This window comes from Blennius ocellaris, assembly GCF_963422515.1.
Source record: "Blennius ocellaris genome assembly, chromosome: 10".
NCBI classification, from domain to species: domain Eukaryota; kingdom Metazoa; phylum Chordata; class Actinopteri; order Blenniiformes; family Blenniidae; genus Blennius; species Blennius ocellaris.
The window spans coordinates 21,114,512-21,258,690 of record NC_137659.1 but is presented as its reverse complement, the minus strand read 5'-3'; the positions used below and the strand labels follow the sequence as shown (position 1 = coordinate 21,258,690).

The 144,179-nt window shown below is 39.7% G+C and overlaps 1 protein-coding gene across 1 annotated transcript; it reads left to right on the top strand.

The window, feature by feature from the left end:
- Window positions 1–44,034: 44,034 nt before the first annotated feature.
- On the top strand, window positions 44,035–136,753 carry tnr (tenascin R (restrictin, janusin); the record flags this gene model as incomplete). Its single annotated transcript, XM_080503804.1, has 28 exons — window positions 44,035–44,118; window positions 47,051–47,273; window positions 47,405–47,505; window positions 47,981–48,143; window positions 50,176–50,652; window positions 60,679–60,798; window positions 60,936–61,079; window positions 62,652–62,767; window positions 69,860–70,010; window positions 72,837–73,015; window positions 73,667–73,757; window positions 74,209–74,309; window positions 76,009–76,111; window positions 77,241–77,330; window positions 79,194–79,327; window positions 79,485–79,614; window positions 83,097–83,363; window positions 87,362–87,481; window positions 88,179–88,322; window positions 97,335–97,454; window positions 101,742–101,885; window positions 114,552–114,682; window positions 120,542–120,674; window positions 122,351–122,502; window positions 123,297–123,393; window positions 133,659–133,820; window positions 134,170–134,333; window positions 136,634–136,753. The coding sequence occupies 28 exons, from the start codon at window positions 44,035–44,037 to the stop codon at window positions 136,751–136,753; spliced, it is 4,161 nt and encodes a 1,386-aa protein (XP_080359930.1).
- Window positions 136,754–144,179: the final 7,426 nt, after the last annotated feature.

The following is a 144,179-nucleotide window of genomic DNA, read 5'->3' as shown; positions in this document are numbered from 1 at the left end:
ACAAGGCCAACCTGTATAGAAAAGGTAAGGTAGTAGAAAGGTGAAATTCTTGGTGGGCTTCTGGGTTTTTGTTGTGTCTTGTTTGATTGACTTGCTTTTCTTTTGCATTGCATTAAACTCAGTCAGTAATCTAGTGTATGAAAATAAAAGGTTGAAACAGAAATATTTTGTGGAGAAGTCGGTGTACATGATACATTACTATTTGCAGTTTCACATGCATTGTTGGTTAAATGAAATTTATATTTTTTTTAAATCACAGATACTGTGTGAGTCTTCACTTTATTTTTAGTGGAAAAAAACATTTTTTCTTCTATATATGCTGCTCTATCCAACTGGAGCCGATCATGGGTCACTGACTGGTCACGCAGTCAATCACAGGGCAAAGACAGAGAGGAACAAATGCAATCACACGTACGGGCACTTGCATCACAGTTTGTTGTTGCAACAACAAACTTCATGGACATTGAGGATGATGGTGACAGGAAACACAGCCTCTCCTCGTCCCACAGTTTAACGTATTTCCCATAACAACCGTTATTGGTTCACAGGCTGAAAAATGTGAATCTGTATTCAAGCTGATGACTTTTAGATGTATGAAAAGGTTCCCGGGAATCAATGAAACATGCAAAGTTGATTCGCCGGTTTTGCTTGAATAACTGAGGTAATAGAAAAACTTTTATCAAAGCCCCCTTCTCACTTTCCAAATGCAGCTTTGCTCATCAGCAGGCAGAGCCATCTCTGGCGATTATTGGAAAGTCTGTTATTCAGGAGAATAGAATGTAGTTCATATGCAGCACTCATATACTTGAACATGCGTCTCTCTTTCTACAAACAGGCAATTTGGGGATTTGTCTTCATAATAGTTTTAAGCCATTTTAATTCCTCGGTCAGAACAAGCTTAAAACCACAAATTATGAAATATCACAAGTCTGACAGCATGTCCTTCATACACATTACACCACGCACTGGGTTTTTTAGTAAACATTCATTTTGCAGGACAGATTGGACTACTTTCTATTCACAGACATAAAGTCAATCACCTCGTATCATTACTGAGCACATTTGATATTGAGGCCATGAGCTGAGACATTTCATCATGACTCAGAAACAGATAAATACCTTCCATTGTCTGATTTTATTTATTTATTTATTTATTTTATTTATTAAAGCAGTGTGACCCCAGGTGATTGTTTTCTGGGAAATATCAGCACAGGCGTCCGGTAATATTTATGTCTATATTCCTCACAATACGTTTTGCCAAAATCGATTTCCAGATGGTGCCAAGTGTGAAGTTCACTCAGACAATGTGTGCTGCCAAAGACAATAGCAATATTAACCCCACTCCAACTCTGGTTTTGATCTTGATGGCAAAACAAACATTGGACTTGATTTCTATCCGTCAATGTGCTTTGCATGTTTTTCTAATGTCGGGATGGACGGAGCACTGGACATGTCATGAGTCCATCAGAGGGCAGTCACCCACAGTCACTTATGACCTACTTTGTGTCATCAATTGCCATAATAAACATATACTGTGTTTGGACGAAATCAGTTAGCCAGGTCACCCTGAGCAAAACCCACACAGAATCAAACTTGCATCTTGTGACTATTAAGCAACAGTGTTCACGACTAATCCATCATTCATTTGTCTTTGTTACTGCTTGTTAATTCAAGATCCAAAAAGCAGTACGGTGAACAGACCGAGGAGAAAATATGCTTCCCTGGAGAATCCCTAAATATGATCTGAACCATTCTAACATCATGTCAAGATGATACTTTTTTTTCCCCCCATTTTTGCTTGATCAAGAGTTCCAAGCCAGATGTGCAAATAATGGTCATTAACCTCACACCTGCAGAATGTGGAGAATGGACTGATCCAGGAAAAGATTTCAGAACACAAAGTGTCAAAATTAAACCTGGTTACATCGCTGTGGGTTAAAGGTCCCACCATGTTGCTGCTTCTCATCAATAATCTATTCATTAATTGTGACTTCTTTATTGCTGATCTGTGAAAGTGGCAAAATCCCTGTTAGGAAAATAGTTAGTAGTTAATAGTTGCTTTTCAATCTCAATTTGAAAATGTAGCCTCATATATTTGAAATCATTTTCCTATAACTTCAGTTTTATATTTATTAGATACGTTATATGTTGAGCGTTTCGACATCATTATGGAGATATTGACTTTGATTACTGTAATCTTCACAGTATATTTCCAGTTGGTTTCAACACACTAACCTACAACTTCTGCACAAAAAGCCTGACCTGGGATTGAATGTCACAGACACCATGTCACCGTTTGTCTATCACAAATTTGGTCAATGGATATTACCTCTTGATGATTCATTATGTAAATGGAAATAAGAGTGACACAAACGTTTTCAACCGGGAAATGTGTTGACTGTTTTAAATACCTTATCTAAACTGGCTTGGTTTGGGGGCTTTTTTCCTGTAAAAAAAAGAAAGAAAAAAAAAGAAAAATAAAAAAATAAATTTTTTTTGAGAAACATCACAGAACCAATGCAGTTATTACAACCTACCACCATCTTATTGTCTGTATAGGAATTCCACATCTCTAAAGTAGCCCACGTGTAGTGTGCCAATTGTAAAGTTGAGTTCAATATATTTAAAATATCACCTTTATTGTCTAAGCTCCTTTGTTTGGCATATGCAAGGTTTCTAAAAACAGCAAACAAATCTGTCAAGACTCGCACTCCCACGTCAGTAATTATGCCTCACGTGCATCTTGTTCTTTGGTGCAAAATACATGAGGAAATAAAAAACCCTCACGGGTGCCAAGGGTGGGAGCTCAAAGAGCCCACAAACAGCACACGTTTGATTTTAACGCAGAGACTGCAGGCTCATGCCATGTGACGCCCTTTCTTTCACACTGATGGAGCCTCTGCAGTAGTTTGCACAGGCTCATGTTGGATTTATGTGTTCGGGCATCATTAATCTGCCTCAGTCTGTTGCTCTGGGAATGAAACAGGCATGCATATGTGCTTAACTTCTCTGCCTTCTTCTTAAAAAAAACCAAAACAACTGGAGGATACATGTTTGAGAATTGGGTTCAATGTGAATTCAGGACATTAAATGTGGACTTGTTTATGATTGCGACCCGACACCAGCTGCCCTCAGATCTAATGACTATACAGAGAATATGATATAAAGTTCAGGAAATCAGCTCAGTAATTTAATTCTGGGGTATAGAGGAATGTGATAGCAGTCTGAATAAGCTCCTGATCAGTTTTGGGTCGTTTGTCACTTCCTCCGCTTTCTTAAAATGTATTTTCACAGTGAAGGCTCTCACCGCCATTAGCATTCATCTCAAGTCTCATTTCCATTTTTGAAAATACCTGTCTTGTAAACCTGATCATTAAACAAAGAATAATTACCACTTTAACATTTTTTGCAGAATGTTATACCCATATTTCCAAACTGCCATGAGCTCTAGAAATGGATTTATTTTTTATTTTTATGTTTTGCTATTTTTCAAATTTTATTATCATTCCTTGGACATATTTTTGCAGATTTAATGGCTGTATTTTGATTCTTTCTGCTCAACATCCAGGTTGTAACCATTCTTTAAACATAACTTTATATATTTGTTTTATTTTTTTCTTTGCTCCCGAGGAATCAGCTTCTCTGTTGTTTGTAACAATTGTTTTGATATAATGTTTAATTTTTTGGTTCTATCGAACATTCTCGAGCTAAGGTAACATCAAACGGAGCTAGATGCGAATATAATATTATACATGTAAGCCAATTAAACAATGTCTTTCCTTCTCAAAGTCTCTATTTAATCAAATCATCCTGCTGAGAACTCTGAAGTACTTTCACTGTGTAGCCGAAGCCCAGTTGGCTGTTTTCCCCGTAATAGATATGCACAGGCTCGCATCCCTCAGGTCTGCATCGCTTCTAACGTTCCCACCGGAGGTCGACTCAATAGAGGCTGATTGAGAGCTGCTCTTCACTTCTCTCTCACGCTCCCTCCACAATCCCAGTCATCCTCCAGGATATCCCTGGCCAGACCTCCAGCCCCAACCTCTTCAGTAGTGATGAGAGAGGGGTGTGTGTGTGTGTGTGTGTGTGTGTGTGTGTGTGTGTATGTGTGTGTGGGTGTGTGTACACCATAAACGTGGGGTGAAACACAGATCGCGGTGAAGGGAAATGGGTGCTCGACATGTAATATTGTGTGAGTAATATGCATTAAATGCGGTCGAGTGGAGGCGTCGATGTGTTAAAGATTTTTTTCTACATTCATATCAACACTGAATCCTGTTTTTTTTTTTTTTTAATTTGCAATTTTTTTATTGTATTCTTTTAAGAGCAGAACAGCAGACTAATCTACTGAAACAAATGTGTAGTTAAAAGCTAAAGTTTAAGTCAACATCGATTAGTGTGGGAAGGGTGTCTTTCTGCAGTTCGTCCTGGGAGTTCAGGTCACTCTGGTGTCCTCAGCAACAAGCCCACATTTCTGTTCACACTGTTGAAGCATTCAGTAAAGGCACAATGCATCAACAACATAGTCTGAAGATTTTCCAGCTTGCGTGAAGTGGAGATTTTTGAATGATTTTAGCCTTAACAAATGTCAGCTTCTATCTTAAACCAATCATCTTCGTCCATCTCCGGGTCGCAGGGCGCCGAAGTGGACAATGGACCGTTTAACTGATTTGTCCTCAATCAATTTCAGTTCCAAATCTTTATTTAAACAATGTTTGGTCCGAAAAACTTTTCTGTGCTTCGTGAAAGGGTTAAGATTTTATGTTCAGAGCCCTACAGTACATGAGAGTCTTGAACGGTTCAGGCGCTCCAGAAGGAAACCAATCCCGAGTCAGTCCTGCTCAACAAAACCTGCTCACATCATGGTTGTTTGAATCCAGTGAGCAACAGGCGTCAATTTGCCCAGTTTAAAATACATGTGAAATACTTTAAAAGGAAATAAAATCACATTTGATGAGAAGATCCAACATATGTAATTATTTATTAATATTGAGAGGGTTGGGTCATGATATATTGTCATTTGTATTGAGTCTTAATATCCTACAGAATTTGTAAGTAAATGGTTAATTGCAAAATCCTTTTCATATTTTTGTACTCCAGCCTGATGCCACCTTTTTCACATTTAAACATTCATTTTGAAATTGAGCAAAATAGAGTGATTATCACTCATTGGGTGGCCCTAACAGTGAACTGAATTAAATTAAACTTAGAAATAAATCCAGGTGTTTTCCCTCCAGCGAAACAGGTGGCAGTGTGCACCTCATTTGCTATATTATGTAATAATGAAAAGTCATCTGATCAATTAGCACCTGCCAAAAGAAGAAGGGAGAGAAGACAAATTAAAAATGAAGTTTCTCCGGGTGGATTTAAATGAGATTGATGGAGCAGGGGCAAAGAAAAATGGCACCATTTTGTGTAATTATTCCCAAACGTGGGTTAAATCATATGTAATGAAGATCAAGGTCTTACTTCCATTGAAATGTGCCAAGTGTGATGGATGGTATGATTTTCAACATGATGTAAAAGCAAACAAAAGTGAGGGACCGTATAATTATATTCAGATAATGTCAGGCGCATTTCCCACACTTCTACAAACACAACAGCTAATTTATGTGATTTCATCCACCGCATTATTTTTATTTTTTACATACTCTTACATATTGTTCACCCAAGCAACAGAAAATTTCAAATCACAATAGACCTGTGCAAGAAACGACCACATGACATTTCACATGTTCTTTCTTTATGCTGGGAGAGGTAAATGCAGCGTAATGTGAGTATTTACCTGCGGAGAACATATGCAAGCCGGGCATGACGGCTGAAATGACCGGCCTATTGTCTGCAGTCTGCCACTCGGTGATATGAAAGCACTTTGCAGTCGTGGCTTCAGAGCCTGTGAGGAAACAAAGAAAGAAGATCTGTGAAGTCATTTGACAGCTGCTTGACAAAAGGAAGAAAGAAAGAAAGAAAGAAACCTTCTAAAATTAACTGGCTGATTCTCTTTTATTGCTTTTATAAGACTTTACTGCTGATTGTTTTGTTCTTTCCACCAGAAATCTGCGGATCGCCAGAGAAATAAGTTCTCGGGTTAATTTAACCCTTTATGTGTTTTTATGGAGCTGATTTGGTTTTAGAAAATATGTCAAGTCTTAACAAACGCCCTTGTATGACTTGTATGCCCAACAATATCCACGAGAACAAGTATTGGTAACAACAAGAACAAGTGGTAGTGACAATAGTGATTATTCATTCTTCATTCATTCTTTCATTCAAACATTTAGTTGACTGACACTGTTCTTGTTTTTACTTTTTTAGCTTATACCTTTATCTCATATTTTCAAACTTACTGTCAATAGATGGTGGGGGGGGGGGGGGGGGGGGGGGGGGGGTTAGTGCACCCTATTTCAAAGGGATCTGTGCCAATATGATAAGACGACATTTTATTGCATTAAAATGCATGCGGATATGTTGGCTCAATTGTAATTGAAGTTTTTAATGTCAGACTTACACAAACACACAGATAGTGTAATTGAAAGTTGATTTACTCCTGATAAAGCACATCAGTCAGACAGGAAACAATGTCCAGTGATTATACAGAGGACTAACAGCGTGTACAAAAGCAAACAGAGGTTAATAATGTCCATTGCGGCGCTTTGTGGTTGTCTCTTCTTTTGGTCTCTGATCCTATAGAAATGGTCCAATACTGGTGAGTTGAAAGAGTGATTGTCTCCATCTGTCCTCACAGAAGCGACACAATTTCAACAATAAATCAATTATACTCACATGCATTTACTTCTCTTGGGATAAAGACAGTCGTCCAATTAGATTACTTGTTTCGAGTTGAAACCGTAACCTGATTAAACTGCTCATGTATATGTAGTGAATGATTGTCACTACAAATCATGAAAATGTCTGATCAAATGTGATCTCTGTGCAATTACATTTGGCATTAACGTGCCACCTTCAGTGAGCCTGGATGGTGTATATTTAGTTTTAGTTAATAACACTGCTGCAGTGCTGAAAGGAGCCAGTAATGTACCACACAGAAGTCAAAGCGCTTTGGCATTTAGCACTCAGCTTGCAGAGTGTTTCAGACAGAAATGATAAAAAAAGCATAACACCCCTGTATATGAAAGATCCTATATGATATAAAATTAGTGAATCATTTGTTACCTCGTGCAAAAAGAATGAGAAAGCCATTCAATTTGGTACAGTATATTCAATCTCATGCAAATCATATTTCTCCTGTGATTAATTTAATCTGTATCTGCTATGAACTCCAGTATCTGCTAAAGTTATTGATCTTTACTTCAAGGATTTTTTTTTCTTTTTTCCCCTCCCTCCTACGGTGCTATAAGATTGATTTGCAGGCTTTAATTTGTTTACTTATTTGACATGCAGATTCATCAGATGGCTTGGAGTTTGCACTCTTCAACTCTCCCTTCACATCGTCTTGTTCAGCGTATTCTCCTGTTGACTTTCTCTCAGGCTGCTTGTCACCTTGGCTCTCTTTTTCTCTGACTCTCTTCTGTTGGTCTGCGAGGGATCGATTACCATCATAATTAATAGTCTAATGTGGAGGCTTAGAGACTCAGAGGCATTTTAGAGCCCGAGACCTGCTGCCTCTGCCTGTGGGCATGTGTGTGCTTCTGTGTTTTTATTTCATCTTATATGTACTTTTCAGGTTGTTTGTTGTATCTTCGTCGTTTCTTGTGCATCTGTGGTTAAATTAGGACTCAAAGTGTACATATTGCATCAGGCCCACATCACAAATGAGGGGTTAATATTACATGCTGGATGTAAACTGTGAAGGCTGCATGCACACACTGTCACACTCCTACTCGTGCACCCACAAGCAAGATCTGTGTGGGAAGGAATTAAACGCACTGGATCAAACTGTAATCATGCAGATTGCACAACATTGAAGTATCTGCTCATTTTCCCATTTCAATTTTAAATTCTCACTGTGCAAATCTGTGCTGCACCCCAGTTTGTTGTCGTTATTTAATATACTCTCATTGAACTGCAATTATGGCTGATATTAGTTTCATTTTTTAGGAAGGTATTACTGCCTCATCATGGAAACCCTTTACAACTTCCAAATGTCTCCATTTAACACCGTTCAAAGCTAACTTATTTAATTGAGTTTACATTTTTTTGTGTGACTTGATGGGTTTGGCTTTTTCCCCTAAAAACCTCCTTTTTGGCTCAATATAGCAACGTGCTACTCTGATAATTACCGTATCACATCTGCAATGTGTTTGATCAATGGCTGCCACCTCCTGAGACCAGGCCCACAGATCCTGATCAATTCCATCATTCATTAATGGCCAAAGCCAGAGTTGTGCTCTTCAATCTCTCTGTAAGTGGCTCCCTGTAGCTTTCACCAGATATATGGCAATACATATTTTTATTAATTTATTGTATTAAATAAACCAAGCAGTGTTTCACAGGGACTCTTGTCTCGCAGTTGAAGGTAACTCATGTGACACATCCGTACCCAAACAGCTCACCATGAGTAAATCCACAACTGAATATGAATATAAAAGTGAATACACTCACAGAAAATACTTTTAACTTGTTTGCTCTTTTGAAGCTTCCAGGTTGCATGTTTTACTCATTTCATATTTGGCTGTGAAGTGGTTTGCTACTTGTTGTTTTTTTATTAGTTTTTATCCTTGTCTGGAGGACCCGATTAGGCCTTGATACATCTGCAGTTCATTTATTTGAAAGTAGGTCTGTAAATGCCATTTAAAGAAAAGTATCATTTTTGTTTCTCTGAAGAAATTGACTTTTTCTTTTGTCGTGAGTACGTGAGTGCATCGGTTCCCGATGAGCTTTAATTGAACAGATACAACATAAACTGCAGTTTGTGTATTTACAGAAAGATGCATGAAAGAGAATGTTGTTTTCATTGTTTTCATACATGTACCATTTCAAATGCTGCTTTTCATTGGTTGACAGCAAAAAAAAAAAAAAAGTGTTTTGTTTCCGCCAGTATAAATAGTGCCACCACTAAACCACAGAGTAAATGTTGGTAATTAAAACAAAGGTATTCCTGCATCTCTACCTACATTACTTTAGAAGGAAATACTTTGAATCAGGTATATATTTGTTCCACGTGTAACCAGAGGCAAACACAGCCACGTTTTGTCACCTTGTGTTATTGGTGATAAAGAGTTGTGAGATGAAGCAATGTGGCCAAAGGAGTGTCTCAGTTTCTTGTCAAATCAGATTATTCTATTTGTACTAACTACTGTCTAACACGTGAAGCTTTATAAAAGAAAGGTTTGTCGTGCGGCACCAAACAAACTTTATTTTTATGTCTCCTGAGTTTGGGTCACAAACTGGTTCCACTTACAAAAGTTTACTGCAAGTGTGCTGGTCTTTTAGTGAGTTGTTTCTCTTCTGCTGTAATTTACACAGCCAACGAGACAGAAAAGCTCCATACAGGGCCACACCGTGACGTACTGGTTACCTCTTCGCCAAAAAGTCTCTCGTTCCCGTCAGGCTGGTTTGAGGCCAATATATTGGACTTAGATGTGTCTGTTTCTTTCTCCTGTGATGAACTGGCGTATCTTGTTGAAGTGTTACAGATGACAGACGCTTCATATAGATACAACATTTATCCAACAAGTCCTTTTTATTGACCAATCAGGGTATAACTCCAGACATGAAATCACATTTTTAGCCCACATCATTAAAGTTGTAAATCACGCAGGCGGCGAGCAGAAGCAGCCGTGTTCTCTAACTGCAGTTAATGCTGAATTTCATCTCCTGCTCTGCGCAGATAACAAATGTGTCAATTTGAGCCGCCCTCGCTCCCATAAATAAACTATTTGTACTAACAGTGTCACTGGCAGAGTTGGCTTCATGATTATTTTAATGACATAGTGAAGCAATTTCTAAATGAAATCCTGACATTTCAAACATCTACGCAAATTAAAATAATGACAAACTGCTTTCGGTGGAAACAAGAAAACGTTTGCTTTTCTTTTGTTTTGTATCCTTCCTCAGTTTTTGCATGATGGCTTCCGCAATTAAATCCTACTTTATCACGTGCCTAATTGTGCCTGAAATCATTTAAACTATGAGAAACACATTTAAGTCTATTTATTGAGAAAATGACTTCAACTCTTTGGTCAAATAAAATACTCAAGCCAGCAAAGAAAAAAGAATTATACTACTACTACTATTATTATTATTATTATTATTATTATTATTATTATGCATATACTTGATCGTTGCAAAATCAAGGTAATAGATGTGCGACAGGTAATCATTCCACAATGGCTTAAACCGCACCCATTGCAATAACTTTTTCTTAATAAGTAATCTAATAATTACTTATTGAATGTCTTTTTTTGTTTTTCCCCTCATTATGTGGATAGTTAAAGTTTTCCGTTGGGTTTTGTGTCCATCTTAGCTGCACTGTAAAACTCAAATCTAAAGTGAAATCCTCTTTTTCTGCTGAAATGGTTCAATATGAGTATGCAATGAAACCACTTTGATGACTCGCAAAACGATTCTTATTTTTTCGGAGGAAAAAGATGGTCTGAATCCCATTTTTCACTGGCGCAAAGGGGGCAAATGCAGGTTTTGGTGTGGCAGGTGATGAATGGTTAGTGGGAAGAAATCCATCTGCTGCATCAACACAACGGAAATGGGATCGTCCACTGATAAAAAATTGTGCAGTGAGATACGAGTCTGAGACCAGAACAGAAAAGGAAATTCAGTGGATGTACATGAGTGTGTGTGTATGAGAGAGAGATGATGTCTTTCAATCTGTTTCTTCTTCTCCATTTGTTTTCTCTCCTTCACACACGCACGCACGCACGCACACACACACACACACACACACACACACACACACACACACACACACACACACACACACACACACACACACACACACACACACACACACACACACACACACACACACACAGACACACGCACAGGAGAATTCACCAGTGGCTATGTGCCATCCTGACTAAATACTAACTATCTATCATCTGAGATATTTCATACTTTCTCAATTCAATAAGCCCATATGATTTATGTAGTGGCTCAGGCAGCTTTGGTATAGAATTATGTGGAGTTTATGACCATGGATACAAATATATGGTTTCTTTGTTCAGTTTTAAATTCACTTAAAATTCGAAAACGTTTTCTTTTTTTTTTGCATTTAATTTATTGCAATTTCGAAATACAACAACTTGGACTTCAATGCTATAACATCAGTTACATCATTGAACAGCTTTTTAACGCAAATACCAATTCAGCCAATCACATACCTACATTGACCCATGAGGGTTATTTTCTAGATCGCTCGCTGACACTGCTGTACATTCAACAATTAGTGCAAACTCTGATCAGGGAGCATAAAACTTCACAAAAGTTGTGTCCAAGTAGCCAGTCAGTGGTAAATATTTCTTTTTTCTTATGCAGCTCGTTTCCAAGTCAAACCCAATGCTGCATGCAGTAATCTTACCAGATGTCACTCTTTGTCTTTCATCGCATGAAATCTATTGTTTATAGGAACGGGCGTAAAATAACAGCAGATGGGAAACATGTGGGTAAACATGGATGAGTCCTTCTCCTATCCCTTCACATCACACTTTGCAAATCCACTCAATGGCAAAATTGTGATTTCTGTCTCGAGTTTGCTTCGAACTGTCAACCAGTAGTTCGGCCATCATGGACTGAGGCTCAAGCCAAGGTGGGAGAATGCAAATCATTCATTACACAATATAAACGCTGTTGTCTGCGTCATTGTTTATTTATACTCCGAGCTTTTTCTGCAGTAACAGCAACCTTCAGTGGCTGCTGGCCCAGTGAATTAACTGCGGGAACATAATATGATTTACATTCAAAAGCATCCCCCAGTGTTGCTCTCACAGCCACAAAGCAGCCCGTGGAAGGAAAAAGGGCCATCTGTAACTTTCTTCTCTCTCAGTGGGACGGCAGACGGAAGTAATACAAAAAGCCTCTGTATATTTGTGTGTGTGTGCACTCAGTAATTCAAATGCTATTGAGACGTCTGTTTTTATTGTTTGCGTGTGAAATATTGTAGACGTTGGGCTTGTGGATTCATGTCTTTGCATCTCCACGCTAGTCCGTCTAAAGATTTGTGAATGCATGTGCACGGATGTGCAGACTTTAGTCTTCATATGACAACGCTGCGGGGCCATGGAGATTTCTCGGGGCAATAGAGCCGCAGTTACGACTTACTGTGTAAAGTTGCTTTCACAAACCCTGTGGACGAGATTGAAAAAAGGTTGACATATCTTTTAAACATGGCGTCTGCATTGGGGACAAACAGACCGTCACACAGCTACCTCCAAATCTTTAAAAGACTTTATACAGCTTTATTTTTTCCCCCCTCTTACAGTCGCTCTCACCTAAACATGTAAACAGGCTTTAACCTTCTTGAATCTTTGACTTCGAATCCAAACTTTTGAGTTTTGATTCTTGACCTCAGTCCAGCAAGCCACATGTATATTTGCGTGACACGTACTTGCAACTATATTTTAACTTGTCAGTGTTGCAGGAAACTCTATCAGATGAGATCAGAACTATTCAGGTTCATAATCCGGCTCTGATGTGGAAACTCACTTCTCATTTCATCTTCAGTTTAAACAGTAGGATAGAGTCGGGTCAGGAAAGGTAAGGTCGATGAGAACAGGTTGGGTAGAGTAGAATGATTCAAGTGTGTGGACAGGGTAGTGAACAGGATGGAGAGCAAGTTTTTGTCAGGAACATAACAGTAGAGGAATGTTAGGTTACTATTATAAGTCACACTAAGGTAACAAGATACACAGGGTAGAGTATTGTGGAGTATGGAACCATAAGGTAGGCTAAGGCCCAGTTTACATTACCATTGAGTAAAAAGAAAGACGTTTTTGAATTTTCATTTCAGAAAGGTGATACATTCAGAGGTTTGAAGATGGTCGCTGTCCACAGGAAGAAATGTTAGCGACATTGAAAAGATTGTACTGATTAGTAATTTAGTTCAACTACTCATGTATGCACAGAAGACAGTGCACTGTAAACATTCCAGCAACTTTAAATTGTTGTTCTTTATTGTATTGCCCCCAAAAATGTCTGGTTTGTGCAGTTATGTTAGTATAAATAGTGTAGATACATTCTAATTGCCCGAATATCACAAACTGCATGCTGATTATTTGTATTGTTATTGCCGCCTTGCTCGCCCATGTGCAGCAACTTACCTCAACGGTAGTGCACGTTGCAGTGCCCAGCGTTTCTCAAACCTTCTGTTTACATGGAGACGGATAGCAGAGGAAAATGTCGCAGTCTGGAAGCCATTTTTAAAAAGTTCCTTTTTCAGTAACTGAGAACGCAGTTGTACGTACACGAGCAGTCACAATGCAACAACAGTTTGCCATTTTCACTTGAAGACATTGTCGTGTCAGCGGGGCATAACGTAGGATCATGTAGGCTAGGGTAGGATAAAGTAGGATAAAGTAGGACTGGGAAGGGTGGCATAGACTGCAGCTGTGTAAAGACGAGAAGAGTTGTTGAATCCAAAATGAGCCACTACTGGAGTTAGAGCGGCTTTATTACAACAGGATTGTGACTGAATTGGCATTACATGTATACATTCAATCTGGAGTGTCAAACCTGAGGCCCATGGGCCAAAACCGACCTGCAAGAGGCTCCAATCCTGTCCACTAAACCACCAAGCAAACTGTAGACATTTCAAAGAAAACATTGAATTTTGCATGAGCAGTCTCACATTGTGAGATATTGTGAGTTTCAATAAGTAAGTTGAGTTTCAATGATATATGAAGACACATGCATAGCGTATTGCAATGCATGTGTTGTGCTGTGTGAGTCCAGCTGCGGTCATCCCTTGACGAGAGGTCTCAGGCTCAGAAGTCCTTCATACTTTATTTCTTACATGTTGTTTTACAAGCAGTTGGTACAAAATGGATGTCTGAAGCAGTCAGCCCTGTTTAGAGTACATGGTGCAGTGAAACCATGACTGAGTGAAGCGACCACAGTTCTTCATGGTGACCCTGAGAACGACGTTACTTGATGGGTTTGATCCTTTGATCCTTCTTTTCGCCCACTGACTAATTCAGACGGTCAAACGCCACACTCACTGCAGAACAGATTTTCTTACCAGCTCAGTCATCTTGGGGCCGCCACAGCGAAGAGAAGCCCAACAGCTAGCACAGGCTGCTAGAAGGCCTTCAGCAATTTAGTGGTTTACTTTTATCAGGGTCACACTATTTTCTGCAGTACTGTTTTGGTTTCACTCATCCATTTTCAGTTTTGTTTTAGGTTTCTTTTCTCAACTGAATTGTCTCCAGCAGCACCAGGCACATGATTCTAGCCAGAAATCGTAAAAAAATGCCCTGCATTGAACAACAATTTGATGGCAGGGCATTTAGCAACTAAAGACCAAAAAATAATTCTTAGAGGTAGGTGAAGGGCAGCGAGCAAAAAATAATGTTACGTATTAAACATGCTCGTTGGACAAAAACTGAATGAAAAACATCATTCCATGTCAGGAGGATGTGCAGTATGGAAACACCCACCTGCTCACGCTCACTATGTCAGCTTGGTGGTTTTTAGAGGTATTCTTCACAGCTTGATGTGTTTGTGACAGCAGCAGTTTTTCTGCTTCCTAATGGGCTTAAAAAAAAAGAATTCCTGGCAAGTAATGGACCTCATACTGATTCTGAAAGTACAATTGTGTACTAAACACACATATATTTGACAGCCTGAATTTGCATGTTGATTTCCCTCATGAAGAAGACAGAAGGCGATGAGTATCTCTGTTTGAGGAACCTCACTGCGAAGTCGAGTTCCTTTGTTTATTTAATCAACCTTTTTTCCTTGAAGAAACCCAAGTGGAAATGACACTGTTTTCTCAGAATTTGCAATTCCTCTGAGCTGAAAACAGCCCAGCCAGCAAAACATGTCATTTTGTCTCACAGAGGGTGAGTGAGGCACCCTCAAGAGCAAACGGCAAACGGAGCTCAGTGTTATATTTGTGTAGGTGTTCAAGTGCGTGTGTGCGTGTGAGCGAGTGTGTGTCTACGTGTGTTTGAATGAGTGTGCCTCGGGAGGTGCGCAAGAACAAAAAACCCGAAGCAGCACACCAGATGAGGAAAGCAAATGAGTACTTTCTCTTCCTCCACGCTGATTGAAGAGCCCCCATATGTGCTTGTTCTTTCACAGCGGGGGGGGGGGAGAGTGTTTGCTCGCACCTTTCTGAGCACTGCTGCTATGTGCAACCTTTTGTTTGTGTGTGTTTGTTGTTGCATGTGCACTTGTGGCTTGAAATTTCCATGAGTTAGTCCCTATTGTTCCTCCATTTTTCAAGAGTAGCACCAGAGGCCAGGCTTATTTGCCTTGTGCATATCAATGTTGTGCTACATTGCTAATTTATCATATACACACTGCCAGTGTACAAGGAACACGCAGGAAGGCTTCAGTGTATACTCCTACCTGTAGTTTTTATACATCTCAGTCTGTGTTTTGCAGTGAGTGGGAGTAATAAACAACCTTTGTGGTGTTATAGGTGCTACAGCCTGCATGTCTTTCTCTAAACCCATTTGCATTTCAAATCTTTTCTTAGGAAGGCTGTATTTTTAAGTCAACGAAAAAGCATCTGAGATTTGTAATAATGCTAATGTTGTGTTTGCTCTCTCGGACAGGTGCAGAGTCACTGAGAGATCAACAACCAGAGAACTCAGTCCTCACGGAAAAGGTAAGGTGCACATAAACAACCACTAATAAAGACATACACAGCTACGTGTTGAGGCGCATTAATGACCGTCCATGTTTCCCCTTCTGGCTACAATGTAATGTTCAATTTAATGGTCTAATGTTCCTTAATGACTGGTTTATGTGCACGGGCTTATTGTGCGTCTATCAACCTGAAGCACATCTAATCAGGCAATTAGCCCTAATCTTGGACTAATTTCCACGTATGTATTCATCACTAGTACTGGGTTTCCAACAAAACACAAATGGATTCTCAGTTCTCCATTACACACCCAAAGTCGAGCAGCACTCATGAGTTGCAGTTGAGAAGTTGTTGCATGTTAACAAAATTGTATTCAATACTTTTGTTTTTGTGTGTGGCATGCAAGGACTGTGATTTATAGGCTCATGATTCACACATAGGATTTGCACATGGTTAGGCTCCCTCTATGTCATCGTGATTAGATACTGTACCAAGATAGCGGCCATGTTTCTCGGGAGTTGCCAAATGGAACCACCAAAAGTCAGTTTTCAATTTTTTTCTGATTAATCTAAATAATTTTGAAGTTATCGCAAATATGTTCTAGTTTGCAGGTTCTATTATGTGTATGTTAATTTTTTTTTTTTTTAAGCCAACAATTATGCTTTTGTTTGTGACAGCGATCACTTTATATCAGTTATTTTGTTCTTTGGACTTATTGCCATGATAAGATTTACTTTATTTGCGCTGTTATTACTGTCTGGCCTGTACCTTTTACTGTACAGACCTCAGACGGGGCCCAAGGCTGGAGGATAAGTCTCCACAACATCAAACCCATAACTTGCTTGATTCCAGCATTTTCATGCTGTGCTGTTGACTTCGCCTGTGATTAAAATCTCCACAGTGGTGATTTAGTGTTAAAGCCATGGTTTTGAGGCAAATGAAGATTTTATTCAGAGAAGCTGTCAGGAAGAGTGTTTCATCCCATTTGCATTGTCAAATAACTGATTACAACATAACAACTCTTGAGCAACGATTACTGAGATTTAAACTCTTGCATGGCAGAAGCCATTTTGGAGAATGTTTTATTGATCAGTGAAGCTCCAGTCCAAACTGTTTTCATTAAAGTGGCAGCCATAAAGATGATTCACAATATTTTAACTTTTTCCATTTGAGACATTTCAAACATGGTTTCAATGTTTGTACTTTCTCTGTATTGATGAAAAAACATAGACAGGCAGTTTTCTTAGTTTAGAAGAAAGTCAGTATAACACCTCAACGTGCTTGTGGACATATTGGTTCAAATTACATTCACATAGTGATACAATACACTACAATCAGCACACTCATCGTATACAGTTTCAGAACAATACAATTGCCTTAACACATCCATGTTCCATGATACACACTTTAGGTAGCACTTGGAAGCATTTATATCCAAGGTCTTCATCACAACTATGGTTTTTATCTCAGTGGGACTTCCTGGTAAAGTGTTATCCGGCAAATTGTTGGGACATTGCGGTCTAAGAAAGAACAATTCTTTACAAACTAAAACCAGGTTATAAATCAATGGAGTGCTTTCTGGCTATTTTAAGAATGTAGAACATTGCGTCTACACTCAACTTGCCTATACTCTGCATGTTTCACATATAGTGTTTATTAGAAACCCTCCGTGTGTATATTTACATGTGTCACTGGTGCTGTCATCCTTCATTGTCTCTGATGTTATGAAGCAGCTGCCCTCAGTCCTGAGCTCCTGCTTGGAAAAGACACATAATACCCAAAATTATGTTGACTTGACGTGACATAATTTTGAAAAAGCCCAACAAATTGACACAATCTAACATGAGCATGTCTAAAATAATCCCATGATTGAAGGGGGAAAAAAGCACACATGAAGTTGGAAACACACTTCAGGAAACCAGAAATGCAGTATGTGTGATTTATTTTGCTGTGTATTGTGAATCAGACCTTTATCGTCTTTGATAGCGCCTCGTTGACGGTAGCTCAGGCTTAATGTTCGTCCTCCTCATCACATCCAAAATTCCCTCTGTATCTTTTTCAATCTAAAAGAAAGGTCAGACAGTTGCATTGATTCTGTGAGTTATGTTCTAACATTTCCTCCATAGTGCAACATCCCAGTCTTGTTATTAGTCTTCCTATCAACATTTAGGCAGCTTGTTACTGGACAGCCTTACAAATCAATACTTAAATACAACCGCTGTCAATTCTGATGTCATACAGTTTACTCAATAGGTACAGACTGCAATTTATTAATGGGTACAGTCAAAAAAATGTATTGATGTTAACCACAACCCTTAATATTTTATCTGTAACTTGTCTAAGCAGGTGTTACTTTTGTCGTAGCTTTAGGTGATAAAAATCTGAATTTGGCATGGTAAAAAAAATACTACAGTCTGTACTTTTTTTTCTTTCTCTGCTTAAAAATGGCCGCAGAGTATCTGCACATTATACTTTCCCTTTGTTGGAAGTCTTTTTATGTCTTTCAACACTTTGAAAATGTATCTATTGAAACCGTCTACAGACCATGTGTAGAAGATCTCTGTTGAAGCTTATTTCAATTTGCATAAAAGTAAAAAAGAATCAAAAAATAAAACAACCTTCAAATTCTACCAGCTTCGTCTACCATTTGTCTGACAGAAGGTAGACGTGTTGAATTAACAGAGCTGTACAGCAGCAGTAGACCTCATGCCTCTTTCACGTTTGCATACATCAGTTAATGTCCATTCAAAACAAAACACAATCCACCTTCCACTGCAATTAAGTGGGGTCTGCGCAAGGACAATCCTCTTTGAGAAAGAATTAACACCTTAGCAAGGATGTGTGTGTTTCATTTGCACTCTCTAATTTGGGGATATGATGCACCGCTCTGCCTAATTACACACGGGTTAAACAGATTGGGTATCTTCATCACTTAATTAAATTTCCATCCCTGGGATCCAAGAGAATAGGTTCACAACTTGCTGTGCTTACACACTGGACCAGGGAGATATCACACACAGATTTTAGTTTTAGGCAGTGGGTATCAGGAACATCCACAGGCTTCAAACCGGAATTATTCATTGCTTTGAACAACAACAGCCATATCTATTGGTTATACACAAAAGATTATGTTACAGTGTTCTCAGTTTCTGCTCAATGATCGTAGCTTTTCTATGACAATTATATCATTGGCATTGCTGGGTTCATATTATGTTTTTTATTTTATATCATATAGTTTTAAACTTGAGCCCAAAAAAGTATTTTATTAATTGAGAGGTTGGTTGTTAATCATTATGTTAATCGTAACAGATATGTGTTGCCCAGTCTGAAAGTTAGCATGACTTTAATTTTCTAAAGTTGTGTTTTCGTGTAGATTTGTTTAGATTTGAAGTAGACGATAAGTCAATATAAGTCCAAAAAAAAGATATATAAATAACACTGCCACATCTTCTGCTCTTAGTAAGGTTAGAAAGAGTCATTTACTGATGATTATTAGAACGGTTTGATTTTATAATTTTTTTTGGAAGTAGTAGTAGTGAGTGTGTTATAAGATAAACTTCAGCGAAAATACAAAAGTAAAGTTTTCTTATAAATATTACATGGCCAAGTAGATGTTACTTCATTGGAAACACTTGGAATATAACATGATGCTCTAAAATAATACTGTCACATCTTCTGCTCTTAGGAAGGTTAGATCATTTACTGATGATTATTAGAATAGTTTGATTTTGTTTTAACAATCTGCTTATTTCCAAATATGTAATTTAGAGCATCACTGAGTTCTGTAGACCAACGTTTATCACATTTTCCCCCCATTAACAGAAACAGGAAGGGGAGGAAATTGGAAACACATTATTACATTATATACAGTATATTACAAAGCAGCTCCATAATGATGCAAAGTACATCCTCAAACATGAACCTAGACCTAAAGTTGCTTCATGGTTTAAGGAAAACAAGTTTTGCATATAAGATTAAATTGCATAAGAGGCCCAGTGGAAAAGCCAAAATGTATTTGAACACATTTTCTTTATTGGTATGATAATTTCTTTGCTTTATATTTATAGGAACAGTATTATTGTATTTGACTCATGTTATAAATCCACAGGATAATTTTTAGTTCCCTTTTTTGAGTTTTGAGCTTTTTTGACTGTGTCGCATGGTAATATTCTGCCTGGGTGCACAACTCGGTTTTGCTGGTGGCTTTGAGAAGGTTTCTATCTTGATCTTAAATATGACACTGACACAGATGAATGCTTCCTAATTTGTCTGCAGACTTATATTGATAGATTTGTTTGCCACAGTTTAGATTCAGAGTAAACCAGGGATGCAGTTTGGGGTTCGACCTCTTTATTTGTCTTGATAGAAATTCTGGCGAGTCCTGATACCAGGAGAGAGGGGGGGGGGATGATTTAAGATAAAAAGAGTAAACTGGAGATAGAAAAGAAGAACTGACACTTTGCAATAGCTCCAGTTTGTTTCAAGGATCTGCTATTGCTTCTTGCATACCTTTCTACTAATTACAGCCTTTCATTACTCCTGCAGTCATTAAACATGAGAGGACAAACCACCCACGGCAGCAGCTGTGATTTGGAATTGACTACACGACAAAACATCATGTGGTCAAGCACGTAGATGGAAATTTGTGTGAGGAATCAGGCAGTGTAATATCCCTGAAGTGTCATGATTGAGCTCAGTCTGTGGTTATTAGGAGCATGTCCACAATGAAACCGTTATGGGGAGGAGAAAAATCAAACAGCAGGCAGGCCTGAACAGCAGAACAGTTACAGAACAGAACATAGCACAAAAAATAAGGGAATATGTGGCATTTCTTTCTCCAATATAAGGACGCCTCATAGCAGCTAATTATATACCAAATGAGAGCCTATTTTTTTCCTGTTTGAATTGTAACACATGTGTAAGGAACATGCATTTAGGATGAATATCCATTGTCAATATCTGTAAGGCTTGCATTCAAAACATCTCATTCTGCTGTTTCTAGACTTTGCTGGTGTTGTTTGGCGCACTGCATGATTACATAATTAGACCTATTCATGTAACAGATGAGAGCCTCAGCAGAGGCCTTGTAAATCCATAACAGCCTGAAACCACCTCATACTATTCTGAAACCAGCATTTGAGCACAATCAGCCAATGGAGTCTTTTTTTATTCAGACAATCCATTAATCCACCAAACGAGATTAAATAGCAAAATCACTAATCGCAGAAAATCTTTGGTGAATTGTGTGGTAAACAGCCACACTTTCTTAATAATCCCACAAATGCATTTCTTACAAAATGTGTCCCGAATTCCGCCTGAAAAAGCAACTTACAACAAAGAGCTAATCTACTAAATACAATTTAAACTTTTTGTATGCTCTGTGTGAATTTGCCCCAAGACGTTACAATAATGTCCACACAGACAAACAGGAATGCAGGGCAGTCCAGTGACAGTGAAGACAAGGAGCGTAGGCAGAGGAGAAGCATTAGCAGAGCGGAGACGGGAGGTGAGAGTGACAGCAGTGGAAGCCTTTGATCGCAGGTCTCTAATCAATGGGGATTACGGCCTGTGTGCCTGCGTCAGCCCTGATTATGGCAGAAGGAGACGGCGAGCATCCAAAGTAGCGGCTCACAAACACAGCTCCTCCCCATCTGTTAAAGCCATGTCGAGACGATCACATTTAAACGGTCTGACAGGACTCGGAAATCCAACGTGGAGATGGATACGACATTTAGAAAACACTTTGAGCAACTCGTGGTCACACCCAAAGACAGTCCGTGGAGACTGCGCTGCCATGTGCACTCATCCAGACGGCTGTATTGTGACTGTGAAGTGTCAGCGGTGTGGGAGCGCTCCTCCACTGCGGGGAGTAAACATTGTGGATACACGACACAGGAAATATGAAACACAACACTACAGATGACTATAAACTGCTGCTGAGGACAGACAGACCCTGGAGAGCTGCTTTAAAATCTCTGAATGTGAAATTCTTTCAACTTCTTCTGACAGGCGACGGATTTCTCCGTCTATATCGGGGGAGTTAAGATTTTACAGACGTTTCCTCGAGACAGGTTTTGGAGTATGATGGATTATCTCGTCCCTAATGCCTCTCCCTCTTTTGTTGTCACGCACAAAACTGTGAAGCACAGTAAAGACTGTACATCACAGTATCGCAGCAATTTAGAGGATTTACCTCAAAGCCATTGTACACACTGTATATGAAAGACAACATTATTGGAAGAAGTGCTGAATTTCATACTCGGAGATCATGTGTGTTACAGCCAGGGTGAAATGTCATGTTATGGTTACTCTGATATATTTTAAATATTTAATCTTCCCCTTCTGGGGGAGAAAAACTGGCAGTACATGGAGTTGTGAGGCCTCACAAGCTCAACACGTTTTTGATGGTTTAGATGTGGTTTTAGAGTTTGGTTTAGTTCCCTCCGGGTATACACGTCATCAAAATGCATATATGTTTACCATTTATTAGAATTACTCTATGTTTCAATGTGTATATGCTATATGTACTCAGTGCAAGGAGGAAAGGTAAAGCAACACATTCACAAATTGAAATTGGGAATTATTTTTAATTTGGATATTTCAAACCCAAGTGTAATATCCTAAATCTATCTTTATGAAGGTTCTATGACAGTTGGGTTTTAATTGGTTTGGGATTTCTTCTCTCATGGTGGCCAGAAACTAGAAGTACGCAGACATTTTAGGACACAGTACCTTGTAGGGTCCAAATATATCCATGTTTTATGTTTAAGGTTAGAGGTTGAGAATGGTGAGTGTTACGGTACACTTCAAATTATAATATAGAACCACAACTACAAGAAGATAGAAGTATTTTGTTCATATTCCAAACACCACTCTTAACACCAAATTATTACTGAATACCATAAAAAAAACTAGAGAACTCATGAAGATGGAGACTCCACAAATATGAGAACAAAAAGGCATTTCCTGGCATATAACTCATTTTCAGGAGTTCAATCCAATATTTGATATGGTAATTATTGGACAAACATATTTTATTGGATATATGACTACAATGTACAAATGTCCACAAAGGAATTGTTGAATCGAATTTGCGATACTATTTTGACTCAATGAAAACTCATAAAATTTACAATTTCTCCGCTTTCTGCCAAGCTTAAAAACCTGTCTTTGTAACCTTTGGCGATATCACACTGTTTTTAAATTATAGCCGGATCCTCAGAGGTGAGAGTTTATTGTGTTTGTACTTTTGCTCTGCTGTTGAAAACAGTCTGAGCAGTCTGTCACTGTGACAGGCTTTCTCTTAATGAAGTAGACCTTTTGTGTCTCCGTCTCACAGGACTATTCCTGGAACTGATAGCAGCACAATCTGATGGCCTGGTGCAGAGATGCAGCCATGATAACCCATTCAATCTTGCTTCACCTTTCTCTGTTGTGGAGGGTTCTCCCATTCCACCCAGTGTCAGCTCGATCAATATGGGATGTCTTCACAGTATCGTCCCTACCTTGACATTTTCTTTAAAATATGATTGCAATACTAAAAGTGGTTTTCCTAATCGGTGATTCATATAGGGGGGGAAAGGGCAGAGAAGTTGTGCAGTACTACAAGAGGTAGCTTAATAACCATAAAGCTGCACATGCTCTTGTTTGGTCATTTTTTTCCCCTTTCTATTGTTTCTTTCATTACTTGATCTGGAAGTAGGAGCTTAATATATTGTATTCACCTGCAGTGAACCATTCAGTGGCAAAGTGAATGGTAAATGTATAAAAGGCCTCTCCACAAACAATCCCTGCAACAGAGACCAGCCAAACTGCAATCAAGCTCAATACAGTTTCACAACAGCATGCCTATGTGGGCAGACTATATAACATCCCACTCATCCAGCCTTATTTGACTTTCAACAACCTTAATACAATTCAAAAACAAGTGTGGTGATGGAGTATTTTGTACTATTGCCTCACAACAGTCAGATTCCGGGGGTTGTGGTGTTTCTTTTGGGAGTTTGCAAACCGCAACCCGTGCACACACGTAATCCAAAGTCACGCTTGTTAGGTTCATGTGTTGCTTTAAAATGCCACTCAATGTTAATGTGAATGCGTGTTTATGAGTGTGTCCATGAACTGGTAGTGACTACATAATTCACATCTACCATGTTTTCCAACTATAAAATAATGCCTGAGTCAGCTCAAACAGGATCCACGTGGATATCCTCCTACATAAAGTCGTTGTGCTTTAAGCCGATCCATCCAATTGAAATGCTTGTTTTATCAAGTTCGTGTGATGACAGCTTGAGGCTGGACAATTTGACCTCCACCAAAAATTGTAAATTCCTCCTCTTTGAAGTGACTTCTGTGTATGTGGCAAATAATATTTCAGATGACATAAGGCTGGTAAGTCTGGAGAATACTGCACCCTGATTGATCACATTGTTTATTTTGAATTTATTTCAAATCATAGGTCAGTGGTTTTCTGTTTTTTGATGTCATTTGCATGTTTTTGCCGATGTGTTTCTTTTCAGCCGCCCACAATCCAAAGACATGCTTGCTTTCTTTATTACTGTGTATTTTGATTTGAGTTTTTCTCCAGTGTTTTCTGATGGGGGAGCTCCGTCTCCTGTGTGTATTGTTATCTGGGCTCAGTTTCAGCTCTCCACAACCATGAGTTAGTTAGAGTAGATATAGAAGGTAGATGAAAGGATGAAAGTGAGGACAAGAAAAAACAATTATGAAACAAGTATGAGGATATAAAATCAGATAAAGGTGTACTTGGAGTAAATCCAAAAAAAAAAGAAAGCGTGTATTATAAACTGTGGATTGTCTGTGTTCGACCAAAACAAAGATAAAGCTGGTGATAAAAAATAAACAAGATTAGCTTTAAAAAAAAAAAACACAGTGAGACAATGAAACTGAAGTTGAAACTATTGAAGAGGTTGTAGAAAGAAAATAGTCACAGAATTGGAAACAAAGCACTTTGTATTCTAAATTACAAGCGTGCAAAACAATCCGAACAATAGCAAAGAGGCCAGTTTCAGAAACTGCAGTCCTCAAAGTACGTTTCGAAGGGACTGGCTTCATCTCATCAGACAGGTTGTTTGGAGTTTCTTCCAGAGTGTTCCGGGACCCTGATGAAGAAAACTTGATAATCCATAGTCGTCTGTCTAGACTGTGAAATGGCCAAAGCAGCGCTACCTCTGAATCTCAAGCTGTGCTCAGGCTCATAAGAGCTTAAAAGCTCAGAAACAGCAAAGCAGTAGTCCACTGCGTGTCCTCAAGGTAATGAATACAATTCCAAGGCAAGTCCTCATTGCACTGGTGAGAGGGGAAGTCATGTAAGGGCCAATCTTACACAAGACTGGATTCCTTCAAAAAAGTGGAAATTAATCACATTTGTTTTGTGCGAGAGTCAAACCATACTCACCAGAGGATGAACAAGGCAGGTCCAAAAATCAGATTTTTATATCCACATTTTACACCTCAAAGTCTTCAGTTTGATAAATAATGGAAGACTGACCGATCTGTCCCAAAAGTTTGTATCTTAATCAATAATAAAACCCTTAGCGCCAGTTGCAGCTTGATCAATAATGAATGTTTTGACTGGACGTGCCCTTATTTTGTAATGGAGGTCCGACAAATCGTGATCTTTTGGGACAAGTAAAAGTGGAGTTTCTCTGAGAAATACTGCTGCCTTTTCAGTGGAAAACTGTGATCTTTTTTTCTCGCTAAACGTTTGTTATCTTGTTTTGTTAAATGACAACAACAAAAACAAGGTGTATGCTTGGGCAGCCATTGTCAACGTGCTGACATATCCAATAATACTTGACGTTTACTGGACATTTTTGGAAAAAGTTCTATGACAAAATAATTTGATCTCTTTCACCAAAGACACAAATTCAAAACCCTTCTGAGAAGTTACTCAAAATGCTTTATGTGGAATAAAATACTCCCTCTTGGACAATCAATACCAGAATTAAATAATAAAAAATAATCCATATTATGTGCAAAAAATAATATAATGTTCTGAATTACTTGTTTAATAAGACCAAGTTATGATCAAATTACACTTACTGTGTTTTCAATGTAACAATATAAATGGTAAACTGGTGACCTTACACGTACTACCTTAAAGTAAACATGTATTCTTCATTCTTTCTTTCTATGTCACACTGTGTGCTCTTCAGTCTCTGTCTCCTTTGATAGACACAAACATATAAATTACATCTTTGCATATGTTGCGTTCCACCTTCCATGCGCTCAAACTGGGGGGGTAAATAGGGACGTTTTTTTCTTCTCTTCCTTTGAAATGCAACACTTGCACTTTGACATTCTGTAGGCAGATTAGAAGCAGTGCCGCTCCGAGCCTCCGGTGTCTGCTGTCGATCGACTCACAAGGTAGCCTCTTAGGTATTACATCACACAACAAAGTAAGATAGTTTTTTGTGCAAAGTGCTAGTTTAACACATATATTATTGTGGAAAAACGATTACAAACAGGCAGGATATGAAAAGAGGATGTTCGGTCGCACTACTACACACCGATGGATTAATTTTGTTTGCTATTTCAAGGCATAGACTGATAAGAACAAGCAAAACAGATTCAATTACAACCAGGAGGTGAATGATGGTAAATACACAGGAGTGAGAAGTTCATTAACTTCAATCTAAAGTGGCTTAAAAAATGTAAACAAAACAATAGTTTTATTGATAACAAAGAGTGTCCATGTAAAGTGAAGTGAAATGAGTCATGAGATGACTGAGACTCTGATTGGTTGCTTCGGTTTCTGGAAGTGCGCATAACCAACGAAGAAGAAGAAGAGGGAAAAACAAACTGCGAAGGAAAACAGAAATAAGGAAAACTAAAGATAATGATCCTGGATTACAACATGTTTTCCCTCGCAGTTTGTTTTCCCTCTTCTTCTTCTTTTTCTTCTTTGTCGGTTATGAGGCACTTCCAGAATCCGAAGTAACCAATCAGAATTCAACGCCCGCCCCAAATTTCTGTGATTGGTGGACAACCGTGTCTGTCACATTTGGGCTTTGCACATTTTGAGCGAGCGCACAGCAGGACTTGAGCGCGGACGTGGAGAGATTTGAGCGAGCGAGAGAGAGAGAGGTTGAGCGCGAGAGAGAGAGAGGTTGAGCGTGCAGAGGAAGAATCTGAGCGCAGAAATTATTTTTGAGCGTGCAATCTCAAGTTTGTCTTTGCGCAATTTAAATATTTCCTCAAAATGCTTTTAGTGCGCTTGCACAATTAATTTTTTTGCGCTCAAATTTTCCCATCGCTCACTCAGAATTTTGGCACAAATATAACCCCATAGTCGCCGGGTCTGTGCTTCTGCTGAAATGAGTCCCCAGTGTTTCCCTGCCGCTGCTCTGCTCGCTGGCCGCAAAATGTGGAATGGATTTCCTGAACGGAAGCGGGTCTCAATGAGATGCAGAGTAATAAAGTCAGCTTCTCCACAGTAGCAGGCGATTCACACCTCCGTGAAGCTGCACCCTCCTCCACGCTAAACTCCCTGGAAATAGTCCCAATCATTTATGCTGCATTAGAGCTGGAAAGGTTGCAGTTTGTGCTGCGTTGCTAAATAATTTCCCCAGGCATTAATAAAGTGATTCAGAGGTTTTAAAGATAGAACTTGTTTATTATGAGATGATGGTGCCGCACAGACCGCCACGTTGTCCACATGGAACTAAAATAGTTTGCACTGCTTCCTTTTCTGTCCTTATACTAACCTCAAGTTGTCTTTTGAGAGAATACATGCATACATTTGTACATTTCATAATTTCCTGTAGAGAGGAGTTTATTACAGCCTCATATAAAAGCAACAACAACAACAACAATAATAATAATAATTAATAATAAACCAAACAGCTCTGCTGTCGGAACAATATCGGAATCGGGATCTGATCAGGAGTGAGAAAACCTGAATCGGTGCATCCCTAATTGTCATAACTCATATAAACCAACAAACATGTATTGACTTGACTTATGCACAATGCATTTGTCTGCGAGAAAACGAGGTACACAAGACATCATTAGGAAGTAGTTTTGTATTCTTTCTAGTTGATATATAATGGCCATCAAGCTGAGAGACTTCCAATCTGTTTCATGAAGCTCGATGACATTCCCCACTTTCGAAGTAGACAGTTCCATATTACCAGCTGTTAGTTGTATGTTTCCCACTCTCTAGTAGGAACATTTCTTTGATATGACTTCCACATTTGATTTAGATTATTTTAGTTCAGAAAGAGCATACACAACATGTTTACAATAAAGTAGGAACTATTTAACTTCTTACTTAAGAAAGCATCATGGGCTGCATGGATACTTAAAAAAAAGTGCTTATATTTTTATGATAACAGTTAAAATCATCCTTTATTAAAGCACAACAATGTCAATGCATATTTAATCCAATACCCACAATGTAATGGGGCATAATACCATTGTGGCTTTAAAGTAAATACTGTCGGTCTCTGTCGTTCAGATGTTTATTTGGTAATTTAATACAATCCCCACTGAGGGCCAGGCGCTCATCTTCCCTCTGTCGTGGCATCGAACAGACAGCCGCAACAGAAGAGCATGTCAATCCTTTTGATCCCGCGTAGTCGCTTTATCATCTCCGCGCAGCTTATGGTATTGGATTGTTGCTAAGTTTCTGTGTGTCATTTCAGCTCACCTAAAATCATGAAAGAGAGCAGAAAAACAGATAGTACAGGTGGGAGGACAATGACTTTCTTCATTCCCCACCTATTCACTGTATATGAAAGGTACAAGGGGGGCGAGTTGTCATTTCTGTCCCATGCGAAACAAAAGCCTTTGAGAGAGGATGATGAAAGGAGGAACCACAGAAGAGAGGCAGTGGAAAACAACAGCTCATGAGGTGACTGACAGGAGATTTTTAAAGCCTTTTTTCTCCTCCTTTTTGTCAATTTCTTTCTATTTTTATATAAATTCCAGGTCATGTGTGAGCAAACATATAGTGGAAGAGAAATTAGTACGAGGAAGAAACCAAACAGCCACTGGATGACAAATTCTTGTAGGAAGCCCAACCGCTGCTTGAAGATTATCATGCAGACACAATATGGGGGGGGGGGAAACAAAAAAATATTCAACTTTTCACCTAAGATGGGAACATAATTGATTGAGAGTGTCACTGTCATTAAACTGGAAGGGAAGGAGGTGTGCTATACATGTATGAATTTCATCTGGAAAATGCAGAACTTATGGTTTAAGTTTCAAACTGTATTCAACTTAATTTTATTTTTTTTATATTTTAATCACGTTTATCTAACGTAAGGCTGGATGCTGCCGGAGCTGTGGATTAGATGTGTGGGCTGTGATACAGCTTGGACAGGTCGCCGGTCCATGAGAGACCAAACATTCACACGAACTCACATTCACACTTATGGAGTGTTCTATTGTAAACGGCACACAGGAAGACCATGCAAACACCTTACAGACGGACTTGCAGGCTCGGACTCAAACTGAGGATGTTCTGCCCACGAGGTAAAAGTGCTCACCACCACACCACCAGTGGTCCCTTGCTTATTTATTGTACAGTCTAAAAATGACCATTGGATGGGCCAGCTCCAAAATGTGGGGAAAAAAGAAAAGATTAAAGCAATGTATTGTGTGGTTCAGAATAGGAGAGCACTGGGTATTCAGCTGCAGCAGACGGCGAACAAGAAGGGGAAAACACATCTTTTCAATTCCTCCCAACTCATAGCCGAGCGGACTCAAAAAGACTAAAGCGTTTACCGTCATTCACCGTCAACATTTTGTTACTGTACTGCTCACACTTTTTCATCTGACCACTGCTGACTCTTCCTCGCTCCGTCTCCTGTGACTTTCAACAAGACCTCTTATTCATTTTCAGGCTCTCTGCTCTGATAGTTCCTTTGTTGTTGTTGGGTTTTTTTTTCTTTTTTTCATTTGAATCATTCCCATCCATTTCTCTGCTTTGTGGTGTGTGTGCTCTCTTTCTATCTTTTTTTCTTCACTACACTTTCTCTAATTTTGTCTGAAACTGTTTTGTCTCCATTTTTTCAGATGTAATCTTCACTGAGGCTGAACTGGAGATTGAAAACGTATTTGAGTTGAAAAAGGCATAAATACACACCCTTACATTTATTTTGTTATATAAATTGTTGTGTGCTGGCTCCATGTACTACTTGACATGCGGGCCTCAAAACTCATCGACAGCTTATAAAATGTATAAAAGAGTCACGCAATGACCAAATTAATGTCCTGTGATGCATACACCAGGTGCAGCACTCGTCAGATAAACATTGGAGGAAAAGGTGACGCTTCTGACAAATTTGATTTGTGTTGAGCTGTTTGGTGCATTTCGATTTAAATTGGGTTGGCTTGCAGCGGACTTTAGCCATGCTTTCAGAATGGTTTATTTACTATTATACTGCTTGTTTAACCCTTCACCCTACTTGAAATACTTTGGCAATATTAACACCCTTTTCACGTGTACTAGTGGTTCCTAAAGCAGACTGCAGACCTTATCTTTGATTACTGATTGGCTGCAACGTCACAGTGAAGACGGTGGATGCACCCACTCTATGTAACATTCAAAAGCAAGAGCCTTTAAAAGAAACAAGTGACTGTTTACCAGACCTGCTCAAGTTTGTAGTAAGAGTCATTTTGTCATTTATAATGAAATCTAATTTGTATTACCTCAGAGAATATCTTAAAAATAATGTTGGTTTGAAAAAAAAAGGAACTTGAAACCAACCATGAAAAGCGATGGCAATTTTCGACGGCCCTAAATGGTCTTTTAAAGTTTTTCTTTTGGTTTTTTTTTTTTATCATCTTTTTCACAAACTGATCTCTCATGAATGAATCACCTGTAATACAAAAGAAACTGTAGTCAGTGTCTTAATCACAGAATAAAAAATAAAAAAAAAAAAAAAACTCATACGTACATTCAGGAGATGAAGCAGTGGAGTGGAGCACTTCTTTTTATTTCAGTTCTTCCTTTGAGCATTTGTTTACTTGTTGCTTGATAAATGGCTCACAGTTTGCAACGTGAAGCAAGCAGTCATCACCAGCAGCCTGAGGTTGTATTATTTTCTGTAGAATGGAATCCATTTTTTTCGTTTCATCTTTGCACTGAAACAGATCTTTAGATGGAGGTTAAAAAAAAAAAAAAAGGAAGGAAGGAAAGAAAGAAAAGACAGGTGCAGCCCTCAGGTTGTGGGAGCAGCCAATGAGCAGCGCCCAATGGTCCTGAAAGACAAGGCAATTTGGCCAGAGTGATGGGAATAATGAGAAAAGCATTGTAATGTTGCCAGAGTCCAATTTACAAGGTGTGGAGCGAGCGACTAAGAGAGAAAGAGACAGACGTGCAGGGATGGAGAAGGAATAAAAGAAGCCGAGAGGGGGGAGAGAGTGAGCGATCACCCACGCAAGAAGGCCTGCTATTGGTTTTATGTTCATGTTGAGGTGGCTGCACATTAACCTGTGCAAATGGAGGTTATGGCTTTACTTCCATGGGGCGACGGAGTCGGGGGATAACAGGGACTGTGCCGGAAACCGTGAGAAATAAATGGGAAGAAGAAAAAAAAAAAGAAAATTCAAGTCTTTCCATCCCTATGTATGTTTCAGTGGGACAGTCAGCACCTCAGGAAGAACAGATTTACTCTGCGGAATAAAAGGAGACTTTCAGGGATAAAGTAAATCCTCAGAGAAAGAGTGAAAATGAAAACCCTGTCAGAGAGATAAAGGGAGATGGTCAAGATGACAACTCGACATAATGAGAAATGAGGACGGCAAATAAGAGGAGATGGACCAGCAGGAAGCAAAGGTGATTTACTGGGAAAGGTGAATGGAATCATGAGGAAGAGAGTGTGAGGAGGGGAGAAATGGTCCCTCAATGCTCTCACTCCCCCCCCACCACGCAACACACACACATTATGACACATTGGTGTGGTGCTGCAGGGCCATGCCAACTTTCCAGCAGATGGGTTTTCATGTCCCACGGTAGCAGTTGAGGCCTGAGACTGACATCCAGTCAGCTGCATCTTTAACCAGAAGCAGCACTTGACGCCATCCTTTCTGCTGACTGCTGGTGATTGCAGCGTCTGTCGGAGCGACTTTGTCCCCGTGTTCCTCTCGCTGAGGAGGCGCTGGAGATTACTGCTGCAGCTTTCTTGCAGAAGGCGATTGCTCCATAAACATTTTCACTGTCCTCCACTGGACGCCTGTAAAGGGATGGTGACAGTCAGCCGCTCCCAGGGCTGATTTATCAGTTCACACAGAACCCCCAGAGGGCTGCAGAGAGGAAAGAGGCCACACTCAGATATTGAGACATATGTCTACAGGGCAGACAGCAAACACTTAGTCAGGGGGCAACAGTGTTAAAAGCCCCTGTGGCCATGGACAGAAAGCGGCACACACAGTGTGAGCTAATGAAGCTTTCCTGTGAGTACCCCTTTCATAATCTAGTGGGAGTGTTAATCTGCTGCGGCTTACTCACTACTAAAGCAAAGACACACACACCTGCACGTGTTTATTCTTTAACAGAGAAAAACTACAATCATGAGGCATTGTGGGATGAGAGGTGTTCAGTAACTCCTTCTCCTTCCATGATGCAGCTGCCTGCCTGATGAACTGTTTGTGCTTTTGTTTTCTGTCTTCAACCCTTTTGTCAGTTCGTGTGTTGTGTTTAATTATTTCTTTTAATTATTGTTATCATCTTATTGTCACTCTTTTTTGCAATTATAATTTATTTTTTATTTTTTTTAAGATTAAGATGTTAAGTGTTTTCTTCATGTCTTTCCTGTCTTTTTCTTTTTTCCCTAAAATGTGACCGGATCGGAATTTATACAACTATCAAAGACAAAAAGAACCACACACAACAGTTACTCTTATGTTTTTGGTCGTTGTTGATGATATTTTTTATTATATATATATATATATATATATATATATATACACATATATATATATATATATATATATACAGTACAGACCAAAAATTTGGAAAACACCTTCACATTCAATGAGTTTCCTTTCTTTTCATGACTATTGACAATGTAGATTCACACTGAAGGCATCAAAACTATAAATTAACACATGTGGAAATATGTACTTAACAAAAAAGTGTAAAACAACTGAAAATACACCCTATATTCTAGTTTCTTCAAAGTAGCCACCTTTTGCTCGGATTACTGCTTCACCCACACTGTATTCTCTTGATGAGCTTCAAGAGGTCGTCACCTGAAATGGTTTTCACTTCACAGGTGAGCCCTGTCAGGTTTGATAAGTGGGATTTCTTGCCTTATAAATGGGGTTGGGACCATAAGTTTTGTTGTGCAGAAGTCAGGTGGACACACAACTGATTGTCTCACTGAATAGACGGTTAGAATTTGCATTATGGCAAGAAAAAAGCAGCTAAGTAAAGAAAAACAAGTGGCCATCATTACTTTAAGAAATGAAGGTCAGTCAGTCCGAAAAATTGTGAAAACTGTGAAAGTGTCCCCAAGTGCAGTCGCAAAAACCATCAAGCGCTACAAAGAAAGTGGCTCACATGAGGACCGGCCCAGGAAAGAAGACCAAGAGTCACCTCTGCTGCGGAGGATACGTTCATCAGAGTCACCAGCCTCAGAAATGCTCAGATAAGAGAGCAGGTCAATGCCACACAGAGTTCTAGCAGCAGACACGTCTCTAGAACAACTGTTAAGAGGAGACTGTGTGAATCAGGCCTTCATGGAAGAATAGCTGCTAGGAAACCACTGCTAAGGACAGGCAACAAGCAGAAGAGACTTGTTTGGGCTAAAGAACACAAGGAATGGACATTAGAGCAGTGGAAATCTGTGCTTTGGTCTGATGAGTCCAGATTTGAGCTCTTTGGTTCCAACCACCGTGTCTTTGTGCGACGCAGAAAAGGTGAACGGATGGACTCTACATGCCTGGTTCCCACCGTGAAGCAGGGAGGAGGAGGTGTGATGGTGTGGGGGGGCTTTGCTGGTCACACTGTTGGGGATTTATTCAAAAGTGAAGGCCTACTGAACCAGCATGGCGCCACAGCATCTTGCAGCGGCTTGCTATTCCAACCGGTTTCCGTTTAGTTGGACCGTCATTTATTTTTCAACAGGACAATGACCTCAAACACCTCCAGGCTGTGTCAGGGCTATTTGACCAAGAAAGAGGGTGATGGGGTGCTGCGCCAGATGACCTGGCCTCCACCGTCACCGGACCTGAACCCAATCCAGATGTTTGGGCTGAGCTGGACCGCAGAGTGAAGGCAAAAGGGCCAACAAGTGCTGAGCATCTCTGGGAACTCCTTCAAGACTGTTGGAAGAACATTTCAGGGGACTCAATCTTGAAGCTCATCAAGAGAATGCCAAGAGTGTGTGAAGCAGTGATCAAAGCAAAAGGTGGCTACTTTGAAGAACCTAGAATATAAGACATATTTTCAGTTGTTTCACACTTTTTTGTTGAGTATATAATTCCACATGTGTTAATTCATAGTTTTGATGCCTTCAGTGTGAATCTACAATTTTCATAGCCATGAAAATAAAGAAAACTCTTTGAATGAGAAGGTGTGTCCAAACTTTTGGTCTGTACTATATATATATATATTACCAATTTTATAAGAGGGGAAGAGAAAGAAACTGACTAAACTGTTGTAAAATGAAAAATAAAACGGGTGATGTAAACCATTATATCTGCAATGGTTCAGATGATAAAGCAGAGTGTCCTCCATTGTCATTGTCCTTGATGGATGATGAGCACTGTGAGTGCCTTGAGATAGGATAAAGCAATAAGCTTACCATTAATGTTGCAAGTTACAAGAATCATTATTGTCATTGTGTTATATTATTGCAGTACACATTCATATCATGAATACCTGAAACATACATATACTTAACTAAACTTGAACAAACTGTGTACTCCTTCATTATAAAATGCCAATCGATGGAGAGAATGTAGGCTTATTACTTTCAATAAAGCAATGTCGACTAAATTAAACTATAAATAGCACACAGTATTAAAACAAAGTGTGAATATGTTGCTTTTCAGTCATAACATATAAATTATGTTTCAATGGGGAAAAAAAGAGAGGCCACTGAAGTTCAAATAATGTGGAGCTTTTCAGCATTTCTTGTCTACCGGTTAAAGCTGCACATACCGTACTGTAAGTATAACTGTTTAGTTTCGCCAATAAAATGCAGCATATAGAATGCCGAGCGGACTCTATGCGATGTATGTTGTTGGCTTGGATACAGTGTTGCTCTGCTGGGTGTGAGACGATGTGCTGCCAGGTGTAAATGCAGTCAGCGCAGCTTATTTTGAGTGAAAGCCCACGGGAACAGAAACGTCATGACCCATTGTGAATTTTTCCTATCCACTCAGCTTCACTAAAGACCTGCGAGCACAATACACTCCCACAAGTCATGGCTCTTTTCACTCATCCGTGCTGAGGGAATAATGATAGATAAGAGAGGGAGTCGTGCTTTGCAGCGGTCGTTAATACTGTTGTGGTAATAACAACCTGTCATCCTTTTGTTGTCATGAAGGAGCCATGAAAGACAACTTTTCACACGTCCGATGGATACCAAGAATAAAGTGCGGCAGCTCCAAGCCCCCATGTGATTCTCTCGACTCGATATGTTTTGCTTTGTCTTTTGGCTGCTGCCTTCAGAAGTCGTCAACGTGGATCATCTGCCTCCATCTCACACTATCTTCTCGAACAAGATGACATCCATCCATCCATCCATCCATCCATCCATCCATCCATTCATCCACCCATCTAATCAGCTGAGAACCATCAAGGCATGGACTCCACTACGCCTCTGAATTTGCACAGTGGCATCTGGAACAAAAACGATTTCGGCACATACTCTGAAGCCCTGGAAGTTACAGGTTTGGACCACTGGCATCAGTGAGTCTGAGCCACATTTTGAACACCTTTCATTCCTTGGACCACTTTTAGTAGAGACAGACCATCAGAGACATTGAACACACCACAAGAGCTGCAGTTTTGAAGAGGATCTGACTTAGCCATCCAGCCATCACAACTTTTTCCAATTTATTACAAACCATGTTTTTCTTCATGTTTCCTTTTTTTTTTTTTTTTTTTACATTTTGCATAAATCGAAATTCATTTCAGCCAAGCGTTCTGTGCACCTTTCCTATTTTATTTTAAATACAACATTGATATGGAGATGACAGAAAGATAAACTAATGATTATTTTAGATATGGACATTCTATTTGGTATATAACACAAAAAAGTATTTTGACCAGTGGGATGCTCTCATCTGCTAATTGAAAATGCTTGTATTTACCTAAAAAGGATCGGCAAAGGTTAACAAGTCAATTTTAATTAGTTTCTAGGAAAAGTCAACAAAAGACATGAGAGTTATCATCATATCCTAATTATTTATTGTTCTTTCATAGCTTAAAATCTTTAAACTCAGTCGCATTTTTTGTCCTTGTGGGATTAATACTTTAACTTTAGTAACTGTGGCTTCTTCTTATTCAGTACCCAGATACCCTCAATAAAATATGTTAGAATACAAATTCTGTGAATCAGATAATGTGGCTCACTGTTACATTGTACGACATGTTTTCTTGGAAATAATGACCTTGAGAGTTAAAGAAGTTTGGAAAATCAGAAAGTATATGTAATACAAATCAGCTGTCTTATATATATTATTAGACATTTAATGTGATAAGTGAAAACCAGATACTTTCATTAGATTAGTTTTTCATTAAGTCTGTCCTTCATTGAAAAATAGTGCAACATAATTGGTCAATACCAGAAAGAAGGTCAACATTTCTTTTTTTTTTTTTATCATATAAATGGAGATTAGAATCTGTTAAAGAAAAGTGTGAGAGCCATATTGGCATATTATAATAACACTCAAATATGTACTATTACTCTTTTTTTGAGCAACATGCAGTCAGAAACTACTTAATGTGTTACATTAATTAACTGAAACTCTAACCTTTGAATAAATTCACTGAGCCTGGATGTAGAAGACAGGCGAGGTCAATAGGGTTGGCGATTACCTGATCGAAGGCTACAATGAGAAAGATGGATGATCTAAGTAGAGCTGGTTTTGCTGCACAGTGTGGAAAAGGTGTCAGTGAAACTCATGCAGATACAGCTAATTATCTATTAAATAAATAAATAAAAAACTGTAGCTAAAGCTTCTAACAAGGTCACATGAAAGAAAAATAAGGACATGAATGCCCGCTGAGTCATCGCTGGGTGACAAAACACGACACAGACGTCCATTGTCTGCTTCATACTAATGTGGCAACAAGAGAATTTGAGTCTGGAAAATGAGAATTGGTTATACATCATGCAAAAACCTAATACATTATCCAATCAAGCTTTAATCATCTCCAGCATTTTGTAAAGCCATGAGGGAAGAAAACCAAGTCCTGCAACAAATACAATGAAGCATTGACAGAGTGTTTATCAATATATAATCCACAAAGAAAAAGCACTTTTCTTTAAGAATCAGCTTATACACATGAGCCGAGCTTCATACAGCCACAAAGCAGCATGAATCCTTTAAACGAAGATATGTCTGGACACACATCCTTGATTCACTCACTGTTCTTTACATATTACAGTTGCATGGGGCTGGTTTCTTTCAGATCGACAGCAAGGTAAAAACATCCTGGGGCCAATACAAAGAAAGACAAACAAAGACACACATTCACGATCATAGCCAGTCTGAAGTCATGAATCATTTTCACACCGACCCAGCAACCCACTAAATCCTAACCCCCCTTTGGTATGTGTAGTGTGAATGTGTTTAGTCAACATGTTGAGCAGGGTACAGCAACTCGTCTACCTTCCGGGGTTGATGATGTGTTCAATTATGATCCAGAGCTAAAGGAATGGATGTGCTAAATGTCGACCCGGCCCAATCATGCCACTGAAACGACAATTTAATGGTCATCGCCAAAAGCAAACACAATCATTGAGGGTCAACAGTTGATGTGAACATTTTTCAAGTGGCAATGTATCACAAATTTGCAGCGATATTAAAAAAATAAAACTGTTAATGTGCGGTTTCAGTGTGAAAAAACGAATGGTATAAATAACCTCGTACACTGGAGGGAGCATGAGTGCCTATAGAAAAAAAAACAACTCGGGCACAGGAAGAACGCGCAAACAGAAGCATCTACATAGGCTACTTGTGTATATTTAATGCAATGCTGTGCATGTACTTGCATACATATTTCTAGTAATCGAGCAGCTTCTGTTCCACGTCGTCGTCTAATATGTCGTCTGGCTGGTTGGTTGGTTCATGCCACCTTTTTCTATTTTATTATTTCTAAAGAATAGATATTGGTGATTATTCACATTACTATATAGATATATATATATATTTAATTATAAAATGTTGGGCTCTGAGAAAATGTCTATTGTCTCTTTTGTTTGGGTAAAACTAATCTCCCGGTGGTGCTCACGTCAAATCTTTTTCAGGACATCTGAGACTTTATGAGCGGACTAAATCTTCTGCGGCATTAGTTTAGCTTCTGTTGCCCCACTGGAGCAGCTGGCAATCCTCACAGGGTATCTTATTAAATCCAGAATTAGATCCAAAGGGACAGCTCGGGGTTGTAATTGCCTCTCCCAGCAAATCTGGATTGGTATCACTTGTGTGGAAATCTCTCTCGGAGTGGTGGCTCATCACCTACTTTCACTATTCACACTACAGTGATGTATTACCTCGACCATATGTTGGCTTCTTCACTGGAATATACTTCAAATATTATAGTGAAGCGCTTAATGCTTATGTCAAAGCGTGTTTCAATTTCTGCTTGCATTTCAAAAATCGAAGGAAGTTATTGTGACAAAGTCACTAACTTGTTTCATACTATTAAAAAAATTATTCTTGTCACTGTAATTATTTCACTTCCATATGTATACTACCTGTACTTTAATACTGTGAATTTAATATAAAGGTTTTTCCTTCAATAGTTAGTCTATTAATACATATGTTCAGATGCTGTCTGTTGTTATGTGCTTGATTATCATTTTTACCTTTTTAAAATATATACAAATGTAATTAATATTTTTATCCTTTAAGCCCAACTAGTCCACCAACATGTCATCTTTATATAATCAGAATGTAGTTTGTTTTTTTACGGAGAATTTAGAAACAAGTCTAATTGGATAGATTTTTTAAAATATCTTTAAGTCGGTTGACGTATTTTTGTTCTGGTGTTGACTGCCCGTAGATTCTGCAAGTAATATAGCTGAGCTCAGATGATCGGCGCTAAATTTCAATCAGATTACAAACCACAGATTCAGGAGATGAGAGTGGAACTACAATTAATAGGCCTGTGTTGATAAATTGAGTTATCTGGAAGCATCCAGAAGGTCTGACGCATACAAAACAGTTTAGAGGATTTCAGACATATTTCCCAAAGTGTTCAATGAAATGCTATTGAATATCTATCTTGCTGTTGTCAAGCACGAGATACTTGTCTGATGCACCCCAGGCAACAGTTCCACTGGTGTTTATGTGTAAATAAAGCACATGAGCACATTTTATTTCCCCGTGTAACATTAAGAGTGATTGCCTGCCTTCCTGATACCCAGACCGTGCCTCTCCTGCATGTGACAAAAGGAGTCATCTGGACCATGCGGCTCAGAATTGGATTAGTATCTCTCTGTAATTACACTCAGCATTTTAGCTCGATTCAATTCTCTTTTTATATCGACTCGTCTATCCGCAAACCACATTGAAGATGAAAGAGAAATATATTTTCAAAGATCAAGACAAAAAAAAAAAAAAAATCAAAGACTCACCTTAGAGTCAACGTTATCTAACAGCGATGGCGAGTGGGGGAAAAAATAAAGCATGAACGACAAGATCAAAGTTATTTTTCTTTTCATTTTGGCGTCAAACTTCTAACCATCCTTGTCTTTTGAGACTTTTTTTGTTTGCTGTTGTTGTCATAATTTGACATATGTTGCTGCCTTTTGTTTAGGCGGAATGTTTTCACCATTTTCCTGTGTGACATTGCATAAAGTGCCCTGATGGGTTTTCATTAAAATTGGAACCGGCAGTTTCATTTGAGCCTCGCAGGGGGGAGCGCTCATCCAATTTCTCTCAAGGAACCAGCAGGTATTACATACTGTGACAGCATTGTTTCAAAGCATTCTCAAAGTCATTAAATTAGTATTTTCCTCCATGCACACAATGTGAATAAATCGGAGACGTGAGTACGGTACTCTGTGGTTTAGCTTGCAGCTGACACAAGTGCTCTCTTGTACCCAATAACGGAGAAATAATATAAGAAGATACACGCTGATAAATGGAAGTTCTATTGAAAGGAAATAATAAAAACCTTTTTTTCACACAAGACTAGTTGATTTGTGTTGCAAACGTGCTAAATTTCACCAGGATGTGCTACCAGTGCTACACACTGCGGATTTAAAATCGTGTCTATCAACTCACCAGGGCTTTTTTTTTCTTTCCCCGTGGTAGTGCATGTACTCGTCTAAGTGAATGTGTTCTCTCTCCTGGAAAAAAAGTGAATAAATGACGCCAGCTTTCAGGCCCCAAAGCATGTTGATTCTTTCCACTCTGAATGAGTGGGCCTGGTCTTAATTGAGCCTCCATGAAAAAACCTGGGCTGGTTGTGCGTGGTGATGCTTGTGGGCATCAGCCTGCACCATGACCCTGTGACTAAAGCAGAACCTTGTGACTCTGAAGCTCTTTCAAACTTTTATCGTTGCCACTCTGCAACTATATATAGTGTTGCTATTTGCCTCGAAGGGAGACACTTGAAGGAAGACACTTTAACTTCGTTACCTCCTTTGTCTATAGAGAGATTTAAAAAAAAGAAAGTTGTATGACACTTTTATCTCACGTTGCGTCTATTTTTACACCAGTGGTTTTGTCATGAAGAAAACTGGGTAAAGCAGACTGCCTTGCTCTGGCATGGCTCATATCATCAACGACTGTTTTTGAGGGGGAATTTTTATTTTTTTTTTCCTCGTACCCACAGAGCGAGCCAGCTCGCTAATGTTTTTAATTTGCTCCATTGGCCAGATGTTAGATTGGCCGATAAAGAAGCAATCTACCACAGAGTGGGTCAGATCAGGGCAACAGAGGAGGCAAAAACACAAACAAGCTGACAGATGTTTATCAGCAGTTACAACATTACATTTGATTAGGAACAGAAGATGCCAAGATCATAATGTTTTGAGTGTAAACATGTTGTTTTCATTGGTAGATGAAGTGGGCCTTTTTTTAATGCCTGATCGCATGAACCACATTTTAGTTGTGTGAGCTCCATTCTTGGCATTTTTTAGAGACGGTGTTGTCAGCACAGTGTTTGCTCCTTGTTACAGTTTCATGTTGAGAATTTGTCTTTGTCAAAATGCAGTAACAATGTTTTTGGTGCTGAATGGATGTGTGTAAATGCCAAGATGTTCTATGGTTATTTGGAAATTGTTGTGTTCAAGTGGACAATGCATTTTATTACAAATAATTTAATTGATCTTTCTTAATGAGATCATATTCAGCAAAGTTGAGAGAAACTTATGGCTTTGCCTTTACAGGAAGTTTAGTTTTTGGTGTAGCCACTGAGCAAATTGTTTCCCCACCCATGTTACACAAAATACATGATTTATTAAGTATTGTGTTTAATGGGGGATCCACATAGTTTTATTATTCTTGTCGATTTTTATTTTCAACCAATTAAGCTTTTTATTTCAAAGCTGATCAACAAAAATTCATGATTCCAACATATTCTATTGACACTTTAAGGGAGATATTTTAAAGATGTTAACCAATAAATTATTCCCACTTTGGCTGAACAATTTGGGTAATTTATTAAACCGCACTGCTTTTTAATAGCTCTTGAGTTCATTTACTCATCCACTATAATGCTTTATCCAACTAATTAGCCGATCCCAGCTGACTCCCCAGTAATTTGGATCACCAGTTAACCTCAAACACATGTTGGATTGTAAGAGAAAAGCCGAGTATGCAGAAAATAAAAGGTCAGCTATGTGCGTATATCTATATGTTCAAAAATAAGAATAAACATGAGTGTGTTTTTACTTGTTATCAGTACTCTGCTGCATTTCATCGCTCATGGCATTTAATTGATTTTTGGTACATAAAGAAAATATGATATGTAAGCGGTGAAAGCTGGAGTCTTGCTCCGTGTTGAGGGCTGATGTGAGCCGGTGAACTCCAGATGAGCTTCGCATTACATCATTGGGGAGATAAGTTTCATGTGACACCAAACGTGAATGGTTGGAGTGAGCTTATTTCTTTATTCTCACTGTCAGATTGTTGTCACATAAAAATTATCTGTTGGAAATGCAATTTTAAAGTAGTTTCAGTTAAAGCTTAGTCAATTGACAAGAAAAAATCTGATATCCCGTTGAGGCATTGAAACATAGTGATTGTCTGACTATCCAATACCAGTGTTTTTGGCTGAAAGGGTTAAATATGTTTAGTTTTTTGTGTTTTGTTTTTTATCAGGAAGTGGGATTCTAGATACCAGATCACCCACATCATTGCAATCTATGTCTGAAACAGTATCCCTTAATTTGCCATTGCTTTGACAAGATGAACATCCTGTTCTCACTGTTGTTCATTCTGCTACCGTGCAGCAGAACGTGTTTTCAAGCATGAATCCACCATGCAGTGAGGATGCTGGCCAAGAAGACGCTGCTTCTGCTATTGGATGCATATACTGTAAATGAAGGTTTCAGTTGGCTTTGTTCAGCTCGCCCCTTCCTCTTCCTGTTTCTCATTTGTTTGCTGAGTTCACCAGTTAAATGGCTCCCACCGTGTCAGACGGCTGCATGCTCGAGGGAACGTTTCACAGTCGACCGTTTTCCATCTCCTCAGCAAATGCCGTAAGTTGGAAGTCAATTCCAGCAAGGCCAAAGTCATTTTTAACAGCTTTAGAAGCGTTGTCTGAAGCGAGGCGTGCTACAGATCGTAACATATGACCAACTATCTTTCTCCTATGGGCCCTTTATGATAAACTGTATATGTCAAGGTACTTTATGTGAGTGTTTCCATTCACCACACACATACAAAACCTGCCACGCACAAATACACACAAAGGTTGTTCAGATCTGTCATAAAGTGAAGGATGTGCTCAGGTGGGTGCAAAAGATCTTAAAAAGTATAGTGCAGCTGTGTGAGAAATGTGCACTGTGTGAACAGGAAGTCTGAGACACTGACTATGTATTTATTCCAAAACAAAAAAGGAGGGGGAAAAAAAATATCATTTTACCTGAAAGAGACAGTCAGAGATTCACAGGGAGTCTGTTTCTCATTTATGTGCAAATACACTCATATTTCAACAGTTTTAACCTAAATGGTAGAAAAGTTAGATTCAGATTGGGGCTGCAACCAGACTTCCATCTGGCTCTCACAAAAGGTGCCAGCAAAAAGCAATTGCTTGCTTCACCAACATGAGATGCATTGTTGTAATAAAGGAGATTCTGAATACAAACTACACAGGCCCCTGTGTGCAATTTTTAACCCCTTCCTCACCTCCTTCTGCCCACGCAAACAAACACAAAAATGTTAAAACTCAAAGAATTGCGCTTGATTGTGCTTTGAATGCTCACTCAGCGATACGTGCCCACTCTTGTCTGACGACACATTTCCCGCAGGTTGAGTATAAGGTTTGGTGTGGGTCAATCTGAAGAGAATCCAAATAGCCACATTAGAAGAGCAGCTCCAGCTACGCTCAGTGGCGTCTGCCCTGATGTATGACAGCCTGATTGAAGCTCCCGCGTCGCCTTTTCTTCTGTGCGGCTTTTATTTTAGTCTGTCCCCGTTCTCACTTCCCTCCTTAATGGAGAAAGGATTACAGCAGCATCACTCAAACCATGTCTCTGCTGAAATCCATCTATCAACCTTCTCTCTCCGAGCAATATTTCTGCATCACTCCCAAGTGGGAAGATCAAATATTTGGTATTGCAGAGTGAAATCCATTCAAAGGTTCTTAGCTGACTCCATAATCCTTGGAAGTGTTTCTATTTTTCCTTCTAAAGCCAATTATTTTACATCAGATCAAAGGTATTTTTGTATCATTTGCAGAGGATAAGCTTGATGTCGTGGGAGTCTCTGTGCACACATCCAGCAGACTCACTGTCACGTTCATACAGTCACGTTTGCTTGAGTGGAAATCACTGTAGTTCACACTGTACTGATATTGCATATTGATATTAAGCACACACCATTGTTTCATTTTGCCACTGACCTGGTGCTGCATGTTCTCCCTGTTCTCTCACTCCTCCGCAGGTGCGAGTGAAGAGAAAGTGGTGAAGATTGTTCCCAGCATGCCAGTGGCACAGCAGCTCAGCCGGGCAACTGTGCCTACCACAAGCTGGATCCTCACATTGGCTCTGTTCCTCGTTCTGCAGGTAACATGCTGAGGCAAACAGCGTTTTAAAAAATATGGATCTGTTCATATTTTACAGTCTTGGATTTTTTTATTTATTTTTTTTGTCATTATTTACTGTCAATCTATTTTTTTGGGCAACCTTATAAATCACTTGACACTGGGCATAGATCCACTAAATCCTAGGCTGTGTTAATATTTAAGAGAAGCAATGATTCAGACCTCCTGAATTTCCTTTTAAATTTTAAAATCCCAGTTTCTATTTTCCCTCATTCCTTTAAATGAGCAGACCAGTTTTAAGTTTTTGCATTTTTGGCCAATGGAGTTGGGCTTTTTTAGTGTTCACAATGTGCGCTGCCCCTGTCAGGTTTGATCAGCCACGGCTGAATGACTGATTGAATCAACACTCCTACCACAGGCTGAGAGTTGCCTTTCCATCTGGCTAGTTCTAAATAACCACACTGGTTTGATCTCGAGAATGCACTTGATAGCTTTAAATGCAGCATTGTGCTAATGGACTCAAGTTCAAAGCTGCACATTCAAGCAAACAGTCGGCGTCGTTTAGCAACTGACGGTCTTGGTTACATCAACTCACAGCTTTGTTCCTCTGTCGCGTGCGGCGCTGTTTTCACAGTCCTATTCCACGGGGACTACCAACCCAGCCTGCTTTAGATTTCTCTCTGCTCCACACACATGTGATTCAGACAAATGGGTCGACATCAGGCTCTGCAGAAGCTTGATAACAACACTCTCCCTCCACTGAATCAGATTTGTTTGAACAGTCTAAAACAAGCTTGGTAGAATTCCCCACGGACCAGAACGGGGATATGGTGGAATAGAGTAAAAAAAAAAAGAAAACACAGGGTGTGATTCTCACATGGCTTCCCAACCAGGGTGTTTATATTTTAATGAGAAAAGAATCATTTATGGGGGTCACAGATGTGTTTTGTAAAACTATAAAGCTGTTCTTTTAAGCGAATAAAGTCATCAGTTTAATTAGTTATGAATCCTCTGTTTGGCTTGAAAGTAAAGTTAAGCTACACTTCATGTGTTTTGACAGTTAGCAAAGATATATGAACTTTATAGTTCACATTATTTTAGAGCAGACGAGAATAACTTCCCCAAGCCACACAGACATGCTCTTGCTAAAGGGAAATTCCGGCCCAAGTGCTCGACATCCTAAAGTTTTACACAAGATAATATTATCATTGGGCATTTGGATCTACGAACATGAAGAATCATTTAGCCTTTCTCCTAAAACCTTTTGTTCCTAACTTGTCGAACACACCCATCAGTATGCACACCCTGAAGTACCCTCAGCCAAGAGCAGATGTTGACAAGTGGAGTTGTTCTATCCTCAAACACAACTCTTTGAGTTTGGTGAACCGGCAGCAGTGGTCAAATCACCTCCTATCTGCGCCGGACGTTCAGATCTCTTCCTTCCACTCGCATATCCAGCAGGAGGCTCGTTCTTTTGCGCTGCCAGTGTTTTGCTTTTTTCATGCAGGTCCAGAGCGGACAGCAGCTGATAGACAGACTTGGCTGGGAAACCTCTCAACCCGGTCTCTACTGGGGGGAGCCAAATCTGCCAGCCTTTGTCTTCACAGTCCTCAATTGTACTTTTTGGTCATCCTCTCTCGGGCCCTTTTCACATCCCGCCCACAATACTGTCAGCTCAACCAAGACAATCTTCTCTTCTTTTGACCATAAGGGATTATCCTTCTGTCATCTTGCAAGACCTGGCTGATTCCAAACGATGGGCCGTTGGTCTAGTGGTTGCTTTGGGCTTGGTGACAGCTTTTATAATGTTGTTGTTTTTTTTGCTCATTTCTTGCTTCTCTTTTAGACTAATGTCTACAAGAGATAGAAGTACTTTAATGTTTAAATACCTATATCAGGCTTCTGTTGAAGCTGTTTGAATCCAAACAGAGTGCGTGCTGATGTGAACTTCCTGCCCAGACTGTTGGACGTCTGGGTCCCTTCTGCAGGTGAAATAACTCTGGAAAGCTGTCACACATGGCTTGTAGGGAGCAGGAAATACAGAAAGGCTGAAGCCCTCCTCCGTTAGTCCAGTGTGATTTTGCTTTTGGGCAAATCCCATTTTGCTCATGCCCCCTGGCGTTTTCACTTTGCTGCCTTTGCAAGTCATTTTTCCACCTCTTTGGCTTGTACTTACGCCTGGATCATATTCCTTCAACATCACACTCGCCTTATTCCTCCGTTGGAATGGGTTTGAGCCGGTCCCTTGTTGCCAACACAGACATTTAATATGTTTTCTAAAGGAAAAGAAAAACTGTGTTTAAAAAGAAAAGAAATGTTGGTACTTCCTTTGCTTTTTTTTCTTTTTCCTTTTTCTTTTCAAGAGTTACAAGAAAGAAGTGCTATTCGACTTTTGTTTCTCTACAAATCTCAACCTGATAAGAAGAAATAAATACACTTGTGTTAGACTTGCTTCCTCGTGCACTCTGCTTTAACATGCTCATCACAAATACTGGTTGCTAGAATTACAACATTGAGGAAAATTGCTTGAAATGTTTGTGGATTTATGTATTTGCAAAGAACACATTTTTGGGAAGTTTGGTTTGATATTTAGCTAAATGTTGGAATCAAGTAAGCTGTACTACTATTTCTATGGGTTTTAGACTTGCATACATTTACCTCTCATCACTTCTGTCCATAATAAAAAAAAAAAAACACTACATTTTTGCCACACGTTTTTGAAAATAAACCAAATTCTGTGGAAATCGGTTTGTCAGTGTTGGCTGCCAGAGAGAAAATTCTTGATATGTTCTGTATTAGTGTCGTTTTGTTTTGTGTCACCTCACTGGAACCTTTCCTCAGTCCATCATTTACGCAACACAACATAAAAAGAACAACAACACCAACAACTGGAAAAAACCCCGGGCTACAAGCACGTGCACTGTTTTTTTGTTTCACATCATTTCTCCCTGCAGGGTGCCGCTCACGGTGCTCCATCAGGAGACAACAAGCTGGTCCGTACCACCAGAGTGAGGCGGCAGGCCCAGGGGGAGGATCAGCCTCCCACAGCTTCTTCAGCCAACCAAACCCTGCGGGAGCAACCTGTGGTCTTTAACCACGTCTACAACATCAATGTTCCCTTGGAGTCTCTGTGCTCCGTTGACCTGGACGCCTCTGCACCGCCAGCCCCGGGTGACAGTGAGCTCTTTTGATCAATTGACTGTTTTAGTTCAAACATAATGTAGATTATTGCTTCGATCCACCATTTACATTCACATGGACATACAACCACATGCTTCAGGAAGTTAGAAGCTCCTTTCATGTTGCAGGTTCTCGAGCTGAATTAGGATCCAGACCATCTGTCGAGGGTCCAATGGATCCAGCAGGACCCACAGAGTACACAGAACAGACGCTGGATGCTGACAGTCAGGTAGACATTCTACATTTCATTTTGCGTTCCACAATTTGGTTTTACTTGATTAGCCCCATCTGTTCAAGAACCCATCTATGAATTAGTTTCTATGATTTTTAGCTTTTCCCTCACACATTTCACATATTTCTCAGACCCTAACACACCTTCTTGTGCTCTGTTTAGTATTTTCATTTCTGCTCGCTACATTTTGCTGTCAGTAAGTAACGGGAGTGATGGAGGCTTTTCAGGTGGTTCTACTTTCGCAGCATTCTGCCGTTATACAGTGGCATCTAGAGTTCTCAGTTGGTATTTACCAGGACATTTTGAAATATGACTTGCTTTGTAACATAAGTCACAAGACCAGCCGGACACAAAAAAAAAAGTGTGAATTCTAGAAAATATGGTGAAAAACTTCAGTGTCATGGTAAATGAGTTATGGATTGTTAAAACACAACAAGCTATAATTGTTGCATACTGTTATTTTCTGTTTCAGGTAACATTCACTCATCGTATTAACATCCCGAAAGCAGCGTGTGGCTGTACATCAACAACCACGATCCAGCAGCTCGCCACCAGGGTGGAAATGCTGGAGAGGGAGGTTTCTATGCTCAGGGCTCAGTGCGGCTCTGGATGCTGTGGTGAGAGTCCAGTTATGGGTGAGTAGTCTTTAATGCTGACGATAAAGCAAATAGATCAGTTATGGGCAACTGGTGTGTCACAGGCCACTTGTGCCCCTGTAACGGTTTTCATTACATTTTCATTTTCATAAAATGTATTTGTCAACCAGTTTATATGGACTCAATGCACTCAGTTTAAAGTCATACAGTTATTTTTCACATATAATTCACATATATCTTTACAGTCTGGCCTCTCACGTAGGGAGAATATGATGTTTGTAGCCCTCATGATGATCTATGTTATTCATCCTTGATATAGATTAAAGCTCAAGGATGTAGTTTCTGTTCAGGTGGGGCCTTCGTGCTTGCAGTAAAAAGAGCTCTGCATTGAACATGCAACTTGGAATCAAACATGACGAACGGCAAGGCTTCAAAAAGACACACACACACACACACACAGAAAAATAAATCCAGGTACTAGAGGTAAACCAAACTGAAAAAAAGAGTCAGGCAGCAGCAGAATATTGATGCCGGAGGGCATCTTGCTTTCTTTTTGTTTCTCCTGTGGAGTCTCGCAGCTTAAGAGGAGTGGAGAAACCTTTGGTATTGGCAGAAGAGCAGAAGAGTAAAAAAAAAAAAAAAAAAAAATGTGTTCACTATTCAGGAGATGTTACCGTTGAGATATTAGAGAGGACTGGCATGAATGAAGCTACAGAATATATTATGGTTAAAAGGTCTGCTCCACTGACACCACCACCCCATTCAAATATTGTGTGAAAAAGCTCCAATCCTACAGTACAATCTCCAGCAGCCATGATCAGAATCAGAAGGAGGATCAAACGCCAGACTGAGGAAGTCGAAGGCAGGAAGGAGAGATAGAAACAGCTTACGAGTTTTCCTTTTTAAATATGTTGACGTTTTAACTCATCTTAGGAAAGTTGTGGGACAATAACAAAGGCCTTATTTCACAATGCTGATAGCAGTGAGAAGACCAAATTAGTCTTTATTTGCTTCACTTGTTACTGCAAGTAGGAAGTAACCTGGGAAAGTAACTCACATAATTACTGGTAGTCTCTCTCAGGCATTGTTCATATACTCATAGCTTCATTATGGTAGTGTTGCTGTGACACTACAATTTAGTGAGTGGTTGGTGCTGACAGTGGAGGATTCAGCAACGAAGCAGGCAGATTTTTTTTCTCCTCAAAATTCCCCAAATCCGTTCTAAATTAAATGCAATTAGTCCCAAATGCTGCTGCATGTCTTTTTAAAGGATTCCCGCAGGCACCAACACCACACATATTTGAAATGCATTGGCTTTCTGTCACGTTTGAGTTTAAAATTTAGATTTTAACATTCAGAGCCTTCCAAGTGTATTCAGCGCTTTTACACAGCTGCTCTTCAGAGCAGACATAACGGTTTGTGCCTCCTACTCATTCTAAAATGCTGGAGGATTGGGCTTTTCAGATGGTTGCATCAAAGCTGTGAAATGACCTACCATCCAGTCCATGTTACCAACAAAGATTTTGGATGATGTCTTACTTGTCTTACTCTCTTTTTTTTTATTTGAGGTCAGTGCTTGTATATTTGTGTTTTCTTACTTTTTCTTTTTTCTTTTTTTACTGTTATGGGACATCACAGATAATTCTGATTTCATTTGTGGCTATGGCTAAGTCACTCCATTATATTTAGCTGAAGTGATATCAGTCAAGTGGAGTAAGATGCTCTTTAACCTGGATGTTAACAAGGAAAGCTGAAGTTTAAAGGCAGTTAATTCACAGTGATTGCACATATGGTTTAATGCTAATATGCTGAGGTAATTATCTTATGGTGTCGTCAGAAAGGCTGAGTTCAAGAACAGAGTTTAGTGGAATAGTAACAAAGCTGCTCTTAAGTGGAAAAATGCTAAAGCTAACAATGAGGAGAATAGAGATAGACAGCAGCTCTGAAGTTCCACAGTGTTTCTCAAAAATAAAGAGTGACTGTGAGTTAGTTTTACCATAAAACCAGTTAGTTGCTTCAACCTCAGTGCCAAAACTGTTAATACATGAATTGAACATGTGCTTTTCCCCAGGCCGCCTGGACTTTGTCCCCGGCTGCAGCGGCCACGGCAGCTTCAGTTTTGACCTGTGTGGCTGCATCTGTGAGGACGGCTGGGGCGGTAAGAACTGCTCGGAGCCGCGCTGCCCCAACGACTGCTCCGGTCAGGGCGTGTGCGTGGAAGGGGAGTGCGTGTGCGACCGTGACTTTGGAGGCGACAACTGCTCGGAGCCGCGCTGCCCTTCAGACTGCTCAGGCCGGGGCCTGTGCATCGACGGGGAGTGCGTGTGCGAGGAGTCCTTCACCGGCGAGGACTGCATGGTCGGAAGGTGTCTCAACGACTGCTCGGACCAGGGCCTGTGCATCAACGGGACGTGCCAGTGCCGGCCGGGATACGTGGGAGAGGACTGCTCGCTGGTCTATTGTGCCAACAACTGCAGCAAAAAGGGCGTCTGCAAGGAGGGCTTCTGTGTCTGCCAGGATGGCTTCGCTGGGGATGATTGCAACTCCGGTGGGCCATTAATTCTCATTCTTACTTATCAGTTTCATCATCTGACTGGTGGCAAGTACCTAAAGTAGTTTGTCTGACCTTTAAAGGTTCAGTTCTCTGAATCAGAAACTCTCGGTACAGATGTGGTCCAGGATCAAGTGACTCAGGGCACAAATCCAGCTCAAACAAATCTCAGTGTTATTTGGTGACCTGCTGATAGTCAAGTTAGAATATTTAAACAAAAAACAAGTATTTTTAGATTAGAGCAGTGACATCCCACCGAGTGCTAACGGTGCTTATGTGCAACATAAGCACTACCACAGATAAAGTAACCAAAAAAATGTACTTCTGAAAATTAGACATAGTAGAATTGCGTATTAATACCGTATTTTCCGCACTATAAGGCGCACCTAAATACCTCAAATTTTCTCAAAAGCTGCCAGTGCACCTTATATATGGAAGAACTGCTCTATTGGAGACTGCTATTTGACAGCTGAACAACCAGAAGCTTTTATTTTGACATCTAACTTCGCAACCGGATCTTCAGAGCGGACGACACTCCACACAACACATTCATCACTCATGGTTGCACACCAACATTCTAACAAACCAAAATAAACTAGATGAAATAATTACTCCCTAAACTGGGGAACAAAAACACAGCATAAACACAATCAACACAACACCAAGCCCAACAACAACCCACAATAACCTCCAACAACACAAAACATGGATTCCCATCATGCCTTGCAGCGACCACCTCTGGACGGTAAGCAGCCGTCCTCAGTGCTCCTCAGTGCAGCCGATAGCTGCACTGAATTATGGGAGTTTCTGTTTGTGGTGTTTTAAATGCAATTATTGGGGGTTATATTTGGTTTGTGGTGTCGGTAATAATTGTGTTGTGTTGTGTTTTTGTTGCTTAGTTCATGTAGTTTAGTTTATTACCGGTAGTTGTAAGTTGTCAACCAGCAGTGAAGAAGGTTTTGTGTGTAGTGTCTTCCTGGCATAGGCTGCAGGTAGGACTATCAAAATAAAGCGTGTGCACCTCTCTGGGTGTTAGAATCAGTGGAAAATGTAACCTAATGCCTTTGAGCTATAAAGGTTGCTGACCACTGGTCTATTGCATGGGCCTTATAATGCAGTGCGACTTATATATGAACAAAGTTGTAAATTATGTCAATCAATGTAGGTGCGCCTTATAATCTGGTGCGCCTTATAGTGCGGAAAATACGGTAACTCTGTTTATGGAGCTGAAACCAACACAACATTTTTGCGGGATGTCTACTCATTAACTGAAACAAAAGCCATACTTCTTCTATCTGTCCCCTCCATCCGTTGTTTCTGACTTAAGGGTCTCACAGAGCTGGAGCAAATCCCAGCTGACTCTGGCTGAAAGGCAGGTACAACCTGAACAGGCCAGTCCATTACAAAGCAAACACAAGGGGACATAAAATATCATAGCAAACACTTGCTCACACCTAAAAACAATATACACTCAACCAACTGATCCTGCAACCGTGTTTTTGGAGTGTGGGACGAGTCAGGACCCAATTGCATCACACGTGCATGTGGAAAAGAATGTAGAATCCAATAAACCTGCTCTTTAAACAATGTTCACATATCAGCATTGACGTGACGTGACAAGTGGCTCATTTGCAGTGACACTTCCATTTTTTGATGGGGTTTTGAATCACCCATTTACTCTGTTCCTGTTGAACTACCAGAAAGCAGAGAACTAGAGCTTTGTGCCAAAATAATAGTCATTGCAGTGGCCAGCAGGACTTCTGCAGGACAAGCGCCCAATCACATTCGAGGCTTATCTCCATGCCACACATCGTTAACAAAACCTCTCAGCAATATCAAAGATACTGACATGTTATAAATATTTAAAAACAAAAATGGTGGAAACACTCAATGTACATTTGTTTTGACAATTTAGCAGCTGTGAGATCAAAAATAAGTTAAAACATCCAAATCATAAATTCCATTCAACCCCACTGCGCACAATCAATATCTTGCATTTATTAAACATAAAATTGTTGTAATTTAATACAGATATTCCAATGTGACGCGCGAGACTATCTTGATTGTTATTAATAATTTTTATATGAACAAGTAAGAGGAAATAATGCATGATAAACATTTTAAATGAATATATATAATGTTTTAGAGAGTGTAATGTTAATATAGTCAAATTTAGTAGAACTGAAACAACATTGTGTAAATCAATAACAGTAAGAAATCTTTAGAAGACTAAAAACGTAAACAAAAAAAAACTTTTTTAAAAATATCAATATTATCAGCTCATCTTATCTCACATCGTGTGGAAGATTTTCCAGAGATGTATATGTTTTACTGCAACTCAATATTAATCTTACAATTTCTTCAATTTCTCAAATGTCAGCAAATTAAGCAAAACGAATCATAAATAATTCCATTAATAGTTCACTCATTCTATATCAATGGTATTTGAGCCAAGGATTGTAACTTGATCCACCGTTACAACTGGCGAGGGTTGGGTACCTTTCACATTTCAACTAATACAATACTGATAGCTGGGAATCAATACCGGTACTCAACGGTACCAACTTTCAGTACTTCTTGGTGTGTTTAATTTGTTCAATTATAAAATCTCAAAATCTTTCAATTTAGCATATTCACTTGTCAATATATACATTTTAACAAATATATCAATACAAAATCCGACTGTTTGTATTGTAACATCACAGTTCATGAAACATGAACATGAAAACCCTTAACTCTAACCACGCAGTGCTTTTTCTTAATAATGCAAAAAATTAAAGCCCAGCTCCACATAGTCCTATTCCTTTTCTTTCCCTTCTGGAAACCTTGTGATGGCAGAACTGGTGCGGTCGACAGTTGTGCACTCTTCAACCTTGAGAAACATCTTGACCTGGAGCTCCATCAGATTAGAAGTATTCCCGCCGCTGGCCCTGCTCTTCACGTCACAGATTCTGCAGCGTGATCTGCATCGCGTTACGAAAAGTGGAGCCATGCTTTCGGAGCGCTTTCTCTCTGCCGTGCTTACTCTGTTGTCTGAACCCAGAGCTACTGACGCCGTTACGCTCCAATGCCTGCCATAGTGTGTTCAAGTCTGGCTCGGAAAGTCGCCTACTCCTCACAGTCATAAGGATGGGTTTCGGCATTTAGGTTTCTTTGTGAATAGGTGCACGGTCGTACCAACAGAATTCAGTCGGTTTAAAAATAAAAAAAGTGGAGAATTTGGTTCCCATCCCTACAACTGGTGTTCGCTGCCCGGTGGTACAAAGAGGTCAGATAGATGAAGGCTGCAGCACACTGTTCTATTATCGGCACACATTAGCCGCAGCTGAGACATTTTCTCTCCACGCTGAGCTTCGCCTTTGATCAGAGCGGTTTTTACACCACAATATCAGACTCTCCTCTACCCTCTGACGCACGCGTCAACACAGTGGCAGATGAAGATGGACAGGAGAGCGAGCGATAGACAGAATGATGAAAAGACATCATATTACTGAGCCTGACTGGTCCGTGGGGTCCTCCCATTTCATATCTATACCAAGTGAAAGAGACTGGATTGCTTATTTCTTTGCAATTAGAGGCTAAAATAGCCGGCGCTGGTAGAGGTTGGTTGGCAGAATACAAAATGAAGCAGTTCAATTACTGCGGACTTGTAGGGTGACAGGCTTAAGTGTTTCATGTTATCAAAAGCTGAAGACAGTGGCGTGCGTTTTTGCTTCAATTACGGTGGCCTATATTCTCCCACTACGAGGAATAATGGAGACTGTTGAATTTAAATTGGATGTTAAAGGCGTGCGGTAGGAAATACTATATCTTTACATAAAAATATGTCCGCCCCCTAAACAGAGAACAACTTCTGCTGAGGACTGACACTTTACTACCATCATTCCAAGACATCCTGACACCACTGTAGTACAGCAGCAGTGACACTCCTGCTTTGTTTAGTGCTGCAGTGGTGACAACTGGTATTTCCATTTCTCATAAAAGTGGTGGATGCACAATACACCAGCTGCAATGCAGCTTCAGAGTTCTGCAGCATGTAGCAAAACCACAAAAGTTTGGTATCATCCTTGATGCATGGCCACTTTATTGCCATGTTTTATTGCCCCATTTAGAAGCATGGAATCAGTCAAAATCATGGCTTCATCAATCAACTGTGTGGCTTTTTTTTACTTGCAGAAAGTCTAATGTTAGAACAATATAGAACCCTACTGTATACATTATTTTTTTCCCTCATAATCGACTACTTATATTTGCCGCAATGTCAGTCCCACCCCATTCAACAGTCAGACTTTTATTTTTTTTAAAGATCCTATTAGATATAAATCTGTTTATTTATGTATTTATTTTAGATATGTTGAGCATGTCTTATAGATCTTTTAAAGCAAAAAGAAGCTATTGTTCCATGTGTTATACATACATAATGAATAAACCTGTCAGAATGGTATGTATTTAAGATGAATGTTTATGTCAGGCTCATCATTCCCAACAGATGTGTACCACTCCAGCTGGTGAATGTTTGATATTTATACCAGCTCTTATTCATTTTTCTCTTTGTCACCATTGGGAGATCTGGGTCATATGGTGATGCAGTCATCTGTCACTCACACACTCTCAAATCCTTCCAATTTAGACTCATCAATTAAGCTTTGAATTGTAATAGTGAGAGTTCAGGTTCAAGGAAAACATACAAACTTCCCATGAAATTGCTTAGAATCAATCCAAAGTCTTCTTGCAGAGATCACTGTGACGCTTAGACTTTTAGTCGTCCATGCACAGGGAGCTCCTTTTCACATTTATCTGCATGGACTTAATGGACAGACTCAGCAGCACTGGTATTGTAACTGTCCATCCCTCCATCTCCTCTATCACTGGATGTGTCTCAGAGGCTGCGGGTTGCTGCAGCCAATCACAGCTCACGATGAGCGACATCAGGTTACAGCTTGGGCAGGTTGTCAGTTCAGTACAAAGCAAACACACGGACACATTTGCACACATTCACATGTATATCTAGAGCTATCAATTAACCTCTGCAGCATGTTTTTTTTTTTTTGTACTGTGTGAGAAAAAGGGAGAGACACAGGGAGAGTAAGGAATTCTGCAAAACAAGACATTCCAGCATAAACTTGAACCATGGGTAATCTGTGACTAGACTTAAAAGACATTTTTAATTATCATAAACCATGTGCCACACTTGTTCTTCTTTTTTTAAACAGCATCTTTGACGGTATATTTTCGTTGTATATTTTTACATATAGATGTGTTTACAATATCCAATCATGTTATTTACTTTCGATTGTCCTTTTATTGCTCATCCAGTATTTACGCCACCACCATCACATTGTCTTTTTATCAATGTCGGTACAGAGTTATGTCATCTACTGGAAGAAGAATCTTAAAAGGTACATTGTTTTTTGGTTTTTTTTCATTTAGTTAACCATCATCACGACTTGGCTAAAGCATTATTTACAAATCTCTCTAATTCACTTGCTTGTCTTTGAGTTTTGTTTTGTTTTAGTGTTCTTTTCCACATTCCACAAGATGTTATTAATACGTAAATGGTATCCGATCAAAACCAGCTTAAAAATATTTTTTGCAATTGAAGCGCAACACTTTTTCATAATCTTATTTGATACCACAGTCTCAATTTGAAATATGATTCTAATCCACTTTTTGCAAGGTTTCTTGTTCAATAATATACTTTAACCTGTCTTGTCAGTTGAAAATAAATAATGCCAGGAAATGAAATATTTCTCTCATAATTTAATATATTTAGTCTTTTTGTAAGACAACAAGAAATTCTAAATCTACATACAGACTTTCTGTTATTTACACCCAAAATAAAATGCAGCACTTTACCAAGTAAGAAGCTCCTCTATGAATCAGATCAAGATAAAAAAAGTAATCTCGTACTGATGGGTTTTGACCTTTGATAAATTCATTGTCTGTTCTGCTTGACGATAATGTGATTATTCACGGTCGTCCATCACACAACAAAACCCAAATGTTTTCTGCCAAAAGTTTCATTTTCATCATTTGAGCAACTTAATAAGAGTAATCCAATTGCACAAAGTAGCCCGGAGGTAAGTGAGTCCTCTGACGATGCGCTGACCTTTGTTGTCCACTTGAGTTTCACCATCAAGGTCTTAGTTCGGTAGATACTGCTGTGGCTGCTTATAATGGCATACTGATGAGACCTAATGAGACTCACAGACTCCAGGCAAGATTCCTCAATAACCTTCAGCAAGTTACTCTTATTGAAGTAAACCTGAGTTTATGCACAAATGATTTAACACATTTCATGAATATAAGAAGACAAAAGCCTTGAGTTTTTCAATTTGTTACGAGTGAAATAAGCAATGTGAGTGTCTTCATTATGTAAGCTAATTGTGGTTTTTCTTTCACTTATTAGGCTCTGAGGCCTGTCTTCTTTCATATTTTCAGTGATTTTCTTTATGCTTTTGTCTGTAGACAGCAGTGGGCTGGAGGTATTGTCTCTGTCCATTCCATACATGGTAGCATCCTTCAAATATTTTGCAGGGATTTTATTTTATCCCACGCTCACTCTCAACTCATTTGATTTAGGAGGCTAATAGGTGAAAGTCAAGATCACACTGACATAAAAAGTCTTGTTAAAGTGGCGCCTCTCGAACGTCAGGATTTTTCTTCTTTCTTTGTGTCTTTTTTCTTTTAGACGTTCACCCTCACTTAAGGAGACATTAATTAATTCAGTGGTCAAACTCGCTGCACAGGTTGCTCCGGACTTTTTCTTTGTATATAACGTAAAGGAAATGCGCCATAAAAGTATGACATTAATCTGTGATTACATGTCTTCTGTAACTAGTAGACAAATTCTATGAAAGTCATTTGTTCTCATCATAATAACAAGACATTTTGGGCTTCACACTTCCATCGCAATAGCAATATTGCTATTTCACATTGCTGCAACCTGCATATCCGGCTGCTGCTCATCCCACACATGCATGTTCCGCACAAATGTTTACCTGCTACAAAGAGAGATACACCAGCTCACTAACAGTATTGGATAAATTGTCTGAAAACATTCCCACAGCAAATATAAACACATATTTCCTGACTTGTTATATTTGTTTTAAATGCATGAAGAAGGGTTAATGTAGTTCAAGTATCATTTTCACAATATATAAAAAAAAAGAATAAGAAATGCCTGCGCAACACTAACCTCAACATTTTGCACCCCTATTTAATCACATATTGTGTGACTGTCATTAGGTGAAAGTATTGTTAGGAATCAGCGACATGTCCAGTAACATCAGTTGGAATAATGATCAGCAGGAAGAGACACACGAAGCGTCTGACATTGGGAGCATTTGAAGTGCCGTCCTCATCTGGCGTTCAGCTTTCTTTATTGTGTCATTTATCCCTGACATGTGTCGAGAAATGTTGATAAGATGTCTGGATGCAGCTGTCCTTGGAGACAGTTTCAATAGTCCTGCCAAGTATTTGTATTCAGATACGCTGCTCGGGGGTGACCTTTAACTTGGACACAAGGTTAGATACTCATTGATAATGTTTGACGTTTCTAGTGTATATTTATATATATATATATATATATTTTATTTTATTTATTTATTTTTTTTTTATATACATATATAAAGTAAAAATCTGAGTTGAGATTTATCGATTTTGACAAACTTTTTAAACACTTTTCCATCTGCTTTTCTCTCACTATTGCTTGTCTGCTTTAAGCGTCATTGTTCGGCTTCCCGCATGACCTGATTCAGTCGCTCTCCTTGCGTTGCTGCGCCTTCTTTGGATTTCTTATTTCCTTTATGTAGCAGGCTTAGCTCAGTTGAACAAATAAAATAAATCCCAAGTAAATGCTGCAGGAGTTCTCTGCACTGTGTTGAAATGAACAAGCCCTCCCTCCCAAACCCCCCATGCAGCACTCGCACATCTGTGCACATCTGTGTGAGTGCGTGAGCCAGGAGCTCAAATGGCTACTAAAGTGTCCAAAAGTTCCCCGAGGAGGAGTCGGGGCTCCGCTGTCGTGTCACGAGGGGGTGAGAGGATGTTTATCACATCTATCACACTCCTTCACTCCTCGGTCTCTCCTCGTCTGTCCTACCTTCACTTCCTCTGCCATTTAATATCAATTATTCACTCCTCAAGCACATCCCGTCTCGTCTTTTTCCTCCCTTGTTCTCTTTTGACTTGTGTGTTTCCAACCCTTCACTCCTCTACAACCCTGTCTTCCCCTCTTTTATATCCCTCGCCTGCCTCCCCCTTTTCTCCCTGTCTGCTTTTAGGAAATAGGATCTGTAAACACCGTTGCTTCTGTTTCCACATTCACATTCAGCACCAGCTTTCAGGTTTATAGCTCCACCGTCGCCACTCCACGCTCTCTTCTAGCTACAAGCGCAGAGATCTTTCAGGGTTATGTGCAATATGCTCAAGTATGAGATTTACTTACTCAGCTGTCTGGAGGTGTTGCTTTTTTTTTTTTTTTTTTCCCCTTTACAAGCTGCCTGCATGCCAGCTGTTTCTGATCACGGAAGTCGACTTGAGAGCTTCAAAATAAACTGGGCAGGATTTGAGTTGGACTTTGTGAACATAACACAAACCAAACTTGAGAGCCATAAAGAATCACATGAGGATGAGATGCATTTAGACCGATGCTTAAATTGTTTCTAAATGTGTAGATTAATTTGGTCTCTTATGGAACAGATACAGTATCCAGAAGCTGAGATATTATTTTTGAAAAAAACAGCATCTGAAAGCTGAAAACCAGTGAAAAGACATGAAAATGACTCTTAACTCTTGTCACAGTTTAGTTCCCAGCAGCTGATGAGTTCTTTATTTTAACATCTATTAGCAATGTCAGACAATCTAGAATTAACATTGTAGGTATCCACAATATATTTTGATATCTATTATTTAAATCTATTTATCTATCTATTACTTGAATAATGGCATTGCAGGTGGCACGGTGGTGTCGTCGTCACCAACCAGGCTGGATTCTCTATATAGTCCAGCTCCTTCCCACAATCCAAAACACATGCAAACCAGGTTATTGGATGACTCAAAAGTTTATGGTCACGATCATCGGCCTCTTTACCTGAAGTGGACTGACAGCTGGGATGAGCGTGACCCCGACTTATTAAAGCAAGTACAAAATGTGAATGAATCATGGCATCACACATATATGAAAAATGAACGCTGATGGAGGGCAGGTGCTGTATTGCAAACCATTGTTGTTGTTGTTTTGTGTTTTGTTTTTCACATTGTGTACATGATTAACTGATAATGAATAGTCCCGCACACTTTTCAGTTTTCATTGGCGCTTCCCTCCTAATTTGTGAAATATTCTCAGAAGACAGTTATCAGATTGTATAAATCTCCTGTTTTCCTGTGCTGCTTGTAATAATTGAACAGGCTCTTTGTATTAGTGAGCCATCTGAGGAGCTGCAAAAGCACTGATTTCTCTCAGATCACACAAACACAAACTTTTTTTTCTTCCTGTAATCAGTCAGCCTGCCGCTGTTTTTTTCTGGAAGTTCTTCATTTAGCTCGACGAAGCTGAACAAACAGATGAAGTCAGTAATGCAAACTGGAGGTCAGCACTGGGGCGCGTTGAGTCGAGAAAAATCCTTTTTACTACATAATGAGTATCACTCAAGTCTTTTTTTATACAATACAATAGGGACTGTGATTTATTGTATTTCCCTCTGTTCTGGTTCAGTTTTCCTTCCTGTTAGAAGGGATTTTTTCCCCTCCACCCTCACCTTTGCTTATTCATAAGGATTTATTTGTCGTATTTATATTTTATCTAAACGTAACTATGTTGCAACTACCACAATAGAAACTCAATGGGATTCAATGGTTTCAGTTTAAATCGATGAATTATTCTCTTCAAATATGACTTGTTATCAATGTAAAATGTTTTACAAGATGAAAATGACTGGACTTAAAAAATTATATATATATATATATATATATATATACGTTGTGCTTTGCTCATTTATTTTCCGGTTTGTTTTGTTGCAGTGGCCCCAGCCATGAACCTGAATGTTCGAGGGGTGACTGATCAAACTATTGACCTGGAGTGGGAAGGGTCAGTCATGCTGACAGATTTCTTGGTGACCTACACGCCGAGCAGCCCGGGAGGTAAGCACACATCCATGTTCTGTCCCTTCCAAGCAAGAAAGCTTGTCACTTAGCTTTTGTGCTCCTTCCACCTCACTCAGATAACTTCTTTAAAGAAAAGTGTCTCCATTTATCTTTGTGGCCTGTCCCCCTGTCAGGTGTGCAGCTCGAGATGAGGCTCCCAGGAAACGCCACCACCTGCACCATCTCAGGCCTGGACGCGGGCATGGAGTTCAACATCAATGTGTTCGCTGTCATTAACAGTAGCATCAGCGTTCCTGCTAGCATCGCTGTTTCGACCTGTAAGTGCAGGTTTTAGTTTGCTCCTTTCCGCCCACTGTTACATCGGTTTCTACTGTGGAGCATCTGTCTTATTCAGTGCAAGTCATTTAGTGCAACTGCGAGTTACTTTTTAAAGTCGTTGGCTACTTTACAGGTTATTACATATACAAAATTAAGTAGTTAAGTGAACTCTTGCAGCTTTGCTGGAGATCAATTCCCAGCCAGGTCTGTGTTGTTAATGTGAGTCAGTTTAATGTGTGATTCAGTTAATTTTATTGAGAATAAGAAGCAACAAGAGAATCGAGATCAACTACCAACATCTCAACAGCTATTTTCAAGTTGAGCTAATGGTTGTTGAATGTGGCGAAGAGTAAAAATTGATATCATTCAGACATGTTTCCTGCTCCTGTCAGGAGAACTGAGTTTGTTGAGGCTGGATGAGAAACTATTCCTACTTCCTCCAACTATTCAAATAAAATGGCAATGCTAATGGAATGGTAACAGAGTTGCTGAAGCTAAATGTTGAGCAGGACAGAGAAAGAAAACAGATCTGCAGCTTTCCAACTGTCTTTATGTAACATATAAGTAACATTCAGTGACTGTATCTGCAATACTAATTACAGAATAATAATATGTAACTAATGATTGCCAAGAGTAGTGGTCTTAATGTATTCATGCAGTCTTGCCTTGTTTAGTTGTTTTTTTTGTTGTTGTCGCTTTTCTGTTAGTTAAATCCTTCAAAACATGTTGCTCTGTGTCAATAGAGTGAGAATACCACCTGCTACCCTCACCGACTGCTTGTGATTATCACCTGTAAGAACTGCTCAGTCCCACTCACACTATTTGCACTCAGTCACAGCGGGCGTTCGGGCAGGGAGGAACGCCAGGGCTCTGGACCTGCGAGAGAAACATGCTACTAATTTTCATGTTTCGCATAAATGTACAAACTTGTTTTGCATCGGTTAAGTAAAAGCCTCTTTTCATTGGTCACACATAATCAAATTGCACATGGGCTAACACGTGGCCACATACAGCACGCTGCCATTAGTGCTCTCTTGGCTTGCAAGAATTATTCTCCATTTCACAGATAAGTGAATTTAATTTCAGTGATAGCAGAATTCGGAGTAATAAAGTCAATTTAGGGCAATTAAGCCTGATGCAACCATTTTTCACCAAGGATATGATTTATCGGGTTGTCTTTGCTAAACTTAATTATGAAAAGTAGAATTCGATTATATCTGGGAAGATTTTGGATGCTCGTCGCTGCCTGTGAGAAGGAAGTAAACATTGAGTTACGATTGTTTGCTTTTCTTACAATGCTGCAAGGAGGCAATATGGGAAATACACACAAAATGTTCTCAGGTTGTGTTTTTAGATCTTTTTCAAACATAGCAATCCATGTGAATCAATAACCTAAGCGCACCATCATTCATAATCGAAAGAAGTATTAATGTTGTTTGTGAAAGAAAAAAAACACAAAAACTGCAAGATAAAGGTTCAGTAAGTGCTATACACAACATTAGGTGGAGTTGTGATTTATGGTGTGTGTTGGTCAGTGAAGAACAATAACACGTCTCGGGCTACCTCTCCAGATCTCTCCAATCCCGATGGCTTAGTCTTCAAATCCATCACCGAGACGTCGGTGGAGGTCCAGTGGCAACCGTTCTACTATTCCTTCGATGGATGGGAGATCAACTTCATCCCCAAGGTAGAGTGAAGCTCTGCAAACTCTATCTATAAGATGCATTTTTATTGATGTGCATCCAGGTGATGTTGTTCCTCCAACTTGTGTTTTTGTCAATTTCTTTTATTTTGTTCTAAACTTTTTTTGGGAATTTTTTTTTATTATTATTATTATTCCAGTGCCTTCCTTTCTCACTTTACTATTACATCTACATATATTGTAAGTTATGTATTATTATTATATTTTGTATGTTAGCCATTCAAACTCACTTTGGTTTTTTTTGTTTTTTTTCTCATTTTTAAAAGTTTAATTTTCTTGAGGCACGCTTCCATGAAAACTACTGGGGAGTTAGTTTACAAGTAGCGAGCTCTCCTCACTAGTCGGGAGTTCAGATAAATAGTAACCAATCTGCTCTTCATTAAAGACAACGGACTACAGCTTTTAAAAGATTTTCACCTTTGACAAACATAAAATATTTATAATTGCATGAACTTTGTGGTCCTTGCAATATCCACAAGCTCCCTGTTCTCAGGTTAACAGGGCAAGTTGTTAAACGTTTAGAGTTATTTTTGTTCTGTCCAAAATCTTGTACATTCGCAAAATCTGGGTATTTGTTTTCCTTACATGCTTCATTAGTGATAAATAAAAAACCCGCTCGCAATTAAATCGATGTCAGTTGGTTATTAATTTCATGATCCGGATCACTTTCTAATGTGTTGCTATCCAAAAGCAGTATATTATACTAGTGAGTGTTTTTTTTGTTCTTTTTTTAACAATATCTGTGGCATCTTGCAGAACACACGCGCACACACGCACACACACACACACACACACACACACACACACACACACACACACACACACACACACACACGCACGCAATTCCCAGTGTCATCAATTGAAATGTTCCAGGACCTTATTGGAAAGAATCATTTCAATTTTTCCCTCTATCTCTGAATGGCTTCAAGTGTCTGCACAAAGACGAGGAGCAAAATAACTGGGTGGATTTACGCTTTCTTTGGGGGGTTGCTCAACTTGAGGCCCATACCAAATTAAACGAGCGGATTGTCTTAAGCTTATTGGCTATTAGATGGATGAGCCATTAAATTCTTTTCCCTGAATAACTGTCGGTAAAACCATTGCAGGGGCCAGGTTCAAAGCCAAAAAGCAAAACCCTTTCTCTTTGAAATTCCTGCTATAAACTCAGGTACTCTCCGAGCTCTAATCTCGTCCTCCTTTCACAGTAATTGGTTTTCTCCTTGAAGCTTTTCTCTGGGGAGATATCCTTTTGGTCTGGCCAGGCACTAAGACTAAAATCTGATGTCAGGATCCTTTTTTATTTTTTCCTGTTTATTTTTCAAGCCATTTTAAAGGTAGTACGTTTTTGACTTAAAAACAACACTCCTTCTAATTTCCTTTCTTTGGTTTCAGCTTTGCCATTCTCTTTCTCTACATACCTCACGATCGTCCGACTCGTTCGTTCCGTCTCGCTCACATTTCCCTACTAATGTCTTGTTTTTCCTTCCCGTCCACCACCTCCATAACCCCTTCCTCTCGGCAACCTCAAATCAACCCCCTGCTTCCTTTTTCTTCAATCCTTCTTTCACTATTCCTCAACCTTTCCCCGGTCTTTGCTCCCTCTCTGCCTCGCCACTCTCTCTCCAGCCACAGGGGAAATCATATTATGAGTTGGCAGTCCCACCCTCTGTGGATTAAATCCAGCAGTGGGGATTGTGAATTTTGACAATCTCGTAATGGAAGTAGGCATGAAAGCTTTGGCCTGTGTGAACAAAACACAAAAATCACTACCCTGTGAGGAGGGAAAGGGGAGTGAGAGAGGGAGGGCGAGCTTCGTGACCCACCGTTAACATGGTTAGAAACAGCCACGGCATATATTTGACACTCCAATAGAATATCACACTGCGGCCGTTTCCACTGTTATTAGAAGCAGAGCATTTTATATGTTGTACTTTAATGTGATACACTTATGAAACTGCAAAAGAATCAGCCAATCAACTCCTTGCATAAATCATATTGGGGACAGGTGCACCCCTTAAATGCAATTTTATTCAGGAATATATATATATATATATATATAGTGGATTTGTATTAGAAATGTTGAATAAGATTACACCGGTACTGTTCTCTTAATGTGTTTTACTTCCAAAGTGTTGGAAGTATATGAACACCCACTCTAAAAGAAAACAAAAAGTTACTATATATGCCTCAGATTTATGCAATTTCTAAAATAATAATACCTCAAAAGGACAAATATACGACAATATCACAATATTTAAAAAATGTTTTTGACATCAGCCGGATGCAGGTTGGTAGACAGTTTTGTTGTGCGAGCCCTGAATGCTTTGGTTCCCTGTGACGTTTCCAGCCGCTTGTGCTTTGTTTGGTGTAAGAGAAGAGTGACGTTTTCTCAGAACACTGAACATGATTGGTTGAGGATGCTCAGACGGGGAACATGTTGTGAGTTATAGCTGCTGATGTGCCGTGAATCCATTATGTACTGGTGCCACAAAACTGTGAGAGCCTGTACGATGCTGTAAAACACAAATTGCTATATTTAACTATCATGCGTTAGGTATTTTTTTGTTATGACCGGTGTAAGATAATTAAAATGATTTTCTTTTGCATATGTCAAGTTGAAATGGCACATCGAAGCAGTAAAAGAAAATATAGTCAAATTACTATTATGACCAGATAAGAAACAATCAACCATCAGCTTGAAGATTTTGCACATTTTCAAGTATAACCATAGATATCAGGTACATTAACGTGTAATTTTGGCACAAATCAAATGTGATTTCTAAGAGCTCATCAAGAAGGTTTATGCTGATTCACAGCTTCTAACATGAAAACACACATTGGGCAGAACAAGACAGAGTTTCCATTTCACAGCTGCATCTATACATTTCAGGACACATGATGATTGTGACCAAATCAGTATTTAAAGGGGTATTTTGCTCAGAGATTATGTCCGGGAAAATTGGATCATTTCAGGTTTAGAGCTGAGGATACTGAGAACATTTCTCTTTGGATCGTCAACCCTGTTATCAGGGCACAGAAAACAATGTAACAGCAGTCTTTCCAGCTCTGACTTGCTGGACAGCATTTACAACCAACACTGTGAAGACAGTAAATGAGAGAAAATAATAGAAAGGTGCACCAATGTGTTTGTGGCAGCACACAGCAACACAACACTTCATTAATTGTGCAATTACTTGCCACTTCATTGGATAGACTTATAAAGACATGCCCTACATTAGGCCCACATGGACATAACTGTGTTCAATTACATTTGAGAATATCAATTGGATTGGTAATTGGATTTAGTTCTGAAGTTGTAGTTTGCCGTACCGTTAGAGTGGACAACATTTCATTGAGACGTGTGTCGGTATATGCCAGGGGTCAGCAACGTGGTGCCTGCGGCCACCAGGTCGCCCCCGAGGACCACATGAGGCTCCCGCCGGCCTGTTCTAAAAATAGCATAACTCACAAATGAGCTGCAACAAAGAAATTGTGTTTTATTCCATTGCTATTCCTTTTTCAATCACACTTGTATTTATAGAGGTTTTAAAATGAAAATATCTTAAAAAAAATACATTTTAAATATGTCTATAATACATGAAGTTTAGCTCCCTGGTGTGCTGTGTGAAGGAACGACACTGAGGAAGGTCCTTAACTTCCCCATGTCATAGGCACCGGCATTTATTCACTTAACGTTAAATAATTAGGATCTAAGTTCTAAGTTAGATCTAAGTTCCTGCGGAAGTGGCTGGGAGTCCCCCCATCCTTTAGCGCAGTCAACCTGTATAGCAAGACTTCCAAGCTTCCCTTGCCCATTGCATCAGTAGTGGAGGAGTTCAAGGCCACTAAGGCAAAGGCAGTCAGCACACTCCTTTTGTCTAAGGACGGGAAAGTTCGGCACGCAAGTAAAAACATCAAATGCGGCAGAAAGTGGAAGCCCCAACAAGCGGTGACTGATGCAGAATCCCACTGGAAACACCAGGAAATTGTGGGTGTGGCATGTCAGGGACGCCTGGGTCTTGGCCACTACAGCGGGAAAAGGTGGTGCAGTGCTGATGCGAGAGCCAAAAGAGGTCTTGTGGTGGAAAGAGTTTGCGAGGCAGCAGAGGAGGACCGGCGGGTGAAAGTGATTGGACTCGCCTCTCAGGGTCGATGGACACAGTGGGATCAGGCACAGGAGCGGCCAATGCCTTGGAAAGAGCTGTGGCAAACCGACCAAGGGAAGTTGAGCTTTCTCCTGCGCGCTGTGACCGACCTGTTGCCCATTCCACGCAACTTGAAGATCTGGGGCAGAGAAGAAGACCCATCTTGCAACCAATGCGACGCACCCGCATGCACGCTGAACCACATCCTGACAGGGTGCCCAAAGGCGCTGGCTGAAGGGCGCTACAGATGGAGGCACGATAAGGTCCTCTCGGAAATCGCCAATTGGGTGGAGCAGCAGCGGGTCAAAGCCAACAGCAAGCACGCTCAACCGCCCAAAGCCATAACCTTTGTGAGGGAAGGGGAAACGGCTCGTAAGACCAGCACAACAGCCAAAAACCTACCTTCCTCCCTGCGACGCGCCTGCGACTGGGAGCTGAGTGTGGATTTGAAGAGGAAGCTCGTCTTTCCACAGGACGTGGCAGTGACCTCACTTCGACCAGACATAGTCTTGCTGTCCAGAAGCACAAAAACCATCATAGTGGCAGAGCTCACGGTGCCCCTGGTGCCCACGTGTCTCACCAATTGAAGCGAGCCAAGTACCAAGACCTGATTGACGAAGCTGTCCTGAAAGGATGGCATGCAACAATTTTTCCCATCGAAGTCGGCTGCCGTGGGTTTCCCGCAAGGTCGGTGCGGTTCTTCCTCCAGAGGATGGGGCTGGAGCCCAAACAGCTGAAGAAAGCCACCAGGGAGATAGCCGCAGCAGCCGAGTCCAGCTCAAGATGGATATGGCTAAAGAGAGCTCAGAGCTGGAACCCTTCCGCAGGTGAAGCCTATCAGTCTTTGCTGCCCCACTCAGGCGAGGTGTACAGGTTAAGGGGCGAAACACCTGTGAACCTGAGATGCCTGCTGACGATGCGGAAGGGTTCCAAAAATGTGGCTGCTTCAAGGATACCATCTTAAAGTGATGACCTGCAACCATTTTCAGAGTAGTTCCCGCAGTTGTAGCTCGTGGCAAAGCATCTTTGATGTTTACTTCACCGCATTAGGATCTACACAACAACTGAATTAGCCAGACCACTCGCACTCATGGTTCTAAAAACTCTGAACTCTCGCATATAGGCGCTGATTAGATAATATTGTGGGAGGACGATGCTGCAGCGGAGTGAATGCCGCCATGCTTTATTACGCATCACAACTAATCGACACACTCAGTTGCAAACTTCACGGATCCAGGCAATTTTGGATATTCTTGGAAGAGTTTTTAGCAGATAAATACATGCTCCACAAATAGTAGGAATGTCATGCCGACTTAAAAACTATATTCAGATCATTACCTCACATAAAGAATGTCAGGAATCACGGGAAAATTACTTTCAAAACTCATCGTGCCGATGTGTAAACACACCTTTACCTGCCATGCGGGGAGACGAAGGTTCGACTCCTCATTGGTGTATTCATTTATTTCAATATGTTTAGTTCGTTCTAAAGACGGGGCTTTTTTTCTTCTTTTTTTGTTTTTTTCAACCTGCCATTCCCGAGTATTTTTATGTAGCACAGAGTTTAAAATCGATATCTGCAGTCTTCTCTTCATTTTTATGTCCAGAGGGTTTGTGGCTCCCAGAGTTTCTGTTCAATGGGAAACGGATCCAAATGGCTCTTAGTGTTGAAGGTTGCCGACCCCTGGGCGAGGGAACATGAGACCTTTTTTATTTAAAGTGTTGTTGCTGAGCGATATAGCAATAAAGTGTTGAATGTTGATATTATCTGCTTCCTTCTGAGAAATCATTAACTTGATCAGTGTCTTCATATAGATGAGTATCATTAATGAATATAACTAAAGGCAAACTGAGCAAATGTGTTATTTCAGAGGGGTGGGTCAAACTGGCAGCCCTCCGTAAGACTCAGCACCTATGAAGTAGCTCTCAGTTTCAAAAAGGTTGGTGACCCCTGGTATATGTCATCCACCTGATTAACATGAGGGGCAAAGAGTTGCAGCTCCACGTAGTACACTCCAGCTCAACACAGCCATATGCTACAAAATCAGTGATCAAGGTTAATTTCTTATGGACATCTATGCTGATGTTTAGCCTCATCCCGATAAACTGAAATCCATGCATGTGCACAAAACTTTCATTGGCATCCCTTGTTTCATGTGATTGAAGATTACTAAGGAGTTAAGCACCGGAAGCGACCTCGCTGGCATGGAAAGTGATGACTAATTATGAGCTAAATGACACAGGAGATGGAAGCAGGATGCTCTGTTATGGGAATTCATTTTGTTTAATTTAGCATCGCCTTCACACTGTATTATTATTATTATCATTGAGATTGAACACCAATTGTTGTAGGAACATTACCGTTGTGTGTTACTTCCCACCCTGGTAATTTAGTGGAGGTGATTAAATGGATTACATCTCTAATTACAGATTTGATTCAGGAAGGTAGCAAGCTGTTGTACGTTCTGCTTTAATACGAGCCTTCAAAGCGCGGGCGTTCGGGGATTCTTGGACCGGCAGTAGGTGTAACATCTGTCTGTCGGCAGGAAGCACATTGGCAACATTGGCTCTCTGAGAACAGCTGGGAATAGCTGGTTCTCCGTATGGATGACTGACAGGGCTTTGGAAATGTGCAGAGTCCTGCCTCAGCAGAATATGATCCAAGGAAATATTCAGTCTTGCTTCTTCAATTTTGCAAAGTAAAAGCAGTTTGAGGAAAAACATCCAGACTTAAGCATGCGATTCAGTAAAATTACAAACTGCTTGAGTCACTGTTTGTCCGACTGCCGAGGATTTTATCAGCCGTATTTCTTATCTGTGCTAAGAGAAGTCCCACACAGTCACTGACATTTACTCACAAAAACAAACAATGTTCAATGCGCACCAGTTCCAGGTGCTTCCTTCATCTCGTCTTGTCTGTGATTCCTCCCAGGACAATGATGGAGGGATGACTGCCCAGCTGCCAAGCACCATCACATCCTTTGTACAAACTGGTCTGAGGCCAGGGGAAGAGTACACGGTCAACCTGGTGGCGCTCCGAGACCAGGGCCGGAGCCAGCCGGTCACCGCGACCGTCACTACACGTATGTAATGGTGATGTGGCCCTGCATCCATTGATAATATCAACTTTATACTATCTCCAACCTCACATTACATTAAAGTAAATCTTATTTATGACGGACATTCCATTTAGGTAGGTACAATTCTCCAGAAGATTAATACAGCGATAATAAGACCAAACACAAAAACATTAAATTAAGGGATGATAAAATGACATTTTAAAAGTAAGCTAATTGTGATTATGCAACTACAGATAAAAAAAAAAAAGTGGGGGATTAAACGATCCTTTGTAACAACCTATGAAATAGTAATGGTCAATAGCGTGATACCTCCTGTTAATGCATCTCTTAGAAATAATGATTTCATTATAATATTTGAAAATTATTGCATCATTGGCTTTATTACATTCAAAATCTCCATAATTTGTGGCTGCGGTGTAAACAGTGCACAATGCATGCTCCCTGTTGCGTTCGCTCACTCTTATTTCACTATCAAAATCAATTATTTAAACATATGTTTATAGGCATTTTATTGCCAGTCATTATACAAGTTATCAACTGTTTCCATAACTGACAAGCTGAATGAAACCAGTGCTTGGTGTTTATTTTTTAAGAGAAACAAATGATTTATGGATGTACATTATTGCTTAGTCTTCTAAGTCACCAAAAGTCACCCCATTATTTTGACATCAAATTGCAGAACAAATCAAGATATTTCACCCCGGGAACAATAAGCGTGGCCCTAACGTATTGGGCCTGCTACCGTTCTTGTGAGAAACGTAAACCCCTCTGAGGTATTGCACCCACCCTTCACCCAGCTGACACCACTGAGACAGCTGTAATAGATCCAATTCAAATCTCGTCTATAACAATTCAGTCTCTGATGTCAGCAGTCAAAACACCATCAATTTCCTGTCAAGTCTCTGTTCATTTCACGGGTTGTAATTAAGTATTGATTAATAATTCATGGTACGCTCTCATTAATTTTTCACTGCAGTCCCACTGCATGGCACCTTATTGGATAAAGTCAGAGGAAAAGACAAATTTGAGGTTGCTAAATTATTAAGAAGAAAGATTTATTCTTCCTTGGAGACGGAGGAAGCGCAAACGAGGAGTCAGTGGGAAACCACGGGGAGACCACAGCTGACGTGGGAACTGTCTTCCTCAGGAAGTTTTCTAGGACGGGACCCAAGGGGCCAATTTCTCATACATCAAGGATCAGGGTGGACCTGCAATATGTCAAGTCGAGTGTGGGATTTATTTAGATCTCCAAAATACTCAAAGAATGACTAAGGAAGGGCACCCAGTGTGTGAAAAAGGTCTTTTTTATGTGAGTTTTCCCCAGGGGCCACCATTAATGATTAATTATGCTATCATAGCACAGCAGGGGGCTTTCACTTTCAAACCATGTGAGCTGAATTATCCATTGTGGCTTGATTTGTCTGTGAGTTCTTCAAACATTCATTGATGGTTCATCTATTTTTTTTTTTTTGTCCCATACACAATTCAAGTGCTAATTATTACCAATTGAGTGGCGTAAACACTATTTAATTTGAGTCACAAGTTTTCATTTATCAGACTTCCACTTGTCAAGGTAAGTGTTTATTTTACAACATAGATTTCCGATAAATAATGAAGTGTTAAATATTGAATGAAGAGCTAATTATCACCTGTTTTAACACCCTATTACCTTGACTGAAATGTGTTCACATTGCTAATGCTGCTCTGACAATGACCGTGTGCAGAGACAATGTCGAGTGAATTTTCTGATTTCAAACATTTTGTGTTTTACAGCTCTTCCCACTTATTAACTTCCATTTTGTGGGAATCAGCATGAAGGAACTTAAATCGCAGCGTATATTTTACACTGCACACTGATAAAGCCTATTGTCTCAGTGTTTGACAGCTCTGATAAGTTTTTCTTCATTTGCTGTCAGAGCATCTTCAACAGATAAGAAATCCACATTTTACCATTGTGAAAGCTCAAATCACTCAAACTTTAGGGAAGACTGAAATATGTGCAAACTATAAATGTTTTCTAATCACTGTTTGGTTAACTGGCTTAACTTGAAAGGTTCAGCTCCTTTTGTTGATGATATAAATGGATGTTTATCTACCGAATCCACACAAATCTCATTCGATTATCATCTCAAAGTTTTAGTGGTATCTTTTCACTTTTTCAGCTTTTTTGTCCATACTCCAATGATTCTCTATTCTTTTCTATTCTATTCTATTCTATTCTATTCTACTAGTTTACATTATTTTGCACGAGTTCGTTACACCATATTCTGTTACTGTTTATTCAATAATTATTGTATTCAATAATACACATTGTAATAATACACACACACACACATATGTGACTTTATATGAGAATATATATATATTATATGTGATTATATATATATATAATTTCAAAGTGCGAGATTAAAATGTTTGCATAACGTTTCATGTGAAAATGCATCATTTTTGTTTCGTCAAACTGTTGCATTGTAATCGAAACCATTTTGTCACATTTTATTGTGATCACTCCTGTTTCTATACTTTCCTATTGTATTTTATTTAATCTTATTTCCTATTTCAAATGCCCCATTTACAATGTTCTCTCACAACACAAGAGTGACATTTTACCTACTGGATTAAACTGAGAAAGTATACTTAAGCACTTCAAACCTGTAGTTGAACGTATAACCCTATATTAATTTCAAGTTAAGAGGGAAAACAAATTAATATTCTGACAGCAAAGCGAGACATCCATAAAGTCAACTTCCTGTCCCCTCCCTCATGACTGAGCTTTCCTTCTAATCATGGCAAAAGGACACTGTTTAATCAGGCGTCTTTGTCCTGCAGTGATTGATGGCCCCACTCAGCTGATTGTGCGGGACGTGTCAGACACCGTGGCCTTTGTGGAATGGACGCCACCCAAAGCCAAGATCGATCAGATCGTGTTGCGTTACGGACTCGTCGGAGGAGAGGGGCCACGGACCACCTTCCGCCTTCAGCCCACACTCAGCCAATACTCTCTGCAGGTATGTGTGTGCAACAAGCGGGGAGGAGTCACTGAAGAAATTCTTCTACTTTTATCTCCAAAAGATCAAATATTTTAGTGAAAGAGTCACTTCTATGATGGTACGTCAGTAGGTGATGCTTTTTGCAACTTCATAGGGTAAGTGTGTGTACGTGGAGCAATTCAAATGTATTCTATTTTAAGTTAATGTTTGTGAAAACAGATGTACTTACTGTAGATCTGTTTCTTTTACTTTTAATCTTTTTGTCTTTTTCGGGGGCAAAAATTTATTTTCCATATATATATATATATATATAATTTTCCATATATATATATATATATATATATGGAAAATTAATTTTTTGTAGATTCCAAGAGAGAGAGAGATTTTAGAGATGTCAAGGTTTTGTACCCAAACAAGTACTTGATACCTACAAAACAAGTTCCAAAAAACACATATATGATTTAATTATAAATATATTACACTGTACTGAGGAGATGAGTAATATTTATTTAAAAATAAAGTGGTTTATGCTTGTTGTTGAACTTGTTTGTCACAGGACAAGTGGCAAACAACATAGAAATGTAAAATAAAATTGAAAAAAAAAAAAAAAAAGATGTAAAAAGATTAGACATACTTGACTGTGTTTTGTTTCCTTTCTTCCTGCCACAGGTTCTGCGTCCCGGCTCACGTTACGAGGTATCTGTGAGCGGTGTGAGGAAAGGAAACGAGAGTGGATCTATTTCCACTGAATTCACAACCGGTGAGGTCTGACAGCAGGCAGATGTGGTGATAGTGTTGTTTTGTGATCCTGTGGCTGCACAGCAGTAATGACATATGGTCTAATGTACGCCACCCTGTTTATCTGTATCCGATAAGGTAGTGAACATCTGTGCTACATAATTCTGGCTCTCTTGAAGTTTGCGCGGCAGAAAGTACTTTTTTTTTTTTTTTTTTTTACTTTCACCTACATGTAGAGTGAAATATGTGCAGATTCTGTTTATAGAATACATTTATTTTTACGTTAGATGCAGAATATGCAGTAAATGGCTTTCAGCATAAGGATGATTAAAACAAAAAAATTGATGATATGGAGATTAGTCTTGCAAATTACTTTAACTTGATGTGTATCTGTGTGTGATGTTGTTTAAACTGCTGACGCTGGCTCATTCACAATCCCTGAGAATTGGTCTCTGTGTCCCCAACATTGTCAGCTTTATCGTTCTTCTCAGAGATCGATGCCCCCAAGAACTTGCGGCTCGTGTCCAAGACCTCCACCATGCTGGAGCTTGAGTGGGATAACAGTGAGGCTGAGGTAATGAGACACGAATCCGATTTTATTGATTCATCCTGACTGCCTTTTAGCCACGTTGCACAATAGGCAGATGCCGTTTGCATCTCAGGACAACAATTTCTTCATTTCTATGTTAATTGTCTTGTGTTTTCTTTTCAAAATGGAACCAGACACTTTAAAGCATCTAGTCACAGTTACAAAAAAAAATACAGAGAGAAAGCTTTCAGGTAATGACTAATTCTTCAAATTATTACATCAGTGTGACTGAATATTGTCCTCTATTATATTTTGCAAGAGCTAGCAGATTTAAAATTGTCATTTTATCAAAAATACTATCCATTTTGACATAACATGAATTGACTGAAAATGAGAAGACCAGTTTTAACAACTTATGTATCTTCTGTACCAGCTCTATGTATCTTCGGGTCACGGCACTGGGGAGTTTCCTTGGTCGCACTGAGGAAAGGGCACAGTTAACACAGACTGTCACAGAATCATGTCAACATGTACAATTTAGATTAATCCATCTCTCCAAGTTGTGAGAGTACCTGAAAATAGCCCGCACATAAATTCACACCGATATTTTTATGTATCGTTGAAATTGTCCAGTGCGTGAAGAAAGACCATCCAAATGTCAGTAAAGGTGAAATAATTAAAAAGTAGGAATGTGCTTGTTCATTTCCGTCACTTTATTTGCAAGTTAGATAGTTAGGATGCATTCGTAGCAATGAGAGCTCCAGTGTGTTTGAACTTCATGTTTTATTACTGTATATCGTGGTTCTTGTTCTTTATAGCTTTAAACTATAGGTTGTAAGTCACACTGCAGCACAAAGAGAAAGCTGAACCATGCTCCAAAGTGCAACTACAAACTAATATTATGAAAATGTAACCCACTATTTCTGTGCATCAGCTATCGATTAATTGGAGGTAAATTTGGTGTAAACTAATTACAACCTTTTTCACCAAAAAATTGCATTTCAAATGTTTGTCCTGTTCAGCACTCAAAGGAAAGGTACACAAATATGATTAGTATGCATAACGCCGCTTCAGGTATTGATGGGTTGAATAAAAAAAGCGGACTATCCTAAAATACTTGTACAAGCTCTCAGCTCAACCTTTTGTGGCCCTCATATCACTGAGACTGCGTGCGTACGTGTGCATGCTTTTTTTTTTTTTCTCAAAACAGCAACCAATTTGCTCTTAATCCTCCGACACCTTGACACATCCTGAACACCTGCAGGAAAGCAACTTCTAATCCCTCCTATTCTTACTTAAGCACTTTATCATGGCACACAGGTGTGTCTGCCTCCTTGTAGCTGTGCAAATATCAATAACAGCAGTGGACAAAACACTTCGCCGGATGAAAACGGTCACTGGGTGTTTTAGTTTGAATGCGAACGTAATCAATCATGTCGTTTCAGCCGTTTTAGTCACAGTGATGTTTCTGGGCCTCACTAACAACACGCTCAGACTGGTGAAGCCAGTCTGACTTCACGCCCGTTAGCACCGCAAATGTATTCATCCTCATGATTCAGAGCTGCAGAGTGTTGACCAAGAGCCAAATAATCTGGGCAGAAACAAAATAAACCATTTAATTATATGCGCAGTGAAATGATAGTGCCAAACGGTTGTAAATGTCTTGTATTTCCTACATTTTAGTGAGCCTCGGTTTCAAATGGGTTTGTGTTGTAAATGTTTAAATATGCACGTTTGGATGTAGGTGGAGGGATACCAGGTGGTGTATAGCACTCTGGCAGGAGATCAGTACGATAAAGTCATCGTGCCGCTCAACGAGGGAGCGACCACTAAGACTACTCTCACAGGTAAGTGATGTGTTTTCTTCTTTTATTTATCATGCAGTCAATTTTTTCTGTGAATTATTTATCAGCAACATCTGCAGGGCTGTTTTGTTGTTGTTTTTCTCACTCTGTTTTCTTTACCAGTATCCTTTTGCATTATCACGCTGTGTCTGATGTGTACTCAAAGAAATCTGGGAAGTGCCGGTGTTTTACATGGCAGGATTATCTCCAGAGCTAACGGTTAGCTGTTGGGTTACTGATCGTATCTGCTGAAGCGCTTGTTGTCCTGCGGCCATATTGAGCGTCTGTCAGAAAGAAGGGGTCAGCTGGGATAGGGTTTTTGTGTGTGTGTGTATGTGTGTGTGTGTGCGTGCGTGTGTGTGTGTGTGTGTTTTTTTGTTGTTGTTTTTTTTTTCCCTGGAAGGCCATATTCCTGGAAAAGGGCATGGCCTGCATCAGAATAGCCACAAAAGGTCCCTGTGTTATCCGCTTTGGCCATTACAATCGATGCACTCTCCGATCTCATTCTCTCTCTGTCACTCTCATTTTCTCCCTCTGCTAATCATCTCTGTCATTCACCCCCTCACTTTTTCATCAACTGTTTTTATTTTTTTTCTGCATTTCTGCAGCTTGAGAAACTTAGTGAATTGATTTAAAGCTGATAAATTGGGCAGTCTGTGGGTTATTCAGAAAAATCGCACTGAAAATTCACCCTGACCTCATGATATTGATTTAAAAAAAAGGTTTAAATGCAAGGAACTTTTAACTTTGATGGATTAGTTTATTGTTGGAGGAAAGCATGTTTACTACCCTTATAAGTGACGCTAACTTGTGAGTTACATGCTTTTTTGGGATTAAGATGTATGTCAAGTATTTGTTTTTTTTAACAATCATTAATCAGCTGTGTTCTGTTGTTACAATTAACCCTTGTTTGGAGCATCTGGGACACCGTAATACTGACAATTGAGTACCTGGTTGGCACCAAAATTAGGTTCTGCAAGCAGGGACAATTCCAAATCTCCACCGTCTACGTCCAAACTGCTGGGGGAAAAAATACGAAGGGAAACATTTTATATTTTCAGTTATGCTTTTTTAAGATGCTTTTCTATTTGTTAATACAGTAAGTGGTCTTCAATGTGTCTTTGTACTTCAGACCTGCTGCCGGGCACAGAGTATGGCATCGGCATATCTGCCATGAAAGGCATCAACCAGAGTACACCAGCAACAATGAACGCCAGAACGGGTGAGTGAAATATTCTTTACGAGCATCAATTCTATTGTAACTACTATCCTCGGGTTTAACCTGATCCAGCATATAATATCACCACTTAATTCTAATACAAAACACCACTGTCAGACTTCTCACTGAATTCTTAATTGTCACTTTGAGGATGGTCTCTCGGTGTATGATTGAAGCTTAAATCACCTTTAAATATAGGCTGAGATCCCATGTCTGCACTTTTTTGATGAATCTTTCAACTAGAATAAAGAACTATGGGGGCCTTGGTCATGAGGGCCCTGCTGTTCTGGGATCACCTGAGCTCATGTCTTTGATGTCCTCCTTCAAATCTTGTTCAAAAGCACATTTATTTAAATGTCCTTTTTAACAGTTATGTGGTCAGTGAAATCTCACAGTGGTCTATCTCAGTCTTTCCATCTCAATGTTTTGGCTCCAGATTTCTATTCTAACCATTACAGACCATTTCAAGACAAACAAGCAAAGCAATTTGGGGGTAAATGTTATGTCATTTTTGGAATGTGTGACGGTTTTACATTATGAGCACAGGTCGAAGTGAAAGAGGCAAATGTTTTGCTGATCTTTTCCGTCACGGTGGATGTCAACCACATCTTCCCTTCTCCTATAGTTTGTTGTTGTTTTAATGGCTGAAGTTATTTCACATTTTTGGGGGGGAAATTATGCCTCGATTTGCCTTCAAAAGATGCTGGTTCTCCAGCCCCTTTCTGTGCACTTTTATTGCACTTTAAAAATCAACGACATCCATCACCTCCCTCTCAAATTGGTTTACTGAATATGACGCCAGCGCTTAGATCCGCTGCACACTGCAGCACTGACGTTACTACAAGTGTGAGATGCTGAAAGAATCATTTCCACGAGCAGGCTTTTCCTTGAAGCTCTTTCTTTCATTTGTTTTTATTTTTAATTTTAATTTGTATTAAATGTTTTACCACCTGGAGAAAGAAAGCTCTTCTCTGAAAATCCAGGCAAACACAGCAGTATAAAGGATTAGTGAGAGACTAAACACCTATGATCCAGCCGGCCAGTTGTGTCACTATTGCAGGACAGGACAAACTCAACAGCAAAAGTCATAGAAAAACATATGACAAAACTGTGAAAGAGAATATGGCGGTCATAAAGGTCATAAATAGCCTTACATTTTTATTTAATGAGGTAAATAAGACCAATGTTGATTCTCCCTGTTCAAGAACTATCAGAAGTGTATTTCCTGTTATAATAATCTACTTTACAGTATTATTATTATTATTATTATTATTATTATTATTATTATTATTATTATACTGGAGGGTAGATTCCTCCTGCAACAGAAACATTATCAGAGTATTACGGAAACCTTTCTTTTGTTCAACTGCGAAGCGTCCTTAAGCTCGTAGTATAGAATAATATGTCATTTTAAAATGTATAAAATTGTCTCAGTATGATATGAACAGTTTATTGTATTTAACAATAATTGTTCTCAAATATGTGCCGTATTGAGTGGTTGCTTTGGTGTATCCGTGACATCACAATCAACCATATAAAAACACCAGAAAAGGTATGATCAAATGACAGAAACTGTACTTGTTAAAAAATGTGTTTTTGTATTTGGCTTGGCTCTTAACCTCTCCGCCAACATAAAATAATGGGTTCACTCATACTGCAAAAAGTCCTGCGAACTTTACTTTGAGGAGCTGCCTCAGCATCCATGTTTGTAACCAGGCAGTTCTGAGTTACTTTCCTGAACTTTTACCTTTTGTTTTCATGCCAAATGTGCATTTTCAAAGTGGCCTTGTGCATGTTTCTGCAGAAACGGTTTCCTTGCTCTGCAGCTTTTAGTTTAATTCCGTTTTTCTTCCTCTGCTCCATTAGGCCTGGACGTACCCTTGGATCTGACTGTGACGGCCTCCACAGACAACACCATCACTCTGGTTTGGGGCGTCGTCCAGGGCCCCATTGACCACTACAAGGTTACCTACACATCCTCCTCTGGCATCACTACAGAGGTAAAGAGCCGAACAGATGGGCATTGAACAGATAATAGATGCAACATACTGTCGGATATTTATGGTACATCATCCCGTTGAAGACCATACAACGCCCGCTATTGTGAGGCGGCCCTGTATCGCGTCGGTGCATTGAATCTGATCCTCCTCTTTCCAGCTCACCGTCCCCAAAGATGTAACCGTCACCACCCTGACAGACCTTGAGCCCGGGACTGAGTACACCATCACTGTGGCAGCGAGACGAGGCAGGCAGCAGAGCACTGCAGCCACCATATACGCCTTCACAGGTAAAGACAACACTCGTATGTTTTATACTAAAGTTCAAACAGTTCAAAGTATTTGGAAGTATTAGACCAGACACGAATATGATCATAATATGCAAACCCAAAACCCTAACCCACTAGCTTAAATTCACCATTAACTTTCAATTAATTTCATGTATAATAGCAGTAAGATATCAGCAAGGCCCAAAACAGACATAAGGCAGACGTCTGGTCTGTTGAAACCTGATATTGATTTAATTTGTCGTATTAATTCTGCCGTATCCATTAATAATGTCCCATGTTAAGATTTTCAAAGCACAAGTTTTTTCATCCCCTTGGGGAATAATTTCTTTGTATTTAAGCCATTCTATTCATAGTAACCTGAACTTCACTTGTTAGGAGCTGCTGAGGGTGCACAGTAGTGGAGAGTCCTGCAAACTTTTGAATCACACATCTACTTCTGTAAACTCTGGTGGTGACCAAGAGGGTGCCTCCATTAGTTTTAAAAATAGAATTCAAAGAAATAAGGAAATATGCTTAAAATAAACTAATTGTTGTTTTAATTATAGAAATTGTGAATTTAGGAATATAGATGTGAATATAACATGCTTTTTAAAGACTGTGCACACTCATGGAAGTGCTAGCTTCAGTGTGTGCATGTGTTTACCCGTTTTCATGAAAAAAGTCTCGTGTGCAATCTGAGGGGAGGCTCAGCTTGTTACTGCTTCACTGTTAAAATAGGAAAAATGTTAAACAGGCATTATGCAACTTTTTTTTATTTGTAGTCATGATACCTCTGTTTACAGCAAGTTCCTGGTTCTTTGATGAAAATACTACACCTTGTTGTGTCACTTCAGCCTCCATCTAACAACAGACGGCAGTGTGTGTAAACACGGGCTGAGGGAGTTGCTGTCGAAGCCCTCCAGGGCTCCTCAGCCTTCCGGGAACTTATCCTCACACGAAAAATAAAAAAAATATCTGATCACTGCACAAAAAAGTCACATGCAAAGAAGTCTAATAGTGACTGTGATGAACCTGTGACTGTGGCACGGAGATGAGAAAGAGCCTAAAATACTTTGAAGAATCAATTACCAAGCTGAATTATTTGAGTGAGCTAATTGAGCTGGTTGCAAAAAGTTTACTGTCTGTTTTACACCTCAATGTATTTGTCTGTCTGTTTCTTATGATCTGTGTTCGACACCACATCCTGCCAGTGTTGTTGTCGTCCTCTTTGGTCTGCCTGCCTGCACTGCTCCACTTGATGTTACCGCTTTCCTTTCAATCTCAAACTTACTCCTTTTTAACCAGACTTGTGGATAAGATGTCTATCCAGCTGACAAAGCGGGCTCGCCTGTCAATCTCCTCTGCTCTGCTGGCTCTTTGTTATTTTTACAACAAAAAAGCTTGATGTGATTTTCACTTGCACAAAGAGCGGTGTCAAAATGAGTGACGTGCGCTTACCTGCTGTCAGATTTACCATTCTTCTCCTCATCAGCCGTCTTCTGTCTCCTTCACTGTGGCCGTCGTGGCAGTTTTTGTCATCATAATCATCATCATCATCATCATCATCATCATCATCATCTCCACATTATCATATTCATCATCTTTTGTTGTCTACGCCTCCTTTGCTAACGTCTCTTTAACCACCTGGAAAGAGATGAGAAGATGATATCATGAAATAGTGAATTACCTGTCGGCTTCTCATTCACTGTTCAGTTGGCCATATTAGCAGCATCTGTCCACCCAGACTCAGCTGAACCTTTGGCAACGGGACAAAAGAAATACCTTCAATTCATCTCTGCCTTTTAATGTATTTCTTTCATTATTATATATGTTATTTATTAATTGTTGCTTATGGGTTACATTTTTTAACTACATTTCCCAGACAGCATGATAATATTGAGCAGTGATTAGTCATCTTCAGTTTATTTGGTGACTGTTTTGTTTATTTTTGTATCACTTTATCCAAGTCTTTCTCCCCCATCACTTTATGGACCACAGTCGCTGAACTGATATTTGTCAGCGATTAAATGTAAACAAACAATGATTGGAGTGCGATCGATAGCTTTCCATATGACTCCACCATATTGTGTTCACATGCAGTCATCAACTTCACATTCCAAAACTCTCAACGCAGAAGTTAACAGGTTATTGAGTAAATTAACCCACAGAAGTTTCCAAACAGCTAATGTTTGTTTTTGACCCCAAGTTATGTTCTTAATGTGAACGTTAAGCACAAGAAACATACCCACAAATGGGAAATGCATGCAGCAGGTTCAAATATAAAAACTGTCCTTTGTTACTGGGGAAGATTTAAAAAGTACTGTTTCCCATATTGAAACATGTTGTCATCTAACACTTCTTGTTGAGCACAAACTTTCAGTGCTCACAGTAAAGATTCTTAACTTACAAACTCTGCACCACAGACAAGCCTTTTTTTTGTTTGTTTGTTTCACTTTCCAAGAGAAGAGATTCTCTTCATATACACTTCATCTTCTGTCGCCTGTTTGTGTGTATTAAGTCATTAAAGCCTACAGAAGATGACTCACACATGGTTATCTCAAAACTCTTTCATTCCTTCGGCTTCCTGTCTTTTCAGCCATTCGCTCTGTCGATAGCTCGTCACTGATGTCTTCATCAAGTATCTCCGTCAATGCCACACATGATATTTTTGTTATTAATAATCTTTTATGCTGTTTTCCATAAAGATGCAGTTGAGCTGTGTTGGTTGAGCAGGTCAACTCTAATGCATGAGGGAGTCTGTGTGACGGTAATAACTGCTGACTGCGCAGGACACTAACACATACAGATTGGCCTGTGATGGATGATTTTGAGACAGCGGTTCACCAAGAATAATATAAATGCAGCCCAGTGTAAACAATGCTGGCTTCATAGATTGATTGATTAGTGAGGAAACTCCACAGGATGCCTCAAATCTGGATAAGAGAGAAGAGGAGAAGTCAGTGTTGCCACACATTCCTTTTTTTATTTATACATCCACACATGGCTAATTAAATTCAAATCCTCTTGCATTTGTTGCTGTGTCAGCTGCGGCACTGTTTCATATTCATTACATCATCTCTCGTCCAGGTCATATGTTATGACAACAGCATCTGCTGCTATCACCTTTTTCTTTTTTTTGCAATTTCCTTATTATGAACAGTCCCATCACATCTTCATCTTAATGGTGGATAATCTCATTAGTTTCTCTTCTTTATGGCCAATTAAATCATTACTTCCACATGGCTGTGGTTTTTGCTCCGACTCTCACCTTCCCCATCAAGATTACACCCAAGACTAATTTTCTTCTCTGTATTATAAACGATCTGTTATACCATCCTTGACGGCTTCCATCCATCACTGACTGGCTTGTCTGTCATCTCCATAAAGACAGCCACTGTTTTCTTTTTTTTTTTTTCCTTTTTCATTTCCTGCCTCGGGCTGGATCCTTTTTTTAACCTGTCATTGAAAGCTCTGAGGTGACTTTTCAACCCACATCCCTGCAGGAATCAGGCCTGTAACCCACCTCTACTTGTCAGAGGTCACTTCGGACTCGGTGTCGGTGGCGTGGAGCGCCCCGGCCCCGCCCGCCGACCTCTTCATCCTAAGCTACAGCTCCGCCGACGGAACCGACACCTCTAAGGTGACGCTGGATGGCTCCAAGACGCGGTCACTGGTCCAGGGGCTGCTCCCATCCACTGAATACACCGTCAGTCTAATCACAATACAGGGGGATGCTACCTCTGAGCCCATTACTGCGTCACTCACCACAGGTGAGAGCCTCGATTTCACGGAGAGCGGTTCAAAAACAGATGAGTTTCTGCGACTGGAATGTTTGTCACAGTTTTTGAATTCCTCTTTGGTGGTAATGCAGCCTTTTTTCTTTTTTTTTGGTTTATATGTGGCTCACATAGTTGCATTACTGGAAGGAGGCTTAGCTTTTATTATGAAATTAGTCTGAAGCTTTCAAGAAATTTGATTACATTATGATTTCCTTCCTTTTTGGCTTTTTGTGCACTTTTGAGAGTTAAGCTATAGCGGCTATCTAATTTAGATCAGATTCAATGTATAAGGCATGAATGAAGTAATTTTCTGTCATAAATAAATAAAAACAAGTGAGCTAAAGTTTAGCTGTGGATGTTTAGTGCATGTTTTGGTTTTTTGTTATTATTTTACTACACAATTGGAATGATAAAAAACAGTGGTTAATTAGCTTTTTAAATAAAGTTCCGACCCAATGAATAATAATTAGTTTCAAAATTAATTACAGTTTCCCTGAATCCTCCTTCAATATAAAGGAGGATTGTATTTTTTTCTTTTTTTTAAAGCGAGTCAATTAGCATGTATGAAGTAAAGTGGGAAAAGGAAGGACGATCAGTTTGAAAAATGGAATGCAAAGTGATTTTAAATGAAATATGTATTTGCAAAAATGCTGTTTGAGCATTTCATTAGTACAGACGGACAGCAGAATGGGTTTTGTAATTAGAGAATTCCTCAGACATGGTTTTACTTTTTCCTCTTTTTTTTTCCCAGGCACAGCTAAATTTAAGCCATTTGATGTCCTTCTGTGGTTGGTATCGAGTGTCAGTGGTTTGGAGTATGGATGAAATATGCATTTGTGATCCTGTGTTTATCCCAAGCAAGAGAGACATTTGACAAACTACGTCTAAATTATATTTCAATGAAGAAAATGACAAGGCGGAAGAGAGAAAAGTAGGTTTGGGTTTTTTTCTGAGAATCCTTTGGAATCCATTCGTTTTGTTTTATTATCTACTTAATATGAGAAGTTTATTTTCTCATATTCTTACCACCTATGAGGCAGTGAGCCCTCCTTAGCTCTGTGTTGATGTGGAATACATTTTTTTCCGGTAGGTTATAGGGTTAGATTACACACTGAATAAACCAGATCACTTCAATTAAAGGAATGATATATAGCACTTCAAGGGACATGTTCGAATGAAAAAAAAATAAAAAATGCATCGGAGAAAAAGAAAACATCTATAACGTTCAAAAGAGTTGGAAAATTTGTCACAGATTGGGACTTCTAGCATCAATAACTCTTTAACGAAACATCATCACAATAACAACACCTCTTTTCCATCGGTGTGAAGTACACAATATGCTACAAGCTTATTTTTATTGAAAGCAGCTGTCTTCCTATCCATTGTTCTCCATGAGCAGCCGGCTGTGTGACCAGCATGCAGGGACTGACTGCAAATTGCAGAACCGCCGCAACAGCAAAGACTAATACTACAAACGATATATCAAAATCAAACCAAGTGTTGTAGTCTGATCAGAAGGAGACATGTGAAGGCTGTAGTGATTTTGATGACACTTCAGTGAATACCAGTGAAGTAATTAGATATTTTTGAAGTGTCAGTCTTTGCTGTTGCAGCAATGTTTTAATTTGTAGACGGGCCCTGCGCACTGGTCTGTCCATAGAAAGCCCACACATGCTGCAACAATACAACAATACAACATGAGGTCATGTAATATGTGCATTAATATGACATCTTACAATTGAGAAGAATGAAAGTTATGTAAATAGTTCTTTTTAGAGTAAATAGTTACTTATGATTGCAGTCACTCGCAAACGCCCTACATTGGAATAGACCACCGGAAAACATTGAACATCAAAATCAAATGACATCCAGCCCATTCACATATAATCATTTGTTTTGATGTTGTCTTTTTAGGACTCTTAGAACATATTTAGCCTTGAAAATACGCATTCACAACACATTTACATGTGGTTGTACAGGTCTTTATGCTTTTGTCACCTCTCTTATGCTTCACTTTCATGGATTACAATTTTTTCCTGACATACCCTGAGCAGATGAGTTCAGGGGCCTTGCTCAAATACACACAATGGAATTCGAACCAGTAAACATTTGGTTACAGGCTTACTTCCATAACGTCAAAGGTGGCTGGCTATACAGACCTCTTCGACTTTCCCTTCCTCCAGTTACATTCCCTTCCTCCAGTTACATTCAAACTGTCCTGGTTTTGTTTCGTTTTTTTCTTTTCTTTTTACAGACATTGCAAATTAGAAAAAAAAAAAAATAATAATAATAATAATAATAACTTTGATGAAATGCATATTTAATTAGCCAATTGTGCGAAGAAAATACCTCATTTAATTACTGGTTTGCTTTTCACTGCAGACAAAATAACTAAATGGTAACAGGGTCAGAACTGCTCTCTGCCGGAGGAACTGACAACAGATGAGAGCCAAAGACAGAATCTCTCCATTTTAAATTATTCCCCCTTGAGATGGAGCTCCTCATTTTCAAGCAAGGGGACAAAAGGACTATCATCAAAAGAGGAAATGAGAGAGGACAGAAGACAAATTGAGCAAATAGAAAAGTCGGCTTCGAACAATAGAGACGCTAACTTTGTATCTGTGCCGGAAACACCTGCATGCTGTCATCTGATTATTACGTGAGCTTCAAATGATATCTTGGCAAGCGTGGGGAGATCAAATCCTTCCGCTCTCTCTCTCTCTCTCTCTCTCTCTCTCTCTCTCTCTCCATTCACCCACACACTCAGATTTTAGAGGGAGAAATTGGGCCGTGGTGTTTAGAGACAGACATACAGTCTTTCACACACCTGTCTTCATACTGTGGTACGTTTAGTGATCTGCTTTGATCTCTCATTTGAACGTGAGCAATGATAACCGCGTCTCGATTTGTAAGCGCGACTTAAAGTGCTTTTACTGTAACACTCGGTTCATTTTGAAATGTGTATGTTTGAGCTACGCGGAGCGACCAGCCGTGTCACGCTTTGATAGTCACTCCGCGACTACGGTCAGTTGAAACGCTGCTTTGATGTAACTCAGCCTCGGCTCACACTGTGCAAATTTTAATAGAGATCTTCCTCTGGGACTCAGTAGTTATCACTGTAGTTTTACTGAACTGTTAACTTCCTCCTGTTCAGACCCTCAGTGAGAAAATACACTTGCAGCCATTATTCTCAGGTACCACATTTGCTAAAGCAAACATAATTAGGGAGATATGCACGGATGAAAAATCACATCTTAAGTAGATGCTACTGTATTTCATACAAGGAGAATTAAAATGAGTTCAGACCCGGGAGTTATAAATTGGCCCCTCAGCTTGTGAGTAATAGCTATTATTCTTTTCAAAGAGGAACTGTTGGTTCACAAGTGCTTTTTACCCAACAGGAGATGGAAAGTATGTCTTGCTTCTCTGCATTGTCTCAGTTGCCGAACTCCTCTAATGTCTATTTATTCCTCTAATAACCAAGTACCCTTTATGAGCTTGCTAGCTCAAATTGTTTTCACTGTAACCTTTTCCATGGCAACACAAGAGTCTCGGGAGGCTCATGAAATATGGTCTGCACAGGAGACCTCTTCTGAGTAAATCCTGCTCAGCCTCAGTGCTACTAGTGCTGGCTACTGTGTTCCTGCAGGATGCTGCTACATTCCTCTGAGAAGATTTTTTTGATGCAGTGGTTTGTTTGTCTTGTGAATGAGCATTAAAAATGCATGCGCTTCCATACACCCAAGGACAGGTCTGGTTATGTAAATGTAATAAAATGGAGATTAAACATGGACCAAGCGAGGATTACTGAAATTCTCGAGCATCTTTCAAAGGTGCCATTTCTCTCAGATATTTATGCAGATTTGTAAAGTTGCTTTATAAGCTTGTGCATAATACACCCCCCATTGTACATCAGAGATGCAAATACACATCATTTGTTGTGATTGTCTTCTGCATTGTGCATCATGTTCCTATTTTCCTTTTTCCAGGTATGGACCCACCTAAAGAGATGACCGTGTCGGACGTGACCGAGGACGCGGTGACCATCTCGTGGATCAAACCTCTGGCTCCATTCGAATACTACAAGCTTTCTTACCAGTCTGCCAGAGGTACAGCGGGATATTGACTGGACTCCAGTTTTCTGAACTGCATGGACAGTCTTTAGAAAATTGCCAGAATTATTATAAGAATAATTAAGTAAAAAAAAAAAAATGCACTGGCACAGGAGGCACAATTTAAAACAATTTAACCACTGAGGCATACAGGCTTATTGGACTCATTCAGGCACAAAGAAGATTCAATAAGAGTCCCTTTGAAAGATTGCTGGCCATAAGGTGAAATTAGAAATACAACAAAAATTATTTGTTTTCTTGTACTCTTCCAACAGCTACTGGGAGACATTACTGAGAGGTTAAAGAGCCACTGGTAGCAGACCCCTGTTCTATACCATAATATATGTTTTAACTGGCTTTTAATAACGTGGTATTTAATATATCATAGGCCTCACAACACACACTGCCTGTTTCTTGTTACAGCTAAATGAACTTGACATTTGCTGTAGAGGGTCTCTCTGATGTAAGATACATTTTGTAATACGGCGCCCTGTTACACCTAATTAAATGTAACATTTTATCAGTAAACTTTAATTGAATTTTTTATTAGATTTTTACATTTATTGAATATCAACTCCCTGATGCACAACACACACAGCAGCTGATGCCACAATGCAGATGAAGAAATATCAAATCAACACTCATGATGACTGAAGGTTTCTATCTCTCCCACTCTCTCTGGTGTCTGTTGAAGGTCGAGTGGACAGCGTGGTGATTGACAGCGACGTGTCAAACTATACCTTGTCCAGTTTGTTTCCTGCTACAGAGTATGAGATCAGCCTCAATGCTGTCAGAGGGAGTCTGGAGAGCCAAGTTGTCAGCACATCAGTCTTCACAGGTCAGTGCAAACAAGAAAACGTCATTATGAAAGACTGCAGTTAAACACCAAAATCACCCCCAAAAACAACCAAATACAACATTTACCCTTGTCTGATAATCAGAGTGGATTGGTATTTTGTTTTGCCTCATTGCAGATGATTCCAGACAACTTGTTGTTTGGAGGGGCTCATTATGTTTTCTTCCCTTATCACTCAGCAGGGAAAGAAGTTCATTATTGTTTCCACATATTGTTTTTTTGTTGCCTTTTTTGACATGTTTTAAACTTGTGTAGTGGCATGAATATGACACACATATATCACAGTACAGGGGTTCTGATCGGATGAATCACAAGGTGTTATGGGTTGCAATTGGGGACTCGGTATTGAGCTTTTGCACAAGCTTCATGATGACATCATCATTGGATTCAGGGATGCTGAAGCAGAGACGGAGCTAAAATATGCAAGGCGCCGGCCCTCGAGGACAGAGTTTGTACAGCCCTGTTGCAGTGTCGCACTATATTTTTGGTGGTATTCTGTACTAAAGAAAAGAAATTGATAATTCAGTTGAAGTTACTTATATTTCTTTGAGCGAATTACTGTTTAATTGAGTACTCTTGGGTGCAACTTGAAAGATGTCTACTGTTTTTTTCCGGCCGATAAGCCGCAACTTTTTCCCAACGCTTTGAACCCTGTGGATTATAACACAATGCAGCTAATTGATGGATTTTTACGGGTTAACGGACTTTATGCTGCCAGATTCTATTTCCGCATGTAGACACATGCGTTTTTAGTGCCTCTGCTTCTCCAAAACTTGCCTTAAAAGTGTTCAGGTGCATCACGTAAACTAGCGCGCTGGAAATATCTTCCTTCTCAGAATCACAATCAGCAAATAACCGCTAAAATAGTTTATCAACAGAGATAAAACGCTTGGTGATTATGAATCTGTCTCTCTGTGTCTCTGTCTGTCTGTCTGCGGGCTTCGCAGCAGGCGCATGAGGCACACAACACAGCGCTGTGTGCAGGAATTCCCAGCACTATGAAAGACAGATTTGTGAGAATTGATGAAAATATGAGCAATCTCCTGCAGTGAAATGCTGGCTCTATTACAATGTGGACACCTGCGGCTTATCGTCAAGTGCAGCTTATATATGTTTTTTTTTTTTTTTTCTTTTAAAATTTTGCCGGGTGCAGCTTATATTCAGGTGTGCTCTATACGTCAGCACTCGTATAGAGTGCTGACGAGGACCAGAGGGCGGGCCCACATCACGCCTATTTTAAAATTGCTGCATTGGCTCCCCGTTCGCTTCAGGATCGATTTTAAGGTTCTTTTACTAGTTTTTAAGTGTCTTAATGGTTTTGCACCCTCTTATTTATCCGAACTACTTTTATCATATCAACCCTCGCGGGCCCTGAGGTCCTCCGGCACCGGCCTTTTAATTGTCCCTCAAACGAGGACCAAGACTCACGGGGAGGCTGCGTTCAGCTCCTATGGCCCCCGTTTGTGGAACAGCCTGCCGGGGAACCTCAGGGCTGCAGAGTCCATTGAGGTTTTTAAAAAAGGGTTAAAAACTCACCTTTTTAATCAGGCTTTTAACTGATTTTATACATGTATGTGTGTATATAGTTATGTATTTGATCAATGTATTTATCTACTTCTATTTATTTATTTCAGATAATTATCTAATTTTCTTTTTTATCTCCAGTGGTTCCTCTAGGGGGCGCTACACTGGTGGTGGCCGGTTTTTGCCGCTGGTGGAGCCGTCCCATGGGTTTCCCTGCCCGGGCACCTGGCAGGTCCCCCGCGTATGCGGTGGGATTGGCTTGTCTGCCCGGTTGGGGGGGGATCTGTGGTCGGAAGTTGTGCCGCCCCCAGTGTGGACGGCCCAAATATGTCCCTTTCCTCACCTTAGTCCTCAGTGTCCTGCCATGTCTCCATATCACTCGGCATGTCTTCACCTATGATGTGTGTCTGCATGTGTGCGTGTGTGTTCACCTGCTTTTTATTCATCTATTTTATCTTTGCACTGTTTTTAATTTTTGTGGAAGCACTTTGTGTTGCTTAATGTATAAAAAGTGCTATAGAAATAAAGATTATTAGATTATTATTATTATAGTGTGTAAAATATGGTAAATAAAGTTTTGTTGCTGCAAAGTGTAACTTCCATATTGTAGTTAATTTACCTATTATAATCTCAAATAAACTTGAAAATGAATGAGTGCATGCACACCAGTTAAAGTTCCGTAGCATCACCAACAGTGTAGCAATTTGTAATTTATTCTTATTCACGTTATTATTATTATTATTATTATTATTGGTGTTGGTGTTATAAATCCTCTAAAGCTTCTAAATATTGCTTTTTTCTGAAGATTAAATGGATAATTGATTTATTTCAATGCTATGGAGGTGTTTTTTTTTTCTCTTTGAGGCTTGTTGGTTTTAGAGACAGCATACTTTTTTTTCCCCATAACGTTCTGCTCTATTCTGCAGAATAGTAACAACACAATATGTTCCTTGGACTACAGCGCTCTGATAAAAGCTCCCACTGTGAGAGGGCAGCGCCAGGGCAGAAATGTGTGCCATGTAAAATAAATGAAGAGTTTCTTTATTCTCCTCTTCCTATTCTCCTCTTTTCAGGCAAATTGTTCTTCCCGCTGCACATCGGGGGATCTGTGCTAAAAAGGGCAACAGACACATCCACATTACACTAAAATCTAACAGTTGAGCTGAGTTTGCAGGAGTCAAAACAGATGAAACTGTCCACTCGATGACCCAGTAACTGGTAACCCACTCCCCAGCTCCATCTAACTCCCCGCTGCCTTTTTTCTTTTGTTTATCTCTTTATCTTTTTGATTCCAGCCCTTGAGTGCTGCTATGCAGCTTTACTCCCTTAATCGTTGCATTTTTCTCATTTTCAATAAACGAGAATCTTCAGTTTCCTCTTTCTTTCATATTTAGCACTGAATCACAATTAGTAAAACTGGCTGTCTTGCACCAGAGAAATCCAGTTTCCGAACTACACCTCTGAGTGCTGTATGTATTATCTTCAGTGCATGTGAGAGAAAATAGTGGAAGTGTCAGGAAGAGCCCAGGATTGGGGAAGCAAAAGAGTGAAGAAGAAGGTGTGCTTGCATGTCAATGAGACCTGATTTACCTGCCAGGTTCAAGAATCCAGCGAGAGAAAAATAGGAGCTAAAAGAGCTTTCACTCTTTCTCTTGTCTCTGTCTCGCTCTCCCCCCAATGCTTTATTATCAGCCTCTTTCTCCTACAATCCTAGTGTACTTACAATGAGTAGAGCCGTTGGGGCTGTAATAGCCTGAACAGAGCATAACTCCAAAGTCAAGCTTGTTAGAAGTGGTAAATAACATTTTCCTCACATTGCACAATGCCCAACCAGGGACACTTTAATGCTGCTTTCGACAACAATACATAAACAGGGGATTGGGAAGAGTAATCCAACATTGCCTGACCAAATACGCAATGACTTGAGTAATGCCACAATTGCTACTTCACTTCCATAATCAATTACTGCAAGTGGTGCTGAGGAAGCAGGGAGCCATATTTCATTTTGCCAACACAGCAGGTACTGCTAATCTGAGATGAATTTGGCAAGGTTAACACTAAATGGACTACGTGAAGCCTTGTTTAAGGGCTAATGATGGGGCTCATTAACAAAGTGTCAGGACCCTGGATAAAGTATTCTTCTTCCCAAAACAGTCCAAAGACTATTAATGTTCTCCTTTCTTCCTCGTTTTTTAAAGATTCTTGGGAGAAAAAATAATTGGGAACTTTCTGTAGTCCGACTATCTGTTAAAGTAATATAAAAAAAAATGCTATTTAGATGACACAAATTAAAATGTATAAATACCAATACAAATAAAGAAAGGATTAAAGTAAAGGTGCATTGGATTGGGTAGATGAGGGTGTAGTAAGAGAATATACCCAGTCCAGGCTTGAGGTCTTTCTGAAGATTTGCATGTTCTCCCTGTGCACATATGTATTTCACCATAGGATACCAGTTTCCTTCCAAAAAATAAGCATTTGAGGTTAATCAGTGATTTTTAAATGTGTTTTTCACTTTATCTCTTCATGCAGCTGGAATAGGACGAAGTTGAAGGAACTTGCTTAAGCCAGCACATGTCCAGGTCCGTCTAACGTTTGCCAGTGACCATCTGGATGATCCAGAGCAGGATTGGAAGAATGTCACGTGGTCAGATGAGACCAAAATAGAACTTTTTGGTATAATCGCTATATGCTGTGTTTGGAGGGGGAAGAATGCTGGGTTGCATCCCAAGAACACCATGCTCGCTGTGAAGCATGGGGGTGGTCACATTCTGCTTTGGGGCTGCTTTTCTGCAAAGGGAACAGGACGACTTATCCGTATTAAGAAAAGGATGAATGGGGCCATGTATCATGGGATTTCGGCCAAAAACCTCCGTCCATCAGTGAGAGCATTGACGATGAAATGTGGCTTGATCTTCCAGCATGACAATGATCCCAAACCCCCACCTCCCCCCCCCCGGGCAATGAAGGAGTGGCTCCATAAAAAGCACTTCAAGGTCCCGGAGTGGCGGAGCCCGTCTCCAGACCTCAACCCAATAGAAATGATGTGGAGGGAGTTGAAAGTCTGTGTTGCTTTCCTGAATTTCTTTTTCACATTCTATCTCTCACAGTTGAAATGTACCTATGATGAAAATTACAGACCTCTCTCATCTTTTTAAATGGGACAACTTGCACAATCGGTGGCTGCCAAATACTTTTTTGCCCAACTTTATTATGTTGTCTGAGGGCATTTCTTTACATTCTAGCATAGTTAATTGTTGTTTTTATGCATGACAATCAAACCAACAGCTTGTTTTAACAATAAACAACAGAAGTCACATGTTAACTTGGTCCAATATTGCAAAGAAGTAAATATACTATTAAGCAACAAATGTCATCTGTCTACTATCATATGTCTTTTTGGACTTTATGGACAAGGATCCACTCAAACGTCAGATAGATATATTTCATTCTCAAGTCATACAGATACTGTAATGCATGGTTAGAGTTAACACTTTAAATACCATTAAATATTTCCCTTCATTGTAACTGTACCATAGATTTGAATTGTTTTCACTTGTGGTCAAGACTTGACTTCATGTGCTGTAAAGAGCATATACCAATAACTGAATAATGTCAGGAAAATTGCAAACAAAAAAAAATTGTGCAGAGCAGGACCTTTGAGCAAAATATCCAGTGTTCAGCACAGCATTTTTTTTTCTTCATAAAACTGGACTCATGCATGGTGTCACTTGTAAACCCATTTTCTCTGTACAACGCTTCTCCATGAGCGGCACTAAAGAGATAGCACTTAAAATCACCATCAATTACCACTGTAACAGGGGTCAATTCAGCCAAGTGCGTGATTTCTTTTTTGAACACTTCTTAAGTGGGCACAGAAAATAGAAGCTGCTAATGTGAAAAGAGCAAATGTACAACTAGCTGTTAATTATTTAATAACCAATAAGTATTGCCTGACTAACTTTGAGTTAAAGACTATAATAATGTTCCAACATGCAGGGAACACTGTTTGATTTCACACTTAAGCAGGACACAAAAAACTGTTAAAGTTAAGGCAATTATCTCTCACTGTGAATCTATATAATGACCACTTGAAGAACGTTTCACTTCTTCCTGCCAAATGGCTTCAAACCCACAGCTCATCATTGCCTGCTGACATGGTGTAATAAGTAGCTATGTCTCAAACAAATTAACAGGCAGTTTACTTCCAAATGCAGCATTTCCCTGATACAATGTCATCAATGAGTTAGTTTACATGCGGTCAGACTACAACACAAACCGCACGCTGTGCAAACACTGCTGGGCCAGCAGGTACGAGTGTTTACACTGCCGTGGTTTTCCCCGTGTGAGTATTAGTACGACACCACAATCACCAACAGGCACAAGTTTAATGCGTAGATCATGTTCACACACTGATAAGGGACTTTCTTTTGCTCGGCCACAATAATGGGAGAGGATACAGAGACAGGCTGCTGTGTGGCATTACTCAGTAGGTCTTAGTGACTGTACCGCCTGCTGCAGCCGGCTCTGTGTAATGGCCACATCGATGCACAAAGTAGAGTAACCTCAATGATCAACACAGCAGGGGCGACACTGAAATTCCACCTTTGAGTAAAGGGGTTGTTGTGCAAACTAGTCGTGTGGAAGACGAGCTGTCCTCCAAATGTTGAGGCATTCAAGCTATAATTAATTTTCTGGGATTTTTGTGCCCTTTACTGCATGTCCAGCAGCTACACTTCCACAACGGGCTGTATTTACCCTTAAATTGACTCTGGAATGTTTGGGTTAAGTCTTGATCGAGAGTGTGGAGGGGTTCCTGGGGGGAATCCCAGCTTCAACAGGGGTAGCATGAAAAGTAACTAAATACGTGGTTTAAGTTCCAACCGCTGTTGTGGCTCCGAAACGAGGGCAGCAGTGTAGACCCTTAATACCAACATCTTCACACATCTTCAAGTCTTGTCATTGTTTCGTTTAGTGCTGGCAGTCATAGGACTAGTAAAACGAGTAGAACAACAGTCCAGCCTTCAGATCCTTTTGAAATCTTAACATTTTGTGTTGCTGCTGACTATGCTGCTGCTGTCCATGAAATTAAAACCGAATTTTTAACAAAGTCGCTGCAACATTGATTTTGTGAGTCAGCCAAACCGAACGGTATGAAGCTTGTCCTGTGGACTTTCACAAAGTGTATGTGCTAAACTGTGAGTTTGGATAAGTGTCTGCAGAGTGATTAAGTCTATATATTTTTACAAGGTTATATCCGGAAGCTCAGAAAAACTGTTGATGTTCATCGCTTGTTGAGAGGACATTGATTTTTAGAATAATGATCAAATCGTGGACAATGTTATTCAGCTGCAGTTAAAAAAAATAATCGATCTTCTCTGATTGTGTCACACTGTACTTTTCCATTGTGTCTTCTTTGGCCATGGACAGTAGAAAAGTACTACTTGATCCGTTTGAATAGTGGTGACTCAAGCTCTCTGCTGAGCTTTAGAAGAACAGGACTAGAATTTATTTCAGTATCTTGAATATTACAGCATTCAAAACAAGGTTGAGACATTTCGTCCGTCCATGTGTCTCATGATCACTTGGATATGTAATCCCGCTCTGGCGTCACGAGGAGAAGATTTAGCTTGGCAATAGTGTGTCGATGCAGTGTTTTCTTTAGCTGCTTCATCCCATTACTTAAAATGCAGCTTGCATCCATTCTATTGGATTTTCTGGATCCTTTTCTTTTATCCCTTCACCAGCACTCTCAGATACAGATCAGATGGAAAGCATGACGTAGCCCAAGTCCGTGATCCACCCGAGCAATCAGGAGATGGAGAGTGATGATTGGATTAACACTGTGACCTGATGAAGGAGGATGACCTGTTTATTTAGATTTTCTTTTCATTTTGGGGGGAGTGGCGTCTCTCTTCCATCTCTATGGCCGGGCTAATTGGCTTGGCAAGGTTCCATTAAATTCATTTAAACCTTCTTTTTTTTTTTTTGCCAATTAAAGTAATGATTTTAATCAGGTTTGTTCATCTATTGTTGCGATAAGAAAGAGCCTAACACACTTCTGTGTACTAATGAGTGTGATTCCTTTTTTATTCTGATGAGGGCAATATTAATCTCCTGATCTGGAAAGAGTCTTGGATCACATGCGGCGTTCTGCGATCTCCCATCACGCTCTCTGCCGTGCCAAAATAACACGCCTGAGGAGAAATTGGGGTTGAAACATTGAGGTTAAAGGTATAATTAAATTCAAACTCAATTGTGGCATGTCCAGCAGTCTGAGAATGAAATTAGGAAGAGGGAGGAGAGACGGGAAGCTCGGGAGACTATCTGAGATGTTCTATAGTCTTTTTCGCTTTTTCAATTCTGTTTGATGTGTTTTACAATTGAGGAGACAATGAAGAGAATCATCATTAATCATTTGGATGCAAAACGTTGTGCTCTGTCTGTTTCTGTAATTACCATTCAGAAAAACTGTGTTGTTTTTTTTTTACTTTCACACTTGCTTCAATATAATTGATAGTTTAGAGCTTTTTGTGATTGTATTATAATTCACTGTATACAGAATAACACTTTTGCATATTGCAGCAAATAGGGCGATGCTTCATGTTTGGATGCATACAAAATACATTTTAAAAATGGTAAGAAAGAAAACATTAACACAATATGCAATGTAGGGTGTTTATTTTTGCATCATTGGGATGCAAAGTGTTAACTATAATAAAAAAAAAATATTGCACCATCCAGTAGCTAAAGGTTGCATCAGAAGCTTTATTATGCAATGCAATTACCAGGTGCTTTGAAATAGAAATTGTTAATCAATGGAAGAAGCTGTCAGTGTGTAATTAATTGGCAACTTCTTTGATAGTTTATTAATTGCTTCAGTTGGTTTCCAGGAAAAAAGCCAGAGCGTCACTGGTTCGAGTTATGCAAATGTTGCTGTTGTCTGCTGTTTTATATCCGAGTCATTTGAAGGGCTTCCTGCCATGTATAAAAGTCCTTTTGAGAAAGACATTTTAAAGTTTTGTCTGTGTTGTATCAGTTTTCTGTGGATATACGGAAACTCTTGAGAGGAAGTCAACCAGTCAAGCTGGTATCAGTTGTTATTCAAACATTTTTGTAATCACATGAAAGTTGGGAAAGTTTTCATCGACTGAATATGTTGGCTTTCTGCCCCGGTGTGTAATTTGTTCGGTTATATTAGTTCTGCTGTCAATTTAAATTATACTTCATATTGTGCTGTCAATAAAAATGGTCACAGAGTGCTTTACTAAATGAATAAAGACTATTGCTGTTCACATAACACAGATCATGTACAGAAGTATTTATGAGTTTCACACCCTGCTTTATATTTGAAAAATGTTTCTCCGTATTGCTCTGTGAAGTATGATCACTATAAAGTGAGACTATGTCAGTAAAAAGGTTAATCAGTCGTTTAATGACACCCTGAACTTTGTCGTCTCCCAACTGTAGCAATGGATTTGCCGTCTGAGTTGACAGCCCTCAACATCACACCCCAGGGGGCCCTGCTGAGGTGGAATCCCCCCGTTTCCAACGTGGACAACTTTGTGCTGACTCTCACACACAACCAGGGTGAGTTGCCAGTCACTGGATAATGAACAGGCACACGTTTACATCTGGGACACCACTCGGGTGCAGACAGAATGTCAATTAAGCAGATCACTTGTCACTCTGAAATGATGCAACCATACCTTCACAATTTCACACATCAATTTAAGTTGCTGTTCTCGTCACTGTGTATCATGTGTTTCATGGAGCGTGTTCCAACCTTGATTATGAAAATCTCTGCGCGACAAGAAAAAAATAAAAGACCTAAACAGGCTGTTCAAACTGTATTTCCTCTGCATAAATCAGGAGCCGTGATCACAGCGTATGCAGGTGCTGCTTCTGTGTAGTTGTGACAGACTCCTGCACAGTGTTTTTCCCCGTTAAGAAGTGAGATCGGTGTTGTTCGTCCTTCGAGCAAAATATTCTGCGTGGCCATTTGTCTTTCAGAGCAGTTCATTATGCCTGGGTGAACTACTTAGCCTTGGCACAAACCATGCAGTTATTACACGGCATGCGCTTCTGATGCAACCCGTGTCTCCGATGTCTGACAGTCACATCCAGGCAGGTACCAGACCGCCATAGTTGATGAGCCTCTCATTATGTCGATTCATAATTTGTGCCTTTGAACAGAGTGGATGACCGCCAAAGCTGCAGCAAGTCAGCCAAAAGCTGATACTGGTTTAAAGGTGCTTGACCACGTGCAGGGTATTTAAAGCAGCGGTGAGCGACAGAGAAAAATCCTCTTCTGTTGGAGGAATTTTCCATTTCGGGGCTCCACTGCAGATTATCTTCTTCCAAACCAGCAAAATTAGCTAGCCAAAGAAGTGAAGAAATATTTGTGTGGTACATTCTTCTTGGTAATCAATGTGACGCTTGGAAATACTTTTTATTTCCTGTTTGAATGGTGCCACGTTTGTGAGCATCAGACTTTAGTGGTATGAAGCTGTATGTAGTAGATTGGACTGGTAAAGGAATTTTCAGATCGCCTTTGCCAAAACCACACAGCTTATGCCGTTGTTGCTATTGACTGTTCCCAGCTTCAGAGTGAAGGTAATCACAACACTAAAAAATATCGAGAAATATCGAGGGAGCATCTGGTAACTAGGAGCAGTTCCATAAATTTCCAATCAGGGACTAAAGTCTGTCCTCCAAGTTGACAAACTCCAGCCATCCTATCCACCAAACAAAAATCAACAGCAGAATAAAGTAGCTTAGCTTTGGCAGAGATTTTACAAATTATTCATGGGCATAATTGTCATCCTCGGTATGTTCCTTTCAAATGAGGTGCAAGTTGAAACAGATTTACACAAACATGCAACACGAAAAGCTTCAATGCCCAGAAACATTGTTACACAAAAAGTCTCAATTTCAACTCGTTTCTTCCTTTTTTTGGATGAATTTTTATTCATCAAATTGTTTAGCATTGTTAGTGTGGAGTGAGCTCAGAAAACAAAGCATCATCATTTTTAATTAAAATTTGAGATTTCATTGAATAGTTCTGTTGGCGTACGCTCACAATGCAACATTTGAAGAAAGCTAATATTATTTGTTTTTCCAATTCTTCTGGTACTCAAGCAGAGTAGCAACCAATAATGTAATATGTGCCAAAGGCATATTCATTTTTGTAATTTTAGATGTAAAAAAAAAAAAAGCTAACTTGCCGACAGAGTAATAACATGTGGACAATAACTTTTTAAGTTTTAGACTGTTTTCCAGTTAATCCATTATTGAGGCAGGCAGCATTAAAAACTCAAATAAGTCAGTATTCCTTTGGAATAAAGTTTTATTGCAGTTTTTGTACAGTTAACTTACCTATAGTTAGTTACCTAACCTATAGTTGATAATCAACCATAGGTATAGTGGATAGCACCGTGTCAGACTCGTTCATTGACAATACTTATGTTAAACTCCTTCCAATGTGTGTTTATATTTTATGACATTGTTTGCTTTATTCCATTTGAACATGATTGCAGTATTATTCAAATGTAATCATTATCATTATTACATGACTGGTTGCTACAAAGAGCTACAGTGAAGAATTCAGACTTCTCGTGGTGAAAATGTTAAAGAAAAATTTCCCCTTGGCAGCCAGTATAAAAAAGTCACAGATGCGGTGGATCCAAACACCGGCGTTGTGTAAACGGAGCCACCAAAACTGAAGAAAGTTTTGTGGATTTGTTTGTTTTTGTTGTTGTATAAACGGTGCCTGAGAGCTCAGCTCAAGCCCACATGTGTCTCCAGTTGGTATGCAAGAGAAATGTGTTGAGTTTCTAATATTGTTTTGACTTTCTATCATACATTTTCTATGGCAAAAAAAGCTTAACTTCACTTCTCAGTAGTCACTGACTCCCAACGAAGATATCTGTTAAGCCCGCAGGTCACGACATTTATTGATCCGAGTTGTTGTTCACACTCTGAATTTTATAAACTGACCGGAGAAAATGTTTCAAGTAGCATATTTTTCATTTGCACATGACCACCCACACACCAAAGTTATCCCGATGAATCAGTATTACACAGCTTGTTGCAGTCAGTGTGTGAAATACACCCCAAGTGACTGGACCGCAGCCAGATCATCTGAGGTACGGAGACTGTATCTGTATGCCCGACACATATTTGGACACGAGCCCCAGTCGGGTTCAGACAAGTGCAATCTAAAGTTCTGGACAAATTCCCTCGAGCATTAATGTATTAAAGCAAGGTCAATAAATGAGTACTCCACTGAGCATTATCGTGCATGACAAACTAGATTTCCATTGGCACCAATACCCACGCCACACAGGAGATTAATGGTGCATCATGGAATAGAAATCATTTGTGTGCGTCGACTGTGGTGTCGGAGATGTAATCACAATCAACAAGCATCCCTGTCAGTGTGAGATTCACATATCGAGTCCAAAGACAGATGGTCAGTGAAGAAGTGCAGATTTTTCTTTTTCCTTCAGATGTCCAAAAGATATTTTTGAACCAGCAGATGGAATGCATTTGTAATTTGATGCATCATCATCATCATCATGAATCAGAACCTCCTATATGCCAGTGGACAGTAGAGCTTCAATATAAAACACTTTACCCAGTCAGTTGATTTTCTCCACAGTTGTCTTATAAATTGGTAATTAGATTTGCTGGCACAGATAAATTAAATAAATGTGTCATTTAATTTCCGTCTGATTTCTTGATTGAAATGACAAGGAAACAGGAAGTACAAGCCAGGAATGAAAAAAAATACAGTTAAAGGGAATTGTGAGAGCATATCAAAAGTGATAAACAGGTCAATTATGCCATAAAAAAAGGAATTTGAATAAGATGAAATGAAAACATATTACAGATTTTTCAACTTTTCAAAGAAGCATCAAACACACAATTGTTCAGATGAAGTGCACAGGATTCTTGAAATGCCAAGATGCTGAACATCCTTTTCCCCAAATGGATTCACCAGCAGAAACTTCTTAAAAGTACTAATCTTGATGTTCAACATATGTTCAAGTTTACTAATTTGATTATTTCTGTTATTCTGTTGATTTTTTGGTGCCTTAAATTAAGAAGCAAAGTATTTATCAAAATCCAGCTGCACTTACAATATGTGACCTCAAGATGTCTCCGTATGACAGTAGAATGCTGCTACAGTACCTGAGAAAAACCTTGAAACCTTTAATAATAGTTTGCAGAAGCAAAACAGCAGAAGAAAGAAATGGAAAATGATTACAAAAAGTAAACCAAGCATCAAATTGACAGAAGTGGTACCTGTATGTTGAACTGCCGATGTCCCATGATTCATTTTTGTTCATATTGATTCAGTTGCTTATGTCAAAATAATTTCTGTCGGGTCCAGTTTTGCATTTGTTTCTTTTTTTGTTACAGGAAGAAGACATTTGAGTAGTTCATTTGTCGTCCTCTTAGTCCCAACCATGGGTTCCAGTGCTTTTTTAATATTCAGATCAATATTCATTCAATAAACAAAACCCTGTGGTCGAATAGGTCATTATTTGTCAATATGGTTGATCATCTTGGTAAATGGCAATCAGATAAATTGACAAATCCACTGTTAACTTGTATTTTACATTAAAACACATTCAAAATGTGGCCTATTTTGTTCATGTAGGAACATTAAAGGTGCAAAACATCTGCTGAAGTTAAAGTGTAACCAAACAATGTCAAGCATTGCCGACTTTGAGATTGAAATGCGTCTTTTTACCCTCGGCCAGGGCACATTTACAAAGTGGTGCAATGTTTGCTGTTGATAGAAAGCTGAAAAAACAGAATAGTAAACGCATGTGGGTTTTTTTTGTTTTGTTTTGGGTATTTTTCTAGTTACGGCTGATACTTTTCTGGTGGAAGGCAACAAGCAGGAGCACCAGTTGTCCAACCTGAAGCCGAGCACCACCTATTCTGTGGCCCTCTATGCCACCAAAGGACCCCTGACCAGTGGCACCGTCATCACCAACCTCCAAACACGTACGTACTGTATTCACTTTGTTCTGCTGGTGTCAATGTGCAGTGGGCGGCGTGGTGACTCTGGTTTAGCACGGCTCACAGCGGGTCCCTCATCCAGGCCCGACTCACACCTTTGTGATTGGAATTTAAATTTCTCTCTGTGTGCATGTGAGCAATCGTGCATGCGTGCGTGTGTTTTCCCTGCAGGTGTCCTGTTTCATTTAGAGAAAAAGCGATGTATGCTAATTAGCAATTTTCCTGCTGTTGTTCGTGACCATGGGCAACAGCTTCACAAGTTGTTAAAATGAGGCAAATGCCGTGGTTGCATGTGTCCTATGTGATTAATAAAGCTCGATACACACAGCATGATGTTTTCTAATAAAGAAAAATATAAAGTCTTGGCTCATGGATCAGTTATCATCCCTGCTATAGTGAGACCTGGGAGGTAAGTAAATAGATGTATGAAATTAATTGATAATGATAATGTACAGGAAGGGGACAAATCGTAAGCATGTTATGACCAGAACGTGTTATTATCAGCATGATTCACTCTCATAAGGAAGAAACTTCTGTGGGCTTACAAAGCCATGGTGAAACCTTCAGATATCCAAATAACCCTGTCTTCACTGAATGCTCATTAATGAATTGTTGTTGTAAAAATGTCTAGATTATTAAAAATAGTTACCACCGATTGAAGCTTCATATTTTAAATTGTTAGACCAAATGATACACTATAGTTTTCAAGTCCATATACTTTGACATCAACAATGTAAATCTGCAAAATGGTCATCTGTTGCATCTGCGATATAAACTGCTTATGTATGCTTGTAAGTGTACGTCAGGTTGTGGGTCACCAGGGAAGGACTTTATCCCATGTGGCATTTGAAAAGATTTTTTTTTTTTAAATGAACATTGGGTTGCACCAAGGACTCATCCTTGCAGCTGAGAAGCACCATCTTGAGTTTATCGATGCAATGTGGAAGAAAACACAAATGTTTGGAGATCGATGAACTCGGTGACTGATGCATTAAACTATCGGTTCGCATAAGTGTATTTTTGTTTAGGAACTGTTATTAGAAACTGCTGTATAAGAAGTGGCAAATCAATTAATTCCTGTAAGACACTCATTGTTCATCCACAGTCTGTGCAACATTTGTAATTTACTTACTTTGAAATTTGGTATGGTCCAGGCTTTATAAGCACTGTGTCCAAGGTTGGTTTGCAGTGGGCTGAAGGCAGCCTCCTCAGTCTGCCACAGGGTCAACACACACAGACTGGAAACCATACACATACATTTTTAGAGTTTGCCAAAGATTCATATCCTTGTAATTTGGAAGCCCAATTATCCAGAGGAAACATTCAGACAACATAGAAATGGAGTTTGTTATTTCCCTAGGGTCTTTTGAAGAGAGGTATACCAACCACTGCACCTCCATGGAGCCAAGTTAGGCATTTGTGTTGAGATTGTCCAATGCTGGCTTCAGTCCTCTGGAAGTCTTATTTGGATTAAGTTAGTATTGAGAATAAATACCTCTCTATTGCTCATCTCTACTTGTGTACTTGTAACACGAATCATACTCTGTTGAAATCATGTAGTGGGCAGTGTGCTGTTAAATAGGTCCTTTTAACACCGCGGTTTTCTAATTCAATGTTGAACCTGTAGCGGACAGTCGCATATCGGACAAAGCTCCATACCTGGAATTTGAACACGATGTCACACAAGTTGAGGTTTTAATTTGTTTCACCTCCAGCTGACCCCACACAGCCACGACGCCTTTATAGGCCAGTCTGACAGAGGTGGAGGAATGTTCCAGTTTAGCTGAGTTGCAGCTCTGTAAACTTTTTTTCCTCTGGAGTTCGTACACAGAGGGGGATGGAAAAACAAAAAAAAACTTTTCAGTCAGCAGAGAGGAGTTCATATCCCCCAAGGAGCTCCAGAGTTACCTGTCCTGCACTGCAGCAGAGACGCACAGCTCGAAACAGAAACAGCCTCTGACAAACTACGAGAGCCAGGCAGCAGAAGCTTCAAAACATAAATGGGGTTTGGGGGGGGGGGGAGTGGGTGCACCTAAAACCATGTCAATGCTGTAAATACATTTAGAAACTCATACATAAAGAAATGTGCCTGGCAGATTGAGGTTTGATTCTAATTTGGAAACGAATGCGCCAGTCGTGTGTACAGCAGCATCACAGGAGAAAAAAACAAAATAGAAAGAAAGAAACATGCTGATATTCTGGTTAGAGGCTCTCAATTTGAAAGGAGTTGGGAAATTGCAGGGATGTAAGCGACACTGTGAAGTGAGCAAAGAGGACAAGGATTTAGCTTTGTTTTGAATATCGTCTTTTATTGAATCACAGAAACAGTTTGGTTCTTGCCTTTGCTGTCCTTCTCTGAGTGGAACAGACTAAATTTATTCCTGCGACGCTATTCTAGAGAAATGCTATCCGGCACAAAAGACTGAAATAGATATTTTCAGATTTTTTCCCCCAAACATGAAGACGTTTGTCTGTTGTAAAGATGATGTATTGTGAAAATAGGTCCCATTTCTTTTCTCATTATTAAGTAAGTCTAGGTGAAATTGTCAGAATATCCAGTCTTTGCAGAAATCCACATGCTTCATATCTAGCCATATATAGTCTGTGCGTATATAAGTCGTTTGAATTTCTGAAAGTTTGTCAGGCCATAAACGTATGCTCCAACCATCCACACAGACTATTACAGTTTGACCCGCACATCATCAGCAGCGTAAAACTAATCTCTGTTGTGTCTAATCCCAGCAACAATCCACACTTGATGAATTCTGCTTCACAATGATAGGAAGAGCCCATGTCGAAGGACCAAAAAAGCGGCGTTGCTACGAAAGCTTGACCGGCACAAGCCAGTGATCACTGTGGTAGTAACCTTTCTGACGCCTTCTGTTTGAAACCCAAAAAGTCTGAAGAATCGTTATACCATCTGTATTAATGCTGACAATCAAGATTAAGCAAGTTCTCGCCCTTCTGCTCTACCATTTTAACCAAAACATCATTGTGGAACAAGTTACCGTATTTTCCGCCCTATAAGGCGTACCTAAATACCTCAAATTTTCTCAAAAGCTGCCAGTGCACCTTATATATGGAAGAATTGCTCTACTCGAGACTGCTATTTGACAGCTGAACAACCAGAAGCTTATATTTTGACAACTCTAACTTCGCAACCGGATCTTCAGAGCGGACGACACTCCACACAACACCTTAATCACTCATGGTTGCACACCAACATTCTAACAAACCAAAATAAACTAGATGAAATAATTACTCCCTAAACTGGGGAACAAAAACACATAAACACAATCAACACAACACCAAGCCCAACAACAACCCACAATAACCTCCAACAACACAAAACATGAATTCCCATCATGCCTTGCATCCTGAGCTCCTCAGTGCAGCCGATAGCTGCAATGAATTATGGGAGTTTCTGTTTGTGGTGTTTTAAATGCAATTATTGGGGGTTCTATTTGGTTTGTGGTGTCGGTAATAATTGTGTTGTGTTGTGTTTTTGTTGCTTAGTTCATGTAGTTTAGTTTATTGCCGGTAGTTGTAAGTTGTCAACCAGTAGTGAAGAAGGTTTTGTGTGTAGTGTCCTCCTGGCATAGGCTGCAGGTAGGACTATCAAAATTAAGTGCATGTACCTCTCTGGGTGTTAGAATCAGTGGGAAATGTAACCTAATGGTTTTGAGCTATAAAGGTTGCTGACCACTGGTCTATTCCATGCGCCTTATAATGCAGTGTGCCTTATATATTAACAAAGCTGTAAATTATGTCAATCAATGTAGGTGCACCTTATAATCTGGTGCACCTTATAGTGTGGAAAATATGGTAATGGCAGGATTAAAGAAAATGTGGTGTACAGCACAGGTATAATCATAAAACAATTAGAAAGAAGGCTTCATAGCTTCAACACCAGCTTTAAATGAGATCAAGGTGGCTTTTACCACTCTAAAGAGGTATGTAATGATTGGTGTGAATTGCAATGATAAAAGTGTCAGATATGATTGACTATAATTAACCGAATGCCCTTAAATTGGTGAGAAAAAAATAAACATAGTTGTTGTGCCTTTCTGGAACATTTCACTTATCATTTTCTGCATAGTTAATCTCAGAACTCAACCATAACTGCCTAATTGTAACCTTAGCTGAAATGTATTGATCATATTTTGGAGAAATGATCTGTGTTCAGATTACAACCTGAGCCTCCGTGGGTCTGTGTGTTTCCAGGTTGGAGACCCGACTGGTATAGAAGAAAAACACAAACATGCAGGTGTCTTTCCGGCACATTGCAATGACTGACGGTGTGTTTGTTTCTGTGTTAGATCAGTCCATTTGTAAAAAAGAAAGAACGAAAAAAACATCACCCCGCACTATGTTGCAGTCAGTTTGAAAAGTGTTCTCGATATCAGAAGTCAGATTGGAGATTGAATGCAGCACAAGCCAAACACAGCACCTGTTAAAAGTGTTTGCTGAGTGAACTCGTGCTCATATTAATTGTGTGCAGATTGTTCCTGAACTGAAGATTTACTCTACAATCAGACATGAAACTTACCAAACCTGCCTCAAATCTTAAGAACTGTGTTGCTCACCCAAAATTGACAAGACCCCATAATGTTAGTGTGTAAAGAGATTTTGATTTCCATAAACATAAAGAAATACCCAAACTCATACAAGCTGACTTCAGAACTCAGTCATTATTACTGCTGCCAAACCAGAGCTTTACTTTATCCTAGAAATGCCTTTACTGAAGATTATATTGTTGTTGTTTTAGTCTCCATTGAGTCCGTTTTCAATATACAGTATTTAATTCATGTCTGAGTTCAAATGATTTCACTTCATTTCTAGTCTTTGCGATTCCTTTCATTCATGGGAGTTGTTAATCCTACTAATGAGCAGTTACCTCAGGTTATCGTCCTGGTGCAGATACAAGGCTGTGTTCATGCAGCTATGTTCAATGTGTCACCGTACAAAAACATGCACACACAAACAACAAATGAGGCTTCTTCCCTCAAGGACTGGATGATGGCACGCCTTAGCAGGGGGCATCTCAGTCAGCCCGTTCAGCTTCGGAGAACTCTTTTGCCATTGTTGTTAATTAAACTTCCTAATTGAAATTTTGACGCTTGGATCTCTTCAGCTGGCACAGCTTGTTTTTTTGGGGGGGCCGTTATGCTTCAGTGGGAAATGTCACATTGTGAATGAGCTGTGAGAGAAGATGAGGCCATTGATTGTTTTGGTCAACTACTCCAGCAACGGATCTATCACCGCCTGCTCTGTCTATGTCTGACTTTTTTTGGAATGACTCTTTGAATATGTGCAATCAATCAGGCAGCTTAGAGATGGGAGTCTCGTAGACGCATTTACAAGAGATATTTAAGAGATATTTATACCATCTACTATTATCATCTACGAGACTCCCATCTCTAAGCAATATTTTTTTTCAGCCTAAAAATGTTTCTTTGACTGCATGTCAGGTCTGGTGAATGTTTTATTTTATATAAATAAAACCAGGAAGTTCAACAAATATCAAATTTAATAGCTCATTTAAAAAATTGTAATATTGTGAGAAATTCTTTGAAAATGTAAATAGATATGTTGAGCCAGCATCGATAAAAGCTCGTAGAATCACAAGCTGAGAACTCCTCCTGTTACCACATTTCTCCCCCAGGAGCATAAGATTTCTCCCATTGTGTTTTAATTTCCTTGTTGCTCTTGGATAAGTCCATGCATTAGTAATGGCCTTTGTTCTGGTGTGTCAGATTTCTATGGAAGCATATGCAATAGTCTGACGTCGAGTGAGTAAAAGGTCAGTAAAACTCCAGCTGTCAAATCTGAGCTTTTTCTTACAGGAAAATATGTGCGTCCCACTCCACACTGAACACAGCATAGCCAAAGTGCTGCAGACAAAAGTGCATCTTGTATTTTATATTTTTCATTTTTGCTGATGGTGGTGGACTCCTTTTGTTGATTCTCAAGCCTCTTACCCACAGCTGAGGGTTGTTTTGTTGTCTGGTCTCCTTGCTTCCAGAGTTCAACAAAGAATAAGAGAGCTTGGCTCCCCAAAAGCCTGATATTTAAGCTATAGGGGTAGATTTTGCTTTGTTTGTTTCTATAAGCCTGTTGGCTGGGGACTGTCTTTATAACGTGTGTCTGGACCCACTTGTTGAGAAGAGCTTAGAAAGTATTTGACGCCTCAAAGATGTGTGCCTCTTCACTCACAGCACTCTCGCCTGCAATTGTTCATCAAGTGAAGATTGCTGCTATCAAAGAGCTGCGATCCTCACCTTTCAAGGATGGTAAAGCATTTTTAGCTGTTGGTGTTTAAGAGCACACATCTCCATGTTTGCCAGTGCTGATCATTGTTTTGTCATTATGCCGATGACACCAATATATATTCATCCAAACCTGACACTATTAGGCTTCTCTTCACTTTACACAGTACTTAATTCCTAACAGCAATACACTTATAATGCTAATATATTTTCCATTTTTAGAGTCTGCGGCGACATCAGTCTTTCACTGCATGTTATCTAATTAGGAGAAGAAAAAAAGTATATTGCAGTATAACAAAAATACGCTTCTTTTCATCTCAGCCTAATCGTCGAACATGTCTGTGTTTGATCGACAGCAGCTGGCTGGCTGCCAACGTGCTCATGCTTTGACAGGACACAAATTACTTTGCTATCTGTAAAGATCCATGTGAAATTTGCAGGTGTAATAATGTTGTTACTGACGATGTAGCTTACCAGGGAATTTGTTAGTTAATCTCAAAATTGGTTTTAACCGGGGATGAGGCTTCAAGTGTGTTGATTTTGATTATCTAGTTATAGGAAAGTTAACAGATTGAAAAACAGTACATTTAATTGACCCTCATTTATACACTCAAATACAGAACGTTTCTCATTGCACCTGTTCCGTTCAGTTCCTGCTGCACCGATCGTAGCGATACACCAGACAACAAGCATGAACACCACCTTTAACTCCATTGCATTCCTGACTTGAGGATGATTAAGGCCCCATTTACACAGCAACAGAAACATTTCAGTGGGTTTTAAGTGTGCTTGGAGTCAGTGGAAACACAACTTTATGAAAATGGCTCCCAACATGGAACTTTTTGAAAAGGCTCTGACTGCATCGACGGAGGAAAAGACAACTTTTCTGAAATTCTGCTACAGAGCAGGCGTACCATAGCCATGGTAAATAGTTCTTCTGCTCATGTGTGAGTGGATGGACTGCAACAAAGATGGTGGACTCCAGAGTGTCATGATTCCCAGTCCATATTCTCCTGGGACTTGGTGGTTTTATAGTTGAGAGTCATTGAAAGTCTTTGTTGGAGAGCTGTGTTGTGACCTGAACATCAGACTCTATGTTGTTACTGTCTTATGAAATTATATATATTTTTATTTTAAAAGCATAATGGATCATGACCAAAGCAATTCAAGTCTGTGAATCACCTCAATGCAAACTTTCTAAAGTTATATTTAAAGTGTGAATGGTTTTCTTTTAAATAGCACAATTTCACTGCTCTGCCAGTTTCCAAGCACATTGTTCACCAATAGCCACATTACAAACAGCGCACAGTTGTGAACATTTGAAGCAGGCCACTTGTTTTAACATATCATTTTGCATCAGTACGGTTTGATTTTCCTCGTTCATAAATCTAAAGTGCCCTCAAATTGCCAACTCGTGTGTTTCATAGCTTGATACAAACAGATTTAAGAAGGAAAAGCTAATGCCGGGTTGTAGTAAGTGTGTGGGCTTTGTGCAGCATGCCGAGATCTGATATTTGTTGTCTATGAGAGACTGACTATTGTGGGCCGTTAATGGGGCCAGAACTACATGCCAGAGATATTCTTACATTTTATTCTCCTATTTTTCAAAAAGAAATTCACAGGACAAGTTGTTTAGGGATGTTTACGTTAAATCTAGGCATCCAGAATAAAGCCAGTTACTGCTTGATAATTCCATCTGTGACATCCATCCCAAGAAGCATTTGGTTACGTGAAATTTGACTCCATCTATGCAAAGAAATCCTATACATCATGCAGGCAGAATCGTTTCCTGACAAATTGGCAAAGAGATGTAATATCCAGTCCAAAAGAATAACTTCCTCCCTCTTGTCTTCCTGTAACAAATTGCTGATGCCCATGCTGCCCTTCCCATCTGCTGCGCTGCATGCTTGTTTATTTCTTTCCTCTAGGTTTGTTTACAGCTCGTGTTAATGAGTCATTAGATGTAGCCAAACCTATTCATCTCTGTCCCATTGTTCAAACCTGTCTCATCTGAAGACTACGCTTCAGAGCTGCCAGGAACTGTGGTGACACCTGCTCACCTGCTCGGCTCCGTGCAAAGGTTTAATTTGGGAAATGAGACGAAAGAGAAAACTGGGAAATGGATTTAATTGGAGAATGAAGGCAAAGGAAGATTGGAGATGTAAGAATCTTGCTTTTTATGCTTTTTCAATGTCCCCACACAAGTACGCAATCCACCACCTGCGCTTCATCAAGAGGCGGAGATGTCAAGAACCAAGATATACTTAATTCACGCTAAAGATTAAATTAGAATGGCTGCTTGTCAGATAACAAGGAAATGGGGAGGCGTACAAGGCATGGAAAGGCAAGAGGATTGTGAATAGAGATAATACGATGCATGTTTATGTGGGCATGGGAGGAAAGAAGACGCAGGAAAAGCAGAAGTGAAAGAGACTAACAATAGACTTTATAGCAATGTGCAAAGTGCTTGCTTTTATCTGATACTGCCTCTCAGGCTAAAACCCTTTTTTGTTTCCTATTGGCTTCCCCTTTTCATACCTTCCCCATGTCACACCCCGTGGATCTGCCTATCACTGTCTTTGGAGTGAAGGCACCCCGCTTCTTTCTGGAGGTTATTAACATGGTTACATACACAGTGGTAATTACCCAGCTGTCATTGATCTTTCCATATGTGCACACGCGTATGGTTTCCACTGACAGGTCTGTGGAGAGCCGGTGTGCTTTCACTTTGTATGTGCAGAGTTTTATCAGTCCATGGGTTCAATTTCTGGCTGCAGTTGAAAGTTAAAACTCCAAACCCTTTTAGCTCACTTGAAATAGCAAATTTGAGCTCCTCATAGAAAGCCATATTAGTTTCTCTGCAGGCAGACAATTGGAAGACAGGGAAAAAAGGGAATCAAAAGCCAGGCAATCAGACAGAGACGAATCAGAGAATAAGACAGCCATGTATTGGATGACTTTATTTCATATGCTCAGCGGTGACATTGGATTACACTGTGCACAAAGCAGAGTGCTCCATTTGTTTCCGTGACCCCACCTCTCCTACAATCAGCACTGTTGGTTGAGTGGCTGTCGACGCGCTCCCGCGTCATGATGTAACTCCAGGAAACTGATTTTCCAAGTTCAGGGTCATCTATTTTCCATTATGCTCTTTATAATGAAGCTACAGAGCGCCGATGCCTCGTCAGAGGATCAGATAGTGACTCAAAAAGGCTGATGTAAAGTGGGGAAATTGAGGTGAGCTTCCGTACAATGTGGATGAAGCATCAACAAAGGCGCTTTAATGGAGCTGAAAGCTGCGCATGGACTGAGAATATACTCTGATGATGTGATGTAACGTGCAGTAAAGCTTGTGTGGGCTTGCTGATCACGGGCTGGAATGCTTTTGAGACTGTGCTACGCTGTGACTAAACATGGAAACATGTCTCAACACTGCTCGTACTCAGTCCTGTAGGGATTTAGGATTACTGAAGGCAAGATATTACCCTCTTCATGGAATCATTTTCACTAAAGAATATGTTAACAGTGCAATAGCATCACAGTCTTATATCAGTGGCTCACTTTAGTTTATTTACTCTTTATTTTCATTGTTTTTCTGGAAATATTTATGATCTTTCTTTCACAGTAATATTCAAACAGGAAAAAATCAGTTGATAATTAAGTTAGATTTAAAAGCTGTTTCTCGCTGGTTTTGCCATTTTTCCTTTATACATTTTTGTACCTATTTCAGGCATTGTAACCTTTTTTTATAGTATTTGTAGCATCTGTAGACAATTTATAAGGCCTCCTTTACTATTATTTCTTCCTTCCTAGCAGAGAAATGTTTTCTAAAAGCAGCACTCCATCCATAGAGTCAAAGGCAGTACAAACCATGGTCTCTTATTCTTATTTATGAGGAGAAATAAAGGCCTCCTGTGGTGATGACAGCCCCTCTCTTAAAACTTTGCATTGATCATCTTTGTGTTATTTGTGCTTTAAGTGGCAGAAAAATATAGATAATCCAGTCACTTCAAAATGGCCTTCATAGACACAGTTTACATGTCAACACTATCGATACTCCTTCATCTCCATTTCTGAGGTTTTATTAAAGGCTGGATTTTTGCCACATAACTTCATCTCTTGCAATGTTTGTACAAAACAAAAAAAAACCTACATAGGAACAACAGCAGAGGAGCTTTGTTTCTATTTACCCATTATATTTGTGAGCTAACAAATCCAAACCTAGTTTATATGTACTTTTAGTCCCCAAGAAGATCACCTGTTGGTCGATTGGGTTTAATTTGTTGGTGTTGCAAGGTCAGAAGCAGCAGTTCTGATTGTTATGCTGTTGGGGATTTTCACCGTATAAAGTCAACAAGGCACGGCTTGTCTTTATTAAGATGAAGCCTCCAGGACATCAAACTGAATCCACTTAAATTCATTATTGTGTGCTCCAATTATTCATTTATTATAACTGGGGTTTTTATTGTTTGTTTTTTTTCTTAAAGCAGTCAAAGGCAAGAGAAATGGAGCCATAACGTACAATTACTGAAGGTGTTTTTATGGGAGCTGTCAGAAGCTAAAATGTCTTCATACTATGAACATACCCCCCCAGAATTGAAAATCTAACATACTCCTTAAAACTGTTTTAGTATAATAATATTGGTAAACAATGCAAACTCCACAAATCAAAGGAAAGCCTTGTGATCGAAGATATTTCAACTGGTCACAAAGGAAACAGAACAAACCACTGCACCACTCAGGGAGCACACAGAATCCATCTTTCATGTACACCGGCAGTGTGGAGCCACATGGGACACTCAAAACTATCGTATGGAGGTTGAGACATACAGTCGAGCTCTGAATCCAAAAATTGATAAAATACCTTTCCTGCTTTGCATCAGTTCAAGTTCTTGTATTTTATTTCCATGTTTTTGCTCGTAATGTTGCTCAAATTGTGATCATTCTACACAGGTGCCCACAAGGACGATACTTACAGTGGAAAGTAAAACCAAAAGAGTTGCATTGCATGCATAATGTACACACGTATCATGTCATTAATCATTTATTATTAACCCTTTACAATCTGGTGAGAGGTCACAAAGGGTCAGACCTGATCTTTTCTCACTTAACCAAGTTACAGTCATGCACAGTAAAGCATATCCCAACTGGAATTTGGGTAAAGGCACGATAGATACCATACAAGTCAAGTTCAAGAAAGTGAGCACAGACACAGACAATTGGTGGCACACACTCACAGGATATAAAACTGCAAGAAGTAGCACATATCACACAATTAAAAGCTAAAGTGCAGAATTACTTCTTGTAAAATAAATATAAAAAAAAAAACATCTTGTAAAACTGAACATCACTGTAAATTAATACAATGTGGTATTTTCAGGTTCAATACATCAATAAACACGAGTATTGTATTGTTTCAGTGTCGTGCTCTTTAATGATTCTACTAATCACAAGCAAACTTTGTTTTTCAGAGATTCTCATTAACTTGTCTTTGCAAATTTGGGCATTAATGTTGAAGCATGTGGAAGTAAATCTGGAATAAATCAATATATTAACCCACTCAGATGTCAGTTTGATGATCAATGGCTTTTTGATCTCTCTTATTTGCGACACATGGTCATGTTAGTGGTTCACCCTCACCTCATAGTGAGGAGATTTTTTTTTCTTTTTACCCTTTCTAATAGTTTCAGCCTGATCAAAATTTTGTGCAAATTTCACCATTTTAGCTAAACGGTCACATGTCGCTCCAGACCCCCATGTTGCTGATATCCAGTCGAGGACGCACCCAGATCATTACCCATTGGAGGCTGTGATATGCTCGAGCTTTTATAGATGAATGTCATTCTTTATACCCCATTTATTCCTGTCCTTCATCCACTTTATCAAGCATCATGGTTGCTAATATTGGACAAAAGGCAAATTCCACCTTGGACAACACACCAGAGTATTATTGGTGCAACAAAGAGAAAAGGACAATCACACACACCCGTGGGCTTTTTCGTGTCGCAAATGAACACAAATGTCTTTGTATTGTGAGAGACGGCTGGAGTTACTGGAGAATATTGAAAAAAAAATGGTTCTGTCTTATCTTAAGAAGTGTTGTTTTTCATTGTCAGAGAAATAGAGGGAATCAGAGAAATCAGTGAATACCAACAGAATAAGAACAAACAGGATTTGTTCATAAAACTCATAGAGCCTGAGTCCTGGGGAGTATGAATGAACATGATGCTGTTAGATGGAAAACATCAAAACCTCAATGAATGTTGGAGAATAGCATCAAGCTGCGCTTTATGGTACAGAGGCCTTTTTCATTGTTGTCGCGTTTTTTTCTCTGTCCGCTAAACTGACTGCAGGAGTAATTTCTCTCGTCTCTTTCTCGTAGCTATGGACGCGCCTCTAAACCTGACAGCCAGCGAAGTGAACCACCGCAGCGCTCTCATTTCCTGGCAACCGCCAATCGCGGAAATTGACAACTATATGCTCACCTACAAGGCGGCCGACGGCAGCCGCAAGGTAAGCGCCCTAAACTGCACTGGCTTTTTAACTTTTGTATACTGATGATTGTGTGTGCATATCCAACAGCAGCCAAAGGAAACCTAAAAATCTGTTGAGCTGAAACTCTGCATGCATCCCTTCCTGAGAAGTACCAAATTTGGTAGTGATCAGAGAATCGCACGTTCTAAATTTTACAAGCACTTCAGAATCAGAATTACATTTTTCAATCAAATAAATCCCTCAAGAATCACAACATGCACGTTCAGGGATACTGATTGACACACCCACAAGGAAGCTGGGCACTGAGATTGCCTGTCCAATAGAGACATTAATTTAATGTGTCTCGGTAGAGACATTGTTTGTTTTGATTGGATGTTCTGGTGTGGCTGAGAAATTGTAATCAAGAGCATTGGAGAGAGCCGTGAGGTCAAATATATGCATGTGCACGCAAACACACACACACTCACTCACACACACACACACACACACACACACACACACACACACACACACACACACACACACACACACACACACACACACACACACACACACACACACACACACAAACTGTCCATTGGGTGTCACTCATGCACAATGAATGCCACTCTTCAAATGAGCTCCTTTAATAGATTTCCCTTTCATTTTTCTCTCCACTGATCCGTACCATCTGCCTTTATATCCTTTTTTTCCAGGGTGACACTTTTTGCAAAAAATTAAATAAAATCCAAAATTAAGGGTTATTTTGCTATTTAGAAAACCCCTTAGATTATCTTTATAGATGTATGAAATTAAATGTCTGACCATGTTTGGGAAATGGAGAGAAGCAACATTGTATCACCATTGTCACATTATCAGACTTATTTTCACTGTTGCAGGCTTATTAAAATGTGCTCAGTTAATTATTTGTGAGAAGCTTAAGTAATCTGAGTAGTTTTTTGCTATTCAGAGCCTTCAATGCCCTTCAATACAGGTTATCTTGTGAAGTTTCTTCTAATTGTGTAATCATAAAATCAGGGATCAATTCAGAAAAGAATCAAACATAATGTGATGTAATGTATTGTTACATTGTGACCTTTGTTACATATGCCAATCTCTTGTACCATATATATATATATATATATATATATATATATATATATATATATATATATATATATATATATATATATATATATATATATATATATATATATATATATATATATATATATATATACTGCTGGGATAAGTACTGTCTATCTTATCTTAAGTTTTAATTTGGACAACTTCAGCAGTTATGACAAAATAAGCAGTTGTTTCTTAAAAAACACTCACAATTCCATTTGTTCATATATGCAATAGGAAAAGGACGTTTCTTACAGCTAAAGCCTTCATTCGCATAACGCTATCATGAAGACATCACAGTGCCGTACAGCTGCCGTTAAACAACTTCACTCAGTCCGTTCCTGTTTTTCTGAAATACAAACATGATGATGGAATCAGAATTCATATGTATGCTTGCTTTGAATGATATTCTTGAACAATTATATCGAGACGTACGTGTCACTTCGGTCTTTAAGTGAGAACAGACGCCAGCTGCAGAGAGCTCAAGAACATACAACAGCTGAGTTTAATCATGTCTCATCGTGAGGTGGCATCAGCTTCCTCACAGAGGTGATGTTAATTTAGCGGCAGCTGGTCCAACCTGCCGCGAACAATGATTTTTCAACCAGCAAACACCAGAGCCCGGTGAGGATGAGGAGCTGCTGCCGGAATATTTTGGACACAGCTCTGTGGTAATGAGAGAGGAGAGACAGAGGCGAAGATTTGTTTCAGTCGGAGCAAATCTCTGTTATTTTGACAGCCTTGCTGCCAGCTTTGTTTGAGCCAGTACCGATCCTCTAAACACGCTGGGATCAGCCCTTATACTGATCCCCGGGAGGTGTGTGTGTGTGTGTGTGTGTGTGTGTGTGTGTGTGTGTGTGTGTGTGTGTGTGTGTGTGTGTGTGTGTGTGTGTGTGTGTGTGTGTGTGTGTGTGTGTGTGTGTGTGTGTGTGTGTGTGTGTGTGTGTGCTGCTGGTAGGTAGATAATACGCAGTCATCTGCATCACATTAAGCACCGTAACAACTCCCTATTGTCATGCCAGTTAGTTTAGACACCCCTGGTCAATATAGCCTCTTTAGTATAATTGGTCAAACTTATTTAGCCCTAAGATCAGATTTTCTTTGTTGAATATTTTTTTATTTCATTACATACACAAAAAAAACCTGGAATCATGGCAGTGTAGCACTTCAACTCCACAGTGTGAAAACATTGGAGCAATTAAAACGTGTTTGGAGTTTCCATGTTCTCCCAGTGGGTTTTCTCTACAATCTTCCCACAATCCAAAGACATGCTTGTCTCAGTAATTGGTGACTAAATTGTCTGCCTGAGTGATTACCTATCTGATTGATTGTATGCCTGTTCACATTGTACTCTGCTAATGAACCAGAGTCATGTGGCGTGAGCGGATCATAACATGGAGGTGTTTGCTTCAGAGGATGAATGGATGGATGATTCTTACACTCGAGAATTTCTGAGACCAGTTCTTTCAGGATTAATATAGTTTTGCCACATTTCTATATTTCACCTTTCCAGTCTTCTTCACTTTCCAAACACACATGCACGCACATGGGAAATTTTGTCACTGGATCAAATTTCATCCCTATCTTCAAATTGGAGAAGGCAGCTGCAGTAACCAGAGCAAACCCGAACACGCAGGGACAAAACTCCTCACATGTAAGAACAGATTGTAAAAAAAAAAATTAACTACACACATATTGATTTAATTGATTTAATTGATTTGTTTGTTCATTTGTATTCCATTTTGTTAAAAAGTCTGTGATTTTATACATATTTTCCATTTGTGGAGCAGAAGTCATGTTTCGGAACCAGTATTAACAAGTAACTCTAAACTGGTTACTATATAGGTGAATGTGTGTCTCCGTGTGTCCTCTGCCTTGGACAGGTGACCTGTTCAAGATGTGGCTTCCTCTTGAAGTCAGAATAGGTCCCAGTCAAATTGACTTTGATAAAAGGTTATAGAATATAGAAGTAGGCAATATAGAGATAGGCACTGCTGGTCTTGCTTCCTAATTTGCCCTTCCTGCTGTGACACACCTGAGTTTATCAAGAAAATCCGCACAAAGCCGTATAATGAGAATCCCATTACAATCAGCAGAGAGACATTGATAGTATAAAGCAGTGTTTTTCAACCTTTTTGGAGCCAGGGCACACTTTTTTCTTTGGAAAAATCTGGAGGCACACCACCACCCGAAAATGGTAACATTTGAAACTCTGTAGCCTCTATTAACAATATAAAGTCATTCTCACCAACGCTTTATCAACAGGAATCAAATGAATACAGAAAAAAGTATTTCCCAACTTCTTTTTTTAATTTTTACTCACTCAGTGTGAAACCTGGACCTGATGGATGAAGAGCTGAGATCCTGGTTAGATTCTTCCTTTTCAAAAACTTCTCCATCACTGTCACTGACACAGTACTTTGATACAAGATGGGAGCAGCAGCAGGAGATTAACCAGACTGACTCTGTTAAGTTTCATTTCACCAGCAAAGTTCTGTGCTGCCATCTAGTGGTGAAGAGTATTGTAGCATCATGGAGTTGGTCGCTGCAGGGCATGATGGGAGTTCAGGTTATGTGTTGCCGGAGGTTATTGTTGGGGTTGTTGTGTGTGTTAATTTGTGCTTGTGTTGTGTTTTTGTTCCTCGGTTCAGATAGTTAATTATTTCGTCTCGTTTGGTTTGGTTTGTTGGATGTTGGTGATCAACCATGAGTGAGAAATGTGTTTTGTGGAGTCTGATCCTGTTATGAAGTTCCAGTTGATTGTGTTCATGTCAAAATAAAAGCCTCTGGTGTTCAGTTGCCTGAATAGAACCTCGACTCAGAGCAGATCTTCCGCGGCGCTCGCCACAGTATGTATACATGATTATTCTGCACACTGCACTGACAGTGGTTGTGAGAGTTAATGTTCTTACAGAAAAAATGTGCAATAGGATAATTTCCCGCGGCACACCTGACTAGATCTCGTGGAACACCAGTGTGCCGCGGCACAGTGGTTGAAAAATCTCTGGTATTAAGGACTGAGACCCTCCTAGGCCAAGAGTGACCAAATAACCATTAACCACCTGGAAGTATTTTCATTTGAAATTTCAGATTTGAGTTGTTTTTTTTGCAATGATCTGGGTACTTAAACTGGGTGAAAATGTCAGTTATTTGTGCAGTCTTCATTATTTATTGCTCAATATAAAACTTGAGTTTCCAGCTTTCGCCTTTTATTCAAATCTTTGTTCACCCCTCTCTCTTTCCCTGTGAGCTGCCTCCACAACAACATTCTGAATTCATGGTGTCCAACATCGCATGACTCATATCGCTCATGCACAGAGCGGCTCTGATTGCTGCAGACTCCACAGACAGCAGGCCTCCATGTAAGACTTTTCTCTGCTGCTCAGTACGTGAGGTCTTGCTTGGTCGTATTTATTCCAGCTATAATCCGACCACACACTGGTGCTTGGTGCAGCTGTTTAGCCTGACCCACCCACCCATTACCGAGATAATGGAGTTTTTGTAATGTACACACAGTAGTCGTGTGATTAATTTCTTATCTGATTAACATTTACCACAGTAAAAAAAAAAAAAAAAGAAAGAAAGAAAGAAAAATGCATGTATCGCAGTTGGTTACATGTCTGCCTGGAATGATAAAGATGACACACGAGGACACATCCAGAAAAAAAAATACAAATCCAACCACACTGCCACACATGCAACGATCAATAGTGAGTCCATGCAATAAAAATCTTATCTTGACCCTGAAAGCCTAGTGAGAGAATGTCTGATCATCTGAGACACAGAGGCACCATTTGCAAGCTGCTTCTCTGCATAATTCACAGGGATACATTGCCAGGACATGTGTGATTTTTCTCTTTTCCCCTCAATTTTTTTCATCCAAACTGGCTGAATATTTCATTCATTCTTCTTCATATTTAATGCGCATCCAGGCCAAACTGTAACAGACAAAGGAGTTGACGGGTTTGTTTGTCTGATCCCTGTGCCTGGCAGTTTGGTGTCACATCAAGAGGAAATTGATGTCACATAGAAGCGGTCAAACGTCTCGCCTCCTTAAGAGGAGCTCAATAAAAGAGGATTAGCGTGGAGAGAGAAACAAAGTGGAGCTACTGCACAGTAATGTCACGACTTCTTCACCAAAATAGAAATGTTTGTTTCCTGATTGCTTCTCAACTTGGCTGTCCGATTAGTCTTTTATCGTCTTCTCTCCGTCTGTTTGCTCCTCCTCCTCCTTCTTCTAGCACCCACCCATCCACCCTTATCTCTTCTCGCTTCTCAGTTCCTCGTTTTTTGTTTTTTTTTCCAGCTCACTTTCACACTTACATACCTCTGACATATAAAAAGACAAGAAGTGAAACCTGCAGGCTGGCCAATGCTTGTTTATAGCATTGGAATCAACCCAATTATTTTTTTTCCATTCCTTCTTTATTTCCAAATGTCTGTCACTTGTTTGTTTTGCAATCATGTTTTTTTGGTGTTTTTTTTTTTTTTTTTTTTGGGGGGGGGGGTTTGCAGCTTGATTAAACACAAAGCTGTGATGTGTTTCCTGAAAAAGAATAGCTTCAGAGCTTCTTTGTTATCGTACATCTCCTTAAATCTCACAAGCTCCATTCAGTGGCTTCAGGGGTCTCTAATCCAATTTCTTGTCACCCTGAGGTTTGGACTGAATGCTCATTGAATTATTACTTTTACAGAAGGTAATTTCTTTATCTGTTATTGCTCCTCTCCAACAGCAGGTCTTATAAGAATGTGTTCCTGTCTGTGCTCTAGGAGCTGATCCTTGATGCAGAAGACACATGGATTCGACTGGAGGGCCTGGCGGAGACAGCGGAGTACACCGTCAAGCTCCAGGCGGCGAGAGGACTTGATACCAGTGCTGTCGTCTCCACCACCTTTACTACAGGTGCAGCTTACGCAAGCACTCACCCACATATCGTATCTCTCCGATCTGAGCTTAGAAAGTCACTTTAGCGACTGGTGTTTTCTTGATCTCACGTAGTTTGCACTGCATTTCACATTACAGTTGCCATAACAAAGGTGCACAATAATGGCTCCTATTTTTCTCTCTTTGCCATGTAGCCCGGGGAGGGAGAACACCATTAGGTGGCACCTGCAGGGTGGCTTTTGAGCTGAACACCACGTTTCACTCTCCGATGTGCTTAGCGTGTGACAAATATTATCCACTCAAACTATTGCTAAAAAGCAGCTTATAGTATATAGATTCAAATGCAGCTGTGCCAAGAGTATATAGCAATACTCAACCTCCCACCGGCGTGCAGTATTCCCAGGTAGTTGTGGCATATAGTGACCTAAGCATTTATTTGAAGTTTCATAAAAGCGACAGCTATCGTCACTCTCTCATGCTGCAGTTCCACCTGATCATCCCATAATGCATCATCATCATCATCACCATCACCATCACCATCCCTGCCTTCCAAAGGCTTTGAGGTGCAGCATCTCAAAGCTTTTGATCAGCTTGTTAACAACATCAGCCAGCATCTGTCGCTGGCTGCCTATCCCCCTGTTATGATCACCAAGTCACCATTCATTTCAATCAGCTGACACCCAAGATGTTCCTCTTCATTTCTAAAGTCCACGTGCTTTTATGAGGCAGAACAAATTAAAAAAAAAAACACGGTCTCATATTCGGATCAATATGGTACAAGTGATGCAAGAGTGCATTTCTCAAATGAGGTACTTTAATATTACTCATTCATGAATAGGTAAACATATATTTTTAACGATGTATTCGTTTTTCATTACAAAAACATGTTCTGATCGAGAGAATGTGTTAAGATAGCATACAAAATCCTGCCTGAAGAAGAATATTTTAAAAGGAAGCCTTAAAGTAAGTCGATGAAACGTAGACATGATGGCTGCTCAATTCACAGCTTTGGTGCCGTCATCTCTAAAGCTCAATCTTCACACATTTTGAAGTGAGTAGGACGTACTAACAGTAATCTCTGCTCTGAAGAGCAAGCCTTTAAAATCCCTGAATGTACTTGGGAGCCTTTAAACATTGAAATCTGAATTTTCAAATTAAAGTTGACAGGAAGCCAATACATTTTTAAGAGTTTTTGTGATGATGGTGCCTCCAGGAATTTGGTGAAAAGATGTGCAACAGAAAACCTTTTTGGTATAATTGTCCGCAGTTTAAATTTGACGAGGGTCATTTTGAGGAGAAATGTCCATGTTTAGTTTCTGACTGTTCCATTATATTTACCACCCAGTTACTATTTTATTGTGTCAGTTCAGTAAGTAGTGTGACTCCATGTATCACCAGGTTTGATGAGCTTTTAGACTTAATCTTAACCTGCCAGCCTTAAAAAAAACAAAACATTCATTTAATACTACTGTGAAACTGAAGATTTTAGTTTCACTCGCTGGAATTTATTTTATATAACTAATGGTGATCCATCAAAGTAGAGAAAATCATTAATAAAACCATCTTTAACGTCATAATCACATATTTACTGTTTCTATCCAAGCGTACATGTGCATTTCAGCAAACAGTCAGTATGTGGAGGGGGGAAAAGCTAATTTTAACTTGTCATCTCTGATGCTTTCGCTCCTCTCCAGGGAGTCGTCTGTTTGCAACACCTCAGAATTGTGCTCAACACCTGCTGAACGGAGAGACTCTGAGCGGCGTCTACACCATTTACATCAACAGAGACCCCAGCCAGGGGGTGCAGGTGTACTGTGACATGACCACGGATGAAGGAGGCTGGATTGTAAGTGGTGGAGAGAATTCCATCTTTTTATATCTGAATAAAAATGGGTTTACATATACATATACGTTACAAATATAAAATTCCTTATTTTTCTAAATTAAAAAAAGAGTACAGTGTGTTAAGTATTTTGCTGTGTGTACATATATCCCTCTGTAGTGGAGCCCAGTTGAGTGTGAATGCTGCCTGAGACTGTTTGAGGAGTGGGAACTGTAGTGCAGCCCAGTTGAAGTCTTATCGCAGCGTGAACCAAAAATGTCTCAACAGACCGAATACAGGATGTGACAACTGTTAGAGACTATTCTTTGCCTGCCTGGGGCATATTTGGAACTTCCTTCAGCACTTCTTCATAGGCTGAGATCTTTACCAGGTTTTAAGAAGACAAGAAGCACACAGTTGCATTTAATGTAAAGTATACTTGTATGTGACGGAAATATTCTGCAGTATAATTTTTCTGATGAATTCACTTGATATGCAAAAATATCAGTGTGAACTTACTGTATCTGTACATCTCCAAGGGGTGGCTATGACTCGTTGATTCCCATCTCCCTGTCCACATGTCGAAGTGTCCTTGAGCAAGACACTGAACCTCAAATTGCTCCTACATGATGGAGTAGGCACCTTGCTCATGCAAGGCGACTTGCTCGGTGTGTGAATGTGTGTGTGAATATGATTAACGACGTAAAGCGCTTTAGGACTGCTCAAGCATTTGAAAAGCGCTATATGAGTGAAATCCTTTTACCATCTATTGCTTCTTTTTTTTTTTAATCCTGTCTTTTTGCCATGTTGATGCTCAGGTGTTCCAGCGTCGTCAAAATGGCCTGACAGACTTTTCCAGAAAGTGGAGCGATTATCGGGTTGGCTTTGGTAATCTGGAGGATGAGTTCTGGCTTGGTAAGTTTCTTTACTCTGACATCATTTTTTTTAATTTACTTTTTATTGTTATTCTGTCAGAGAATGTAACAGGAATACAAATGACAATGGAACAGAGAGCAGGGGAAGATCTCTCTCTAAAGCAGTGCTTCTCAAATGGTGGGCGCGCCCCCCTGGGGGGGCGTGGTGGGGTGTCAGGGGGGGCGTGAGGCAGGCACGACTTTCAGTATTAGTGTCTTTATTCATGCTTGAAGGATAAAAAAAAGGGCCTCCAGCTCATTTTATTAATTTATTTTGATAATCAGGCGATTGTATGCAGAATGCTGGTGCAGCATCAATAATAGGATCAATAAATAAATATTATCAGGTTCTCAATGGTAGTACAATTCGGGGGGGGGGGGCTGAAAAAAATGTTGTCCTCTAGGGGGGGCATGACAGAAAATAATTGAGAACCACTGCTCTAAAGTAACCTCTCACACGTACGTCACTATGCTCACGTGACCATATTCGTTTTCTCTTTTACGGTAGAGTTTGAGGTTGCGCCCCCCTATGGTGGCATGTTGTTACTACACATTATCAGACAGTTAAAACACAGACGAGCCATTTTGACCAAATTTCAGCAAAGATATCATTTTAAACATCTTCATTTAAATGTGATTCTCTCCATCATGTGTCTCTTTTCAGACGTTTTCTGGTCACAGCCGTCTTGCTTGCAATTATAACAGTCGTCTCAATAAACATTTATCCCTCTTTGCACATTTCAGTTCCTCCATAGCGTCGAGGTGCACGGTTTTAAAGTCAAAACAGATTTGACATTTAAGAACAGCCTCCAGGATGCCATGGACAATTTTCCAAAATGCAGCCACAGAGGAACAATCCCAAAGGGTGTACAAGTGTTTGACAACAGTGTTTCCACAGGACCTCCAACAAGCAGTGTGACCAGTGGACTGAGCTTTCTGTGCTGGAGTGCAGAAGAATGGAGTCCAGCTCTTCCAGCTGTGTTCCCTCCAGGAGGGAGAGCTTGTTGTCAAACCTAGCTGTCTGCAAATTCTGTTCCATTCTTCCACCGTTATCGGGACGTTTCCCCCTGCGTCCCATCTTGTTTTAATGTCCAGTGTATGATCTCCTTTCAAAGTCTGGAGGGCACGATATAGTGTAGAAATTATTTTTTTGTAGTTGCCACTGTTGTAGGCTTTTTGGAAGAAAAAAAACAAACCTCTGACTTGAATGAAATAAAAGCAGAAAAATTGCAGTGAGAACTGCAGAATCATCACTCAAGATCAACACTGTTTTGTGCACAGATCAGAACAGCAGTGAAACACAGATTACTGAAAGACTTATAAATTGTTGATACCAGTTATGACGGACTTATGCCTTTCTTAAAAAGAAGCAGTTTTGCGATTGCTTTTCCGTGAAACATTACCTATTTTAGTGAAGGCCAATCTTTTACTCGCATATTTCAGCAACCGGTTTCCTCCCACAGTTCAAAAAACATGCACACAAGGTTAATTGGTCACCCTATATTGGCCATTATATATGCATCATCTAATATCCAGTTTGATCAAAAGATTTGCACAGCTGGAATAAATAAAAGTATTCAGGATGATATTGTTGTTCACAACACATCACTCATGTTGATGTCAGGAAGACTGACAGTTCTGGAATAAAGAAGCCGTTCCTCCAGTAAACAGGAGTTTACAGGATGAGAAAACAAAGCTGCTCTTCACTGCAACCAACAGCTTTCGATAATGATAAAGTTAAAGCTGACAGGGAGAGAAAAAACTGGAACATCAGCAATTTTAACTGCATTACTTATTCAATAGTCTAATCAATTACGACCTAATCACTCCAAATGTAGAAGTGCTATTCACTGCTAATTAGTGACATGATGACCAGACCAACTGATTAAAACAGTGATGAACAGAACAGCATGACTGTCACCGTCACAATGTAGTTAACATGCGTACTGTCATGTCTAGTTTATGTGACCGAGGACAGGCTGCCTACCATTTGTTTTTGTTTTTTTTGGTGTTTTATTCCATTCTTGGCAGCTCAAATTTAAAATAAGTGCAGTTTAAGTAATTTATATGTAAGATCAGGTTTGCTGCTCCTGCATTTTTACTGTCGGTCTGTTTGCTATATTTCAGCAACAATTTACGGCTGGTGTTGAGCTCCTACCTGCCACCCATTTAGTTCAATTTCTGCTCCCCTTGTCTGAAGGCAATGTCACCTCCTCTATCTCCTCACTTTCCACCTGACCGGCGTGGATCCAATAAGTACAATCAATAATTTCATCGCTTTAACTTAGTTTCAATTGATACATCTCCTTTATGGACATAGAAGATGTCTTCAACATTTTGTGCAAGATAAAGATATTTCAATTTGTACAGAGATTTAGAGGCATCCTGCCTTCTCTCTCTCTCTCTCTCTCTCTCTCTCTCTCTCTCTCTCTCTCTCTCTCTCTCGCTCTCACTCTCTCATCTCTCTCTCTCTTCACATCTTTAAGCACTTGACTTCACAAAGTCTATCCGATTCATTGCTGGAATCTCTCAAAGCTCATCTCTCCCCGAAACGACTTCGTAATTGTTTTTAGCTTCGCTCCAATCCGACGACAAAACAGCACAACGTCCTCCCAATTTTGATGGACTGCTGAATGTTTGTCACTCTTCGCCTACCACCTCCAAATCTCATTATGAAAAAATAATTATATTCATTAGAAAATGTGCAAATGAGTCATGTTTCTTCATGGGCCGGTTTTTTATGTTATTGTTTTTGTGCAGATGATTAGAGGGAAATATTGCATGAATATTTCATGGAGTGAATCGGGACCTTGAGAGAAATGTTTTGGGGAACTTTTTGATAAAAGAAATTTAATAACACCGGGGGGGGATCTTTGTAGCATTGCATTAAATCCACATTATAACAGAAGGGAAGTCTCTTGCTTTGCTGTTCACAAATAATGGGCCATTAATGGTAGAAAGCTCTGAATCATTAGTGTCTGAGCGCTAATGAGTAAAAGCACAAAATCATGTGTGCACAGCTGCATATATATTTATGTATGAGTGAACATGCAGATACTGTATAAATTAAAATTAAATGAATGACCGAATGTACATCTGAAGCAGTTAAATAAATGAATCAGTCTTGCTTAAAATTACAAATGCAGAGCTGAACAAATGTTTGCAGAGCATATTGACTCTTCCCTTCAGTATTGGGATTGATAGTACCTTCATTTAATGTATCGCACATAACTTTTGAGCTGTGTCAATTAAAAAATGGGTTATGATTAATAACAAACTATGTGAAATTGGCTTCAAGTGAAAATTCCCAAGTTTGATTTGAAGTGAAAATGGAAAACTTTGATTATTCATTCTGCCTGTTGCTGTTTGGTACATTCATAGTAAAGCAGATTTCTAGTGCAGAAGCTGTAAATCTTCAACTTTACATTTCATTGTATTAACTGTGCCACGGTACAAGATTCAGGAAAAAAAATGTTTAAATAGCAGAAATGAGTTGGTTGGTTTTAATTTGTCAGATTTCTTCATTGAGTATTTTTAAACTGCATTTGGTGTTTCAATTATCTGTCAGCTGTTTGTTTTGGCCTTTGTAAACTGCCACTGGGGGGGGGGTGGTGAGAGGGTAACTGTTAACATTCTAACACAACTGGAAGAGTTGGATTTCTGTCTGTATGAAAATGAATAATGTATGTGTTTCAAGAGAGTGGAGGAAATGACTTACTGAGGGATAGGCACACACACACGTCATGCAGAGAGAAATCAATCTTCTCTGAAGACTACAAAGTGATGTTCTAGCCTTCTTGACCTGGGCACCTGAAGGCATCACATTTAAGTGTATAGGCACAGTTTTGGAGGATTCTTAAAGCTGAGTCTGCGATAAAATAGAAAGACACCTCTGCGTATCTGGCTCTGTTCATCTGACCTGTTTTTTCTGCAGCTGAATCAGCTTTAATCTGACCTCTCAGTTCTGAACATACAGCCATAGAATGATACTTCAGTCTCCAGGGTTCACTTTTTTTTTCTTTCTTTTTTTCGGGTGGGGGATTTCAGGAGGCATTTTCTGCCCCCCTTTCCACGCTGCTTTTCTTGTTTTCTGCTCTCTCTTAGTGCATAAAAGCATCTTACTGTGACCTCAGGGTGTGGAGCAGCAAGAGATGCCGCATGATGCCAGAATAAAGATAAAGTGCCAGCAGGGAGCACAGTGACCTCAGTTTACAGCACAAATACTTAAGCCTCCTGCATGAATCTGACCTGTGAAGCTTCAAATGTTTGTTGCAAAGAAGCTGCACTACCACAACCCTGAAACAAAGCCGTAATTTTGGGATATTCTATCTTTATAAACGCGATTAGTTTGCCCCCCTGCTGTGATTTGTTTTAGATATCAGGGGAAATTGAACCCACGGACAATTGAAATGATAGCCTGAGATATAAGCAGCTTTATTCATGAAGGGACACATTTTTGACCACGGAGACGGAACCGTTTTTAATCCAGGAACAAAATCTCTGGGGGTTTATGACAGTGCCTCAAGCATGATGACGTCAAGCAGTGTGGCACACTGCTTGACGTTAGATTGATTTTCTTTTTGGATGTAAAAGTTAATGACAGCTGAATCATATATGGAGCACAGTGTGAACTTTCTTACCATCAGCAAATCCTTCTGTTAGATAATTTCCATTGAAGTAAAACTATTTTTAACCATTATTATATGTTATAATAATATATTATATATTGCAATATAACCAATTATTTGCTAAACTATGCACAAACAAAGCTTTTGTTTGATTTGGGGTTTTTTGGGGGCGGCAATAAGTCGTATAACCTTTAAAACCCAGTATATTTATTTTAAACGGTGCCACATTTTTTCGGGTGCATTTGTGGCATCGGAACCAAACCTGAGAGTGGGTAGGTTGACTCATCTGACTGGAGGTATCAACAACACATGTGGATATCAGACAGCAAAAGAAGCAGCAACTCTACTAGGAATTAATGCTTCAACAGTACAAACATGAAACTCAGAGTATAATGTATTAAGATGGTAAAGAGTAAAAGGTTTTTTTTTTCACATTGTTGCAGAATATCTATCCTCATTGAATTAATATGACTACCCCAGTCATTATATCTGTTCTTGATAAGCAAGCTGCACAAAAACTGCTAAAAAGCTTGTATTTTCAATAAATCCAGGATTAATTATGATATTATGCTTATTGTATGGCAAGTCGTTACTTTATTGTCTTGATTTTCAAAAGGCCAAAATTAATCAATTACTAGCCTTTATTACTTTATTGAATGTTACAAGGTGTAAATCTTTTAAACCATAAGCAAGTCCAGTTGCCTCCACACTACTTTTGTTTGGTCTATTTAAAGTGGGCCAGACTATCTCAGATAGCTGCTTTTCTTTGTGCAGGTCTGAAAGCTCATCAAAAAAAAAAGAATAGCTCAGAGATGTGAAAACATGGTTCTGAGTTCACTTGCAAGCGACTTCTGTTGCAGGTTGTTTCCAGTGGGAAATGCTGGTGGATTATTAGGCAGAACAAATGTAAGAAGTGAACCGAGAAGGGAGGCATTTAGAGTCAAGAAAAACAAAGTGAAAAAAAGAAAATATTACAAAAATACATAATAACAAAGGCAGGCACTTCATCGGCAGGCATAATTTTTAAATCGCTCTATTGTTTGTTGCTTGTGTTTCTTTTGGGGGTTTTTTGGTGGGGTGTGAGTGTGAAGCAGGCTGAATGAGATAGAGCTTAATTGTCAATTATGGCCAATCAATGAACCACATTCAGGTTTTTTTTGTACTTTTTTTTTTTTTTAATTCCTACTCAGTGTCTGGAGCAAGAGAGTCCCGGCTGAACAGCTGTTCAAAAAAACGTGTCTCATTGCTTTGGTCCACTGTCAGGAGGACTGTGGGAAAGTGAACCAAACCAAAACGTAAAAGTATTCAAAGTACAGTCCCTGTACTCTACCGGATTATTCTATACAACAGTGGGGTATAAAATCACCCAGGGGGCATTTCCACCAAAAAGACCCAGGTGCTAGTCCGGGGTCAGAGCCAGGTTTTGCACCAGTTCTTTGTGTTTCTACCTCCAAAGCCCCGGCCTATCAGGGTCTAAACGGGTGCTAAGCCGACACCCACATCGTTGCTGGGCCAGAGCGAGGCCTGACACGTCATCAGCGGGGGGCGGAGTTACCACTACCAGAATATTGAAATCCACAGTGAACATCGCCAAAGCAAGATGGATGAGAAAAAAACAACAATGGAGTGACGAGGAGACACTGATGACAATGATTTCTAGCTCTTGGGTCTGCGTCTGACGTGCAGGCCCAACTCGATGGAGCGACCCGGACGAAACCGGTGTATCAGAGAATACAACGGGACATGGCTGTGGCGGCGTACGCTAGGACAGTCGAACAGCTCCCGAATAAACTTCAAAAATTATAAAAGCAGTACCGGGAGCTGCTTCTTTGTATTCTTCATCTTTTTCCAGCAGTTTAGACAACTTTTTCTGAGGTGTTTGAAGTGTTTGGGGCTACGTATGCAGTGACTTTTGACGTTTTAGACTGACGCAATGCCGTGGCTCTCACTCGGCTCCCGAGACAATGGAATAGTAACTGGTTCTTTAGAGGTGCACATTTAAGAACTGGCAATAGCACCAGCCTTGAACCGGCACCTGTTTCTTTTTGGTGGAAAAACCCAATTAGAGTCTTCAGATAATAAGAAGCTGTTTTGAACAATCACAGTTAAAATATGAATTAATACTTTTCCTTAAATCATGTTTGATTAACTGCCCTGCAATGCCGAATATTAAGGGGAGCTATTTAATACATTTCTCTGTTCTAAATTGTCATGAAATGTCCCGTCTTTCATGTCTTTTAGTCCAGTCCGTTTAAATTGTAAACACTACTTTCATACAGATGGCCACTGCAGCATGACCTTCACTCTTCGAGTAACATCTCGAGATCAGGTCACCATCGTATCTCACGAGAGCCGTTGTGGTGAACATTTAGCTAATCGCTGCCGCTGCACGCAGAACAGCAATGTGCTGGACAGTAAGAACCATAAACATTGATATTAAATCTACTCAAACTGGAAAGAAAGAGGCACTTACCAGGCCAGCAGTAAAGAATATGGAAATTGAGCTTTCATTATTACCGGTTACAGTTTGAGAACGACCACTTTTACTGCTGCTCGAGGACAATTTATTCTCTCCACTCACTGACCTCGACCAGTTTCATGCCGAATGCAATGTCCTTTTGATGAGGTAATAACAGAGAGAAAGCAAGGGTGGCCACGTGCGCTCTGTGATCATTATCCTATTCTCTTTCCCTTTCCCTTTTTTTTTTTTCCCAAATCCTGACTGCTTGTTTCTATTTCACTGTGTGAGGCTAAGCCGGGTAATAAAATATGATATAATAGGACAAAAGTGCAAGTGTGTGTCAAAATGTATTTTTAATTGCTTTAGTCTGATCCCATAAAGTGTAAAAAACTGTAAAGAAGAAATAGTGAGTCGTAGAATAATTCCTCATAATACATTGATAATATACAATGGAAATTAGAGTTGACTGAATTTTAAACACAGTTTTATTGCAATAATTGCTTTTCTCTGTCACCTTAAGTGCCTTAGGGTTGTAAAATAGATTTTATCTGCTTTCCATTCACATATTACACTTTTTTCCCCGCACTTCCAGATTTTGACTTCCAACGTCTCATCTGTGAGAGCTTGAAGACTTTTATTTGTTTTTCCAAATATTCAAATAAAGTGCACGTGATGCTTCTGCTGGAGGTTAAGCAGGATAAAGGCTCTCTTTTTTCCCCACACACAAATAGGTGCTTGTTGTAATCTGATAGTGAAGGCAGCTCCAATCGCTCAGGTCGGTGTGTGGCCTTATCAGCTGCCGGGGGTTCAAACAGGCCTTGTGTCTGCTGCCTTTCAGATAGAGAGCAAAGCCAAGCATCACAGAGAGCTGCAACATGTGGCATTTGAAGGAGGACCGCCGGTGACAGTGTCCACCACTCGACGGCGTCAATCATACACAGCCACAGGAGCGGCTGACAGGAGGCGTCTGACACAAGTGCTTATCAGGAGTCAAACCATTAACCCACAAAGCTGCTGGTGGCAACAAAGCTGTCAGAGAGGAGAAAACATCCAGGAGAAAAGTGGAAAGTGCACTTTCCAGACCAAAACCAAAAAGAAAAGAAAACAAGAAACCACAAGGAAGGGATTTATATTACCTCACAGTCACAGGTGCTGTCTTTGCACATGTTGGTTTGTGACAAGTGTCAACTGTCTCCTTTACAATTCATGCCAGAAACATGCAGTATTTTTATCTGAAGGGAGAAGAGAGGAAGTTTCAGATGGATCATTTAATGCAGGCTTATTGTGGAAGTACAAACATTGTGAGCCAAACTGTTTTCCATCCATCAATCTTGCATGAGCATGTACAGAAAAAAAAAAATGTCTGACGTGAAGTCAGCTTTGAATGTGGCTCATGTAGTTCCAGGCTGTTTTTGTACTCGCGAAGATATGTTATGAGTTAGATAAGTTATGAACATGAGATGACTTATATCAAAGCTTGATGCACTGAATAATGTCTCACACAATTCTAAACTCATAGCAGCATATCTAAGAAAGTGCTTCAGAGTGAACTGAGCCACCTCGTACTATCAGCTTTCCGAAACAAGAACGTTTCTAGCTTCAAAGTAGAAAAGGTTGGAGCCTCCTGAAGTGAATATGATGGGTCATTCCACAAGAGACACACCTAAAAGCTGAAAGCCTAAAAACTCTGGGAGTATCCATCAGGCTCCACAACCCAACAAATATGTCTGCTGTTTGATGGATGTCATGGAGCCAGGGTACCGGTTCACCATTATTCTTGTATTAAATAAATTAAAACACAACCAACACTCAAAAACTCACACAGTGTGGCAGCATTCGCTCCGCTGCCGCATCGTCCTCTCTGAGCAACTCTGTGGCAATTCTTTGGATGCAGTTCAATCTGGATTGTGTGCACTGCATAGACGCTGATGGTAGAATGACTGGGCCTGTGTGGTGCCAAATATATATCTGGCTTGTTTTACACCCTGGGCGAACACCATCACCTCAACGACACCTCATCTGAGACGGGGTGATTCTTTTCTTCACTGCTGGCTTCCAGCAAGGCTTGTGCTTGACCCTGCGGGTCTTAGACTCTGCTCTTTGGCCGTTGGGTGGGGTGGGGGGAGGGCTTCCTGCCCGGGTCCTCTTCAGGGGTTGGTGTTGGTCCTAGGCTGTCTAGATGGAGCTGCTGAGGCTGGTTTAATCTAGAAAATCATGTTACTGTCTAGATAGAGCTGCTGAGACTGGTTTAATCTAGAAAAGCATGTTACTGTCTAGATGGAGCTGCTGAGACTGGTTTAATCTAGAAAAGCATGTTACTGTCTAGATGGAGCTGCTGAGACTGGTTTAATCTAGAAAATCATGTTACTGTCTAGATGGAGCTGCTGAGACTGGTTTAATCTAGAAAATCATGTTACTGTCTAGATGGAGCTGCTGAGACTGGTTTAATCTAGAAAATCATGTTACTGTCTAGATGGAGCTGCTGAGACTGGTTTAATCTAGAAAATCATGTTATTGTCTTGATAGAGCTGCTCAGGCTGGTTTAATCTCATAACAGTTGGAAAATATTTGGATCAGTGTGATAACTGTAAATAATATATGTAGCACAAACAAGGGTATTGTATGTTGTCCCCCACCCATTTCCCTCTCTCTGTCTCTGTCTCTGTCTCTGTCTCTGTCTCTCTCTCTCTCTCTCTCTCTCTCTCTCTCTCTCTCTCTCTCTCTCTCTCTCTCTCTCTCTCTCTCTCTCTCTCTCTCTCTCTCTCTCTCTCTCTCTCTCTCTCTCTCTCTCTCTCTCTCTCTCTCTTCTCTCAATCTTCTCTGTTGTCTCTCTCTTTGAGTGTTCCCACCCAGTCGTGTACGGCAGCCATGCCAACTTCTAATAAAAGCAACAGGGGGAGACACTTAGTGTCCTCCTGTTGCAAGAGTGAAAACTGTTCTGACACCAGAAGGCTCTAAATTGTCTTCCCAAGCTGCCGAACAGGACAAGGGCGAACAAAAAGAAAATCATGATCCGCGGCTAGGAGTTGAGATTCATGCCATTCCTGACTTGTCGTCGTTATGTGTAAATATACCTTTAACGTTCCTTTGTGGTTCGATCTCGGTTGGAGGTGTTGGTATAGTTAGTTAGAGAGATACTTTCTGCCTTGACTATAAGTACAAGCCATTTCTCTGCAGGTCTGGACAACATCCAGAGGATCGCTGCCCAGGGCCGATACGAGCTGAGGATTGACATGAAGGATGGGCAGGAGTCTGTGTACGCCAATTATGACAAGTTCTCCATTGGGGATGCAAGAAACCTCTACAAGCTCAGGATAGGAGAGTACAATGGCACTGCTGGTATGTGACTGCCAAGTGGTGCATGGATTAGTGAACATACCTCAATTCATTCACATTTTCACTTTCTACTCAAACAACTGTGGATAGTTAAAATAACCCCTATTGTGATATCTGAAATACACCTCAGCGTTTCCACTTGGTGTTTGTTTTCAAATCTATATGTCAGAATCACTTCCTTGTGTTTGTAATCATTAATCCTTCCCAGAGAAGTTCTCTTTTCACTCCCCATGTCTGTCTGTCGGACTGCTGCTTAACTGATCATTTATATCTCTCCCATTATGATCCTTTGTTATTCATTCTTATTTGCTTTATTATTCACTTTCTATGTCTTTCTCTTTTCTGATCCCAGGTGACTCCCTGAGCTACCACCAGGGCCGGCCCTTCTCTACTAAAGACAGAGACAATGACATTGCCGTCACTAATTGTGCCTTGTCCTACAAAGGAGCCTGGTGGTACAAGAACTGCCACCGGGCCAACCTCAATGGCAAATACGGGGAATCCAGACACAGTCAGGTCAGGCTTTCATTACATCTAACACACCGCAAAACTACAGACACGGACACTGACGATACTGGCGATATAATCAATTGTTTATGTTTCATCCAGAAATAGAACAAGTTTCAGACCGGTGAATTTTACGTCCAAACAAAGTGATACTATCATTTTTAATCGGCTCAAGAAGCAAAATTGTGTTTACACCATCATCAGAAGTGGGGCCATCTTGGAAAATGGTGGTCAAACATTGTTCAAAGACACCTTTACTTCTTCCTCTGCAATGACAGGAAAGCTGAATCACTGACAACGTTCAGACTACTCCTCCTGCTGAAGGTTAACAGTGACCGTGAAGTAGGCAAACTATTTAATCTTCAGCTAAAAATCAATGACTCAAAGGAAGGTGTGACACAAATGTAACAAGACAACAGAGCCTCTTTGCGCAAGCACTTGTCTTGTGTAATTATTGGAAAGCTCACAAGAAAAGCCAAGAGAGAAAAAAGGACTCCTCGTCTTTTGGTGTCTTCTCAATGGGATTTTTGTCACTTTTAATCTCCATGGTTTACCTCATTTATTGAATTCTTATTCATTTCATCTCTTTTTTTCATTTTCCTGGTTAAAAGCAGTCCCACTACAGTCATTTGACAGAGATTTCTGTTGATTTCTTTTCACAATTACATGATGAGCCCACTTTTTCAACACGTGGGCCACTTTCAAGTGAAAAAAAAAATGTGATAATTTGCCTCTGTTTGAAGGAAACAACCTGAGAGTGGTCACTTGAAATGGACGACATTTTGCAAGAGTGCACTGACATTTACAAAACTCATAAACATGTACCAGAGCATTGATTAAAGGTTAAAAATTTCACTTTGATAGGCTTCTAATTAGTTAGATCTCTCACACTTTTTTTTTTAGCAACATCCATCTCAATACTTGCTGTAATGGAGTTTTAATGAGACTGAAACTACAACAGCATTTTGTTTATTTTATTTACACTGAATAGATCCAGTTCAGTGAATTTCAGTGACGCATGTCCTCAACAAGCATGGTTCAACCAGTTCATATTATTAAAGTGTTTGTGAAGACTGAGGCTTTTATTCACAACACTGAACAACATGTCTTTCTGACTAATAACCACTGCTACCTGGTTCTCACCAAAGCTTTAACATCCTTTTGCTCGGTACATGTGAGGTGGGAGTTCGGGGGCTTTGTGTGATGAGCCTCTATCTCTCAGCTTCAAGCTGAAATGGCTCGACAAAGCCAGCGAGGTGGGTGTTTTTTTAACACAGTGATTAAGCTGAACCACAGAGGCTTCTTTCACTTGGCTCGCTGCCTTCGTCTTCGTCTTTTGATGGCTTTAAATGAGAACAGGTGGAGGCCGAGATGGACGGAGGAAAATGTGTACAGAGAAAAAATGGAGGCATAAAACTGCAAATCAAAACACTTTCATGCAGGCATACAAACACATTTACACTGGGTGGTAGACCTGCCATAAATAACTGCTATCTACATTGTATCCAGATGTCATTTTAATTACATTTATCCTTTTTATAGCTCTGATGTCCACATTAAAGATCCAATGAAGAAGCAATTGCTTTGTCAATTGTTCCCCAGTGTTCAATCTCTCTTTTTCTTGAGCCAAATAAACCTTCAATTCTTTTTTTTTTTTTTTTTTTTGGTCTATGCAAGTCACGCAGTCACACACGCAAAGCTGCAACTAAGCTGGAACAGAATAGTTTTATATTTATTTGTGCAATTACAGTTTCTGCTCCCTTAACATACATTTACTTAAACTTTAGTAGTTTAGTATCCTTATTACTTGCAGAGATAAAATGTATAGAATTCAAGCTGATATTTTAGATATTTCCATGCTGCAGTAATCAGTTAAACAAGATTTGCACCATTAAACATTAACGTGATGATCAGGCACATGACGGACACCAGTATCCACATCATTGCATTTCTCATGCACCTGATCTGACATGAGGTCAGGACCATAGGTTATTCAAAGCTCTGAAGGCCCATAAATTAAATTAAAAGCCAAACTAAAACACAGTTTGTAGCATAGAGCCTCTGCACACACCATTGCACACACCACACCATAATTTTTTTGTATGATTTCTCCCCCCCAAAAAATCACAAGAGAGACCGCATACTATGAAAAGGCCACTGTTTTGCCCATTATAATGTCCCTGTATTATCATTCCTACTCAACACATTTTCTCTAAACTAAAAAATTTAATTCAAGTCATATCTTGCCTCAGTTTTCATGCCGGACTTAAAGAATCTAGCTTGTAATTTCCTCCTCTGTCGCCTCACAGGGAATCAACTGGTACCACTGGAAAGGCCATGAGTTCTCCATTCCCTTCGTGGAGATGAAGATGAGGCCGTTCAACTTCCGTAGCATCAGCAGCAAGAGGAGGCGGTCCGCCCCTGTATAAACTAACCTCCTCCAGGCTGCCCAGAGCCGCAGATAAATGGAGTCCGGATTTGATTTTCAGCCCTGTTTGTAGGCCTCACTCAGGCTAGAATGTAACTGAGCACACACTCATTAGAATTTGGTGAAATATTTTAAAACATTAATATACTATTAACCTCAAGTGTGGAGAAGTTGGCAAAGAGGCTTAAAACAAAACCGGAACGCCGTTGATCTGTGACCTGGCCAGCTTTAGCTGTCTAATCCTGCTGTACTTCTACCCAGATGATAGAAGACACTGTATGTAATTTATTAAATTCCTTGAATGACAATGGTTCCCTTTGCTGTACAAAAAAAAAAAAAAAAACATAGGAAAGGCAAACCAAGAAGCTTTGAGTTTTGTTTTGTTTTTTCCTTGAATCTGTGATTTGCCTTTCCCTGGATGTGAGAAAACGTGCGCAGAAAGGCCCCCGAGAATGAGAGCTAGCATTATTTTAACCATTAGGAAATAACAATTTTAACTAAAAATATACTGTATATGCCCTTAAAACCCCTAACTGTAATATATATACATATATATATTTTTATAACTGATATTGTGACAAAGTCCATCTATTTAATTTGATTTGATGCCTTGATTTTTGACCCTACATCGAGTTAAAATCAACATGAAATCAAAGCATCATTCACTAAGCAGTGCACCAGCAGCAGCTTCACTACTCACACATTGACTTTACTACTGACTACCACAACGTTTATGTTAATCATTAAAGCAGAATAGAAAAGACACTAAACTTTACTAATAATAATAATGTTTTTATTGGTAGCCACACTGAAACAGTATTTGCACTGTGAGAGGGAACACAGCAAGGCTATTGTTGTTCAACCGCTTCATTTTATTCAAACCTCAAGCAGATTTTGACAACTTTATTAGCTCTTTCTATCACGACACGGATGCTGTGTTTGCTTGCAGGGATGGTGACGTGCTGATGGATGTGATGTTTGACCAAAGATCTGCTCGATAAACCATCAGCCTGCTGTTTGGAAAGACGCCATCCAGTTCTGTCACTAAAGCTGTTTTACTTTATAGGACAAGTGTCATGTTAGGTAACCTCAGCATTCATTCCGGTTTTGTTTTTACTTTGTAGAAACTTTCTGATAATCAGTCATAGAAATCACATTTAGAATAGTTTAGCTTGTGTACATTTTATACTATTTGTGAAAACTATTATTCCTTCCGGTAACTATTATGTTTTAGGCATTTTGCTAAGTTCAGTGAGGCACCATTCATTCTCAGTTATCCTCAAAATGTGAAAACGAAAATAACAATGTTTGAAACATAAGAAATGTTGAGCCATTTCCCATCCTTTATTCTGTGCGCATAAAACTAGTGTGGTACAGTCCAGCAAGTCAGGTGGACTGTTGTCTACTGGTTTGCAACTAAGAGATGATATTGCTGGACTGCAGTGCTCAAAGGTCTAAAAGATGTAACGACATGATTTTTAAACTTTTAAGCTGCAAGTTGTGGAATATGTCTGGCTTCAGTCTGACAGATTTAATCAGTGTTAGATAGCACAGTGTGAAAATATTCCTCAACACCACCCTGTAGTTGTAATTTTCCAAGAATTTTAGTGAGTGCTCTATAAAGGGATAATATCTCCATGTTTCTGGGCCTTAAATGGTAATCTTGTCCCCAGGCATTATTTCATGCATTGTGATCACTAAACTCTATGCAGAATAAAAGTCAGGGTGGGCATAGTGCAGTTCTTCGCCTGGCTTCGCTCCCACCGCTCGCTGAGATGAACTTAACAAAGAAAGCAGAACAGTAGGTGGACAGAAGCCAAGTCTTTTCTATTCTGTCTCCCTTTCCCCTCCTCTTCTTCTCCTTGCTTCACATTTTAAAGCTCCCTGGTGAAACAACACGATCAGCAAACGTGGCTGAAAATGTATTCTTTTTGGTGGTCCGGGCATATCTGCAGCTTGCCAACCAAACATTTTGTTTTATTCAGTGTTCACAGTGTCGTACAAACAGCCCAGTGCCAGTTAGCGGAGTTCAGTTTTGTAGAAGCTGTTTTGCTGTGGACTTTTTTTTTTTTTCTCTTTTTGGAAAGAAATCATTTTCTGTCGAGTGAAAAAAGCAACAAAAAAAACAAAAAAAAACCAATTGCACAACTGGCTGTCCTACACTCCAGCTTCACACAGTCAATAATTAAAAGCGTGTTTTCTCATAGAGGACACAAGACAGTTGCACCTCGTCTCGGTGGGAACACTTTCAATTCCTCCAAACAAGAATTAGTTTGTAATCACCTCATCTATTCTGAGCGTACAGAGCAATCTTTATTCCACGCGTCAGAAAGTGCACTGCAAGTGCAGAGGATGTCTGTTTTGAGGAAAGTGATATTCAATCTTCCATGTTTTCAGAATAGCATCAAATTTTAGTCTCTGTTGATATCTTTCTGGCAAGGTTGAATTGAAACCAGGGCGAAACTTCAGGAAGTGGCCTTCACGGAGCCCTGGATCTTCCTATTGGTCAATAAAACAAGTGTGAGACGAGAATGGATGCACAAATATTCACTGGCTAAGGTTCTACATGCTGCCTCAACCTCAACGTATTGTTAGCGGTAACTGTAAAACATTAACAGTATATTGAGATGTGGACTTGTATGATTAACTGGTTCATTTAACTTCCAACATGCTGATTTGGAGACAGAATCTGGTTTTCCTCGCTCTCCTGGTTATAATTAGCTGAGCATGGCTTTGCTAGCTCACCTTGCTTCTATTTAGCAATGAGACAAAAAAAACACGCATTTTCAGAAAATGTAGTTTATATTGGATTTCAAAGAAATTAGTTTAAAAAAAGGTCTGCGATATTGAGGGAATGTTAAAAATGTCCCCGGCTTCCACTCTCACTGCCACTCTCCCTGCAAGCAACACATTTTGTCCCATAAATGTTTCATGCTAACAAAACTTTTCTTCTTCAGACAGCTTTTCTATTCACTTTTCTCACTGAAGCGAACCAGCAGATCTTGCTCTTGTCACGCGACTGTGTATATTGTTTAGTTTTTTTTGTTTGTTTTTCCATTTTAGACTTGAAGACAATAGCTACTGTCCCATCTATAAACCTCCAATAATGTACTCATGTAGATATAGAGTTGAAGATAATGTGTCTTTCCATGTGTCCCCCCCTTGAGATGCAAACTAATCCTGAAAGACCTCTTGAGCATTTCTGCTGTATTTTTACTCGTTGCCGTGCTAAAAGGGTGGACGGAGCCCGCTGCATGTTGACTGGATTGCAATCAAGAGCCTGATAGTAAATAACAAATGTCTTGAGAATGTTTTAGTTTGACTCGTAGTCTCTTTTATTTGCTGATCTGGGTAAAAATATGCTCCCGAACTGGGTCTGTGATGTAGAAATCAACCTTTGAGCTTGAGTTTTCCTAGATTATTTTTATGTTTCATTGTCACAGTGACTTTTTCAAACCGTCTCCCATAGGGATTTTTAGTAGAATAGGGCGGATCTCCTGTATACTTATTTCATTAACTACTTAGATGACGTTTGCCTCTGTGAGTCTTTGTACGAGGAACAAAGGTCAGGGAGCTTTGCAGAAAGGGAACAGAATGTTATTTGTACTGGGAGAGCGAAATCTCTCACTGCAAGCTGCAAGGTGCTCTTAAATCCTGCAAGAAGAAAGTTACTATTATATTTACAATGATTTTTTTTGGAGGATATTTTTTCCAAGAATTCCAACCTTTTTTTTTCTTTTTGCATTTCTTCAAAACTTCCAAGAATAATTTATTATCTGTGTTTGTGTAATAAGTTTTAAAAAAGTCTTTTAGGAAAATTCCATTTTAATTTCAGTGAATTTATAAGTTTTATTATGACAGATGAAAATATTCTTGATCTGATGTAATACCTCGGATTTTGGGCTTTCTTTTTTTTTCTTTTTTTGAAACGCAAGAAGAAATGTATTTGGCAATGTATCTGTATTTTGTGTCGTTTCATGTTGTTGAAGTCCATCTTTTCAGTCTACTGTTTGGAAAGAACATCCCCTCGTTGTTAAAACTGAAAGCTCTGTCTTCGTAACAGGATTGTATTCACACTGCTTGAACCAGGTGGCCGAAAGTTACACAACCTGCCCCATTTATTTATTTCTCTGAGTCCTTTTACGCCATTAAAAACAACACACTGCTTTATTTCTTGGGTTTATACAAGCCTTTCAACAGATATCCCAACCAAACTTGGTGGTCTCTGTTATATGAGCCAGATATTGTAAATGCATTCATTTGAAATCTTGCCATGAAAATGTAAATGCTGACAAAAATGTGTTCTCGACTGTTTGAAAAGCTCATATAAGCTGAAACTATGGATTTTGTTGTTGGATAACCTTGGATATTACTGTCAAAATTAGCTCTAGTTTGACTTAAACATGTACTATATAGTTCCTTTTTTAATACATTTTCTACATATTAATAAAATATTCAAATAGTCTGAACTAGACTCTGGGTGACTTTGTGGGTATTATGTGTATACATAAACATTTGTGCATTAGCATACACAGAAACAAACTGATAAAAAGATAACTCTTCACATTAACAATGCATACTTTTATTTAAATCAAAACTTCCAATAAAGAAGACAAGCTGTGGTTACTGTAATGGTTCCCCCGGTTCACTCCCGAGAAATAACGAAGAACAGAGAGATGACTCCATGTCCCAGTCTTATCAAAGTCTCTACACCTTTAATTGGAGACTAGTAAACGACAGAGCGGGTCCGACTTCTGCTGCTGGTGAGCGGTGACAGGTGCAGTCGTAGAGAACTGCCAGTGTGGTTTTCCTCTGGAAGATATTTTCAGTATCCTGCATGTTCCAAAACTGTGGCTGTCTAAGGACAACCGACCTGAGATAGTTAAGAGTTTACACAAGTATTAACAAAGAACATTCTCACCACATTGCAGCTCATGCAGGTCACGACCGTGCTCTCACTCCACTTACGGTGTCGGAAAGAGAGCAATATCACATTTAAATCACAAGAGGCGGACTTATTCCAGAGACCACTCCCTGTGACTTTTTGCTCACTTCCTGTCCTCTTCGGCCCAATTACAGTGGAAGACTCCTTGCCTCACAGCCAACCTCCTTTCTTTGAAGGCTCCACCTTCAGGTTGAAGTCACTTCCTGGGTCCATGTTTGCATATCAAGATTTACTGGGTGCTTCTGAATTGTCCCTCCTTTCTCCTTTCCTATCCACTGTTCCTTAACCCCGTGGATGATGTCATGGTTAAGGAAAGGTGTTAGAAGATTTCCTCAAGGAGTTAGTGAAAGGCGATCCTGTTGTTGTGACCGTTGGACCACACTTCCACGAGGCGATGTAACAATAATCTGCTGGCGGCGAAGGTTAGTGACGTCTGCCGTTGTGAACAAAAGTACAAATTTCCAAAAATGGACTACAAAAAGTGCATTTCTCACACTTTCCCCTGTGTTTCTAACTGCTGATATGATCTCAAATGTCACAAGGTTTGAATGTAAATGAAAGAAAAAGAAGCTGCCAGGCTCCAAGGAACTAAAGTGAAACTGCTGCCAGGTGAATAAATAACCAAACTGAGAATAAGCTGCACAAAACGTTTACTGTTTTTGTTTTACAACATCTGCATAACATTCATAGTTGGAATATGGGTTTTAGATCATTTAAAGTTGTTCAAGGCATAGTATTGCATTGATAACTTAACATGGTCTGCTTTGAGTCATCATGAGTTTTGCTGAACACTCGGATGAGCGGGTCCCTTTAAATGTTGTCGCCGCAAGGAATTGTGGAGCAGCACGATCTGGTCTCCTTTGGTAAAGGAAGCATCAGTGTTTCCTCTGCTAAAGGAGGTTCTAAAGGAAGCATTGAGCCTCCTTTGCTTTGCTTATAGAGAATTAGAACATTCCTTATCATGGCCGCCACTTAAACACCTCACCACAAGTAAAAGGAAAGGAAATAGGAGGGACAATTCCACTGTACCCATTGTCTTTGAGTATCACTGAAACCAACATGGAGCCAAAGCACATGGTTGAATGCAAAACTATTGTTCCTGTATCAGTGAGGTTAAAATGGCAGACAACATGGAAGAATTTAATTAACAACTCCAATATCTCTAATTTACACTCAGCAAGTCACAACATCTCGATACAGCTTCATGTTATTTTCACGTGAACGCCTGATTGGAGATGCTGAGTGAAATAATGACTACTGAGTTTCAAATGCCTCAGAAGGTGCATTATTGGTTTAGATAACCGATCATGTGGTCTTTAAGTCTGATTGTATTTGAATGCAGCTGCCATCATAGCTTCTGTGTAAAAGTGTGAATGTAACTGGTAATAAAGAACTTTAACTTTTCAGAAATGGAAACAACACACTGTATGAGTGAAGTTAATTTACATTTGGTTTCATTTATCAAATTAGTTGTGTTGTAATTAGGATTTCCGTTCACCGTTAAGTTATGACCGAGAATATACCCAGACACGTGGCCCTTTAGCTCCCCTTAACTGGCCCTCAGGTTGGCACTGGGAAATCCTGAATTTAAATTTTTTTTTAAATGACTGTTTTTATTGGCTATATTGAATCTGAAATATTCACATTTCTCACATTACTGTCCATTTTTACATTACTGGTTGGGTCTAGCTGCTTGGTGAGCACAGCAAACAATTGTTATCTCACAAATGTAGTGTTTCACAGTGGAATAAAGGCTGATTAATGAAAAAAATATCTATTTCTTATTTACTTATTTACTGACAAAGTATAGGGAAACACTGTGAAAAAGTGTAACAGAGCAACAGTCGCTCATAAAAATCATATCAAAAACATAACTTTTTGTCAAGATATAGTTCTTTTTGAGCAAAACGAAAGTCAACTTGTGTTTCAGCCCTCATACAATAATTCCTCATCCTTAAACAGAAATGTGGCTTTCTTTTTCACCTTCTGCACTTTAAAGATAGGTGCAGTATTTGAGTTTGCCAAGTTTTCACATATTTCTACATGCAGAACGATGACACTCACACACGGAGACGTTGCGATCGTACACTGCTTCAGATTTGATCACAGTGAAATACTCGCAGACCTCCAGTTCAGCAGTTTTAAGAGTTAACGTTCAATTGCATCCGGCTATAATTATACATTAATTATCCATTCAAGTGTCCAGTCAGCAAAAATAAATAAATAAATAAAACAAAGCCATAAATAATGAGCCTGCGTGAGGCTTGTGAATATATTAACGTCAGACACAAATAAATGAGCAGCGCCGCTTTGGTGATGCAGTAAAGGTCACAGAGATAAGCTCATCTCTTCACCAAAACAAAACACTTCAATTGCTGAGAGTCTCTTTCAGTTGCCATTTAATGGTTTCAACAGCTTTTTCGATGTTTTTAAAATCATTTGAACTTTAATTTGTTTACGTCAGAGGTGTCAGGCACATTTT